Source organism: Lissotriton helveticus, assembly GCF_964261635.1.
Source record: "Lissotriton helveticus chromosome 1_1 unlocalized genomic scaffold, aLisHel1.1 SUPER_1_unloc_49, whole genome shotgun sequence".
Lineage (NCBI taxonomy): Eukaryota > Metazoa > Chordata > Amphibia > Caudata > Salamandridae > Lissotriton > Lissotriton helveticus.
The window spans coordinates 940,469-1,084,647 of NW_027611691.1; positions in this window are offsets into that span (position 1 = coordinate 940,469).

The following is a 144,179-nucleotide window of genomic DNA, read 5'->3' on the forward strand; positions in this document are numbered from 1 at the left end:
GGAATGATCAGCGCACGTCCTAGACATAACACACATGCAGCTGGGGCCACCTCTGATACTGGTGCGTTTAATAATGCACCGTTCAGGCACGATAACACACACTTGGAGAACATTTGCATGCTGAGCGCTTGTGCAGAACTCGATGTTATCCACTTCTGCTAAACACCAGAGGTATGGGTCCGCCCATGTAATCCCATGAGACCTTCTATAGTTATAAATTAACTTACTAGCAAGGGAGGGTGAAATATAGGTATATTTTAAACCTGTTTCCATTTAGCATTTTAACATGCTTTCTCCCTTTGTATTTTATGGAATAGTAACTATGCTGACAATATTGTTTCTTATAATATGTTTGCTTGTATTAGCTAAGATGCTGCGCTTGAGAACACGGCGTTGGAAATAAACCTTTCAAACTTGCTCGTGTCTCATTTACTCCCTGTTTTGTACTGGTATGAGAGTGTAATGAAAGAGTGATCTTGTTTTCCACAACCTCTGCGGTATCCTAAGTCGCATGTTCTGGGTTGACTAATCATTGTTAATTTTGCTATAGGACGAAGATCCAATGAGTCACTGATGCTAGTCTGGTAGGCGATCTGGATACTAAGGTGAGTGTTGGTACACCCTAATTCACTGAGGTCCCAAGTCTCCGTGCATACTTCTGTTCATAGCACCTCCTTATTCCTCTTCTGCTCTGGGGCATCCATATTTCCCCCCTTAGTAGCTCCGCGGGCTCATCGCCTCCTACACAGCACAGTTCACTTTTTTGTGCTATAACGTTAGATAAACTAGAGTACCTCTGGAGCTGAAGATAGCAGGCAGCAGATCCTCGTGAACAGCCAGTCAGTCAGTCTCCAACCACGCGAGCTGGGCCTGCAAAGCAGCAGGTAGACGAAGGTTCTATCTGAAGCGGGCTGGAGCGCAGCGAAGTGCACAACCTCGCGGGATCATGCATCCATCCACAATGGAGTCGATACAGAGAAGGGGCCGGCAAACCACACAAATTCACACGCTCAAGTCTCACAGCAGGATGACTAGGCTGAGCCGAGGGCTAGTAAGAACAGCGGCGGTCAGGTGCACGGCAGAGAACACACCCCCATCGGTGTGGTTCAACACACCATCTTCCTCCTCACGCCCACCATCTTCCACAACTACCAAACACTCTGGCAGCAGTTTCTTATGTCTTGCTTGCTTTAAGCTCATAATATGTAGCTACAACGGTTGTAAGAAGTAAGGAAATGTTGCATCCAGCTATTTATATTCTGCTTCACAACTTTGACCTAACACTAAATGATTTCAAACACACAGGAGTCTGGTTTCCTACGTATATTGTTATTCATATGCAGAGGTTTACAGGAAAATAATTAATCAAGGCTGTCTTTGAAAGTGACATTAAAGGGAAGTCATCGTGCAGTATGATCAATTGACTTTGAACACAACCAAAAAATATATTAAAACAATTCATTCGATATAGTGCCTATTTTGTTCCGTACGTCTATGAAAAACAACGGCTAGTTTTAGAGTGCATACTTTGTGTTGTGTTTAGAGTAAATACGGGGCACAACATATGTATATAGTTGAAGTTTTGACACTTGCTTGTAGTGTTTTCTTAAAACATCAGATTGGGTCTTCCTCAGTTTTAAAACAAGTGCAGCCTGTGCAATACAAAAGATACATATTTTAAGTCCTGTGTTTGACATGATCGTAATTAAATATTGTAGTCAATGAATCACGACTCATCTGGAGTCACAGGAAGCTTGCCTGTCCAATGTGAATTCTGGATCAGAGATCACAAGAAATGTGCATAAAAGTATAACAAGCATTTACAATGCAATAGGTCTCGCATTTTTTGAGAGGTAGAGTTATTGGCGTTGAAAATGACAATCAGCCACATGCATCAAGCGATTTAGGAATTGCAAATGGTGCGAATCGCAAAAATCGGCCGTTTGCGATTCCTAAATCACTATTTGGGATGCATCAAACAAAAATACAAGAAATCGCTATTTTTTGCGATTTCTAAAAATGCGATTGCATTTAAGGAATCGCAATTTGCGATTCCTTAAATGCAATGCATGACACCTTTAACAATTGCGAATTCGCAATTAGGAGGGAAAAATAACCATGAGGTTGGACCTCATGGTAATTTGCGAAAAATCAGAAAAATGCATTTTTGTGCTTTTTTCACACTGTCATGTTGTGCACACACATGCCCTTAGGGCATGTGTGTGCACAACATATTTGCATAGATTGATTTCAGGGGTGCAACAGGGTGTCCTTTGGACACCCCTGCAACCTTGAAATCGCAATCTCAATTTGCGATTAGCTAATTGCGAATCGCAAATTGAGATTGTCTTCCCATTCATTCCTATGGGCCTTTTGGCCCATAGGAATCAATGGGAAGGGATTCCTTAATTGCGATTCGCAAATTGTGAATCGCAATTAAGGAATAATAAGGATTCGCAAAATAAATTGTGAGTTTTTGATGCATAGCCGTTTGCGATTCCTTAATTGCAGTTCCTTAATTTTCGCAATTCAGGAATCGCAAACGGCAACAATGATGCATGTACCTGCAAGTCTTTTACCAATGCCTTTTGGTTTGGAGTGTAGTGGGTGTATTAAGAGAGACAGAGCTGCATCACGGCCTAGAGGACTTGTCGTGTTTTGGCAGCTCCTGAGTTAGCGTTTAGCACAGCTACACGGTCTTTTCTGTTAACTTGACCAAAACGAACGGGGGCCATTTTGAATCCCTCTGACTTCCGTTTCCTATGAACATGCTGCCTCGTGGTCAGTGTGCCCTTTCGTCCTTTCTTGATACCCATGGTCACTAGTCTGCTCGGCAACAGGCTATTTTTAGTACTGGTCAAGCGCACATGCGCATTACGCACCAATTGGTCACTCTTCAGGAATGTTCATGCTAACTGACCAGTGCTGTTGAAACTCCTCCCACATGTTGGCCGTGTTCCAAAAATGACCTTATATGTACCTAAAATGTGTAACTTGTAACCGCCTATCTTTTTATTGCTATTAAACTATATAAAAGAGGTCGCGCACCGATGTTCGGTGTGCTACTTCTTACATTACCGAAGGGTGCTGTAGGAATGTATCACCACCCCATGGGGTCTTAATAAACTTGTCTTTTACCTTTTCCAGTGTCCGTGCCAACTTCTATACTAAGGTGTTCGAGAGTTTAGCAGAGTATGTAGGCCTGATTTGAACCCAACACCACAATTGGCGACCACGAAGGGACTCATCGGCGACTCGGATGCCCGAAGGAGAGGTCGTGACGAAGGTTAGGAAACTCGCCATGGACGCGATCGCTGCCATTGAGTGACCCGAGTCTCGGCACCCACGGTGTGTTTTCCCTTCCTTCCGATCTGACCTTCCAGGTGGCGCCGGTCCTCGACTGAGATTCTGATCTTGGATTGTCGTGATGTGCCGTTTTGGCTGATTTGACCACAGAACTTGGCAGTTGGACTTTGGACGTCTGAAAATATTTGGTAAGCTTTTGAGTGGTGAAGTAGTCTACTGACGCTTACTGTGGTTTTTTGAAACTTTGAATTTGAATTTGAATTTGTTAGCTAACGTTTTGAATCTTTGAATTTGAATTTGAATATGTGAAGTGCACCTCACATAGGCAGGCATGTAGGGATATTTCTCTGATTTATTTGATTTGAACAGTGCACCGTGTTAGGTGGCATTTTTGTAGTATCACGTTTTCGTGGTACTTTTTGAAACATGCCTGTTTTTAGCACACTCCGTAGGATGTGCTGTTCTGAAAATGGTACCAATTATCGATTAAGTGTAAAACAGCCGGCTCCCCCAGAGGGGACTCCAAATCGTGAAATGTATGTCAAATTCGGTATTCCGCCAATAATGTATAGTACATTATGGCATAAGTATACTAAAACTGATCGTGAATTACAGTGGCCACTATATGGGTCGTTTGACCTTCGAAAGGTACAGTATGTAGAGCAGTGTTTGTTTCAGCGAAGGTCTAGACAAGATATGTTTGATTGTGTGCGTATGTGGGAGAAAGAGGTGCGTGAACGAGCGAAGCGTGAGGAAGCCTTGGCGGAGAAAGTGCAGCGGAAGGCTGCACATGACAAAGCTTTACAGCTACAGGAGAAGGAATTACAGGAAAAGAAAGAGAGGGAGAGACGAGAACGTAATTTACAGGTTAATGGTCAATTCCCTATCAGGCGTCCTCTCTATCCAGTCCTTACTAATGAAACGGATGATTTTTCATTACTAGATCGTTGTCCGCCTCCGTACGTCGCACCCACGGCTCCGAGCGAGGGATCAGACGAGGATAGTGATCGAACACAGCGTACCAGGTTACATGCGGAACGAACTGCGGAATTACGTTCGTTGGCACGAAAGCTAAATATTAATACTGTTACTGTTTCTGACATTGCTGTAAAAATGGAACAGTGGCCTGATAAGGAACGACTGTATTTTTTAGATCATTTTGGAGATGAAGTTGTTGAGCGGTATAGAAAATATTCTCTCGAGTTAGAACCCAAGGAGATATCCGAGGGCCGTGAGAATTTTCGTAAAGGTCTTTTTGTTCTTTCAGATGCGGACGACTTCTTCAAGCGTTTGATTCAACTGCGAAATGAGGCGATACGACTACGGGAGTTGGGAAAGTCGAAGAATTCGTCTGCGTCCGGAGCGACGGGGATATCCAAAGAATGCCCTATTTTTGAAACAGATAAGATCGCTGCGATTAATGTTAGACCTATGCGAGAAGCTGCGCCTTTATATGTCCCTCATAAAGGGGATGGCACAGATGATGATAAAAGTTCTAAAGATGCGAAAGGGTATTTTGTATATAATTGGGTTTATACGCCTTGGAATAGAGCAGATGTCATGGCGCTTAAGAATGCTTTACCTGATCCCCGTAAAAACCCTGCGGCTTTTTATGAAAATGTTGAAAGTGCAATTTCTTCATGTATCATGACGTTAGTTGATATTGATCTATTTTTCGGGTTGATATTGCCCCCTGATATGTGGAGAGTGATTCGTAGGTTTGATGACCTCACGACTCTCGGGGCCACTTGGAAAGATCTTGTTCAGGCTGATTTAGATAGAGAACCAGCATGTAAGCCGTGTCAGTTAATATTAGACCTTCCAGGGGCCATACTAACAAAACTAAAGACTCTTGCTCCCGCTAAAAAGATTGATTGGACTATATTAGCCTCGTGTAAGCAGAAAGCGGATGAATCAGTTTCCGATTTTTTCTCTCGCTTCGAGGAAGCGTTCCATGATTACAGTGGTCAATTATTGACAGAAGATACTGGCAGGCATCTATTCGTTGATAAGTATGTAGCTAATCTCCTACCGGAGATTGCGAAACGATTAAAAGCGAGTGAAAGTTCATGGACCACCGCAACCCCTGCTTCTTTATTGACTATGGCTCAATATTATGAAAGACAGGAATTAGAGGCGAAAGAAAGTAGTGACAAGAAGGCGAAGGATTTGAAGACGAAGGTAATGTTAGCTCAGGTTCAGGCTACGAGAGGGAACAATAGAGGAGGGCGAGGATCATACAGTAATGCTCCTTCCCCTCGTTCTGACATTTCTGTGAATCAATGTGCATACTGCAAACAGTTTGGGCATTGGATTGCAGACTGTCCGGTGTTTCGAGAGCAGCGTAATTTGAGGGGACGAGGAAGTGGGAGATCTAGGAATTATTATGGAGGGTCAAGAGGAGGTTATGGCACGAATGATCGAGGAGGCTATGGTACGAACGATCGTGGAGGATATGGAGCAAGGGGTCGTGGTCAGTCAGATTATAATACGTTTGATAACCGCAATCAATATCAGATAAATGAGGGTGGTCCTGCTGAACCGCGGGATGAGCATTACGCATAGGATTGCGTAGGATGGGGTGTGGAATCGGTTGAGGTACCAGTTGATCAGAGGGGTCCATACATAGAAGCACATGTTTTGGGTTCTACTGATCAATTTCTGGTCGATACAGGAGCTACTCGTAGCGCTTTGTCCAAATACTTGGTTCCAAGGGCTCCCCTGTCTGGCGAGGTAATTACAGCAATAGGGTTCGATGGAACACCTACTTCTAGCCCACTGTTTCAACCAGTTGCATTTCATGTTGATAAATTTGCTGCCCCTTGTCCCTTTTTGTTGTCTCCAAATACACCCGATAATATTATTGGACTCGATATGTTAAAACACTTTCGAGCTACTATTCGCTGTGCCCCAGAAGGAGTGCGAGTTGTGCTGAATGAGAATTACCCAGACTTTGAGCGAGTGTGTTTTCTCCATGAATCTGAAGTATTGGCCTCCTTACCAAAAACGTTGTGGGCCACTTCTGACACGGATGTAGGACGAATGATAATTCCCCCAGTGCGTATTACTGTAAAGGAGGGAGTATCTCTGCCACGTGTCCCGCAATATAAGATTTCTAGAGAAGGTGAACTTGCTTTAATACACATTGTAAATGATTTGATTTCGGCAGGAGTAGTCGAGGAAGTTCCTTACAATGTTTGCAATAGTCCAATTTTACCGATCCTTAAGAGAGATACAGATACTAAGGTTTACCGTTTCATTATTGATTTGAGGGAAATAAACAAGATAGTAGTGCCTCAGTATCCAGTGGTATCTGACATCACCACATTGCTTACGTTGGTTCCACCGACGGCAACTACTTTTACAGTCATTGATTTGAAGAACGCCTTCTTTTCTATCCCTGTACATCCTGACAGTCGATATCTATTCGGCTTTACATTAAATAATAAATCGTACAGATTCTGTCGAGTTCCTCAAGGCTATACTGAAAGTCCTAGCATTTATAGTCAGGCATTAAAAAGACAGCTTGATTCCTTTGACTTACAAGAGGGAGTGGTTCTCATTCAATATGTAGACGATATCTTACTTGCTGCAGACACGCCAGAACAATGTGAGAAGAGTACCTTTTCCTTGCTTTCCTTCCTGGCTAAACATAATCATAAAGTTTCGAAGAAAAAGCTACAATATTGTAGACCAAAGGTGACCTACCTCGGTCATCTTTTGTCTAAGGAGGGCCGTGCATTGACACCAGATCGAATTCAAGCAATCCTAGATACTCCAGTCCCTCGCACTCAGAAGGATGTTCGCGCCTTTATAGGTTTGACGTCTTTTTGTAGGCAATGGATATTGGGGTTTTCACATATTGTTAAACCATTGTTAGCATTGTTGTCTAAAGATACACCGATTCCCATTGAATGGACGGATGAATGTCAGAATGCTTTTGAACAATTGAGACAAGCTCTTTGTTCTGCACCAGTGTTAGGTACACCTGATTACACAAAGATTTTTACATTATATGTACACGAGAAGGATGGGTGTGCATTGTCAATGTTAGTGCAGACACACGGAGACAAACAGAGGCCTTGTGCATACTTCTCGGCGGTACTCGACCCTGTGGCTCGAGGATTGCCTGGATGTTTTCGAGCAGTTGCAGCAACAGCAGTAGCGATACGACAAAGTGAGGGAATAGTTTTGTCACACAAATTGTTGGTGCTAGTTCCCCATGCGGTAGATGCGTTACTGAATCAAACGAAAACACAGCATCTAACTAGTGCCCGTCTGACAGGATATGAGCTAACGTTGTTGGCGCCGCACATCACACTAAAACGATGTGCAACACTAAATCCTGCTACTTTATTGCCGGATCCTGTTGCTGAGACCCAGAAGGCAGAACAACATGATTGTGTTTTTCTGACTGAGGAACAGACAAAGGGTCGTATCGATTTACAGGATACGCCATTTCCAGATGTAGATGGGGAACTGTGGGTTGATGGGTCATGTGTGAGGTTACCAGATGGTACGACTTCCGCAGCTTATGCGATCACGACACTTAAGACTGTGGTAGAAGCAGCACGGATACCCCAAAAATCAGCTCAAGCGGCTGAGTTGATAGCCTTAACGAAGGCATGTGAGTTAAGTGCTGGACTATGTGTGAACATTTACACGGATAGTCGTTACGCTTTTGGAGTAGTGCATGATTTTGGCCTACTTTGGAAGGAACGAGGATTCCTGACTTCACACGGAGTACACATCATGCATGGAGAATTGGTACGCGATCTCCTGAATGCACTGTTATGCCCAAAGAAAGTTGCAATAGTCAAGTGCAGTGCACATAAAAAGGTGACGGACAAAATAGGACAGGGCAATGCTTTTGCAGATCGCATTGCGAGAGAGACCGCTATGCTGCAAAATAATTTCCCCATGTATGTGGTAAAGTCACAAGCTGAGCGGTGGCATGATGCTAGAGAAGAAATACTCGATATACAGAAGTCAGCATCAGAGGCAGAACTTGTGAAATGGGCCACCGAGGGAGTATTGGATGATGAGGGTTGCTGGCGTAGTAAAGATATGGAGAGATGGAAACTACCCATGGCCTATTTACAAACAATGGTGCAAATGACACATGAACTGGCACACATTGGAGCTCTCGCAATTACTAAATTGCTTACACGAGTTTGGGAAAATGCTGACCTTGCTAGCACGGCTAAGAGAGTAGTGCAGACCTGTCTGATATGTTTGCAGCACAATCCTGGACAAGGGACTCATACTCCTAAAGGTGGGTTTGTTCCACCTACTGCACCATTCGAAGTACTACAAATGGATTACATCCAGCTGGAACGCTGTAATAATCTCAAGTATGTCCTAGTAGTGGTGTGTGCCTTCAGCAAATGGATTGAGGCTTACCCTACGAAAGACAATACAGCATTGACAACAGCTAAGGTGCTACTCAAGGAGTACTTCCCGCGCTACGGTGTTTGTAAACTTATGTGGAGTGATAATGGCCCTCATTTCATTGGAAAAGTAGTGGAATATGTCCTGAAAGGATTGGGAATCAAACAACGATTCCATGCTGTCTTTCATCCGCAATCAGCAGGTTTAGTGGAGAGATATAATGCAACTCTGAAGCTGAAGCTAGCAAAGATAGTGGCATCGACATCTCTGAAATGGCCGGACGCTTTGCCTCTGGCATTGCTGTCCATTCGATCAGTGCCCCATTCTCGGTCTGGCCTCACACCCTATGAAGTAGTGTTTGGAAGGCCTATGAATATCTGGTGAGTTCCAAAACCTCGTTTGATACATGATATGCCTTGTATAATGATGAACGATTATCTGGTACGATTAACAAATGATTTGCTTTCTATTCATCAACAGGTTCGAGAGGCGCTCCCTGATAACTTCGCTGGTGAGGCTCACGATCTCCGTCCTGGGGACCACGTGATGGTCAAAATCTTTGAGCGATCCAGCAGTTTGGAACCGAGATGGCATGGCCCTGAGCAAGTGCTGCTGGCTACGCGAACTGCTGTGAGAGTCACCAACAAGAAGCGGTGGATTCATTCAACGCACTGCCGACGTGTCTCTCCGGATCTGGTGAGCCCTTGGTGCTATCTGACTACAGAAAGATTTTGGATACAGAAAAGAGCCCAGCTGTCACGCCTGATGAATTGGAGGGAGCCTTCCCGGACCACGTTGTTTCTGATAAAGTGAAGTACAATCTACGCCCCAGGAAATAAGATTCCTTTTGTGTTTTTGAAACTGGTTGGTAACCGCTCTGAGGTTTGTGAAACGGAAGCCGGGAATATCAAGGGGGGGGGATCAGTTCTGCCTAGTGTAGCGACACCCGTCTTGAATCCCGGAGAACAAATCAACGGCAGCCTCGGTTCAGAACCATCGTTTTTAATTTTTCTCGCTTAGTGTTGCTTTTGAAGAGTATTGTTTTGTGAACTATGGCATCTCCTTCGACACGAAGAGGGAGAATTCTTGGTGCTGTTTTGTTTGTCTTGACCGTAGTGGTGATCGCAGTATTAGCCTGGACTATAGAACTGTTGTTTCCTGTACGAGAACATTTACTGCCCACCACTCCAAGTCCGTCTGAACATTTCCATTTCACTCTGCCTTTTCACGAAGAAAGACATAGGCAGACTTATTTGAATAACAGCTTTATTAAGATTCTACATCATACTCATAACATGACCAACACGTCCAATTGTTGGGTATGTGGAATGTTGCCCGGACACCAGAAGAAGGGAGGAACACCACTCATTCCTCTCCCGTTTTCTCATAATGGTTCTTGTCATGCTTGGTACACTCTTCTTTTTACTCTGCGATGGCCAACGAAAGGTGGATTACTTTTTCGGTTGAATAAAATATGCTATAACGATAAAGATGGCTATCCACACGCTGAAGGAACTAAATTCGAATGGGAAGAATATCGTCCGGACAATGTTTCTACACCTCGTGTATATACGAATCAAAGACTTACAAATGTGACGAGCATGCATATAATAACAGTCATCGATACAAAAGCAGATTTGTGTATTAGAAATAAAGGTACAATCCCTGTAGGCCGCAGTGAATGTAATATTACACTTACCTTTGATACACCAACTGGAATTGCATTTGTAGCTTCACGTAACACATATTTCATTTGTGGAAATAAGGGATACCATCGTCTACCATTGGGTTGGTTAGGAACGTGTTATGTAGCATTTGTATTACCACCTGTGTTTATTGCTCCTCCCATGTATCATAATGATTATGTTTTGTACCATGATTTCATATTGAATAGAGTGAAACGAACAATAGATCTTGATGAAATAGACCAGACTGATACCACTTTACAACAATATGTAGATTTCAATCTGGGGTTATTTTCATTCGTAGGAGCTGCATTAAATAGCAGGAAGATAAGGCGGCTTACACGTGTGGTGGAAGCCGTTGCCAATGAAACTGCCTCTGCTTTAGGGAATATTACTGAGGAATTGCAAATTACCAGAATTGTGGCGCTCCAGAATCGAATGGTTCTAGATGTGATACTAGCTGATAGGGGTGGAGCATGCCGCGTCATTGGAAGTAGTTGTTGCGTGTACGTACCAGATAACTCACCTTCTGTATATGATTCAATTACAAAATTACACAAGATAGCTGCTGAGATCCACCCAGAAAATGGAACATGGACCTTTTCTGGTTGGTTCTGGACCCTGCTTAGTACTTGGGGTTGGAAATTATTAACGATTCTCTGTGTTTTTATTGGAGTATTATTTTTCCTTTGTCTATGTATTCAATGTGGCCCTACATTATGTTCTGTATGTATCACAGCCTGTATTCCGTCCAAACGAGCTATTGTCAAGCAAGAGAAACTGATCAATGATGAAGTATTGAAAATAATGGCTATTAACATTGAGGATGAACATTCTGACTATGTCCACTATGAGGTAGCTTTTGCTAAACGCTAAAAGGGCCGTCTGTCGTGTTTTGGCAGCTCCTGAGTTAGCGTTTAGCACAGCTACACGGTCTTTTCTGTTAACTTGACCAAAACGAACGGGGGCCATTTTGAATCCCTCTGACTTCCGTTTCCTATGAACATGCTGCCTCGTGGTCAGTGTGCCCTTTCGTCCTTTCTTGATACCCATGGTCACTAGTCTGCTCGGCAACAGGCTATTTTTAGTACTGGTCAAGCGCACATGCGCATTACGCACCAATTGGTCACTCTTCAGGAATGTTCATGCTAACTGACCAGTGCTGTTGAAACTCCTCCCACATGTTGGCCGTGTTCCAAAAATGACCTTATATGTACCTAAAATGTGTAACTTGTAACCGCCTATCTTTTTATTGCTATTAAACTATATAAAAGAGGTCGCGCACCGATGTTCGGTGTGCTACTTCTTACATTACCGAAGGGTGCTGTAGGAATGTATCACCACCCCATGGGGTCTTAATAAACTTGTCTTTTACCTTTTCCAGTGTCCGTGCCAACTTCTATACTAAGGTGTTCGAGAGTTTAGCAGAGTATGTAGGCCTGATTTGAACCCAACACCACAGACTTAGAATGAGGAATTACAGACCGGACCAATCAAGCAGCTAACACCACTGTCTAGAGGCTAAGAATGAGGAATTACCACTGTCACCAGAGAGACAGCTGCAGCACGGCCTAGAGGACTAAGAATGAGGAATTACCTGTGTGACTGAAGACACAGCTTCAGCACTGTCGAGAGCAGTGGATCCCAAACTTTTGACTCCTGAGGACCCCCACGGAATCACTACTGGAAGCTGGGGACCCCCAAGCAATTTGTACAATTCAAATTTCAAAAAATTAAAACAGTAATCACCGCACTAAAATGCATAGACACACATTAGTACCCCTTCCACACGTCCAGCTTGCTGCCTGATGAAGCCGGCCAGAAGGCTCGATGGACGATACTGAGTGAAAGCTGGAGAACATAAGAGCGCAGTGACTCTGTGTGCTTAATCTAATGGCCTGGCGCCTAATGAAAAGCAGCCTGTAAATATGACAGCTACTGGCTCTATTCTAATGCGAGGCTGTGCTAATCAGATGATGTCACGAGCACCCACCTTGGGAATCAGACTCAATGCCCAGCTGCCACTCTTGTTGAAAAGTAACCAAGAGGGGAAGGATGCAACAAGAGTTTCACGCTTGCTTGTAGCAAATCCACAGCAAGTGCAGCAACGTGTTTGAATCCTTTGAATTTCAAAAGAAGCTACAAAACAGGTCAGGGACATCTTAGATCAACTTGAATATTAGGGGGTGATTGAAACATGCACTTCGTCAATGAACAATCCTTTGTTTCCTGCCTCCAAACCAGACAATACATATCGTCTAGTTTTGGATTACAGACATCTAAATTCTTGTTGTAAAACTTTTGCAGTACAAAAAGAACACAGTGCAGCATTAATGAATAACATTGTGCGTAAAAAATATAAAACCACATTAGATATTTCTAACGGTTTCTTCTGTCAAAGCATTGCACCAGAAAGTAGGTATTTGAACGCACAAGTCACAGTCCACACAATGTACATGCTTTGTTCCCACTACTTCCAACCTTACATGTACCCCTAATCACCTGCCCAAACCTCTCCTTGCTGATGCCAATGTGGTCCTCCGTCATTCCACAGACCATATTTTTGGCTGCTTTGAAACTGCCCATACAATAAAAATGCTGCAGTTGTAAATACATATCAACTACCATTTGTTGTGTTTGAAACATTTTATTGAATAATAAAACCTAAAAAACATAAGCTGATTATTAAAGCAAAACAAAACATGAGTTGCCATACACATAAAAGACAAACGTAGTACATAAAAATCAACATACTGTGACACAGCAAAGTTATGTAGAGCACAATTCCTAATTTCGGGCAATCTTTAAAGTTCAACAATAGAAACGTTCATAAAGAACATGAAAGGAAACAAAGAAGGTGGGATACAGTGATTTCATTAATGGAATACTTCGTCATATAGAAAAATAAATACTAATTATTTTCCTTAAGCAATAAAGTCCTCACATTAAGATACTAAGAGACATATATTGAACAATTAACATTTCATATGTAATTAGAATTCAATTTGAATATTTTAACCTCCTCCGCATTATTTGACTCATGATTACAACCTGAATGCTTTCTGGAAAGGAACCACCTCATGGGGTTCAAAATCACATCTTTTCCAACAATAGGATTCAAATGATAAACATGAATTTCAATTCAATTGATTGACTCAGGCCATTTTGGAGATCAACAATTTTAAATATATACAAAATCCAGACACTTTTGTAAAATTGTCACCTAAACGTGAATTCAATCCACTTCCTATTACAGTAAGCATAACAAGACAACTTGTTGTTATCTTCGCAATTAGTGATAATGTTTCGGCTGGCAACAACAATAAATATGTTTAGAATTTTACCTCCAAAAGCAAAAATATGCCATTTCAGAATCATGGTGCACAATAAAATGTAGGAACAGAAGGGCATCTTTTGGTGCAGCATTCATTAAGGTTTGACCAGGCTTGAAACTAGAATTCCTGAACTTTTGGACATTTAAATGTCATATTTTAAAAGAGTTCAAACAGACCCAGCACGAGCTCCACGAAAAATAGAAGATGAGTGAATTGCACTTAGAGAAAAGGTGCTGATAAGTAATCTATTGATGTAAAATACAATGGTCAGGCAATGCTTGTGGATCTAATCTATTCAGATTTTAACTCCATGGTTTGTTCAATAAATTGACTGAGCATAATACTTGAAGGTCCATCTCTAAGAACAGTTCTATTACAGTTTTAGTTTCGATAACACTAATAGAGATCATTGATAAATAGATTTTAAAAGCCATGGGTGGAATTTATCCTTGGTCTAAATCTAGATGTGAAATAATTTCTATTAACCCCTTCTATGCTCATGACGGAACGGTTCCGTCATGAGTGTCGGTTGGCCTGTGCTCATGACGGAATCGTTCCATCATGAGTCCTTAAGCCCAATGGAACGTTCAGCACAGCGCAGGAATTTGCGCCGCACTGAAGCGGTTAAAAAAAAGAAGACTATAAACTAACTAAGCTAGACGTGACTCTATAACTGGTTAATTAAACGTTTCTGGAGGTTTAGTATATATGAACAACTCTTTTTTTCTATGGTGTGCCATAAAATTGATGCTCAAAATTTGGGTAAGAGTACATAATGTCAAAAAATTCAATACTGCTTTTAGATGAATTTATTTTTGAAAGCTTGAAGTGAAAGACAATTCTAAATGACATTTGCTTATGAGTAGGTGATAATGACTATTGCCGGATGACAATGTAGTTAGCATTTTTTGGATAAGATGTGTTAAAAGTATGGGTAGGGAAGATGGCTATTTTGGCCAAAGGCTCCCCTTTCTATATGCATGCTAGTTTTAATTTGTAAACAGAATCACAATTTGTTATGTGGTACACTGTAATGTTAGATGAATCTGTTTTACCCTTCTGATAAGCAAGCGATGACGATGAACCGTTTTTTCGTCCCTGGTTTTAAATGGATTCAGGTTGGAACAGACGAGGTGTTGGTTGACTTTGCCTCAGAAAATGGTTGTTTCCCGCATGCTGCTTTCATGCGCCTCAAATCCCTTCAGAGGAAGAGGCGGCTGCATGCCTGCATATCTGGCCAGATCAGTACTTGGCTGTTTCGGTTCTCCAGCGGGGCTAGAATAGAAGCTGTTAAGGGCAGGGGCTTAGCTTCCCATTGGTGCACCAAGTACAGTGGCACCAGGTCCCAGATGCCTTAAAGGCCCACTGACCCCTGATAACTGCTGTTTGTCACAGTTCAAACAGAGGCCTGAGGGGCCCACAGAACAATGATTATTGCTGTTTTCCACAGCCCAAATAAACGGCAGAGGTCACATTTCCTTTCTTGCCTTGGGGCCCAGAGCACACTGGCTAGGCCACTGGTTAAGGATGCAGTGGGAAGAGGTGGCGAGACAGGTGGATTATCTAAACAGCTCAACGATGACTTCATGCCTGGGTATTAAAGTATTCATTACAATTAAAGACTGAAGAAGGAATAGATATCATAATATAGGAAGGCCTATGTACAAATGCAGCTCGATTAGCGGCTGCCTTTAACTTCTCACTTATCACCTCTCCTAATTTACAGTTTTATATTAGATGCAGAGATAAATCGTGACCTATGAATATGTTTATCTATCTTTAGGTTCAAATGACCCATCTTTTCCATATGCAAGTATCAGACCGGTCGGGAACGCCTAATGGCTTTGAACTTGATAAAGCCACATTAATCACTAGTCTTGAAAGGCAAATGGCAGCATTAGGCACGCAGAGGTGTATTCTACGTAATTTCATTATGTTCAGGGTACGGGAGAGTGTTTAGGACATAAAGCATGTTGACAAAAACATTTCTGCCACCACAGAAATTCAATCTTCCTTGTCCTACCCTAATATGTAATGTAATGTAATGTAATGTAATGTAATTATGCATTTATATCGCGCAGCTGTCACTCCAAGGAGCATCTAGGCGCCACTGATGACCAGAAGATCTATCACATGGCCAGGCTGCTTATACTAGTTTTTCCCACTGTCATACTAGTGTTCTAGCCCGGGAGTCCTGTAAGTTGAAAATCCAGGTTTTCAGTGCCTTCCGGAAGTCGGTTTCCCTCTCTAAAGCCCGAAGGTGAGGGGGAAGAGTGTTCCAGGCTTTGGATCCCAGGACTGGCAGTGATTTGCCCCCTCTCGTGCTAAGTCTAAAGGCCGGGACCGACAACAGGTTGGCATTTGAGGACCGCAAGGTACGCATCGGCTGGTACCTAGCGAACTTTCCCTGTAGATATGTTGGCCCTTGGGAGTGGATGGCTCTGAAAGTGATAATCAGGATTTTAAAAAGGACTTGTTTGATGATCGGTCGCCAGTGCAAGGTTTTTAATGCAACTGACGCTGATGATTTTCTCTGCCATTTCAACACCAGCCTAGCCGCTGCGTGTTGCACCATCTGGAGTTTGTGAGTAACAGCTTTGTTAGTGCCTGCATATAGGCTGTTACCACATTCTTTGTATCCCCGAATTAAATAGGCACACAAAATAGTACAGAAATTTAAGGCCCAGTTCAGAATAACATGGAAGGTGCACTGTCCCAGACTACACAACGGTCGGGTTTTCAGTGGGTGCTATCATCCCACACAGGGGAGTACACCAGATTATGCTGGAAAAAACATGTGGTGCCCCAACGTAGGCGCAGTTGTAAACCACCAGTCTGCTTACATAGTAAAGCGTTTGGCAGCTATTAAATGAGGTGGCACGTTTCCCCTGCAGGTGGTTGGGGGCTGTCACCATCCTGTCAGGTGGGGGTATACAATCAGTGCGCCTCCTGACTGCTTGTTTGCCTTTTCGCCCGTGTCAATAATACAGTGCAGTCCTTGGAGGAGGAGTCAATTTGTATTCATGAAAGACACTTGTGTTTCTCGGATGTGTAATACCCTGATGATGCCTGAACTGTTCCCCAATGGGCTATTTGTACATGGTAGTGAATTGTATGGTCTTATGAGCACTGTTAATAATAATAAAAAAGATTTAGTGGAGTGTTTATTGCCCTCTATGTCACTCTACTTCTAAGCACCTAATACAGCTTGTACAGTAGTTACTGTCATCTGTTCACCTACATTATGCTTAATATAAATATTGCACAATTTAGGCGTTTGTGTCTGCCTACAACGTGGACCTGATACAAATTGCAGTACCTACAAGGTGGATGGTACAATTCAACAAGAGTCTAAGATACTCCAGCACAGATGACTTTGCATCAACATTACGGGACATCAGTCTTGATGGCAAGCCAACTTAAAACGTATCAGATTGTGTAAACCTCTGAGGCGGAAGCCGGAGGACTTGTTATTTTAAAACTGTTGTTGTATGCTGATACTTTTAAAACTCTTTACTCACTTCACGGGCACTGTGCACCTCGCCGAGCAGTCCCCCGCAGACCCCCTGACACAGCGGATATTATCGCTGAAACAGGGATTCCCCCTCTTCGCAGTCAGTAGGCGGAGACACGCCCACACCGGAGGCCACGCCCACCCGACAGCCTACTTAAGCGCCGAGTTGAACGCGCGACGGTAGATTGTGTAAACCTCTGAGGCGGAAGCCGGAGGACTTGTTATTTTAAAACTGTTGTTGTATGCTGATACTTTTAAAACTCTTTACTCACTTCACGGGCACTGTGCACCTCGCTGAGCAGTCCCCCGCAGACCCCCTGACACAGCGGATATTATTGCTGAAACAGGGATTCCCCCTCTTCGCAGTCACTAGGCGGAGACACGCCCACACCGGAGGCCACGCCCACCCGACAGCCTACTTAAGCACCGAGTTGAACGCGCGACGGTAGATTGTGTAAACCTCTGAGGCGGAAGCCGGAGGAATTGTTATTTTAAAACTGTTGTTGTATGCTGATACTTTTAAAACTCTTTACTCACTTCACGGGCACTGTGCACCTCGCCGAGCAGTCCCCCGCAGACCCCCTGACACAGCGGATATTATCGCTGAAACAGGGATTCCCCCTCTTCGCAGTCAGTAGGCGGAGACACGCCCACACCGGAGGCCACGCCCACCCGACAGCCTACTTAAGCGCCGAGTTGAACGCGCGACGGTAGATTGTGTAAACCTCTGAGGCGGAAGCCGGAGGACTTGTTATTTTAAAACTGTTGTTGTATGCTGATACTTTTAAAACTCTTTACTCACTTCACGGGCACTGTGCACCTCGCCGAGCAGTCCCCCGCAGACCCCCTGACACAGCGGATATTATCGCTGAAACAGGGATTCCCCCTCTTCGCAGTCACTAGGCGGAGACACGCCCACACCGGAGGCCACGCCCCCAACACCCCCATAAATGTGCCAGTCATGCAAGCGCAGCGGACGAGCGCAGCGGGAGCGCCGTTTGCGCGCCGAAGGCGTGCCTAAGGCAAGCCCGTCTGCGCCCGTCCGCGCACGACCGGGCTCAGGGCCAGAACCTATGTCGGATCTGGCTCCCACAAGGGTAAGCTATTCCCGCCGAGACATTCTCAGTCTTAGACCTTCTAATAATAGCACCTGTAATTATGTACACGATTTGGAAGGACCTTTTACGAGCTGCACTATCTGCTACCCAGCTCAGCTACAACTCCCTAAACCCCCAGTCCCCCCCCCAGGCCTAAAACTAGCCGCATTAAACTGCAGGTCCTTACCCAGGCATGCCCTGCTCATTAATCATCTCATAGCAGACCATGACTTGGATATTCTGTTTCTTACAGAAACGTGGATTACCGACCATTCGGAGGCGGATATAGTCATAGCCCTTCCTCCGGGCTTTCTCATTCAGTCCCAACCCCGCCCCTCCGGCAGAGGTGGTGGATTAGCCATCATTCACCGGGACTACTTTTCGTGCAGAGCTAACGATGCCCAAATCTTGGATGCTGAAAGCTGCCTGTTCACCATCCAGCTAGCCCCGACAAGTTCGCTGTCTGGTCTACTGATATATCGTCCCCCGGGCCACCATGGCCCTTTTGCGGTAGCTCTCCTTGAAGGCATATCATCTCTAGCCCATCTTACCTCTAATTTCTCTATTTTAGGAGACCTGAACATACATTTTGACGATCCTCTAGACACAGGCGCAGTTGATTTGATCAATGACCTGGCAGCCTATGACATCCACCTGACTAATTCCGGAGCCTCACACAATAAGGGACATCTGCTAGATCCAGTGTTCACTAATATCCACTCTCTGGTTACTAAAGAGTCCCTCCCCCTCCCATGGATGGACCACTTCATGGTCACGTTTCATCTACCAGGGGTATTCAGGAAACCACATAAACTAGCTACATATACCAGGGACAGAACATGGGCCAGACTTTCGGCGGAAGACTGGACCAGAACCCTTAACTCTTCGACTCCTACCCTTCCGGCTGATTCGTATATTGCCGACAAACAGTTCAGGACATGGATCTCCACCTCTCTCGATTCCATCCTCCCTTTAAAAAATCGTGAGGAGAAAAATGGGAAAATGGGATCTGCCCCTTGGTATACCCCCGAACTCAGATCTCTCCGCAAAGAGTGCAAAAGGGCAGAGAGATTGTGGAGAAAGGACTGGCTCCATGCCAGTAAGGATGCCTATCGCAGGTCGGTGAGAGTCTATAAATCTACGTTAAAGCTCACTAAAGCCACACACTATGATGCCAGAATAAAAAACTCTACCAACTCGGCGAGAGAATCTTATCTCATCGCCAAAGAATTGCTTAAAATCCCAGTTCCTCCCTCTTCGCACCCTCCCCCTGTGGACAGAAGCAACGAACTGGCTATCTACTTCAATTCCAAAATTGCACGAATACTAGCCTCCCTCCCACCTCCTAGTCCATCTCTCAACACGGACAAAGAGGTGACTTCCAATACTATGGGTAAGAGCTTACACCCTCAATTGCTCACATTTAGAGCAATATCCTTGGATGAAGTAGTCTCAACACTGGCCAAGATGAAAAGCGGCTCTCCTCTTGACCCGGCCCCTGTCAGATTTCTAAAAACAGTGTCCCCTACCATAGCTCCCACTATCATGGAACTTATCAACATCTCCCTCTCACAAGGCTGTGTTCCTCCGAGTTGGAAGAGCGCTGTCGTTAAGGCCCTCATCAAAAAACCACATTTGGATCCTGCAGACATGGCCAACTACAGACCGATTTCGCTTCTCCCTTGCATCAGCAAGATGGCCGAGAAACTGGTTAATGGGCAATTATCCCAGTACCTTGAAACTAACAATCTCTTGCGTCGGTCGCAAACGGGATTCCGCCCTGGCCATGGCACGGACACCGCACTCCTCATTGTCATCGAGGAGGCAAGGTGCATTCTGGATTCAGGAGGGTCAGTGGCGGTGATCCTCCTGGACCTCAGTGCAGCCTTTGATACGGTGGACCACCGTGTGCTTCTCCATCAGCTGGCGAGGGCAGGAGTCGCGGGTAAGGCGCTCGCTTGGATAGACTCCTTTCTATCAGGCCGCTCATTCCAGGTGTGGGACGGCAGTTCACACTCTGCCCCTCTTCCACTCTTAAGCGGAGTCCCTCAGGGGTCTTCGCTTAGTCCCACCCTGTTTAATGTTTACATGGCCCCCCTGGAAGATGTCATTGCCCCCTATGGGATAAAAACAGTGAGCTAACCGGATGACACGCAACTTGTCGTTTCACTATCTCACCTTGACAACCATCCAGAGAACCTATTGAACTGCCTCCAGGACATCCACCTCTGGATGTGCGAGTCATCGCTGAAGCTCAATGGAGCAAAAACTGAAATAATGCTCATGGGCAAGAAATGGACATCTATTCCCCCGTCGGTCTGGCCAGACGCTTTCGGTGAGGTACCAACCCCGAAAAAAGAAATTAAGACACTAGGAGTCTGGCTGGAACCAGAACTGACCATGAAGACCCAAGCAGCCAAAACAGCAGGAATCTGTTTTGGACTCATGCGATCCATACGCAAGATCCTTCCACTTCTTCCCCCCGTATCAAGGAAATTACTGGTCCAAGGCCTTATCCTTGCCCGGCTGGACTACAGCAACGCCGTCTACCTCGGCGCGCCTGAATCCACCATGGCTAAACTACAACGGACTCAAAATGCGGCGGCACGGCTCATTATGGGCCTTCCTTTCAGAGCCCCAGCCAGTCCAGCCCTCAAAGCCCTACATTGGCTCCCAGTACGTCAGAGGGTAGAATTCAAGGCTCTGTGCACCGCCTATAAACTCATTAACGGTGTAGGCCCTTCCGTTCTGGAAGACATGGTCACCCCCTATAAAGCCCCTAGACTTTTGCGCTCAGACAACGAACGCCTGGCCACTGTCCCCAGATTCAGAAAAGTACGCACCGGTGGTCGACGCTTTGCGGTAAAAGCGTCCTCAGGATGGAATTCACTCCCCCGCAGCCTCCGTCTGGAACCCTGCTACCCACTCTTTCGCAAAACACTGAAAACCTTCCTTTTCCCTAAATAGTACCCCCTACAGTATCCCCTCCCCCTCGGTCTACACTAAATTAACAGCGCGGGGATGCCTTCGGGTCACCAGGCGCTTTATAAATCGCTAAATAAATAAATATTGTATACATTATTATCAGAGACTATACTTGCCTCTTGGATACAACTTTACAACGGAATTGTATTAATTTTTGTACAGTTGTGTGTATACAGTAAAACAACCTACCCACCATAAATGATCTGTCTATTCATCTTTTTGGGATCTGGAGTAGCATTCTACTCGCCGAAAAGCACTTCAACACTTCATCAGGTAGCAAGCGCTATATAAATGCAAAACCTTCCCTCTTCTATCCCCCCACTATCTTTTTTAACCCAACTAACAGACCAACATGTCCAGCTCTCAAATACATTTTATATTTCCCTATACTAATTAACCACTAATCATGTTTGGATCCTGGAGTAGCGTGCTACTCGCCGAAAAACGCTTCAAAATTCATCAGGGTTAGTAAGCGTTATATAAATCTAAATACATTACAATTACTGTTTACATCGGGCTGCACTAAAACGAGGATACAAGTAGGGTGGGGCTTAGAGTTTATCTGCCCAGAACGAAGCATTCTACAGAAAGTGTGTGAACAGTCTATATGTTGTGCACCTGGCATAGAAAAACACAGCATATAATATTTATCTAAGAGTCTATTGGCTCAGTCAAGGCTTCTATTTTTAATACAATTCATGTTTGCAAGCACAAGGATAGGAAAAAAGCTTTCTAAATATACAAAAGAAAATTGAATGCGTTTGAAAAACGTTCCGGCCCACACCCATCTCCCATATACCAGGAAGGATACACTGTGAATGCAATGTCTTCTGTGGAAATGTGCGCCTTTACAGGAGTTACATTTGAATTATCAAAAACATACCTCCTCCCAAAAAGAAAATGTTACTGGGCAAACTGGAAAGTAAATGTAAAGGAATAAATTGGCACTCTGTCAATACTGAAGGCATTTTGGACAAACCGGGGTTAAATATTTCAGAAGGTAACAATTTGATGAACCAGGCTACCAAGGCGCAGGAATGTGGCGGGAGCATCCAGCTCTGGGTCGGATTCTTGGAATGAGGCACACGCCGCAGGGAACAGATGCAAGGGGCACGCATCGTTCTCGTAAACTACCTTGACCTATATGGTGCAAAAATCTAGGCTCTTTCATTATTTGGTAATTAAAACGCATAGATATAGAAGACAGACCCCATGCTCTGGACCTCAAAAGAATGGATTCTTAGGCATTCTGAAATTTTTTGTGCAAGGAGGGATTTAAAATGAACTATGTTGCCTGCAAAAGGTCAGATGGCATGGCATGCATGGTTTGGTTGCCATAATTCCTTGCAAGAAGGAGCTCCTGAATTTGTGTCTCCACAGAGCTGCCATGGGATCTCTGACTGGTCAGTTCATCTCTCCAAGCTATCACAGAATAAATTTCTCCTTGGTTAATGCTTAGAAACTGGCAGACCAGGTCCATTTTTCAGGGATTATTCGTACTCCAATCTGCCTCAGCTTCCAGGCACAGGGTGATTAAAAAAAACGCTTTATTAAAAGTACAAAGATCGGTCAGCAGATTTGACAGCTTTTTGTTAAACATTGTAAAGGTCCCAAAGCAAGAGAGGGAAAGGCAGAAAAGGGGAAGGTGATTAAGAGAGACAGCAAGGATAAATAAGCACACGCGCAAGAGTGTGTTCAGAGTTTAAAGCCCTTACTAAAAGCCTCGCAGAGCAACGCATGCGGCCTGGCTCAGGCGAGACCTAAAAATGGTGTATGAACCAATATAAGTATAAAGAAGGGTTTTAATATACAAAACCATCCAGTGATCATATTAATCTTGATAGAGTGGTTAATTCACTGGTGGTACCAAAAAGAATGCATACATAGGAAATATAAGAATGGTTTGAAAAAATCGAGGTCAGACATTTGAACAACTGTGCTAGCGTTACATTTCAAAGCTATTCAGTCCAGGACATACAAACCCGTCCAAACGGGACACAACCATATACTATATAGTCAATGTTTGTTATTCTTAGTATAGGTGAAAAATAAAATAATTTATAGACAAGATTCACTACAATAATAATATACTGTAAAAAAGGTTAATCCGCCGACGTCGGGAAATGTGCCTCAACTCACCATGGCATGCGGCTCAGGATGACTCTCTGCCCTAATAAAGAATTATAGGAAGGTGAGCATGGTAAGAAAATAAGTCTTCTGGAAGGCTGTAACAGTTCTAGGCATTTCAGAACAAGTGTAAAGTAAAAGTGTGCCCATGTAGATTAAAAACTGTCCACATACTCATAGGCGGTATCTGCAATAGTGACTGAGGTATTTTCGTATGGCTGTGAAATCCCTAATACGTTCTCCGAACATGTATTCAGATGTCACTAAGGTTTATCGAGACAAGCGGGCAGCGTAATGGTGGTTAACACTAGAGGGAGACACGCCAAAACCGTGGAGGCAGTCGTGTGTCTGCCTTGAAGTTTGTGTATCAATGTTTTTGATGACTCGTGCCTCATAACAGGCTTGTGTTGCGGCAGCACAGGGTGAACAAAGGCAGAACCTAGTGCAGTAACTTCCAAAGGAAACATGTGGTGTTGTGGGGCAAAAAGAGACACTTAGAGCTAGTTGGCCTAACACACAAGTACAGCGTGCTTAGATTCCAGAAGCAACTGCCCCGTTAAAATATGCAGCGGTAAGGCACATGATAACACTGCCTTGTTTAAACATAGATGCAGCATTCTTCAAGTTGAAAACTGCGGATGTGTTTGATGTGCACTGCAATAACAAGACTGCGATGCAGTGGAGGAAATGGGCTTAAAATAGTTGACCTCTGCATGGGGGCAGCGTGCTTTGTTTTCAAGACACAACACCTGCCACATGTGCTTTCCTTCAACATGAGAGTGTGTGCTTTGAAACTTCCATATCTTTAACATGAATGCAGCATTCTTTACGTTTTCATAACAAGAAAGAAAAGAAAAGACGACCTTAATGCACAAATGATTCAAGTTAAACAAAAACGTAGGTTCAGGGACTCATTCCTGTATACAAAGAACACGCTGCCTCGGTGCAGAAAAAAATTACAGATATAACAAACATAAGGTCAGAGACCCATACCTGTATACGGGGAGCCAGCAATTCGTTATACCACAGCAGATGGAGGACGGTGGTATAGAGTAATTGCTGTTGCTTGAATAGAGGATACGGAGCTAGCTAAAGCCAAATTTGGTGTGTGGCTACTCACTCAGGTTGTATAATCACATCACTCTGATGCAGTCACGTGACCATGAATACTTGGGAAAAGTAGTCGCATGCGGGCAGCATGAATCTGAATGAACGCGCACTAAATGGTGACAGCTTTCGTGCCTCAGTCACACACAGCCGCTTCTTCACGTGGAATAGAATCACTAAAGATTGGCCTCCATCGAAGTTAAATGCAAACACCACAATGTACTGGCATGTGTTTTTAGAGGGTCAGTGCCGTATACCCAAGGGCGGAAGACCCATTAGGAAAATCAGCACACCCAAAAACCAGATTGCCCGTAGTAGAAATGAGTGATGGGTGTGTAAACCATGTCCCTTGTACTACACATGTATCCTGTTGCAAGGTGTCAGCCCCATATGTCTAAGGGTATAGAGAGGTCAGTGCACCTGAATCAGAGTGCCCAATCTTATATGGATAAGTATAGGATGTTTGGACCATGTCCAACGGACAGTCTTTTACAGGTATCTGGTAGAGGTAATCTTCTGAGCTTATTAGAGTACAATAAAAAAAAAGAGATATATATGAAAATATAGAAAAGAACAGGCAGTGTCCCTCGCACATATTCTAAGGCACCTGGCTATCAGGAGCCATAGTTCTGTATGGTTAGCCATACGTATTCTCTTGTATATTAGGTGACCGATGGCACTTCACCACACACCCTGAAAAATCGCGCACGTGGAAAAGGTCAAGTGTAATGGGGCCCCCTCCGTCAGAGAAAGGACAATTACCCTGTTCCTACTGCAACCAATGGAGATTTGGGACTATTCGACATAGACAAGGGAAAATTGTGTTCAGGCCCGTTCTATCCCAATCACTGCTTTTGTTCCCATGGTTTGTCTGCGCCAATTGGGATTTAAGCTATATGTGTGTATCAACGATATTTTGGTCATCTGGCGAGGTGAAGATCAATCTATCACTACCTTCGGGAAATCGATTTGCAAGAACTAGCCCCCACATGCATCATTCATAGATTTTGCGATTCTTAATTTGCAAAAATTACCGAATCGCAAATAAAGAATCGCAAAATGCTATGCATCATTTTTTTCACTATTTATTTGCGATTCGGTAAAAGTCGCAATTTTTACCGAATCGCAAATATTATGCGAATTCCTAAGTGCATTTTCGCAAATCCGATTGATTCCTATGGGCCAAAAGGCCCATAGGAGTCAATGGGAAGGCATTTACAAATTGCGAATTTGAAAATGCAATTCGCAATTTGTTAATGCATTCCAAGGGTGCAGGGGGGGGGGTCCAAAGGACCCCCCGCACCCCTGAAATGTATTTGAAAGTGCATGTTTCACACACACATGTCCTAAGGACATGTGTGTCTGTAACATGACAGTTTAAAAAATGCAATTTTTTGCTTTTTTACAGATTTTCGCAAATTAACACGAGGGTCAACCTCGTGTTAATTTGCACTTCCTATTTCAAAATTCGCATTTTTTTAGAAATTGATGCATTGCATTTTTAAGAAATGCAAAAAAAAGCGAATTTTGAAACATTGTTTCATGCATCGCAAAAACTTATTTAGGAAGCGCAAACGGCCGAATTTACCGATTCGCACCGTTTGCACTTCCTAAATAGGTTGATGCATGTGCCTATAAGAGTGTGGCATGCCAATGACTGCTTCCACAACAACTTCAAGAAAATATTGTACTACCTTATAGTCCCTATTAACGGCTATAAACAGAATTTTCATAAAGTAAACAATTGGTTTATTAAGGAATTCAGACTTTCACGTAGATATCCTTCACAAAGGACATCTCAGAAATCAGTCTGGGTGGAGAGAGGTACAAAAGGGCCCAGGCTCGGGCTAAGAAAGAATGGGAGGAAGATGGCAGGAACTCAAATTGGCTTGCTCTCTTAAGAACTCCACCAGGTTGTGGGCACTTGTAAAGTGGAGGGGAGAGAGGTCTCTGCTTCACCTCTGCCAAATAACATTTCTCCCCAGATCTAGGTTGATCATTTCTCCAATCTTTATTCAGTAACTCATTTTAATGAGCCGGACACTGTGCTGGGGACTGTGTAAACAGACAACTCTATAGCTGTACCTGGCCATTTCCTTGACCTGGCTGACATCCTCAGCTCTGGATGCAATAACCAGAGGTAGAGCTTCAGGATTAGACAGCATTCCAGCTTATATCCTTCTGCTAGAAAGAGATAAATTGTCTTGGTATAACCTTTTCTTAACTAATGCCATTATCAGTGGTGCCCCACTGCCTGACTCTTGGAAGGGAGCGGATGTCGTCCCAATATATAAGAAGGGGGATAGCTTCCATCCAGCCAATTACAGCTGATCAGCTTGATCAACTGTGCGAAGAGCATTTCTGCCCAATTGGTCTTGAGCAAGATTGAGGAATGGACTGCAGCTAAAGCCATTGTATCCCCCTTTCAGACAGGCTTTACGAAGAAGATATCCACGAGTCATCAGGTTTCCGTTTCCTTTTACTATATTGAAAGATCGTTGTGGTCGGCAAGAAAACTTGTATGTTGCCATCATCAACCTTAACTCTGCTTTTGACCTGGTTCCACCAAGCAGGCTATGGAAGGTTTTGGGTGATATGGGCCAGCCCAGGAGGCTCTTGGGCCTCTTGAGCAGTCTACACAAGGGTAATTATGCCCTGGCTCGCTGGAGAACCCAGGGCCAGGTGACTGAACGATTAACTATCAATTAAGGTGTTCACAAGGGCTGGGCACAGGCACCCACCCAATTTTTGTTCTATGTTAATGTTGTTCATTATCTGCCCTCTTTCTCAATTGATGCACCATGCCTGGTAGGCACAAAACAAACAAGTTACCTTCGGTAACGATGTATCTGTAAGACATATATTAGTTATAGATTACTTAGCTTAGAATTACCCGCGTCAGACTGGATCCGAATAAATTTTTACTTAGCAGTACCCCTGCGTGTCGGTAGGTGGCATCAGTCGACTCCGCGTCCGTCATTTGCGTCATGGTCGCCGGGATGATGCAGCGGTGTCTACTTAGACTCCGCTCCTGCGCGCTAACGTCAGTTCTGATACAACGTTCCATGCCAGAAGCACAGAGCCCTGCAAGACACTGACCCCTGGTGCACAAAACTAGAGCACTGTAAGGGAGTCCCTATCCCTTTAAGTCAGTGTGCAGAATGGGGAGGATGGGTGGGGCGGTAAGAAATCTATAACTAATATATGTCTCTTACAGATACATCGTTGCTGAAGGTAAGTAACTTGTTCATCTGAAAGAGACTATTAGTTATAGATTCCTTACCTTAGAATAGATACCCCAGTAATACCAATCCCAGAGGAGGGTCTGCAAAATAAGCTCACACCAGGAAGTCCTGGAGAACCGAACGCCCAAAAAAGCCATCTCTCTGGACTTGGCTGTCCAGGCAGTAATGCTTAGTTAACGTGTGCAGGGATGCCCACGTGGCTGTGTGACAGATGTCAACCAGCGGAACTCCACGTCCCAAAGCAGTAGTGGCTGCCGTCGCCCTGGTTGAGTGGGTGCACAGTCCTACTGGAGGTTCCTTTTTAGCCAAAGAATAACATATCTTAATGCATAGGAAGACTCATCGAAAGATGGTACCTTTGTGCCCTGCCTGACCTTTCTTGGTGCCCACTTAATCCTCAAAGAGTTGATCATCCACCCCGAAGTCTTTAGTGCGGTCAAGGTAGAAAGACAGTACACGTTTTGGGTCCAGACAGTGGAATCTACCCTCCTCTTTAGAAGGGTGCAGAGGTGGGAAGAAGGTGGGCAATGTGATGGTCTGACCTATGTGGAAAGAGGTAATCACTTTGGGCAGAAAAGAGAGCTTAGTTCGGAGGACAACTTTGTCCGGATGGACTGCAAGAAAGGGAGGTCTTGAAGATAAGCCTGAAGCTCACTCACCCTGCGAGCAGAGGTGATGGCAAGCAAAAGAGCAGTCTTCAAAGGAGGCGAAGAGGACAATTATGTAGGGGCTCAAAGGGAGCACACATTAGATAAGTGAGGACAAGATTCAAGTTCCACTGGGGCATTTCGAAAGGAGAAGGAGGAAAGAGATGAGTAATGCACTTCAGAAATCTGTTAACAATAGGATCGATGGCCATGCTCAAGAGCTCGGGGTACCAGACTCTTCGTGCCCAGTCCGGAGTGACAAGAATGACTTGGGACCGGTCGCGTTTGATCTTGTTCAGCAATTTTGGCAGAAGTGGTACAGACGGAAAGGCGTACGGGAGGCCGCAACTCCTCTCGTGACAAAAAGCGTTGCCGAGCGATAGCCACCTTGGAAACTCCAACACGCAGAACTGCTGACATTGCGTGTTCTCTTCAGTGGCGAATAGATCTAACCAAGGCTCTCCCCACTGCTGAAAGAGACCTTGCATCACCTTCGAGTGAAGACGCCATTCGTTATCCATCATGCACCGGTGGCTGGGTTAGTCCCCCCTGGCGTTCAGGGAACCCTCTAGGTGTTGAAGCACCAGAGATATGCCCTGATGTTCCAGCCATGTCCAAAGGCGAAGAGCCTCTTGACATAGGGTCCACGACCCCACCCTGCCCTGTTTGTTGCAGTACTACATGGCGGTGGTGTTGTCCGTGAACACCTGCACCACTCTTCCTTTGACAGAAGGAAGGAATGGGTTCAGTGCAAGACAAATCACCCGGAGCACCAGAAGGTTGATGGGTGCCTGGACTCCGCCGGAGACCAGAGGCCTCTGATCTCTGCCTTTCCCATATGGCCGCTCTATCCCAGGAGTGACGCATCCGTCACAACTGTGAACTCAGGTTGGGGAAGGGAGAGGGATCTGCCGTTGACCCAATCCTGGTTCGTGGACCACCACTGCAAGTCCCCTCCGAAATCTGAACGCCATCGGAAAGATTCCCCTGGTGCTGTGCCCACTGGAACTTCAGGTCCCACTCCAGAGCCCGTATATGCCATTTGGCATGACCCACCAGCAGGATGCAGGAGGCCTTGAGGCCCAGCAGCCTCAGGTTCATTCTCACCGAAAACCGGGATGGAGGCTGAAACATCGGTATCATGCCCAAATATCCTGGACTTGCTGCTAGGTAGGATAGATCAAAACGGTGCTGTGTCCAGAACCGCTCAGATGAAATGGAGCATATGGGTAGGAATCAGGTGCGACTTCAGCGCATTAACTCTAAACCCCAGCGAATGCAGGAAGTCCGTCGTAGTATGGAGGTGGGAGACGACAGCCTGGGCGAGCCCGCCTTCAACAGCCAGTCGTCGAGATAGGGGAAGACTGGAACCCCTGATCTACGCAGATGAGCTGTGATCACCGCCAACACCCGAGGGGGGAGAGGGGGACTGGTAAGGCCAAAGGGGAGCGTGGTAAACTGAAAATGTGTGTGGCCTACTGTGAACCGTAGGTAATGCCAGTGGGCAGGCAAGACGGGGATGTGAAAGTAAGTGTCCTGCAAGTCCAACGCTACCATAAAATCTCCCGGGTCGAGGGCAGACAAGACCTGAGCCAAGGTTAACATCTTGAACTTCTCCTTCCGGAGGAAGCGGTTGATGTCCCGGAGGACTAAGATAGGACGCAGCCTTTGTCCTTCTTGGGTACCAAGAAGTAGTGGGAGTAGCAACCACAACCTACTTCTGGCACAGGGACGTGTTCAATAGCTCCCTTGGCAAAGAGATTTGTAACTTCCTGGCAGAGAGGGCGAAATGATCCTACAACATGGGATGGAGTGTTGGTGACATGGAGGGAGGGGTAGTCTTGAAGGGGAGGGAGTAGCCCTTTCGGACTATTTGCAAAACCCACCTGTCCGACGTGATGTTGAGCCAGTGGGGGACGTGATGGCGGATCCTGCCACCCACTGGCAACTGGTGGCCCTGGAATGTCGGACTAGGAAGGTTTAGAGGCTGCTATGGGGGGCTTTGGTGGACTGGCCCGCCCGCTGGCCCCCAGACCCATGACGCAGGGTCCCACATTCCCAACCATGCAGAGGCTGGGTAGCTTGCACTACCCTGTGGCTCTGGGTGGAGCGCTGTGGGGCACCCCTTCTGTAGCCATGAAAGGCAGACTGCATGGGGTTTGAAGTTGCCGCGAGGCCCAAGGATCTGGCTGTAGCCCTAGAGTTCTCGAAACACCCGAACGCCTTGTCACCAAACAGGCGACGGCCATCAGAGGGCATGTCCAAAAGGTTAGATTGGACATCACCAGAGAAGCCAGACGTTCTTAGCCAGGAGTAGCGCCCCAGGGCTACCGACGTGGAAACCGTTCTACCCAGCGAGTCGGCGGTATCCAGCCTACACCGGCAGGTGAACTGCGTCTCGACCCTCAGCAACAGCGAGGGTGAGCACAGCCCGGGCCTCCTCCATGCACTGCGGCAGCACCTGAGCAACCGTATCCCACACTGTGTGTGTGTGTGTGTGTGTGTGTGTGTATAACGGCCCAAGAGACATGCAGTGTTCACCGACCGCAGTCCTAAGCTGGCAGAAGACAACATCTTCTTCCCAAGATGGTCCAGCTTCTTGAATTCCCTACCTGGCAGAGCAGTAGGGAATGCACCCTTTGAGGATGAGGCTTTGACCACCAAGCTCTAAGGGGTAGGGTGTTAGGAGAGGAATAACGGGTTGGCCAGGGCCGGGTGGTGGCGTCAGGTAATCATCCTGTCCACAGAAGCTGCTGGGCTTGGACCAAGTTCCCAGAAGGATGTCAGTGAGGGGCTCATTTAAAGGCAGCAGGGGCTCCGAAGAGGCTGCTGCTGGCTGAAGTACCTCAATCAGAAGGCTAGTCCTGACAGCCACCGTAGGAAGCTCGAGGCCCAAGGCCGCCCTACTCAACACCACAGCGTAGGAGGCTCCCTCCCCATAGCCACGGTAGAGGGAGAAAGCATACCAAGGTCTGGGGAGGTATCCAGACCACTGGCATCACCCAACTCCTCTTGCCAGTCCGGCTCCTCAAGTTGGACAATAGACCCCTCCCAGTCCTCCGCCACTCAGGGCGGTAGGGAACACCACGGATGAACAGAGGTACAAACGTCCGGCACTGTGTCTATGTCGGGGTGAGGATGGGGTTGACGCCAGTTGGGGGCACAACCGGCGTCTGGGGCGTCGCCACTGGAATCGGCGCCAGGGAAGGTACTATGAGGCGACGAGCACCAATCCGATCCAGGTCTCGATCCTTCGGGACCCTGCAGCGCCAGGGCCAGAGCCGATGGTATCAAAGGCCTACAGCCCCCAGCCGAGTCTGTGGGGCCGAAGGCACGCCTGCGGAGTCGGGCTGCCCAAAGATGCTGTGCAGTGCTTCGTTAAATTGACAAACCTGGGCATGAGGCCACTCTGAGAAAGGTAGGGAAGCGTGGAGCCGCCGCGGAGAGCGACGACGCTCCTGGTCCCACGTCGTGTTGGCCGACAGACAGAGAGAAGGCAAAGATCGACGATGCATATTTGCCTTCTTTTTGTGCATCAACTTACTTGAGGAGTGCGAAGACTTCGAAGAGGAATGGTGATGACTCAGTGACTGGTCTTGAGACCTTCTCGATGGGGACTTCGTGCTACACGGAGCGGACTGCCGGGCCTCTAAATGCTTTCGGGACCATTTCAGCAAAAACTTCAGGTTCATCGCTGGGCAGTCAGAGCACGACTTTGCATCGTGAACGCGCTCCAGGCACCAAAGGCACACGAGATGCGGAGCAGTGACCGACTTCAACTTGTGACAGTTGTCACAGGTGTTGAAGCCAGTCCGACGATGGGACATCCCTCGTGCTACCAGAACTCGAAGACTAAAAAAAAAAAAAGGTTGACAAAAGTCGAAAAAGGGTTTAGTAAAAAACTGACTCAAAGGCACGTCCTCTCCGGATCTGGGTTGGCTGGCGCAGAAAATGACGGACGTCAACGCGCAAGTGTGGCGTCTAAGTAGACACCGGAATGTCATCCCGGCGACTACGACGCTGGACATGGAGTCGACCGACCCCACCTACTGGAGCGCAGGTGTACTGCTAAGAAAACATTTCTCTGAATCCAGTCGGAAGCCTGGGGGAAATTCTAAGTTAAGGAATCTATAACTAATATTCTCTTTCAGATACAAGCATCCTGGGACCGGTTTCGGGGTAAAGCTCCTCATCGGCCGGGCTAGCTTGAATCCAGTAGCAAAGTAAGCAAGGGACCCATGTCTGGGCGTACCCTGCCAACTCAGGGCAAACAAAGCAAACACAAGGAGATGATGGACGAACAGATTAAACTTTTCAGATACTCACCCCCAGTCACAGATCTGGGTTGAATCCATCATCGTTCTTAAGCCCACTTCTCCAGCCCAGTTCAGGCCCAGCCATACAAAAATCAGTCTTGACCCTGTGTCTCATGGCAACAGTCCAGACCGAACTGCCAAGTCAGGTCTCAACTGGACCATAAACAAGTATCCTGGGATTTAACCTAGACTGGCTGAGGAGGGATGTTAATCCGAAACCGGTCCCAGGACGCTGGTTTCCGGTCCATGCAAGACCTGGCTTGGCAGACTGATTTGCATATGGCCTGGTCTGAACTGGGGTGGCGAAGTGAGCTAAAGAACGATGACGGACTCAACCCAGATCTGTGACTGGGGGTGAGTGTCTGAAAAGTTTGAGCGCTCCGTCCATCATCTTGTGTTTGCTGGTAAAACGTATTTCAAAAAGCAACCAAGTCTGCTCTAAAGTACGTGCAACTAAAGAAAAAGCAACAGAAATGAAATCACAAAGGAAACCTTTACATTCTTTCAAATGAGGTTGCATAAACACAGATAAATGAAAAAAGGGCAAGATCAACCACCTGCAAAGAAAGAGAAACCAAAAATGTTTGAAGCAAATTTGTACAAACCAAGTATAAATATAGGTGCATCGAAGTTCATTGCAGTTAGGGAAAAAAACCAGAATGGTGACAAGGGGAAGATGAATTTCAAATACAACGTCTGCCTTATGGTAACCCAACGTGATTAGGAAAACGTCAGAGTAAAAGGGCGTAGGGAAAGTCCGAATTCATACCAAAATCACCCTCAGCAAAAAAGGGAAATAAACACTGAAACCTATGCACTATGCAACACTGGTAGTGCCAAAGAATGGAAAAAATTGAACAGTTTGCAAAAAATCCACGAAGGAGGGTGAAAAAATATCAACTGAGAGAAAAAAAATGAAACTCTCGTCAATTCACATTCTTAGAAAAGGTATTTAAAAACACCAAAAAAAGGAATACAGTGTCAACAGGACTACAGTGGACGCAAAAGAACTTATGATGTAAAAAGGATGACATAGGAATGTATGGACTCGAAATCACAACAGACCCCTCCCCCCCAAAACAACAAAAACCTTTGGCTGAATTCAACCAGTCGATCACGAGCTACCAGTAGCTCCCAGACACCACTGGATTATCTCACAGCTTTTAGTTAATTTTTAAATAAGAACAAGGTCATATTTTCCTTTTAAAGTTAAGGGAAGGCTGTGTTTCTTTTATATTATTATCATCGGGCTGCAGCTAGCAGAGTCTGATAATGTAAATGTTATTTTTTTTTTAATCACGCGCACGATTACCAAAAAGGCATCTTGGCACACTAGTCATTTGAAATCTGACTGACCCTTTCTGCTCGCCCTAAAACTACTCCCCCAACACTGCAACCTACCCTCAAAACACTACATGGCTACACTGTCTGCTTCTGCCATAACACTGCCCTCTATCCTGCCACCCCCACCCAAACTGACCCCTACCCTCAAAACACTACATTGCTATCCTGAGATCTCCTTTAGTGAGATCTCTTTTCTGAGTAAAACATTTCTGGCTTTCCCCTCCTGTATATGGCTTTAGTCCGGTGTGAATTCTCTCATGTGAAGTGACATTGTATTCAAGACTACAACTTATCTGACATTCAGAACACACATAAGGCTTTTTCCCCTCGTGTGAGTTCGCTTATGTCAAGTGAGAAGTAGTTTGTAACCAAAACTTTGCATGCATTTCTAGCACTCATAAGGTTTTTCCCCAGAGTGGGATCTCTGATGAAGCATAACACTGTCTTTCAGATTCAAGCTTTTAAGGCATAAGGATTTTCTCCACTGTGGAGTTTCTCATGGTGAGATAGTGTTTTTCTTTGCAGCTTTTCTGGCATTCAGGGCACTCATAAGGTATTTCATCAGTATGGAGTCGCTTTTGGTTAGTGAGGCTGTGCCAATCAAATAGGAATTTCTGGCATTCACCGCATTGGTGATGTTTTTTCCCTGTGTGCGTCTGCTCATGTAGAGTGAGATTGAGTTTAAAATTGATGCTTTTCTGGCATTCGGAGCACTGAATTATTTTGATGGTGTGTTTTCTTATGGCGCTTCTAACTATCTCTACCTCTGAATCTTTTCTGAAATTTTAGAGCACTGATCATTTATTTATACAGTGTGGATTCTCACATGTTCAGTGAGATGAGATTTACGGAAGAAACATTTTTGACAATCGGAGCACTGATAAGGTTTTTCCCCAGTGTGGATTCTTACATGCTGAGCGAGAGTCCTTCTTTCACTGAAACATTTGTGACATTCAGAGCACTGATAAGGTTTTTCCCCAGTGTGGGTTCTTATATGATGAGTGAGACGGCTTTTTTCAATGAAACATTTCTGGCATTCAGAGCACTGATAAGGTTTTTCCCCCGTGTGGGTTCTTATATGATGAATGAGACTGTTTTTTGTACTGAAACATTTGTGGCATTCAGAGCACTGATAAGGTTTTTCCCCAGTGTGGGTCCTTATATGATGAATGAAACTGCTTTTTACACTGAAACATTTCTGGCATTCAGAGCACCGATAAGGTTTTACCCTAGTGTGGAATCTGACATGTGCAGTTAGAAGTGATTTAAGTTTGAAATCTTTTGAGCATTCAGAGCACTGATAAGGTTTTTCCCCAGTGTGGGTTCTTATATGCTGAGTGAGACTGATTTTGTCTCTGAAAAATTTCTGACATTCAGAGCATGGATAAGGTTTTTCCCCAGTGTGGGTTATTGTATGTTGAGAAAGACTTCTTTTGTCTCGGAAATATTTCTGGCATTCAGAGCACTGATAAGGTTTTTCCCCAGTGTGGGTTTTTATATGCAGCGTGAGACAGCCTTTTTGACTGAAACATTTCTGGCATTCAGAGCACTGATAAGCTTTTTCCCCAGTGTGGGTTCTTGTATGCCGAGTGAGACAGCCTTTTTGACTGAAACATTTCTGGCATTCAGAGCACTGATAACGTTTTCCCCAAGCGTGGATCTTTGTATGCTGTGTGAGACTACTTTTTATACTGAAACATTTCTGGCACTCAGAGCACTGATAAGGTTGTTCCACAGAATGGGTTATTGCATGTCGAGAAAGACTTTGTTTGCTACACAACGTTTTCTGGCGTTCAGAGCATTGATAAGGTTTTTCCCCAGTGTGGAATCTCAAATGTGCAGTTAGAAGTGATTTACGGTGGAAATGTTTTGGGCATTCAGAGCACTGATAAGGATTTTCCCCAGAGTGGATTCTTGAATGTTCAGTGAGTCTGCTTTTGTAACTGAAACATTTCTGGCATTCAGAGCACTGATAAGGTTTATCCCCAGTGTGGGTTATTGTATGTCGAGAAAGACTTCTTTTGTCTCGGAAATATTTCTGGCATTCAGAGCACTGATAAGATTTTTCCCCAGTGTGGGTTTTTATATGCAGCGTGAGACAGCCTTTTTGACTGAAACATTTCTGGCATTCAGAGCACTGATAAGCTTTTTCCCCAGTGTGGGTTCTTGTATGCCGAGTGAGACAGCCTTTTTGACTGAAACATTTCTGGCATTCAGAGCACTGATAACGTTTTACCCAAGCGTGGATCTTTGTATGCTGTGTGAGACTACTTTTTATACTGAAACATTTCTGGCATTCAGAGCACTGATAAGGTTGTTCCACAGAATGGGTTATTGCATGTCGAGAAAGACTTTGTTTGCTACACAACGTTTTCTGGCATTCAGAGCACTGATAAGGATTTTCCCCAGTGTGGAATCTCAAATGTGCAGTTAGAAGTGATTTACGGTGGAAATGTTTTGGGCATTCAGAGCACTGATAAGGGTTTTCCCCAGAGTGTATTCTTGCATGTTCAGTGAGTCTACTTTTGTAACTGAAACATTTCTGGCATTCAGAGCACTGATAAGGTTTATCCCCAGTGTGGGTTATTGTATGTCGAGAAAGACTTCTTTTGTCTCGGAAATATTTCTGGCATTCAGAGCACTGATAAGGTTTTTCTCCAGTGTGGGTTTTTATATGCAGCGTGAGACAGCCTTTTTCACTGAAACATTTCTGGCATTCAGAGCACTGATAAGGTTTTTCCCCAGTGTGGGTTCTTGTATGCCGAGTGAGACACCCTTTTTGACTGAAACATTTCTGGCATTCAGAGCACTGATAAGCTTTTTCCCCAGAGTGGGTTCTTGTATGCCGAGTGAGACAGCCTTTTTGACTGAAACATTTCTGGCATACAGAGCACTGATAACGTTTTCCCCAAGCGTGGATCTTTGTATGCTGTGTGAGACTACTTTTTATACTGAAACATTTCTGGCATTCAGAGCACTGATAAGGTTGTTCCACAGAATGGGTTATTGCATGTCGAGAAAGACTTTGTTTGCTACAAAACCTTTCCAGGCATTCAGAGCACTGATAAGGTTTTTCCCCAGTGTGGAATCTCAAATGTGCAGTTAGAAGTGATTTACGGTGGAAATGTTTTGGGCATTCAGAGCACTGATAAGGGTTTTTCCCAGAGTGGATTCTTGCATGTTCAGTGAGTCTGCTTTTGTAACTGAAACATTTCTGGCATTCAGAGCACTGATAAGGTTTATCCCTAATGTGGGTTTTTCTATGTTGAGTGAGACTGTTTTTGTCAATGAAACATTTTTGGCAATCAGTGCACTGATAAGGTTTATCACTAATGTGGGTTTTTCTATGCCGAGTGAGACTGTTTTTGTCACTGAAACATTTCTGGCATTCAGAGCACTGATAGGGTTTTTCTCCAGTGTGGATTCTCATATGCTCAGTGAGATAATATTTACGCCTGAAACTTTTTTGGCATACTTTGCACTGAGAGTGGTTTTCCCCAGTGTGCATTCTGTCAAATTCTGTGAGATAAGATTAATGGCTGTATCTTTTTTGGCACAGATAACTTTTTTCCCCAACTTTGGTTATTTTGCAGCAAATGAGGCGGGTTTGAACACTGAATTTGTTCTCACAGTCCGTGTTTTTATAAGGTGTATTCCTAGAGTTAGTATCTCTATGTTTAGTTTTCTCTTGCCTATATGCCACGGTAAGAGTGAACCTGATTTTAGAGTCGGGCTTGTTTAGAAAATGTTCAGCATTTATCTCTAAAAGAAATTGTGTATAATCTTCTTAACACTTGAATTGAGCAAAATATGTCTGGATGCAGCCCTGCAACATCAGTTGAAATTTTTCTAGCAGATAATAGTCTTTAGGTAATAGCCTCTCCAGCAGCAACTTATTTTGTGACTGAAGTTTTTCTCAAATCTATTTGTATAGGTTTTAGCAATGCAGTAATAAGGTGTTAGTCTGATATTTAATGATTAAACTGATAAGTACCTTTTTGCACTGATGTAATGGCAGTAACTGGGCGTTAGAACGGCACAGTACTATTGTGGATCATTAGTCGCAGAACATCAGTTCCTTTTACCCTTTCTATGTTTGGTGTAAGGTTAAGGTTTATAGTTCTGAAGACAAGGGTTAATTTACAGTAGCTATAGCGCAACAGTGCTCCTTTAATCCAATTTTATACTTAACAGTTGTACATCTCATTCCTGCAGAACAGATAATGTTGAGGCGATTTACATATAATTACAGAACAGTACACAAAAAAAGGAAACAATCTGAGATGGTCATTAACACAATAAAGTGGTGAATTTTCAAGATTTTCACAAGAGTGAGCAGTGTGGGTCGTGGTGTCCTATCCAGAGGCAGATAGTCTCAAACTTGCATAACTGGTTAAAAACGGTTGTTGAACAACGGTGATTTCCCAATCTTTTGGTTGTTAACGTGTCAACTTCGGAGTCTTCTTTCAGCGTCTTCTCTTTGATGGTATGCAGAAGAAACCTTTTGTTATAACTTTCTTTTATGCAGTGTGTGCTTCTTCTCTGGAATTACATGATGCTTTAGATGAACGTTATTCTGTGATGCTGAGGCAATTTGTCTACTGGATGCTGAAGTGGTCTTTCTACATTATTTCTGATGCTGTGTGGACAGATATGACTTTGCTCTGGGTTAATGAAATGCAAAATTAGAGACTTCACTTACAGGTATAGTACTTTCCACACCTAGATTTTTGGAAGAATGCTGGATGTCCTTCAGATTTTCAAAGTAATCCTTCTTATGGCACTGACTTCAGTTGCCTGGTGCTAAATCTTGCTTTCTTTGTCCGTAATTTCAATCATCTATAGTATTAAAATGAAATAGTTAATACATGTAAATTTCCAAAAATATACTTTACAAGCCAAATCAATGCAGAATTTTGAAAACGTTGAGCTCTTGAAAGTACTTGGATGTAGGAGTGAGGATTTGTAGAATTTTCAACATTTTATTAAGCTCACAAAGGATACATGGTCTCCTTGGAGTTGTAACACAGAATCTCAAAGGCAGAAATTAAAGTCATATGGACTGGCACCAAACAGATATAAAAAAAAAAAAATACTATTAATTAATTTGTAATGTAGATTTCTGGGACGGGAATGACCCCTCCACGGACAACAGGCATTTTCCCCTGCACTGATTTACCAATCTGGTTTCCTGACTTTTGAGTTTTGGCCTCCGCCTCAAGCAAATCTATTGTGTGCTGCGAGGACTATGCCTAGACCTATCCCTCAACTATGGTCCAGAGTATGAATCAAGGGCGATGAAATTAAGCCGTACTTTCATGTGTTCATTTTATTCCACCTGATTATCAGTTGTTAGGTTTTTCTGCAACCGGACTTACTGGGTGCAGAAAATCAGGACACAATTTCTTTCCAGACAGAAAAGACTGAAAAGACGTAAAAGACTCTGGGTGCAGCAGAAGCAGCCAAGACTTATGCTGGTTTTTTTTACTAACTAGGGGAACACACAATTCTTCCCTCTGTTGGTGTTCACAGTCGTCGGCCTGTGATTCGGCATTGAGTGCAGAGCGTATCGATTAGAGCCGAGGGGCCGAGCCGAGGAGGTGTTGACGAGCAAGCGGAGCGGAGCCTGGGATGACTGCCCGGGTTTGTTTTGTGACCGGTTCCCGCTCCGGCAGGTTTCTCCCGCTTCACCCGCGTCCTGTTATACGGGCGCTTTAAGTACTACGGATCTGCTGCGAGGGCAGAAACGGCCACTGCCGGCACCGCGGTGCTAAGGCGCTGCTGGTGCAGTGGCCGCTGTAGGGGTCAAAGGAGCATTGGCCTGCGGTGCTGCTGGTGAGCCGGCTGCTGCCGGGCACAGAGGAGCACAGAGGGTACAGAAGAGCCTTTGCCTGTCGCCTGGTTTTACGTATATACCAAGCATTGAGCAGAGCTGAGCTGAGGAATGGAGGGAAGTGCCTACATCTGCCGTCTGTAGTGTGGCTGGCTCTTGATCCCGCTCTTGCTCCCGAAGGATTGCCAGCATTCTCCCTTGTACTCTTGACAGCGATGAATAGCAAAGAACAAGCAATGAACAGTGAGTGGTGAGTGACAAGTGGCGAGAGGTGTGTGGCGTGTGGCGAGTAGTTAAGGTTGATCGGTCAGTAAGTCGCTGAGCCATTGGAGTCTGTAATAAGTTTGTACTACAAAATCTGAGAAATTATGCAAAGGGGAAAATGACAATGGACTGTGACCCTGTTGAAGCACCCCTCGACCCCTGAATTACTCTGCATGCCTAGACTACAGAAAGCCCTACCCTGAAACCGGATATTAATCAATCGATTAATTAATTAATTTATTTAATAAGTTACCAGCAGTACCGGCGGATTCTGTGCTGATGTGAGCTTTGGGGGTATTTTTCCTTGGAGGTGTTTGGAGGTGCTTTTCTCCTATCAAAGCACGCTTTGGTCTTGTCACTGGCCTGTTTGATTTTCTGAAAGAAGCAAGATTTCTTTACCTTAGAGGGTGTATTATGAGGTCAGTAAAGGAGCGGCCACCTTTCCCTCCTAGCAAAAGGAAAAGAAAAATACAACAAACACTAATATTAGATACGTTTAAAATAAAACAGGCAGGTGACATACACTGCTTTAAATAATCTAAGGTCCATACATTTTGGGAAATTGGGAAAGTCGCCATCAAACTTTGATTTTATGAAAGATCCAACCGGTGCTATGCTAACTAATCCATGTGATCTTCAATTTCCAACTAAAGCACTGAGTAGAACAAATATTATATCCCCTAAGCAAGGAGTAAGTGAACGAGGACACACTGAGTCTGAAGCTGAAGTCGAACAAATGTCAAATTCAACTAAGGACCAAATCAACCATTGGGGTCAAATAACGGACCTTGAGATGTTAACTATTCCACTTACTGGTCATTCACAACAAGAGGACCCCAAATGCACAAATCTAACAATGGGAGATACTCAGCAATTACTACCAACTCGGCAGCCAATGCCAATAGAAGTGCAAGTAAAAATCAGAAAAGCTAACGGGATAGGGGAACCATCTAATTTGGGCCAAATAAATCAACCAGAGCAAGAAGCTCCAAATGAACTAAATGGTGGGGTGAAAATCATAAGGGAAGCCAATACCCAATGAAATCGGATCTTACTCTGTCTAAAATAAATTCAGTTAAAAAACAGGACCAGCCGAAATGTAATCAAAATAACGGATCTCAAATTAATAAGGACGAATACAACAGCAACCCAGAAACTCTGCAGCGCTGGAGTACTCCGTATCAAAAAGACATTTTGAATAGTAGTCCACAATTCATTAATTCTTGTGACGAGGGTCATGATTTTCAAGGACCACAAAAAGAGGAGTATAAGGACCTATCATTCATAAATGGGCAACACCGTAGCCCAGGTACTCAGGTACCAGAAAGTGGGAACACGGGAGCAATTTGGGATTTATTCTTCAAACCCTCGCAATTAACTCTGGAAGCTTTAACATATAAGTCCAACAAAAAAAGAGATCCAAATAGAATTCTTGAGTGCTACGGCATCCTCTGTTGCTGGAACTGAGCAGAAGATAACAACACAATATAATCTAATAGTAAGGGCACAATCTCAGCCAATAGCTACATATGCAGAGTGTAGTTGTGCCCCACTAATTAACAAACTGGCTACCATTCCAGATATTTTAAAAACAATTGACGATGTAAAAGGGAATTTTCCGAATGTGGGAATTCAACCCATCAAGACCGACTGCCCCTCTAAAGATACAATAAAATGTAAAGACAATACTGTTGTTGTTAAAGATAAAATAGATGATAAAAAAAATCAAGAAGTGATAAACCTATGCTCGACACAATCAACAATGACAGATGCAGCTCCGGAAGTTTAACTATCAAAAAGTCAGAGGAAAAAACAACGGAAAGCAAGAAATAAAGATTCTAAAAGTACAAATAAATACAAATGCATCAGATATAGTGAGATTGACCACTGGAAACAACCATGACCAAATATCATATTGTGAAGGTGAGGGTAAACAAATGTCTCCAACAAAACCCTTTTACCCTCTATTTAATAAAGACCTATCGGAGGTACAAGCAGTTATGAAAAATAAATGCCTAAACAAGCAAGCTGATAGTATAAAAATGATAGAGTATGGGAAAATTCAGTCCTTAGAAATGCTGCAAGTGGATGAATGTAATAAACAGGCGGAGAATAAGCCATCACAATTGGAAACAAATAGAGCAAAGAGTGAGAGTATCAGAGGGGATGAAACGAATAGAGATTTGTTAAAAACCTGGAAGGATATTAAATTACCACAAGATCTGGGAATCGAAACGAAGCAGTTACATAAACATCGACAATCATGGTCTCAAACTGTTAATAATCATAATGGAAGGTTAATTTAGCATGCTCAAGGTGAAAATAGCCTGCAACAAATTAAATTAAATAACCCAGATCAAAAAGAAGGAGTGGTACAGGTCATTTCTATGCCGGAATATAAATCTAGGGGTAATAATGATATCATGAATCGTGGGAACATATTAAAATTGTGTAATGCAGTACCCTCATTAAAGAAAATTAAATGTACCGACATAGAATCAATTGAATTCCACACATCAAGAATAATAATCGCAATCAAGGGGGCGTGGCTAGCAGCATGGCCGAGTAGGAAGTGCCTTGCGGAGCTCCTACCGAGCTGAGTCGAAATCCGCCGTAATTCACAGTACCCCAGTGCATAGAACCCGACACCGGGAACGGCAATATCCCGAGAACTGGAGGGGGTGACTCCTGGATGAAGAAATCGCCGGAAAAGGAGGTAATTCTGCCCCGATCTGACCCCCGAGTGGAGATCCCGGCTTGGCCAAGATGGCGGACGTGGAGCCCGAGAGGCGGCGGAGGACCTAGGGGCTTGCCTGCATCCACCTGGTGCCCAACGAGGGTCCCCGCATGCTGGAGTCGTCTTCCCAGGAGGGACGGAGCGCAAAGTACGGATTCCAGTGCGCACAAAGCACTAAGAGGCCAGCAAAACACACCGGCGACCGCACGCCTACACCAAGATGGCGGCCAAGAGGCGACGGAGCCGAGAATGACTTTGTGGAGATCCGGAGATACACAGAGGGGCTGGTAACCCGCCGGAGCCCGCCGGGTGCAATCCAGAGGACAACAATTGTGGAGGCTTGCTACCAGAGGGACCGGTGATCGGGTCCGAGGCTCCGCGAAGGACACAGAGACGAGGCGGAGATCAGCCGCCTGTACCAACAGGGCGGCCGGGGTGACACGAGGCTGGTGACTGGCCTGGGGGCCCCCTGGGTCCCGCAGAAACTTGGAAGGAGGTTAGCGGGAGACCTCCGACGGGAAACCCCCCCCCCTACCCCCCCTGGGGGCTCGGCAAGTGGTCGGAGGCCGGGAGGCGTGGCTGAGTGGAGGGGACACGCCGAGGAGACACCGGGGCATTGCACCATCAGAGCGGCCGGAGCCGTGATTTAGCCCAACAGGCACCCGTTGATCCGGCGGCCCCGGTGACAGCCGCGGAGGCTTGTGAGTGAGAGAGCCCCTCTCCGACCCCCCCCCCCGACTCATCTTGCATCTGGGGCCTGGGACGAGGGCGCTGGGGTGAGAGAGGAGCAGCCCAGTGTCTTGAGGATTGTCGGGTATGGCCTGGGGCAGGTGGGGGACAGCCTCCTTCTTGCGGGGAATCCCCTCCACCCCCTCCCCTCCCCCCTCCCTTCCTCCGGAGTCTGGGTGGAGGAGGGGAGCCATAAAACAAGAACCGGTAGACCATAGAGCATGGGGACACCGTCGATTGCCTGCGGGGGAAGACCGGATCGACGTGAGACATCCAGGGGATAGTGGGGCTCACGGTGCCACAGCGTTGAGGGGAGAACACATCGGATCTGCGCGCTAGGAGGCGGCGAATCGCGAGCGGCTACGGGAGGGAGCCCCCTAGAAGTGCAGGAACATGGGGCAAAGGGACACGATCCCTAAAGTGACAAAACAAGGACTAATGGACCCCTTTACGGCGCCCAGACACCCGCCGGAGCCACTGCCACCGGCCTCGGGGGCCCGCTCTAATACGGCTTTGCTGATGGAGGCCATCCAGGCTTCAAGGACGGACATACAGGAGTCGCGAGCAGCCCTGGAAGTTAAGATCGGGGAAGTGGGCTCTGAGGTAACACTGCTTCGGTAAGATTTTCGAAAACTGTCCGATAAGGTGACGGCGACTGAAGCTAGGATTGGTGACACTGAAGACGCAATCACCACCCTGAAAAAGAACATGGCAGAACTCCAAGCATCACATCGGCAACTGCTATGGAAGGTGGATGACGCGGAAAATAGAGCGAGACGCAACAACCTCCGCTTCGTGGGCCTTAGAGAAGGAATTGAGGGGTCGAACATGACTTCATTCCTGCACACCTGGCTGACGAAGACTTTCCCAGCGGCCCAGTTCTCCCCGTGCTTCATTATCGAGCGGGCGCACAGGGCCCTCTTGGCTAAACCCCCTGAGGGTGCGAGACCAAGGCCGGTCATTGCGCGCTTCCTGAACTTCGCAGACCGCGACCTGATCCTGAGGGAGGCCAGGAAACAGGGGGAGATCCGATTTGAGAATGCGATCATAATGATATTTCCGGATTACAGCCAAGAAGTCCAGAAGCAACGTCGCTCATTTGACACAGTGAAGGCGAAACTAAGGACCCTGAACATTAAATACATGCTGCTTTTCCCCGCTAGGCTCAAGGTATTATGTAGGGACAAATCTTACTTCTTCACTCATCCAGATGATGCATGGCAGTGGCTGGAAGAACGCCCCATCCTAAATAGCAGAGAGACCATGGGGCGAGAAGAGACAGACAGATTAATGCGACAAAACTCTCAATGGGAACGGCCTAAACCGCAGTGGCGGAAGTCACGTAGAGTGAGGAAGCGAACCCCGACGACACCATACCGGGGCCCAGGCACGGGAGACATGCGGAGAGGGAGATCGGCATCACCGGGGAACAGCAACTCAGTGGCTGGGTCCAGGTTCAGCTGCCTGCGGAGCGACGTCCGTTCAGAAGGCGACGACGAAGAGGACCTGGGGAGCCGGGCCTCTGGAGGGGAGGAGGACGGAGGGGAACAGGACCGCGTACACCCTTTGGCGGAGGCGATCCGACACCTGGAGCAGGATTCGTCGGAGCAGACGGGTGCCCTGGCAATGGACACACAAGACATGCATTCATGAGAGATGATGCACTGGGACATTGGAGATGGCAGCTCGCTGAGGGGAAGCACGCAAGTTGACACGCACTTCTTTATTCCCCAAGTTCTTTATTGTTGTTGTTAGACATTTGAAGGGAGGGATGAGAGGGTCGGCGACAGACCTGCTCCTCCAGATGGTTCTGTCCTACGTTAGGATGAGACTGGATGGGGAGGGAGGTGGGAAGGGGGGGAGTTAGGGGGAGGAGTTTTAAGTTGGGGGAGGGGAACAGTGGGGGGAGAGCTACTGTCATACACTTCGACACGCCGTTCCATGCATCCACCACCGGTACCAACAGTAGATGAGAATCACTCTTCACAATGGCAGGTACATTAGATGCACCGCAACAGGAGGACAGGGAAGTCACTATCTTAACGTGGAACGTGAATGGCCTGGGATCAAAAATTAAACGGGGACTGGTGAATGCTTACCTTAAGAGAACGGCTCCGGATATCATTCTATTACAAGAAACGCACCTAAGAGGGGATAAATGTGTGTTCATAGCGAGAGGTCGACATAAGGTCTTGGCACATGCAGGGTACACATCAGACTCCAGAGGGGTAGCGATCCTAATAAAAAAGTCATCCCCGTTCAGTACCACACGCGCATGGAGTGACCCCCAAGGAACATATGTGGGAGTGCAAGGGACGTGGAGGAGACATAGGTACACTATAATCTCGGTCTATGCACCACCGAAACTCCAAGCCCGTACACTCAAGGCAATCACGTCCATTCTCTTGGATACAGCGGACACCATACAAATAGTGGGGGGCGACTTCAACGATGTAATGTCTGAAGAGCAAGATCGTACGGAGCGAGCACGTAGAGGGGGAACACAGACAGCACTGTCACAGCAGATGACAAACATAGGACTCACTGACTTATGGCGGTGGCGACACCCTACACAGACCGCTTACTCATTCTACTCCGGGGCACATAAGGTCTTTTCGAGACTCGATTATATATTCGTAGCGAGGCAATACCTAACAGCAGATGATGTGGTAGAATACAAAGCGAGGGGAATTTCGGACCACTCGCCCCTATATGCAAAGGTGGGAGGGGTGAGGGGGAGGAGGGGTGCTGAATGGCGTTTGGCGGCTTGGGATCTCCAGATTCCGGAGATTTCACGTGGCATTAGGGCAGACATTAAGGTGTATGTGGCTGAGAATGAAGGGTCAGTCGCCTCAGGGACAACCTTCTGGGAGGCGATGAAGCCGGTTCTACGTGATAGAATACAGAGGAGATTAGGGGAGGAGCGACGGAAACAACAAGCAGAGGTAGCAGACCTGGAAGCCACAATCTTGAGCTTGGAAGAGGAATATCAAGCACACAAGGACGCGGAGACTCTGCGACGACTGCTTGAAACTCAAAGGAAATATAGAGAGGTAGTATCAAACGAGGCGCGGACACAGTCCCTGGCAACCCTCCATCGTCTGTACGATGTGGGGGATAAATCTGGTAAGCTCCTGGCATGGCTAAGTAGAAAGGATAGGGCGGCAAGGTGGGTGGAACAGATCAAGTCGGCGGAAGGGGGACTGGTGTGCAACGATGAAGAGATAGCGGAGGCATTTGCGTCACACTACGAACTCTTCTATGCAGCCAAAGACCTGGGGGATACCGCCACGGCATTGCAATATATGGAAATGACGGAGGTACCCACACTGTCCTCCGAATCCTGCACGGTTCTGGAAGCGGATATCACGTTAGACGAGATATCAGAAGCTATAACCAAACTGAAAACGGGTAAGACGCCGGGACCAAACGGGTTCCCAGCGGAATTCTTTAAACAAGCAACTGATCTCGTGACGCGACACCTTAAAACCCTCTTCACCGAATCATACCAGGAGGGGATCCTGCCACCAGACCTCACACTGGCCACCATTGTGCCGATTTACAAGGAGGGCAAACCAAAGGATGAATGTGCTTCCTACCGCCCCATCTCTCTTCTTAACATGGAGGTGAAGATTATAGCGACTATCTTAGCTACTCGCCTGAGATCGGTCATCCCAGACCTCGTACATATGGATCAGTCGGGGTTTCTACCGGATAGAGCAAACAAGTTAAACCTCAGGCGCACGCACAATTGGCTGCAAGAAGTCAAGGGAAGGAGTGAACCCCACTGGTTTCTTTCCCTCGACGCAGAAAAAGCGTTCGACGCGGTGCATTGGCCCTTTCTCATGGCGGCGCTACAATGGTTTGGCCTTGGCCCAAAATTCCGGGGGTGGATACAGCTCCTACACACTACACCGAGAGCAAGAGTGAGGGTGAATGGGAGACTATCCCGTGAATTCCGAGTTGAAATGGGTACACGCCAGGGGTGCCCGCTATCCCCCCTTCTATTCACGCTGACCATCGAAATACTGGCTGCGAAGATCAGACAGAACCCAGATATTCATGGCTTCTCGCGAGAGGCATCAGTTGCCGTGCAAGAAAAAATATCACTATGCCGATGACGTACTACTGTACATCACTAAACCCGACACTACGATTCCGGAGTTGTTTTGGGAATTGGACAGTTTTGGAGCGAGAGCGGGCCACACCATAAATTGGCATAAGTCAGTTATATATGATCCACAGGGGATGGAGACGTGGGGGAACCTGCCTGAGCGACTGGTCACCACCGCGGTAGGATTTCAATACCTGGGCATTTATATTACCCTGGACAGGAAACTCTCATTCAGTAAAAACATAGAGCGGATCATGGGGGACGCGGTAGTGGACATGAATAGGTGGAAGCAATTGCCGCTCACCCTCCTGGGTCGGGCGGCAATGTACAAAATGATTCCCATCCCTAAGTTCCAATACGCGCTCCAAAATAAATACTACCCACTCCCGACCACAACGATACCGAAGATCCACGTGGATCTTCGTACCTTTCTGTGGTTAGGAAAACAACCGCGGATAGCCCTGCAGACGCTCCAACGACACCAATACAGTGGGGGGATCTCGCTACCCAACCTAGAGGCCTACTACTGGGCGGAACACCTGACTCCGATAAATGATTGGATCTAAGCATGGGCGGATTTTGCGGATCCACGATTCACGGATTTGCGTATTCACGGATCGTGGATCCGCAAAATCCGCGTATTTGCGGATTGACGGATTTGCGGATTTGGGGCGGGGCTTCCATGCGAATGCACATGCCTCTTGTGTGTATAAAAGGTCAGAGACCGATCAGAGCAGCGGATGAAGATACAGAAGCTCCTGGCCACAGGAACAGCACGAGGATTGCGCTCGTGAAAGTCAAGGATGCAAAGGCATCTGTCCAGCATCACAGCTGATTAGCGATGGTATATTTGGGAAGAGGGCACAGCTGCCCAGCCTTGACAACGCTCACGATTGTTTTTTGGGCCGATGAATGAGTCACTGAATTTAAGCTTCAACTAGGGCACATGCTTCAATGATATCTGTAAGTGCCTCCGGTTGAGGTTTAATTTTTGTGCCAGGACCATCGTGCCAGAATGAACCCTGCCCTTCATATTTATTCAAGAAGACGCCACCGTTTTGTGCCATACCTCGTTGCGTAAATGTATAGTGCTTTCACTACACTACAGCTGCCTAAAGTGCCAGAGAGTTGTCTACAGCGACCAGGTGTGTGTTACTATGCAATCGCGCCGAAGGGCGCAGGGGTCCCTTGAGTGAGCTATAAAAGCTCCTGGCCACAGGAACAGCACGAGGATTGCGCTCGTGAAAGTCAAGGATGCAAAGGCCTCTGTCCAGCATCACAGCCAATTTCTTGTCTTCAATTCCTTGTCTAATATTTGGGAAGAGGGCACAGCTGCCTGGCCTGTTAACTATTTTACGATGGCGCCGGCAAGCTGCCAGCGCCATCCTAAAATAGTTACTAAATTAGCTTCAACAGGAAGCTCGAATAGATAAAATAAAGCAGATGCACGAGCGCCTGCTTGATTTTATCTATTAGTGCTTCCTGTTGAAGCTAATTTAGTAACTATTTTACGATGGCGCTGGCAGCTTGCCGGCGCCATCGTAAATTAGTTACAACAACAGGCCAGGAAGGCTTGAACTTTTGGCCTCGGAATCCACCGCTCGCGGATTGCGAATTTTCGGTAAATTCGCGAGAGTTCGCGGATCGCGGATTTACCGAAAATTCGCAAAATCCGCGAGCGTAGCGGATTTTGCGCTCATGCTTAATTGAATCCACACTCCGGCGGATCACCCGACATATGCGCTCGAAAGGTACAAAATGTCGCCCAAAAACATACTCTACTATCTATATGGTGGTACGGCGAGGAAGTCACTCCTACCGGCGACGGTAATCACACTGCGAGCCTGGACTAAGGCTACAAAACATATGGGATGGGAGGGGAAACCCACCAGACAGACGCCGTTATGGCACTGCCAATGGTTAAAAGAACTCTGTAAGCTGAGGGGCTTCCAAAGGTGGGACGACATAGGCATATCGAGCATAGGGGACGTGATCTCCAGGGGAGAATTGAAGTAATTCCAGGCACTTCAGACTGAATTTGGGCTGCACCACTCACAAATGTTCAAACACACACAGCTGAGACATGCTTGGAGGGCCCAAAATATTACGCTCACAGAGATACCGGAATATGCACCACTGGAGGGCAGACTCCTTCAGGAACAGATTATGGGCCAGGCGGTCTCCCTCACATACAAAGCTCTGACTAACAACATGCTAGGTGACTTGACAAAACTTAGGGGCATATGGGAGGCAGATGTGGGGGCACTGGAAGATCTGGATTGGGAGATCGTCCTCATGCATCCCCGGGAAGTGGCGATCAAATCAAGGCTACGCCTTATTCAGTTAAATGTGCTCCACAGAACGTATCTCGTTAGAATTCGACTCCTTAAAATGGGGAAAATAAACGACCCGGCATGTCTTCGGTGCCGCCAACAACAAGGGGACTTCTACCACACCATTTTCACTGAACTGGGGGAAGTCCTGGGGGTGGAATTCTCGCAGGAACCTAAGCTGGCCCTACTGGGCATGACGAACGAGGTGGATCTGCCACGCCCACTGGTCATTTTCCTGGTGCTAGCACTGGTAGTAGCTAAAAGGGACATCGCAAAATACTGGGGGGCCACAGAGACACCAGACATTGAGGAATGGAGACGGGGTCTAGACCTTTACATGGCCGCAGAAAGGATGACCTACAAAGCAAGAGGCTGCCCCAAAAAGTTCCGAAGGGTGTGGGCCAAATGGAGGCAATATCATGGATTGGAGGGGGGGCAGTGAGGGAGGACATCAGGAAAGAGGAGGGGTGCGAGACCGCTACTAAATGTAGAATGGAACTGAATGGATGATAAAGCCCTGAATGAGATCATTGGGAGGACCGGAATGCAATGCGGGAAGACAAGGAAATGAAGACTTACAATTTCGTGTTGGGTGGTGAAGGGGCGGGGGAGGATGGGCTGCACACTAGTATGCATGAGTATTTATAGAATTGACCACGAAGGCAGCCAGAAGTGTATGATGTGGCTAATTTCATGACTGTAGCAATGGTTTCAGTCAAAATGTTAAGTTGGGAGGGGGTGGGGAGGGGTTAAAAGAAAAAGCAGAAGATCGACTGGACTTTGAATGCCTAACCTGGTTCTTGCAGGTATGCCCTCAGCATATGGTCAACACTTGCCGCCCGAACTCCGGGATGTGGGCTGAATGGCCGTGTGACACTGTACTAATCATTACGACACTCCCTAATACGGCTCAGCCGAAGTGCTCCTTGTAGGCTGGTATTTTCTGTGTTTTCTGCAATAAAATTATAAATAAAAAAATAATCGCAAATCAACATCAGTAATTTGGACATCTTCTACTGCCGCCAGCCTTATTATGCAAGAACATAATCTCTTTCGGGATTCGGGAATAAAAATAACAACTCCCCTGCAACTTTCCTATCCTAGCCCTTTTGTCTCAACAATGGCGACCAATTTGATCATTATGATATTGCAGCAACTGGACAATGACACCCAACCAGTAATCAACGTATATAATTACGAAGAACAATGGCGACCAATTTGATAATTATGATATTGCAGCAGGGGGGCGTGGCCAGCGAGCGCGGAGAATGGACGTCTAGCTCCCGGGCTCCGCCGGCGCCACCACTATAATCCTGTAATATCCTACATCGACCCACTTTTCCCGGAACCCCCGGCACCCGACTTGCTGCCGGCACCCCGGGTGACTGTCCGGACTGACCGCGGAGGGCCAACCTGGGCGTGTCAGACGGCTGGACACTTGCTTGCTGGTGTGGCGGGTAGGCCTCAAGACCGCGGTCTCAGGTGATCCGCCTGGCCGGCCTGCGTGAGTGGACGTGCGGCCACGGGGTGAGAGCCGCCCGCGGACGGGCCCCCCTATTCCGCCACAGGCTGCAGTGGACGCGGCGGGAAGGGGAGAGCGTCACCCAGTGTGTCCGGGGACGGCTGCCTGCTGCCGCTGATTACCCGCACGGCGAAGGGAGAGCCCGGCTCACCGGGGTGCAGAGGGCCGCGGGCCGCCATTTTCTGGCGCAAACATAGCGGACGCTGAGGAGGGCTCCACCACCAGTGCCTGGATCGAGTGTACACGGTAGGAGGGTGTGGGAGTGGCGGGTGGCTGCGTTAGGGGCGACCTCCCTCCCCCCCTCCCTACGGTGCATCTACCGAGACGTGGAGTCGGCTCTGGCTGTTGGGACTGTGGTGTCTCTGGTGTCTCCCTCCACTGACTGTTCGGCTGCTTCACCGGGGGGGTACCTCCTGGATCGGTGGAGGCCGGAGTAGCGCATTGAGTCCTGGTTGAGAGGAGTGCGCCAGCTGGGTACCTCGCGTAATCCATTTGCGCAGGGACAGTCCTATTGTTACTGGTGCTTTCCCACCTGTGGCGCGAGGCAGGCACACGACGCCACCAAGCATGGGGAAAGGCGACAGGACCCAGAGCAAGCTCCCGTTTTCACAGAGGCGACTGCCAGTACAAAGCTCCCCGGCGCCGAGAGATGCAGAGCCACTTGCGGTCGAAGCACGAGAGGATGACACCGACATTAAGTCTATGCTCCGCTCCATGGAGCAGAATATTCAATCGAATTTCGCGGCGCTGGGTACCAAGATAGACGCCATGTCCTACCGGATGGACCGCATGGCGGAGCGCCTCGACAAGCATTCGGAACGCCACGACATGGCAGAGCGGCGGATCACGGAGGTGGAGGAGGGCCAGACGGAGTTGGACACGGCGAGAAGGCGGGCGGAGACGCTCATCAAAACCCTCCAGGACAAGACGGAGGATTTGGAAGCCAGGTCACGTCGCTGCAACCTACGCATCACCGGCCTTCCGGAGACGACATCGACGGGGAAGATGGAACTCTTCGTGGAGAAACTGCTTACTACCCTTTTAGGTGACGGAGTGTACTCCGCGATGTTCGTCGTAGAAAGAGCACATCGCACGCTGGGCCCACAACCTAAACCGGGGTTTCCCCCCCGGCCAGTAATCGCTAAACTATTAAACTACCGAGACAGAGACACGGCACTTAGGTTGGCTCGAGCCAAGGGTGACCTGCATTACGAGGGTTCTGCGATCTCCATTTTTCCGGATTTTACGGCAAGGGTGCAGGAGGCGAGAAAACATTTTGCCCCACATAAGAAGCGCCTCAGGGACATGGGGCTTGATTATGCAATGTTGTACCCTGCGAAGCTAAGAGTGAATAGGCAGGGCCACTCGCATTTTTTCACTGACCCTGCTGAGTTACAGAAGGCCATGAAATCGTGGGCGAGGGAGCGGAAAGGGGACCTACCACTTGTTCAACAGGAGGCGGATGGAGGCCCAATGGATGAACAGGACTGAACCAGGGCCACGACGACTGGAGAACGATGGACTCAGAACGTGGTCTTTTCCCTTCAGGTCGGGAGGGAACTGAGCTAGTAGATGATACCTGCAGAGACGTGGTACCAGATAAGTGGGGCTGGGGTTCCATGGTACAGACAGTTAATTGTGAACTCTCCCCAATACAGGCTTGGTTCACCCCTGGCTAGCTTGCCAGAAGTCAGACTGCGGTTAACACATTGGGGGTGGCGGGAGGGGGAAGAGCAGTCACGAGTTACTGGGGATGTATACTGAAACGGACCTCGGGTTGATGTTTTGATGATCTTTGGGTGGCGCTGGGCGGGGGGGGGGGAGAGCCGGGTGGTGGAATTGAGAGTTGTACACTGAGCTTGAGCTGCCTTGCTGCCTTCGCCCTTGAGCGCTAAGCACACGGAGATGTTGATTTTGTTGCTGGGGAGGGTTGGGTGGGCTGGGGACATGTCAGGCCGAGTTGGGGAGGGTCTGCTGTGGGAGGGGGGGGGTTGTTGGGGGTTTTGCTTGGGTACATGTTGTTCCTTTTTTTGACTGCTGTTGCGCATCTACATGATATTTGGCTTAATCCTGCTGCGCGCGCTGCCTCCATTTCCATACTACACTGCCTGTTCGAATTCATCCCCCCGGGTCACTTGTGCCTGGTACGACATTATTGCATTACTTATTTCACACGACAAGGCTATGGCTGAGACTATTGGTACACCACAGGGAACTGGCCCGGAGCACCTGCGAGTGCTGCCGTGGAATGTCAGGGGTCTTAATGACTTCAGAAAACTACGTAAAGTCCTTAGCTATCTACGCAGACACCGCATAGACCTCGCTCTCCTGCAGGAGACTCATTTGCCCCTTACTAGCAAGATGTTGTCCCATAAGGGCGTAGCGGGCTGTAGTGTAGCGGCGGGCTTCACTACCCATGCAAGGGGGACACTCACATGGGCCAATCCACGCTCCAAACTCACACTGACACTCCTCGAGGCGGACACAGAAGGCCGTTATGTAATATGCAGGTGTCGTGGTAAAGGGCATGACTTATTGGTGACCAATGTATACGGTCCGAACTACGATTGCCCGGATTTCTACACAGAGTTGGCCCGGAGGTGCAAATCATATGACTACTCTAATCTGCTGTGGGGTGGGGACTTCAACTTAGTGCTGGACCCAAATCTGGACAGGTCGGCGGGACCCCCTCGGGCCCTGTCGGCGGCTGCGGAGGTGGTCCTGACTGAATTGGTACAGTTGGATCTCCTTGACGTGTGGCGCAGTAGACACCATTCTAGAGGGGGCTACACACACTACTCCGCTTATCATGCACTCCACACCCGAATAGATTACTGGTTAGCATCACATCGCCTCTCCAATCATGTAAGGGACTGCCTGATATTGCCACGCACCCTGTCTGATCACTCCCCCCTCCTCCTGATTCTGGAGACGCCGGCACGCAGAATCCCCCCCTTTACGTGGCGTTTTCCCCCATATTCCCTATTGGATGAAGTTTTCCGGGGTGAACTGGCAAATGAAATAGACGGTTTTTTCGAGACTAATGTGGGCACGGTGGACAGCGTCCAAACGCTTTGGGAGGCATTTAAGGTATGCATCCGAGGGGTTGCCATGGCCAAACACTCCGGTGTCCTGAAAGCGATTAGGCAGAGACTCAAACACCTTGAGACTCAGCTCTCTGAACTGGAGGAGAGGCAGCGGGCGGAACCGGAGGGTGATGCCTCGGAGCAAATTAAACTACTGGTGATGGAATTTAACGAAGAAGCAGATAGGGAAGTGCGTCATATGGGTAAATATGCCACCGCTCGCACTTATGGGGAAGGAGATAGACCTGGCTCTCTTCTGGCCAGAATGGTCCGGGGCGAGAGGCGCCAATTGATAGTGGGAGAACTGGTGTCGGGTTCGGGGGAGACCCTTACTGAAGAGGGGCTGATACTTGAGAAATTCAGGCAATTCTACTCCTCTCTATATAGATCACGATCAGAGGGAATGGAAGAGGCAATAGACGACTACTTAAGTTATATCAAAATGCCACAGCTGTCCGACTCGCAGAGGGAATTCCTCATGATGCCCATTCAAAAGGAGGAAATAGTGGAGGCGCTAGAGAGCATGCGATCTGGTAGTGCCCCGGGGGCCGATGGGCTCACAGTGGGCTTCTATAAAGCTTTCAAGGACCAACTGGTGCCTTACCTCTCTGCGCTATTTGATGACATATGCAGGGAGGGCAGCATGCCGGCCACGATGCGGGAGGCACTCATAGTGACGCTTCTGAAGCCTGGGAAACCCTCCACGGAATGTGGCTCATATAGGCCGCTGTCCCTGATAAATGTTGACGCGAAGCTCTATGCCAAAGTTTTGGCGACGCGTCTTGCATTGCTCGCCCCGGAGCTGGTGGCCCCGGAGCAGGCCGGATTTATTCCGTCCAGGAACCTCACGTACAACATACGCACGGTGCTGGGAACGATGCAGCATGTGAAACCGGAGAACAAAGCGTTGGCGGTCTTCCTCGATATGGAGAAGGCATTTGACTCCGTGGAGTGGCCCTTCATGTCGAGAGTGCTCAGGAAGATGGGGTTGGGCGAGCCCTTCCTACAAATGATAGGCGCCTTATACTACAAACCTAAGGCCAGGCTGCGTATAGGGGACAGAGTCACGGACATCTTCAATATTTGCAGAGGCACTAGGCAGGGCTGCCCCCTATCCCCGTTATTGTATGCACTGGTAGCAGAACCCCTCGCATGTGCGTTGCGAGAATATCATAGCCACGAAGGCATCAGTTTCCCCTCCTACAAGATTTGCGTGTCTACGTACGCGGATGATACGCTCCTCTACGTGAGAGACCCGGAGCTCAACCTTTCCCCCGTACTGAGGGAAGTGGTCCAGTTTGGCACGTTGTCTGGCTTACAGGTGAACTGGACGAAATCGGTAGCATTCCCTCTTTCCCCGGTAACCAAGAAATTTGTTATGGATTACCCTCTCCAGTGGTCTGAGGACCCAGTTAGATACCTGGGCGTACAGCTACATCCGGACCCGGATATATTGGTGAGGGAAAATTATGGAGTTGCTTGCCATAAATTGACCGAGGATGTGGACAGATGGTGTAAACTTCCGTTGTCCCTGGCTGGCCGCATCGCCTTAATGAAAATGATCGTGCTTCCGAGGTTTTTGTTCCTGTTCAACAATATTCCGGTGATACTCTCTAGGGTCTTCTTTAAAATGTTGACTCAGACTCTCACGCGGTTGGCTTGGGGAGGTGCACAGCCACGGGTCCAGTGGCAGGTCCTAACGTTACCATATGATCAAGGTGGCCTGGGTGCCCCGGATATGGAGAGGTACTACAGGATCGCGCAGGCGACCCACTTACACACATGGATACATGGGGATCGTAATATCCCACATGTGGTGCTCGAGACCCTATTCACGGACCCTCTTCCCCCACCGGCTACGGTATTCGAGCCGGCCATGCGTCGGGTGGGGTTTCTGGACTCGATCTCATCAACTAACCATGCATGGCATTCGTTGGCTAAGAGACAGGGATGTACTCTCCTATATTCCCCACTTGCCCCGATTGAATGGGTCGGCTGGCTGGCGCCGTTGCGGGAGGAAGGGGTCAGGCGCGCCCTTAAATACCTGGGTATTTTGAAGCTGGGAGACCTGTTCAGAGACGGGAAGGTCATTACATGGGAACAGGTTCCTTCTTCCCGTAACTCGGGGACGTTGCTGCACCGCTTTCACCTGCACAGGGTCCGCGCGGCGCTACGCGAGCTGTTGGGACCAGCCATGGCCGAGCCGCCCGATATTCCAGAACTGACTTATGTCATAAAATCGCCATCACCGACACACTTGATCTCGCGGCTCTATAAGGTGGGACAGCACAGTGAGAGATCCCCGGTCTCGAAGGCCCGCTTGGCGTGGCAACGGGACCTTGGCACATCGATTGATGACGCAATGTGGAAATACTGCTGCCTAAACACTAGGAAGGTGTCGCTCAACGCCAGGCATAGACTTATCCATTTTAAATTCCTGCAGAGAGTGTACTACACCCCAGAACGTTTACACAGATATGGGCTCAGACAAACGCCTGAATGCGAGCCCTGTCACGCACAGGTGGCTGACTTTATGCATCTGGCTTGGTCCTGCCCGGGCATTAACAAATTCTGGGAAGACATATTTCTAGAATTGGGGCAGATACTTGAGCTGGAACTCCCGGTGGACCCGGCACTGGCGTTACTGGGCCACACAAAGGTCCTGCCCCCGGTGGCACGCCGCATGGCAGATCTGGGGTTACTGATGGCTCGGCGAGCGGTGGCGCAATGCTGGATGAGAGGTCCTCTCCCGACCAAACGTGGGTGGGCCAGGGATATGCTGTTCGGCTGCACTCAGACGCAGCTGTATAGTGAGCTACAACCTCCAGTTAGTAGACCCAGAAATTTTTGGGACCTGTACCTGACTTACAGATCCACTAAAGATGCTGCGGACGCAGCTCAGGAGGAGAGGGAGGAGAGGCAGGAAGGTGAAGAGGCACAGGAGGACCGGGTGTACAATCCCCTAAACCTAGATTGGGATGGCAGTTGACACATCGGGGCCTGGTGGGACACTAGAAGGGCACACGACGTATAGCGATCACCGACACAGGGGGTGCTTAGTGCGGAGGGTCAGGCGGGAGGAGATGGGCGATGGGTAGAGTGGGCTAGAGGTAGGTGTTGAGTTAAGTAGAGGGATGCATCGAATCTACATGGCAGGGTAGTGGTAGAGGTAGGCGCATAAGCTGTCCGGAGGAGGGGGAGGGGTTGGGCGGGATGGTATTGGGAGTTCAGTTAGATTCTAGTTCGGGTGGCAGACATACACCCTCCTTTACACGCTGCATGGCAACATGGCGACAGTCGCTCTACACTCTCGGGTGGTGGGGAGGCGGGATGCAGGGAGGTTGCAGGCTTGGGGCGTAGTCCGGCTGGGACGCTATAGCATGTTGTTCTTGTTTCATCGCTGTAATTGCCCTCGATTGCTGCCGGCCCCAGGGTTGTAGGCGAGGAGCTGTGTGTATGTACTTCTATCAAATAAAAGTTTAAAAAAAAAAAAAAAAAAAAAAATATGATATTGCAGCAACTGGACAATGACACCCAACCTGAGATTATTATTACCGGTGATTATAACATGAATATGCTTTGGTCTTACGCTAGAGATGTTGAAATACAATGTCAAAATTACTTATGGTCAATTCCAAGTTTTTCATCAGCAATGGGTATGAGGGAACAAAAGAATGAAAACATCGCAAGACTCTTGTATAAGAATTTCCTCAAGATTCGCCACCAGAATGGACTTTTCAAGCAGGGGATCATAGTGCTAGAATAGATTATACCATAGCATAGTTGACTCTATTTCATAAAATGTTGTCTTATCGGAAAGAGGGAATATATATAAATGACCGCGATCAACAAATAATTGAGTTAAACCTAAATGGCCTAAGATTTGAAAACTATACGACACTTCCGGGAGAAATAACAACAGTAAATTATAAGAAACTTTATTGGTCAGATAACACCAAAGATTCTATTACAAACACTGCGCAGGCAATTGTGGATTGTTACTTTGAAGGAGATTATTCGAATGCTGTCGAAAAATTATCTCTCTTCACAAAAGCAATTAATTACCACAATCTCAATATTATGCTAATAAAGGTCAGTGGAGAAAATAACCAGCATGTTCATTGGTGAAAATTTCATTTGAAAGCCATCAATTAAAACAAGGATTTGCAATGCAATAGGTCTCGTATTGGGAAAGTTTGAGCTATTGGTATTGTAAATGAAAAATTTTTTATTTAGGTTTTGTTTTTGAAAATAGCGAAATTAATAGCTTTGTCATTTACCATGCCAATAGTTATAACTTTCGTAAATGTGACACCTATAGCATTTGTAATGCAATATGTGTTGTATTTACGTGACTTACATGTATTGATATTACAAATAACAATGGTTTTACATTTTTTTTTATAATTAATACTTAGAAAAGTTATTGTAATTTATAATGGCAATAGCTTAAACTTTTGTAAATAACATTTGTGAAGATTATGTTCAGTGTATTTTATTGTGACGAAAATCCAAAAACATATGTCAAATATTAACATCTTTTTGTTACATTTGTAATAAAGCTTGAAACATTGAGATAATATATTTGAACCAGTTGTTGTTGAATGGTTGCACAGATTGATGCTGTGGTGGAGCTCAGTGATGTTGTGGTGCCACTGAGTGATGAGGTGGGTGAGGGTGGGTGAGGATGTGAGGGTGGGTGAGGGTGAGGGTGTGAGGGTGAGTGGATGTGAGGGTGTGTGATGGTGAGGAGGGGTGACCAGAGACAGACAGAGGCCACTGGAGACAGTCAGAGAGCAGCCTAGACAGGGGAGAGAGAGCGGAGACAGGGAAGAGAGAGCGGAGAGTGAGATGGAAGAGAGAGTGGAGAGTGAGAGGGGAGAGGGGAGAGAGAGTGGAGAGTGAGAGGGGAGAGAGCGGAGAGTGAGAGGGGAGAGAGAGCGGAGAGTGAGAGGGGAGAGAGAGCGGAGAGTGAGAGGGGAGAGAGAGCGGAGAGTGAGAGGGGAGAGAGAGTGGAGAGTGAGAGAGGAGAGAGAGCAGAGAGAGGGAAGAGAGAGCGTAGAGTGAGAGGGAAGAGAGAGCATAGAGTGAGAGGGAAGAGAGAGTGGAGAGTGAGAGGGGAGACAGAGCGGAGAGTGAGAGGGAAGAGAGAGCAGAGAGTGAGAGGGGAAAGAGGTCTGACACAGAGATGAGAGCGGAGAGTAAGGGGGGAGATCTGACACACACTGAGATGAGAGTGAGAGAGGTCTGATACTGAGACGAGAGTGCAGGGACGGTGACAGCAGAGTGCGCTCTGACTCAGAGGTGACAGGCGGGTGAGTGCGCCGGAGGTAGAGTCTCCGGCGATGGTCGGGGTCCGAGATGAGACAGAGGCCGGGACTCAGCAGTGCTGCGCTCTACCTGTTGCCCTACCTGTTGGTAAAAATCACATGGGTATTTCCAGTAAAACCTACGTCACTAAGCAGGGGCAGAAGTGTCAAGTGTTCGAGGAGTTCGTGAGCCATACACTCTGGGGGGCATGCAGCCATGTGGGGCAAGCCGGAGCGGATCCCTTTGAAGCACGGATTCGCGGCCGTGCTAGAAGTGTGTGTTAATTAGGGGGAGGAGAAGTGAAGCCGAGTGCGCTGGGGAAGCAACAGATGGCTTTAATTTAAAGCTCTCGGAGGCAGGCGGCTCGGATAAAAGCGCGGTCACGAGAACTCATGCACTCGTCGAAATCCGCTTTAGTTAAAATTTTTGGTTACACCGTAATAGGTCTCTCTACGAGACCTAAAAAGGACGTAGCAGAATCCTGGGATTGGTCAAAAAGTTCGAAGTTAATTTAATTTACAGAGTAAAACTTAAAAAGATAAATACAGGAGTAAGGAAAATGGTCTGGAAGGACAAAATGCAAGAAAAGCAATAGTTGTGGGCAAAAGCTCTATATGCTTGCAAAAGGAGTAAGTCAAGAGGCTTCTGGATTCTATTAAACAAACTGAGTAGATCTAATAGGAAATCTACTTCATCAACAGTAACTGAATCTGAATGGGTATCGGTCATAGATATGCATTTGAAATGTTTTGTTTTGTTATGCTATGTTTTGTTTTGCTATCCTATGCTTTGTTTTGTTATGCTATGCTATGTTTTGCTATCCTATGCTTTTTTTTGTTATGCTATGCTATACTGGGTTTGTTTATGCTATGCTGGTGAGGGTGTGTGAGGGTATGTGAAGGTGTGTGAAGGGAGTGTGAGGGTGAGTGAGGGTGAGGGGGTGTGAGGGTGAGTGAGGGTGAGGGGGTGTGAGGGTGAGAGGGTTGTGAGGCTGAGGGGTGTGAGTGAGGGTGAGGGGGTGTGAGGATGAGGGTGAGGGTGAGGGGGTGTGAGGGTGAGGGTGTGAGGGTGAGTGAGGGTGTGTGAGTGTGAGAGGGTGTGAGAGTGTGTGAGAGTGTGTGAGGGTGTATGAGGGTGAGGCTGTGTGAGGGTGAGTGGGTGTGAGGGTGAGGGTGTGAGGGTGAGTGAGGGCGTGTGAGGGTGAGAGGGGCTGTGAGAGAGTGAGGGTGAGGGTGTGTGAGGGTGAGGGTATGTGAGGGTGAGGGTGTGTGAGGGTTAGAGGGTGTGAGGCGAGGGGGGGGGTGAGGGTGAGTGAGGGTGTGGGGGTGTGAGGGTGAGGGGTTGTGAGGGGGTGTAAGGGTGATGGGGTGTGAGGGTCAGAGAGGGTGAGGGGGAGATAGTGATGGGGTGAGGGTGATGGGGGTGAGGGTGTGTGAGGGTGAGGGGGTGAGGGTGGGGGGTGGGAGGATGAGGGGGTGTGTGGGTGTGAGGCTGAGGGTGTGTGAGGGTGAGGGTGTGTGAGGGTATGAGGGTGAGAGGGTGTGTGAGGGTGAGAGGGTGTGAGGGGGTGTGAGGGTGAGGGGGTGTAAGGGTGAGGGTGTGAGGGTGAGGGGGTGAGGGTGAGGGTGGTGAGGGTGAGAGGGTATGTGAAGGTAAGAGGGTGTGTGAGGGTGAGAGGGTGTGTGAGGGTGAGAGGGTGTGTGAGGGTGAGGGTGAGGGGATATGAGGGTGAGGGGGTATGAGGCTGAGGGGGGTGAGAGGGTGTATGAGGGTGAGAGGGTATGTGAGGGTGAGAGGGTGAGTTCATCCTCATTCATCCTCAAAAACAATTTAATATACAGGATAGGAAAACAAGACAATCCCCCACAATTAGTGGTTCTCAAGAGATTTCGCTATCAAATATTATTTTTTTCCCAGTCACACATTCTAGCAGGTCACAGTGTGCCTGAAAAAACAACCCAGACTGTGTTGAGATATTTTTTATTGGCCAGGGATATTCGCCAATGTAGATAAATACTGCAGGGAGTGTGAAATGTCAGAAGAAGGACCTCATAACCCCCCTGCCAATCATCGATAACCCCTTTGAGAGGATAAGTATGGATTTACTGGGTCCTCTCCCAAAATCAAAAAAATTATAAATCTATATACTGGTTATTGTCGATTACGCAACTCGATACCCAGAAGCATTTCTCCTACGAACACCAAGCACGAAAAAAACATCAGTGAAAAGTTACTAGAACTGTTTTCGAGGGTAGGATTTCCCACAGAGATTTTGACAGACCAGGGTACCCCCTTTGTTTCTCGTTTAACCACTTGGCTGCTAAAGGGTTTTCCCCTCGTGCGCTACAGATTTATGTTTCCCATTATACATGACGAATTGACCTTGTCATAAGCACAGATTCATTGTGCCTCATGACGAGTTCACCTTGTCATTAGCATGCAAGTGGTTAATGAAACAAGTCTGTAAAACCTTGAAAATTACCCAAATAAGAACATCGGATTATTACTCTCAGATAGAGGGTCTGTGCAAGCGATATAACGCCACCTTCAAGCTAACCATGAAGAAAATGCTAACCATCGAAGGGAAAGAATGGGACATGTTGTTGCCACTCGCCCTCTTTGTTATTTGAAGCCAGGTTTAGAGAAGCTTGGGTTGTTCTCCCTTTGTACTTCTTTATGGGAGACAGCCACAAACCTTGCTAGAAATGACAAGAGAAGACTGGGAAAAAGAGAAACAAGAAGACACACAACACCCTCTAGAATACACCCAAAGCCTAAGAAACCGCATACAGAAACGGTGAGATTTTGCTCACGACAACCTAGAAAAAGCTCAAAGAAGCTAGCAGATGTCTTGCAATAAAGGAAAGAGGTGACAGCAGTTACAAGTCCATGACTAGGTGCTCCTACTCCTACCTTCCTCTATACACCAAAAAAGGGCAGAATTGAAGGGACCATATGTAGTTGTTGAAAGGATAGGCCTCACTACTTACCGGTTACGCTTTTCCTCAACCAAAACCCAGATATAAAACATAAATCTACTAAAGAAATTGTTGGGACCCCATCCCAAAGACACCCATTACGTTTTGTCTGACTAAAAACCCATTCCTTCAACATTGACTCAATTGCTCATAAACGAACATCTAACAGAGGAACAAAAAGTGTCTCTTCAGACCCTCTTAGAGTCCTTCTCCTCGATCTTTTCCGACCTCCCGGGAAAAACAACAATTGTCGAGCATGCCATTGTTACCCCACCAAATGAAGTAATAAAACAACGCCCCTAAAGAATACCATTCGCTAGGCGAGTCGCGGTTCCTGCCGCAATAGAGAGTATGTTACAACTAGGAGTCATAAAACCTTCCAGCAGTAACTGGTCCTCCCCCATTGTCATAGTTCTGAACCGGATGTTCCATCTGTTTTTGTATAGACTTCCGATCAGTCAATGCCATCTCGAAATTTAAAGTCGTCTCCACGCCACGGCCCCGGAGGGACTTTGCTCTTCCAGGTACATGGGCGTCTACGGGGCTTTTGGAAAGGGCTTTTGAGTCAGAGAGGGACGGGCGAAGAGGCAGAGGGGTGAAAGGGACCCAGGGTAAAGGAAATAAGTGAGACGGAAAAGAAAGACAAAAGCAGAAATCATCGGCTACTCTTTTTCTTTTGGTTACTCCAACCTCTAGCCCCTCCCTTCACATTTATGCATAGCTATTACTTATTCCTCACATCCTCCCTTGACTAAACCATAAAGCAAAAACACTTACCTGAGCCTTTTCCTTCTGTCCAAGGGATGAAGGCGGCCAAGGCTCACCTAAGGGACTAAAGTGGAAGACCCTGTGGGAAAGAAGAATACAAAAGAGACAATCAATCATTGTGATTTCCTGCAATACTAATAAAAAGTGTTTACCAAGAAATTATTCAATGCAGTGTGCTCCTTCTCGACCGACTCTTCTACAATGGGGAGCATCCAAACTCTCCCTCCAGGGAATGTGAGACAGAGACAAACACACACACACACACACACACACACACACCCACACACAGGTAGGCATTGAAGGAAAACGCCTGATACAGTTTTTATATGCTGGCATATGTACATTGTTTTAGAAAGATGGTGGAACTATTTATTTTGTTCAATGTGCTTATACTGCTAATTACTTTTATCACCTGTTTCCTCACCGGCAGAACCCAGAGAGTCCGCCTCCCCCTTTCCGATCCAAAGCCACCGCGATCACCTGCGGCGTACCCCAAGGATCATCCCTCAGCCCTACCCTTTTCACTATCTACATGGCACCGCTCGCCAACATCATCCGAGCACACTACCTCAACATCATCTCGTACACTAACGATACCCAGTGGATCCTCTCCCTCACCTGGCCACCACCAAATCCAAACTCCAAAAGGGAATGAAGGCTGTTGCAGACTGGATGAAGACTAGCCGGCTGAAACTGAACTCGGACAAGACAGGAGGTCCTAATCCTCAGATCCACCCACTCCGCATGGGACGACTCCTGGTGGCCGGCCATGCTGGGAGCTGCCCTGATACCCACTGTGAGAAGTTGGCCTGATAGGTGATGTTTCCAATTCTGGAACCACCGGTTATCAGACCAAACAATCCCTTATGGTGTCTGGTTGTAAGTCATTGGAAAGAGAATGGAGGCAGCACCAAATTTGAAGTAAACAGAACCACGTTGTATCAAAAATTGTATTTTCCTTTATTTTTTCATTTTTAAGACAGCCAACGCGTTTCGCTCCCCAACCTTGGGAGCTTCGTCAGGGCAAAGAAGTTGGTAAATCCTGATACAGCGCAAATGCGTAGGCACGAAGACTGGTCAAATACAGCAGCAAGAGATTCCAATATCAAGATTCCTGTATCAGAACAAAAGATGAGGACAGCGTCACGGGCTTTAAGGTAAATCTCATCAATAATCAAGAAGGTAATATTTCAAAAGATCTCCAGTATCAAGTTACTGTAACAGGACAAGGATGAAGGTATACATCACGGGCTTGAAAGTGAGTCACATTGGTAGCCAAGACGGTAATATTGCAATTATATAATAATGTTGTCGAAGAGCGTATGTGCAGACCTTGATAAGCTGCTAACATAAATGCTCCAAGCTTCGTAGTGCAACAGCAACCCGTGGCAGATTCGGTAGAATTTCACAACTGCCACACTATGGGAAGTAGTGGAGTTGCTTGCATTGGTCACTAGGTAACTTTCACCTAGTACAATCTGTCCAGGGTCCACAAAGTCAGGTGTCACCATTGTGACACTGGCACATGTGTCCCTGTAGGCCTGAGCCAGTTTCTCATTAATTAAAGGCGTCTGCCTATATTTGCCCAGGTTACTGGGACTCACTGTAGTGGACAAAGCTAGGTCCACATCATATAGGAGAACTGCCTGAGTAGGGATTCTGACTAGGCCAGATCCTACTTCAGTACCCAGGGTCAACCCTACTACACCCTTTGGCTGTGATCCACCACTGCTGACTGCACTAGGGGGTGCAGTTGCTTTAGGAGCTGCAGTGGTGGGGACTGGATTTGTCTTGGTGCATTCACTGCCCCAGTGTGAAACTGATTTGCAGTTATTACACCAAGGCTTCTTTGGGCCATTATTCTTCTTTTTCTTGTTTCCATTTTGGGAACCACCCTCCTTACTATTAGTTTGGGGGCCTGAAGACTTCTGGTCTTTTTCTTTATCTTTCTGATTTCCACCCTTCTGGTCTGTTTTCTTCTGGTCACCACCTTGGTTCTGGGGTTTCTGCTTAATCCTTGTTCTGACCCATTTGTCTGCCTTCTTTCCCAATTCTTGGGGAGAGGTCAGATCAGAGTCAATAAGGTATTGATGCAACAGCTGGTTTGTACAGTTATAAAGGATCTGTTCTCTCATGATAAGATTGTACAATCCTGTATAGTCTGAAACTTTACTTCCCTGCAACCAACCCTCCAGAGCCTTAGTGGCACAATCTACGAAATCAGTCCAGTCTTGAGTCTGTGCTTTTTGGGTGTCTCTGAACAACAACCTGTATTGCTCAGTGGTTAGGCCAAACCCTTCAATAAGAGCACTCTTCAAGACAGAGTAGTTTTTGGCATCCTCAGGTCTAACTGTGAGGAGCCTGACCCTCCCTTTCTCAGAAAAGGAGTACCATAAAATTGCAGCCCACTGATCCTGAGGAACCTGCTGTACCATGCAGGCTCTCTCAAGAGCAGTCATCCATTTGTGGATGTCATCCCCTTCCTTGTAGGGGGCCACAATTTTTGTCAGGTTTCTATTATCATAGCTCCTGTCTTTTTCTCTAGGAATATTGCTGCCACCAGTGGCATCTAAGCCACTTAATTTCTAGCTTGAGCCAAGGCTACCTCCTCCCTCTCTATTTGGAGTTTGACAGCCCTCATTCTGGCCCTATGCTCTATCTTCTGAGAGGCAGTCATACCTCTCTGAGATTCTCTTGAGGCACTAGAAATATGAGAGTCCCCTGAGGGAGATCTCACTCTTCTGTTGCCTGGGAGAATGATATGGTGGGATCTGGGGAGGTGCTGGCCCTCTCCATTTCCCAGTAGGTCTAAGTTGGCCTGGTTAAGCCTGGCAACTAGGACCTGGCTACCCCTCTGATCCTGATTCTCTGGGTCCTCTACATCGGAGTCCTCCTCCTCCTCCTCTTCCTCCTCTTATCCTTCTTCCTCTGGAGGGGTATCAGTTACAGGGGGGTTCACTCCATCTCCTGACTTTAAGGGAACTGCATTCGCCTTCTCTAAGTCATCCTGTTCTAGAATGGCTATCAGGATAGGACTGGTGGGACTTCTGCCCCTTTTTAACCCTCTTGAGATGCACAAGGCAATCAAGTCCTTTCGGGTTAATTTATCATAGCTGGAAGTTGCCTCTGTAAGGTCAACTGTCACAGGAGCAGACCCTGAGGCTTTTCCTGTGTCAGACATGACTCTAGTGTGGTGTAAGTGATGCACCTACCTACACTAAGTGTTTCCCTACTGTACCTTGCTAGTGAGTTGTAGTCAGGGTGTGCTAATCCCTTTAATCTACAACGACTAAGTTCAGTAGAACTTAAGTATGCTAAGCTTTTGATTTTATATGTACCTAGAGGTACTTGATGTGATCTTTCAATTTGATAAAAGATTGCAATGGTAAAACAACAGCAAGCTCAAATCCGCACCGCTGCTCACCAATGTGAGAAGTTGGCCTGATAGGTGATGTTTCCAATTCTGGAACCACCGGTTATCAGACCAAACAATCCCTTATGGTGTCTGGTTGTAAGTCAACCTTGTTAGACAAGCTATCCTAGGGGTAGCATGGACTAAGCAGCCTAAAGGCTTAACTTAAGAGGTCGTGTTAAGCGAGCTGTTTTACCACATACAATCCTGTAATATCAAATGAAAGGACACCACACAAGTATATATTATAAAAAATATATGTATTTATTACTAAAAACAATCCCCAGTATTCTTTATGAATAAAGGGGCACAAGCGTTAAATCAAAAGCACAGTTTAAACCTACAAAGTTGCACAATTATGGATGAGGGCGGGGGGCCACTCAAACCATATACTAAACAAGTGGTATAAGAGATACCAATCGAACAGTGGTTAGGCCTAGGGCCTAGGGAATCGCTGGGAGCAGTCGGGACAAGCAATGCGAAGTCGGGAGAGGCCCACGGGATTCGGGTGCAGTGCGGAAAGCGCACGCATGCACCAATGTTAACCAATGGTGCGTAATAGTTGTAAAGTTAAAGTTTAAGGACACTTCCGCTGAACCTAGAGGAACAAAACTTAAGACACAGACCCTAGAGATGTGTACCAGTGTGGGAACACCAGCGGAGCAAAGTTACCTCACCCACAGGAAGTGGGTGCACAGGGTCGAAGTTGAATCGGGTTTCGTCACGCAGGCTCTTGGTGCTTGAAGCTGAAAGGGCTGCAGGCGGGGTGAAAGAGAAGTGTCCGGTGGAGTCCAAGGGTGGACTCGAGTCGAAAAGTACCTGAAAGCAGAGGGGACAGAGTCTGGGTCACTCAGCAGTGACCAGGGTGGAACCAGGACGGAACCAGGCAATGTCGGGCGCAATCAGGTGGTCGTTGAGGAGCTTCTCTCCGCTGTCCCGTGGGCTCTGGGGCATCTACGACGTCCAGGAGCGGGTCACGATCTGTCCCACGCAGGCTCTCGCCGTCGGCGCTGTCGGCTTCAAGATTGGAGCAAACAACACTTGGCAAAAGCAATCCACGTGGAACCGGGAGATTGTTTCTCACTCGAACCAGGAGGGTCAGAGTGGGGGCTCCTTTTCAGGGGAGCTGGTGCAGATCTGGAGCAACCAGATTAGCAGGTCGAATTTCAAGTTTAGTCGGCACAGGGGCCACTAGCCGGCTGGCAAGTGACCGGGCCAACGCGTTGAGCCAAAAGAAGCAGAAGGGCCCCACGCAGCACTCGTCGAGTGTGGAGGGCTGAACTTCGGTGCAAGTGTGGCTCAGGGTTGGGGCTTCTCAAACCCCGGTGTACAGCTTCGAGGGTCACTCGTGGGCTGCACGGTCAGCGTCTCGTGGTCTTTCAAAGATGGCGTGCCCCACGCTTCCGGTCGCCTCCACGGGTCTCAGCTCTGCAGGGACTGTGGATCGGGCTGTTGGAAGGCAGGCAAGGTTGATCTCGTTGATCTCTGTTGCTCGAGTTCCAGCGGGAACTGCAACAAAGCAGACGTCGAAGGCTGGATGGTGCCTGTTTGCACAGGGTGGTCCTCCTTGACCACAAGGGAGATTCTTCAGTCTTCTACGTTGAGTAGGATGTCGAAGGGTCCAGAGTTTCGTTTCTTATGTTTCATCAGGATAATCTGAAGTGCATTGGCACTGCTCCCAGTCTTATACTAATTTGGGGGGCTGGATTACCTGCTAGGTCCCCTCCTATGGGTGGGACCCAGGAAGTGGGTGGATACACCCCCTTCCTTTGATCCAGGCCGCCCTGGCACGAGGACTGGAGTGCCCCAGAACCGGTTTGGCCGGATTATGCAAGGGGCAGCCTTGTGCGCCCCAAGCAGTGTCTGGTTTCTTTCAAACCTCCCCGCTACAATCCACTATCTCCTGTCTGCGGGGGTGTAGCACCTCCCTGCAACAGGAAACCCTTTGTCCAGGCCCCATTTGGCTGAGGTTCGGTCAGCTTCAGGGGGTCAGACTCGTGTCTGTGGCAGAGGCATCCATTTTGTGGATCCAAGGTCCCTTTAGAAATTAACCGCATTTAAGTAAAGTAACATGTCTTACCCCTCTAGAGGGGTGGAATGCTATCCCCGTCGCCAGAACGGGCGAGGGGATAGTATTCCAAATCGTATGACACCTTACACGACATGTTTTGATAAAGCCAAACCAAAGTTGCTATATAACCGCGAGGATTATAATGCACTTAAGAGTATATGGTATGGCATTATCCTGAAACAGCTTAGGGAGTTGTTCCCGACAGCTGCAGATAGGCTCAGCTCATGCTAGAGCTCCATCTCACATTAAACCACGCACTCTGCCTCCAGGATTGATGAGGCCTTCCATAGGAGTGGCTCACAGGTTAATATGTGTCCAGATATAGGTTTAGATATAGGTATACTATATCTAAGTAAGGGGTGATTACACCACCTTACCCCAGCTGAGTGATCAGCCAGTTGTGTCAATTTAAGAACCAGACAGGGGTGGCAAAAGATATGCTGCAGCCCCCAGTAGGCCTTGGTGGCCCCTATGCCCTGGGCACCTATAGTGCATTATACAGGGGCTGACAAGGAGTCCATTTCCAATTGTGGTATGTGCCTATAGCACATGTATCATTAATTTAGAACAGCAGGCTGGGGGTCTGATCAGCAGGCCCACAGCCTCACTAGTCGAAAACCAGTGAAGCAAAAAGCAAAAATTTGGGGTGACCATAGGATAGCAGACCCTACTCTCCTACACACCACCAACATCACATGCAACCTGGGGTTCATTGTGGACTCCACGCCGTCTATGGCCCAGCAAGTTAATGCTGTTTCCTCTTCCTGCTTCAACACCCTCCGCATGCTCTGAAAGATCTACAGATGGATCCCCACCAAAACCAGAAGGACGGTCACCCAAGCAATCGTCAGCAGCTAGCTGGACTATGGCAATGCCCTCTAAGCAGGAACCACGGCCACACTCCAGAAGAGACTGCAATGCCTACAAAACGCCTCTGCACGCCTCATCATGGTACTCCCTTGCAACAGCCACATCAAACACCCACCTGAGAAACCTGCACTGGCTCCCGGTCAACAAGAGGATCACCTTCAAGCTCCTCACCCACTGTACAGCAGCACTCTGCAGCACCACTGTACAGCACAGCACCACTCTGCAGCACCACTCTACAGTACCCTTTTAGGGCACCAATCTAAACCACCACTCTGCAGCACCACTCTGCAGCACCACTCTACAGCACCAATCTAAACCACCACTCTGCAGCACCACTGTATAGCACCACACTGTAGCACCACTCTGCAGCACCACTCTACTGTACCCCTTTACAACACCAATATAAACCACCACTATGCAGCACCCCTCTGCAGCACCACTGTACAGCACCACTGTGCAACACCACTCTACAGCACCACACTACAGCACCACTGTGGTTGTGTGTGGTTGTGTGTGTATTTGTGGTTGTGTGTGTGGTTGTGTGTGGTTGTGTGTGGGTATGGTTGGGTGTGTGCGGTTGAGTGTGGTTGTGTGTGGATGTGGTTGTATGTGGTTGTGTGTGTGTATTTGTGGTTGTGTGTGGGTGTGGTTTTGGTTGTGTGTGTGGTTGTGTGTGGTTGTGTGTGGTTGTGTGTGTGTGGTTGTGAGTGTGGTTGGGTGTGGCTGTGGTTGCGTGTGTGTGTAGTTGTTTGTGTGTATGGTTGTGATTGTGTAAGGTTGTGGCTGTGGTTGTGTGTGGATGTGGTTGTGTGTGTGTGTGTGTGGTTGTTTGTGTGGTTGCCTAAGGGCAAACTGCCCCTTCGGAGAATGACTGGAATAACTAGCTGGGGGTGGCAGTTAGAAACGCTGGGATTGGACTGGTCAGTATGCACCTTTTTCCTTGTATAAAATTCAGAAACAGATCTTTTGGGGGAACACCAGGCTCTTGAAAGAGACTACTTCTTTATTAGTTAAGATCTGGCAAGAGGACTTTTGTATCCCTTTCGCTCAAGAAAACACCCCCCTAGCTCCCCAGCACTCTTTCCATCCCTGCCTCTTTGCTAAATTTTTTCCTAATGCGTACACAAAATATGGCATTTGACTTTCTGCTAATCACAGTTGTTTATATTTCTACCCTAAATAAGCCCCAGCAGGAATCTGCACTTTTGTTAGCAAAGAAGTTTCAATGTGTCACCTTGGGAAAAACTGAAAATGTATTTAACATGGACCCTATTTTACAAGGAAGACTGATCATCAGATTTTTTTTGTTCTTAGGGTGTATCCATTTCTGGTACTAATATTACTTTTCTTAAATCTCTCACGTCCAACTTAACTGACCTTTTACCCAGTGCTCTCTTGCCAGAAGTTTTTAGGGGATTCCCAACGGTTCCCTCTGCCACTTCCTCTGCTTCCTCCACGTCCTCTCATCGAACTCATGTATTCCTTCTCTTTTCCAGAGGATTTCTTCGTGGCCAGACCCGGGGGATTGGATGGGGAAAGCAACCAGGTCTCACACTGCCAGGAGTGCCCCGGAGGTCAATTTGTGCCTGTTCCATCTGCATTGAGGCCTGCCCTGTCCCTGCAGAGCCTTAAAGCTGCCTCCAACAAAGCCCCCCTCACCGCTTCATTACTTGCTCTGCAGCTGACCGACTCCGATCGAGCCTCAAACAATGAACGAAGCTTCACCATGAAAAAGTCAGCACCTGCAACACTCCTCAGGCTTTGGAGCATCCCCATGACTCTCAATTCTATAGACCCAGCCTTGAGAAATAGGTGCTTGTGCTTAGCACCTGAAAGCACCGGCACAAATTAAGCACTGGCACGGATAAAAAGACACTCATCCGCTGCATTCATGGAGACATCAGAACCTATCCAATAGCCGAAATCCCCATCAAGTTACCCAATGACAGTATTCTACTGGTCAGGGTAGGAGTATTGGACAACCTACCCGAACAACTCAGTTTGGACACAGACTATCCAGAATTCATCTTGTTGCTCAAAAGCACACTCAGGGAGACTCCTACACCCCCTTGTACGCTGCTTACACAAGCCCCTTGGCTTTTGGAACGGTCATTTCAGTATGCTCAATTCTAAGACCCCACCCGCCAGAATGCCTGGCAACAAGCGCAGAACCCAGTGATACCGTCCTCATTCCCCTCATTCATCCTCAAAAACAATTTAATATATAGGATAGGAAAACAAGACGATCCCCACAGTTAGTGGTTCTCAAGAGATTTCGCAATCAGATATTATTTTTTGCCCAGTCACACATTCTAGCAGGTCACAGTGTGCCTGAAACAACAACCCAGACTGTGTTGAGATATTTTTTATTGGCCAGGGATATTCGCCAATGTAGACAAATACTGCAGGGAGTGTGAAATGTCAGAAGAAGAACCCCTATAAACCCCCTCCCGTTCCCTTACAACCTCTACCAATCATCGATAACCCCTTTGAGAGGATAAGTATGGATTTACTGGGTCCTCTCCCAAAATCGAAAACATTGTATATCTATATACTGGTTTTTGTCGATTATGCAACTCGATACCCAGAAGCATTTCCCCTACGAACACCAAGCACGAAAAAAACATCAGTGAAAAGTTACTAGAACTGTTTTCGAGGGTACGATTTCCCACAGAGATTTTGACAGACCAGGGTACCCCCTTTGTTTCTCGCTTAATGAAACAAGTCTGTAAAACCTTGAAAATTACCCAAATAAGAACCTCGGCTTATTACCCTCAGACAGAGGGTCTGTGCAAGCGATATAACGCCACCTTCAAGCTAACCATGAAGAAAATGCTAACCACCGAAGGGAAAGAATGGGACATGTTGTTGCCACTCGCCCTCTTTGTTATTTGAAGCCAGGTTCAGAGAAGCTTGGGTTGTTCTCCCTTTGAACTTCTTTACGGGAGACGGCCACAAACCTAGCTAGAAATGACAAGAGAAGACTGGGAACAAGAGAAACAAGAAGACACACAACACCTTCTAGAATACACCCAAAGCCTAAGAAACCGCATACAGAAACGGTGAGATTTTGCTCACGACAACCTAGAAAAAGCTCAAAGAAGCTAGCAGATGTCTTGCAATAAAGGAAAGAGGTGACAGCAGTTACAAGTCCATTATTAGGTGCTCCTACTCCTACCTTCCTCTATACGCCAAAAAAGGACAGAATTAACGGGACCATATGAAGTTGTTGAAAGGATAGGCCTCACTACTTACCGGTTACGCCTTTCCTCAACCAAAACCCAGATATACCACATAAATCTACTAAAGAAATGGTTGGGACCCATCCCCAAAGACACCCATTATGTTTTGCCTGACTAAAAACCCATTCCTTCAACATTAAATCAATTGCTCATAAACGAACATCTAACAGAGGAACAAAAAGTGTCTCTTCAGACCCTCTTAGAGTCCTTCTCCTCCATCTTTTCCGACCTCCCGGGAAAAACAACAATAGTCAAGCATGCCATTGTTACCCCACCAAATGAAGTAATAAAACAACGCCCCTATAGAATACCATGCGCTAGGCGGGACGCGGTTCCTGCCGCAATAGAGAGCATGTTACAACTAGGAGTCATAAAACCTTCCAGCAGTAACTGGTCATCCCTCATTGTCATAGTTCTGAAACCGGATGGTTCCATCTATTTTTGTATAGACTTCCGATCAGTCAATGCCATCAAGAAATTTCACTCGTCACCACGCCACGGCCCCCGAGGGACTTTGCTCTTGCATCGGCGTCTATGGGGCTTTTGGAAAGGGGCTGAGTCAGAGAGGGACGGGCGGAGAGACAGAGGGGTGAAAGGGACGCATGATAAAGGAAATAAGTGAGACGGAAAAGAAAGACAAAAGCAGAAATCATCGGCTACTCTTTTTCTTTTGGTTACTAAAACCTCTAGCCCCTCCCTTCACATTTATGCATAGGTATTATTTATTCCTCACATCCTCCCTTGACTAAACCATCAAGCAAAAACACTTACCTGAGCCTTTTCCTTCTGTCCAAGGGATGACGGCCGGACTGAAGTGGAAGACCCTGTGGGAAAGAAGAATACAAAAGAGACAATCAATCATTGTGATTTCCTGCAATACTAATAAAAAGTGCATACCAAGAAATTATTCAATGCAGTGAGCTCCTTCTTGACTGACTCTTCTACAATGGGGAGCTACAAACTCTCCCTCCAGGGAATGGGAGACAGAGACAAACACACACACATACACACACACAGGACAGCATCGTAGGAAAACGCCTGATACAGTTTTTATATGCTGACATATGTACATTGTTTTAGAAAGATGGTAGAACTATTTATTTTGTTCAATGTGCTTATACTGCTAATTACTTTTATCACCTCTTTCCTCACCGGCAGAACCCAGAGAGTCCGCCTACCCCTTTCCGATCCAAAGCCACCACGATCACCTGCGGCATACCTCAAGGATCATCCCTCAGCCCTACCCTTTTCAATATCTACATGGCACCGCTCGCCAACATCATCCGAGCACACCACCTCAACATCATCTCGTATACCGACGATACCCAGCGCATCCTCTCCCTCACCAAGGACCTGGCCACCACCAAATCCAAACTCCAAAAGGGAATGAAGGCTGTTGCAGACTGGATGATGACTAGCCGGCTGAAACTGAACTCGGACAAGACAGGAGGTCCTCATCCTCAGATCCACCCCCTCCGCATGGGACGACTCCTGGTGGCCGGCTATGCTGGGAGCTGCCCTGATACCCACCAACATCACATGCAACCTGGGGTTCATTGTGACTCCACGCTCTCTATGGCCCAGCAAGTTAATGCTGTTTCCTCTTCCTGTTTCAACACCCTCCACCTGCTCTGAAAGATCTACAGATGGTTCCCCACCAAAACCAGAAGGACGGTCACCCAAGCAATCGTCAGCAGCAAGCTAGACTATGGCAACGCCCTCTACGCAGGAACCACGGCCACACTCCAGAAGAGACTCCAATGCCTACAAAACGCCTCGGCACGCCTCATCCTCGGACTCCCTCGCAACAGCCACATTACCATCCACCTGAGAAACCTGCATTTGCTCCCGGTCAACAAGAGGATCACCTTCAAGCTCCTCACCCACTGTACAGCAGCACTCTGCAGCACCACTGTACAGCACCATTCTGCAGCACCACTCTGCAGCACCACTCTACAGTACCCCTTTACAGCACCAATCTAAACCACCACTCTGCAGCACCACTCTGCAGCACCACTCTACAGCACCAATCTAAACCACCACTCTGCAGGACCACTGTACAGCACCACACTGCAGCACCACCCTGCAGCACCACTCTACAGTACCCCTTTACAACACCAATATAAACCACCACTCTGCAGCACCCCTCTGCAGCACCACTGTACAGCACCACTGTGCAGTACCACTCTACAGCACCACTCTACAGCACCACTCTACAGCAACACTGTGGTTGGGTGTGGTTGGGTGTGGTTGTGTGTGTGTGGTTGTGTTTGTATTGGTGGTTGTGTGTGTGGTTGTGTGTGGTTGTGTGTGGTTGTGTGTGGGTATGGTTGGGTGTGGGTGGTTGTGTGTGGATGTGGTTGTATGTGGTTGTGTGTGTGTATTTGTGGTTGCGTGTGGGTGTGGTTGAGTGTGTGGTTGGGTGTGGGTGTGGTTGGGTGTGTTTGTGTGTGTGTGGTTGTGGGTGTGGTTGTGTGTGGCTGTGGTTGTGTGTGTGTGTGGTTGTGTGTGTGCATGGTTGTGATTGTGTAAGGTTGTTGGTGTTGTAGTGTAGTTCCTGTAGTCCCAATAGGCTCTGCGCTTTGGAATAATATATTCAGTAGTGTAGACGTAGGACTGAGGTTATCTAGGTCTTTACTGACTATATTAGACTTAAGTTTTTTGCCAGCTAGCTCAGAGTTCACTAGAAACTTTCTCGAATAAGCGAGGAGGAGTTTAACATCCCTGGATAGACAAGAAGGGATTTAGTTTCTGACAACCATAAAACATGACAACTTTGCTCTCCCTGACTAAGAGTATATCTCTAGAGTCGTGTGAAAACAAAAGACAGCTATTTCACTCAGTCAAAGGTGCGTAATTAGTTTCACCAGATTGCAGAGAAAAAGAGAGACGGGCGTTTTCAATAAAAGGTGTTATTTATTGAGCAGTCTCTTTCCTCATACAAGAGAAATTAATTGCTACAATTGCAATACTTATAGTTAAGTAAAGTGCATACAGTAAAAGCAGGATTATGAAATAATACCGTAAAAGCATTGATATGGTTTCTTAGCCATATGATACTTTAAAATGGATAAAATAGATACATACATATATACATTGACTAATCGTACTCAACTGGTGCTTCTAACTACGCCTACCCCGGTGTACCTGACCTAAGCCTAATACATGGGAGGGAGTAAGTAAGTAGCAGTTTAAGTTAAGTTTGTTTTGCCAAGAATCTGACTCAAGAATTCTCTGTAAGGGTTTAGTCAGTTCAGTACCTGGGTATTAGAAGGCAGGAGGGCTGGTATCTCTCTCTCAGAACTCGGTATCCCAGTCACCCGCAAGGGTAGGCTGGAAACGCCGGAGGCTGGATTTCTCGGCAAGAGAAAAGACAGCGTCTTTCTCAGCGCGTCAAAAGGGAGGGGCAGCGTCCGTGGGCTCTCGCATCAGCTGGGCTCTTCGGAAGTAGATAGCTGCTCTGCTCCAGGATTACCACCGTGTGTTTGCTTAAGGCAGCATCGGTATATTTATACCTGAAAGGTGCCGGGGTTGACGTAAGGATGGACATAAGACGTCAATAAAGATGTCACTAAGAACTAGTCGTTCTTACAGTGCTTTACAGGAGTTCTCGGATGAAATCAAAACAATAGCAGCGGGAATTTCCCAGGTTGCTGGAGGCTTGGATTTGTTTAAGAACTCGGTATGCTTTCTAGGGGGCTGGAGGAATAGGCTTGCTTAATGTGACAGCATGCGCTATGACCGAATTATGGAAAAGGGTTTCTATGCCGTTGCAGGGATATTATTGATTTATAACCGGACAAGGGCAAAGAATAGAATATTGATTCAGGTACCTAGATAAAACACACTACACCCACTCCACGAATTCATGTCCATAATCGTGGAGAAGTGTGGCTCAATGGTTAGAGCAGGCAGACCTTGATGCAGAGCTCTGGCCAGGGACCAGGGTTTGATTCCCACCTCGGCGGGTCTCCGGCTCATTAATTCCCCTGACTGGATATTCTCGCCTCAGTGCCTGTTCAGATCATGGGTCCCACGCTGCAACTCTGGGCAATAGCTTGGTTAGTCTCCACAACGGCCCCAAAAGCGCTGGGATGCCTGGCTGCACCTGGGGGGTGCCCAGGAGTGGACATTTCCCAGGAAAGCCAGGAAGGGTTCCTAAGCGGTATACGGACAGCGCCGGGACACCTCCGGTGGAGATAGCTGTGCGCTTTAGAAATTCCGACATTTACATTACTAAACTAAGCAATGGTAAACATATCTAACGTTGCATGTGTATACCGATCCACCCCAAAATACATTATTTTGCATCTGAAATGGTATATGTGAAATACACGAAAACGAGTATAGGTACTGTATGCTTTCAAGCAGTGTAATCATTCCAAAAAATGCACATATATATCAGCATGAATGATTTGCGAAAATTACACATGAAATGGCTCTTAATACAGAAAAGAAAAGTGCGAGACCATTCCATCACATATAAATACAGTTATTTGTAAATATGCTAGAGGCTGAGGTAATATATTGTCTCTAGAGTTCCTAAAAATAGAAGCTCTGTTCTCTAAGAATAGTTCTACTTTAAGCAGAGGATGAGTGCCTAAAAAAGTAAATATTGTGGAATCGGGGAAAAATAGTTTTGTTTTTCAAGGGAAGAAGTCAAAACAGTTCCAAATATTTTCAGAAGCTTTTTGTTTTTCAAAGCTGAAGGCCAATTCAGAGTTCAGGGAACGCTGAGTGCTCATTTGCTTAAGAGTTTATTCTTTCTGTTCGGGGGAGAACATCATTTCAGACAGACTTTCAAAAAAGCAGTTTACCGCTTCAGGTGAAAGTTCGACCAAGTTGGAAAATGCCGCAACTGTGCAATCATGAGCATGATTGCTATCATCGATGACAGGATCAGCAGTGCTCACAGAGGGTCCTACCTGGTTGATGCTGCTCTCATCTTGTACTTCACTACCCTTCAATCGCAGTGGTGAAGTCTCAACGAATGCCGTCATCAGGATTGGTAACCGCTGGAGACAACACGATGCATGAGCCTTTACTGGGTTCAGCAAAGTATCTGTATCCAATGATACTTCTGATTGTAGTGTAAGACAGATGTCTAACACGTATTCTTCTCCACACAGCATACATCTTAACACAGGTAAGATACAGTTTTTCCAGATGGGTCTGAATGAAAGAAACCAGGTCATATTCAGATCTCTTAGCCGGGCTAATCCAAGGACTTTAGTTATGCGGTCCCGATAGCGTATAGCTAGGATCGTTTCTTCCATTGTTGCTGGAGTCTTGTCTGTGACGTGGCTTGCCATAACGAAGCAGCAGTATCAAAAATAAAATGCCTGCTACGAGTCCCAACAGGAGTGGAAGGCTGCCAAAGAGTGAATGGACAAAATTAGGAAAGATGCCCAGGACTGCTCTGAAAGGTGTCAACAGTCCCGAAAAAATTGACTTAAATACACTCGCGATACCATTCGTATCAGAAATGTTTAAGATTTCATTTAGCATTTCTGCGAAGTGTAGGGGGCAATTTGTTGATAAAAGGTTATGAATCTCTGCCGTTGTCCTTGCAACTTGGAGATCAAATGTTTCTTTTGATGACGTCAAGTGCACTGGCGTCTGTAGAAGAACAGACTTCATTCTGCTTAAAGTATCAATTCGAATAGAAGAGATTTTCAGACTGGGCCAAATTTTTCACTCCCTGTCTGGAGTGTCGTTGGGATACAATACTTGCTCACAGCAAGTGACCCTGGACGTTACGCTTACCAGATAAGCTTTTCCTGGCACCAAGCCACAACATCTGTGGTCCACTATTAGAATGTAGCTCCCGTTTGAAAGCCGTCCAAAGAATGGCTCTATTCGAGTTGTAGGTGTGTCAAGCTGGTGACATGAAAGGTTATTTGAAGTCCCCTCACAGGCCCCATGCACATTTATTCCCTGACACAGAAGTATACCACTTAGTGATTTTTCACAATTATCACCACTAAGAAATACATTCTGCCCTTTTTCACTATAACATGTGTGTGTGTAAGGTAATTTCCATGATGACTTGATGTAACCTTTACCCAACCTTTCATACTGGCCTGCCTGTATATACTATTGGCAGTATAGAAATTGGAAAGTTGTTATCGGAATAGTTATTATCCCGTGTATTATCCATTCAATGACAGGTCGTTCTGACATTGTCAATGGTAATATCTCAAGTTTTTCAATGCTCAGAATTGTATATTCTGCTCCCTTTTGTGCCAAGCTGATTTGTATATCAATAAGGTTAAAGATAAAGAACAGTGACGTTGTGTTGATTAAACACCAAGGCACGTAGCCTGAACGCAGATTTTGTAACGTCCAGCCAAGCTGTACAATAGAAAGCAATTGGGACTGACCATGTTGTAACATCAGCATGTCCTGTTCTATTATATCGATTGAGGATGATACAATACTGTCCAGTGAATATATTCTGGAAGACAGAGTCATTAACCCATTGTCCACAACAGAAAGTGATTTTTCCAAATTAATACGGTCAATTTCCTGTATTTTCTCTGCTGTTTTAATTTGAGTTACTTTCCAAGCTTCGTTATAAGCTGCATATATAGAGGCCGCTATGAAACGTTTTTGACGCGGTTTGCGTGGTCCCATAATGAAATCACGCAAGTCAGCACCTTCTTTAAGCAAAGTTAAGTGTTGCTTAATTTCTGCCAGTGTGGATGTATGTAGCCATTCAAGGCATAGTTTACCTACGCTGTATGTTGTTACAATCCCTGGATGTTGTCGCTAGGAGTATCTAGGGTCTGGCCTGGTCAATTTGAACCCCTGTATTTTGTTCAGGAATCTATCGTGACAGTTATTTGTGTCTGTGGGCCAGATCAACCATTTATTCCAATCAGGATGTGTTCTGTTTTGGTTAAAAATATGGGATACGTCTATCTCAACATCTGTAGTGCTATTACTATCAGGTGATGGCTTTGGAATAGACGGCTTGTTTAAGTCTTTAATTTTGGCTAGGCCAAGACAGGTTGTTTTTTGAATTGTGTCATTCAAAAATATAATTTGTTCTGGGATCATGCAGGCTCTGAATAATGATTCTATACCTCGGACTTGCCAGTCTTTAGTACCCCAGATTGTTTTTGTTTCAATGTTATTATTCCAAAAATCAAAACCAAATGTATTCATTTTTTCATAAAACGATTCTGAATAGATTAATTTTGTATTTTTTAGCATAGTTTTCATTCCTGTCTTATTTAACAGTTTGAAATAAAATGTTTCTGCTTCACTTGTGTTAAACCCTGAGAAGTATGGAAATTTCTCATAGAATGTTTTTGAACTACCTTTTGGTGGAGTTGCACAACGTTCCCATTGATTATACTTTAAAACATTTCTAGGCTGAGCAGATTTATGCAAATAATGGTTACCATAGTGGTTGTAGCAGTACATCTGATCATAATTTGATGAACCCTGTAAATAATCATGTTCTGTAAATTTTGCTGACATAACTAAGTCTGACATCATATCATTAATACTTTCAAAGTCCCAATCATCAGAGAATGTACTCGGTTTTACAAAGTCACTTAATGAAACCTTAAATTGATGAGGATACTTCAAGAGTTCGACCGGGCCATATATATCGTAATCTGTTTTGTCCCATGCTACCCCACCGGGTAATGGATTGGCTGTGAAGTTTACTGAAGAAAGTTCTCTTTTCTCGATGTGTTAAGACTTGTGTGGCTTTAGGACCAGGTTGATGTTCTGGCTTGCTGTGTCCATTGTAACATATTTTCCCTCAATGAAGTGTTCCAAGCATAGTACCATGATGAGCCAAAGCAGGAGGAAAAGTACACCTAGCACCACCCAAAATTCAATCCATGGGGAAATCAGATAGGTCTCCTTTAGTTGATGAAAGAGTTTTTTAGTTTTGTCTTTAATAGTTGTTGTTGATGTTGGCTGTTCCTCAGGTTCGCTCGGATCCTCGGAAAAGTCATCGAAGTTGATGAAGTAGCCTGACGCAGTTCTGTCAATTGATGGAATTGCTTCTGGATTTTTCCTTGTTTTATTGGCATAGTCTGTCGCTACGTCGTTGTAAACAGGTGTTTCTTGACGAATTGTTGTAATTTGAGTTTCAAGAGGCATAAGTTCCATGGCTTTGTTGCATAGTCCTTGTTGATTCACTGTAGGTTTATCAAATGTGATTAGTCTCTCAGTTTGAACCTCTTGATTTGTAGCAAACTTTGGTGTTCTGCTACTTCTTGGGAGTCCACTTGGCCTACTACTTATTATTGGCCACATGATTGTGGTTTAACCAGGTCGATGGATACAACTCGGTTCTCCTTTTTACCAGCAAGACAGGTACTGCTTTTCTGTAAGAAGGCCCAAATTCCTTCTTCACCGCAATTTTCTCTCTGACCAGATCCCCTATCTCTGGAATCCAGACAGGCCTTGCTGGGACAGGTGGTTTCTCTTCAGTGGCTGTTGGCTGTTGTTTCAACTTTATGCTGCTCAGGTCTTTTCTTGTTTCATTTAAGTCCTGTAAAATAGCCAAACGATCTTTGATATCAAAGCATTTTCTTTCTACCACTGAAGTTTGACTATCGAGGTCCTGGATATGCATTATAGTCCCGAACAATAGTTCGTACGGACTGAAACCTTTTAGAGAATTTCTTGGCAGATTATTAAGACTACGTTGGACACTTATTAAATGTTTGACCCACCCAACCCCCGAACCTAATACCTTAGCCGTTATAGATTGCTTTATGTCTCGGTTTTTTCTTTCCACCATCCCATTTCCCTCAGGAAGGAAGTGATAAGATTCCCGCAATGCAATGCCCATGCTGGTCATGGCCTCCTTATAAGCTCGAGAGCTAAAAGCAGGACCCTGATCAGAGTGTAGCATGCCAATTGCGTCTATGCCGCTGTAGACTCGCAAATCTTTTTATAACAGTTCAGACGTCAGCCGAGAGCTGGGGTCTACATTTTAAGTGAAACTAGTCTGAAATGATATTATTAATGGAACGCATTTTTTATGGGAATGTATGTGATCTCTAAAAGAAGGGCATTGGTAGTGCTCCGGGCATTTCGCCACTGTGGTCTCTGTTGTAGTTTTTACAGTAAAATGCAAATTTGTTGTTTTGCAGGCTCATTCCCGGCCACCAGTATATTGATTGTAATTCTTTCAGAGACTCCTTAATCTTAAGGTGTCTTAGACCCTCACCCATATGTGCGTCTGCCACTAATAAGTTTCTCCTGTTCGTGTTTGGAATCACTCTATCCCCCACTCCAGGGATTTGAGCAAAAGGAACGAGTTTCCATCGATTACGTATGTATAATTGAGTGGATAGTTGACAGGTAGTGCTGAACAGTCACCTTTTGATGACGTTTTTACCGCCAGCATCGTTTCCCCGTCTACATATTTTCCTGAACGCTTTTATGTAGCTACGGAAGCCAACTTAGTTGCTTCCGCTGTGGCTGTCTCAGCCAATGAATTCCCTGGAACATGAACGCCATCACGTTCATGACTCAATGAATGTATCACGTGAGTCTTTGGTAGTTCTTTCTTTAAAAGAACTACTTGTTACCAAAGCGATTTTTGCTTTATTGTGGCACCTGTGTCATCTTTGTAACCATTTTCAACCCATTTCTGCAAGTCGTTATTGTATGATTTGACGCAGTAATATGAATCGCACACTATTAGTGTCGGGAATTCGCGATCCGCATTATCTAGCGCCATTTTTAACGCTAGTATTTCAGTTTGCTTATCTGAATTATTTTCTACAGAGTGTGATTTTGTTACCAGCGGTCTCAATTTACCTCAGCGCCACACGTATTTAACAATCTCGCATGTTGCGTTATAGGCTTATTTTCCCCAAACTGAGGGTTGTGCATGTCCGTCTGTATATATTACACAGGCGTACTGTTGTATGGGCCGAATGTCGATTGGCAGAGGATATTCTCTTTCATATTCTAGATTTTTTAATTTTTTCATTTCCGGGTCAAAATAGTATTTCACTTTGTCTGTAGCAAGAGAATTTTCCCATTGTATCCATTTTGGATTTAATGCCACAGTAGGTAAATTACATGGGCTTGTTAATGCCTCGAAGGCTGATTCTGCTGTTCTAACAGTAATCTGTCTGCCGTTAGCTAGGTCTTTTTCTTTTGCTACAGCTGTTTGAACCGCATGAACAATGTTTTCCTTAATGCTGAATGTTTTTTCAGCTTCTGTGTACAAATGTGATTTGTATGCTATTGGTACTGTTTCTCCCTCATTAGAGGTTAGGTATGTGAATCCGCATCTTCCTGGGATGACTCGGATTGCAAGGTTGCGAGTGTTGTCGCGTGTTTGCAATTTTGTTTTAGCTAACATGTCTGTTTGCAATGATCTCAAAATTTCTGTGTGTTTTTGAGTCCAATTGATTGTTTTAAAATCTGGTTTTATTAGTTCATAGAGAGGTTTAACCCTTTCTGCATAATTTAGAATGTAAGTTCTTCCGAAATTCAGGAAACCTAGAATTGATTGTAAGTTCTTCAGCGTTCTTGGTGCTTGGATTACAGCACATTTCTCTAAGAAATTGTCTGCCAGGCTTTTGCCTTCACTTGATAATTGATATCCTAAAAACAGGACAGTTAGATGGGCGATTCGTGACTTTTTAAAGTTGAATTTGTAACCCTCTGCTGCGAACCCAAGTATTATGGTGTTCACTCTTTTCAAGTGAGTATCCAAGTCATCATCTGTTAGATAGATGTCATCGACATAAGATAATGCCTCATCATCATACATTTGTAGTAACTCTGTTACTCTTGCTGAGAATAATCCTGGGCTGTTCTTGAACCCCTGTGGGAGTCGACAGAATTTTCCTGCGAGCCCATTATTGAGAAAGCGGTCAAATACCTGCTTTCAGGTGCTATATTTTGACAAAAGAATCCATTAGAGATGTCTAATGTTGTTTTGTATTTTTTGCGCACGATGTTATTCATTAGTGCTGCACTATGTGAGTTTTGTACTGCAAACGTTTTGCAACATGAGTTAAGGTGTCTGTAGTCCAAAACTAGACGATATGAATCGTCTGGCTTTGAGACAGGAAACAAAGGGTTATTCATTTGTGAGGTGCATGTTTCAATCACCCCCTGGTATTCAAGTTGATCTAAGATCTCCCTGACCTGTTTTTTAGCTTCTTGCTTAATTGGGTACTGCCTGGTTAATAGACTTGGGGTACTCTTGCAAAAAACATTAGACCAAACATCCAAAAACCCTCTGCTACAATCACCTAGAGTTGATCCAAAAACTACCCAAATTGCTCCTGGGTCGGACTCACTTGCAAATACTCCCCGAAATATCACGAGGAGACCAGCGCAAGGGGGGGGGGATTTGAGAGACCCAGATCCAGATATTAATAACGGGGACTTTGCAGGGCCGAGCTTTAGAGGTATTAAAGAAGATGATAACTCAGAGAGGGGGCCCGTTGAATTAATTGTGGAAGCCTCCCCATTAATATTGGTCCTAGCAAATGTCCCTCGACTGGAACCAGGGCAAGTAGAGAACATTCCTTCTTTGATAAACAAATCACTCCATTGGCTATCAAAGAACATGGCTTTCAAACCGGGTGGCAGGGATCAGCTGGCACAGGAAGTAGTTAAAGCTAGAAGAGTCGCATGGATTGGGGGTGGCAGTAAAAAACTTAAGGGGGATTGTGTGGTGCTACACTTCTCTGACCCAGAAGTTTTGCCAAATAATCTAGCTAATATATACCCCCCTCAGCGTAGATCCACTGATATAGTGCCACTAACGTTGGATTTCTTTTATATAAAAAAAGGTAACACGCTAAACCCAACAATGCTGAAAACAAAGTGGAACCCTGTACTTAGAAAAGCCAAAATTCTAGAAAATAGGAATAATTGGGGTATCTCGACCGATAATAGGTTCTCGGCCCTTTCAGGTCTAAGCCAATGTGATTGACTGGAAGAATCGTGGAGCATAGGAAAATTTAAGGTTGTAGAGGTTACCCACAGATCCAATAACACTCTAACGAAACCAGAAATAGATTGTTGTGAGGGCAAGATTCCTGACCTTAGAGATTATACTTCTAGCTTAGTAGTGAATAGCCCTCCAGCTATTCATACCATTACCAACAACGAGGAAATTATTCCTCTATCCCCCTTGCTCCCCTTTAACCAGAGCATATTTTTACATGATGGGAATACTGTGTGGAAAGGTAGTACTAAGTTCATTTCATGGAACATAGCGGGTATCCACCACAAACTAGAGACTCCGGAATGGTGCGAGTTCATTGACCATCATGATGTCATCATGCTACAGGAAACATGGTCAGTGGCACCAGTCTTTCGGCAGGGTTTTCAAAATTTTTATGTACCTGCGAAAAAGAATACTAAGGGACGGCCGTCTGGGGGTCTTATTATATGGATACGCCAATCATTGCAATGCACCATCAAGCAGAGTCGTATTGTTAATAGTGACCTACTTCGTATAGTGCTCACCTGGGCTGATGGTTATAATCTGGCAATATATAACATCTATGCCAGGGGAACCCAAGGGGGCACAGCTTCTGAGGTGATAGGAGCATTAGATAATGACTTAGAGACTCTACCAACGCAGCATACTATCCTGGTGGGGGGAGACCTGAATACAACATTTGAACCCCTGGGATGCGAGGATAATGACCTGGCACAAGAGGAGGATACTAAATGGGGAATCCCCCAATTAGACCTCCCGATGGTAAAAAAATGGACAGAAGTGGCAGTACAGGCTAAAAGTTTATGCCTATCCAGAGGACTGAGGGCAGTAAATGGCGAACCTCCTCTGATTTACAGGGTAAACACACCTTTGACAATTTAAGATCAAGTAGTAGGATAGATTATATTCTTATAGATGTCAGAGGTTGGCATAAAGTGGTCGATATGCAGGTGATTCCAAGATTGGAGAGCGATCACAATCCTTTGTGCCTGCTCTTCAATCTGGAACACGGTGTTAAATCAACAAATCCGGATAGGAATCCCACGTCATTAGACGTTGTTACATCTAACAATCTCCGACACATTAAATGGACAACTTTGGTAGACAAACCTGGGGATATGCAGGCCTTAGTGGGGATAGTTACTGAAGAGGTAACCAGACTACAGACACTCATAAATGAAAAAAATGTTAAACAATTGATTGAAGAGTCACAGCCAAAGTTCTTTACTAATATACAGAAGCTGTTTTTTAAAAAAACTAAGCAGAGCAAGGGAGTTAGACTACCAATAAAAAGAGGATGGTATGACCATTCTTGTAGATTAGCGCGACAAAATCTCAGTGTAGCACTGAGATCTAAAATAGGAGTTTTAAAGGCTAGGGATGAATATAGAAAAGCGCAAACAAAGGCAAAAAAATTGTGGGATGAAAATGTATGGTTAGATTTGAAGAAAGCATGTGCTGATAAACATCAGAAAGAGTTCTGGGCCATTTTAAAATGGGGCTCTGGGGGAGTAGCCGATTGTCCAAAAAATCATGTACCTAAGGAGGCTTGGGTGGACTTTTTTAAACCACAATATGCAGACAATTTGGCATCACTAACTGAACCCCTCCTAGTAAGGGTATTTTATACCCATGTACTATTTACATTGAAAGACGTGAATGAGCCAATGGATGGAGTAACTAGAGGAAGGGTGCCAGGAATCGATGGAATACCGGCGGATGTGTTCTTATCGGACAGGGCTAACTGGTGTAAATACTTTGCATGGCTTGGTAATGCCATTGCACAAGGAGCAAAGATTCCAGCAACATGGAAAGGAGCGGAAATAATACCTGTTTACAAAAAAGGGGACAAGGCTTTACCAAGCAATTATAGGCCCATTAGCCTCATTGACTGTGCACAAAAACTAATGGGCAGGATGGTACAAAACAAAATACAAGCCGGGATAGACGATGAGGATATCCTCTCCCCGTATCAAGCTGGTTTCCGCCCTCTAACCAGCTCTGTCGACCAGGTATTCCATTTTTTAACTATGTACTGGAAAAATGTAACCTTGCTAAATGGCCCATTATTTGCTGTCTTCGTTGACCTTAAATCAGCGTTTGATTTAGTCCCCCGACAAAAGTTATGGATTGTCTTGCGGGATCTTGGAATAAGCCCCGAACTATTGACTTTGCTTGTAAGGATGCATGAGAACAACTACGCCCGGATTAGATGGGGTGCACAGGGAGATGTTACGGAACCCTTCCCTGTGGACAGAGGAGTGAGGCAGGGTTGCGTTCTGGCCCCCTCTTTATTCTCCCTCTATATTAATGGCATAGTTGATTTTCTGAAGCAATTTCCAACAGATGCCCCATTACTAGATGGGGAGCGAGTTCAAGTGTTAATGTTTGCAGATGATACCTTGTTGGTCTCGCGAACCCCTAGCGGATTACAAAAGTTAATAATCGCTTTTGGTGACTTCTGCGGGTTCGGGCCTGGAAATAAATACATCAAAGACTAAATTTATGAACTTGAACCCAGCAAAGAAATTCAAGGGGAAAATGAACTACAATGGGTCCTCACTGGAGGAAGTGAATGCTTTTACTTACCTAGGCATTTCCTTAAATGCCAACATGAATTGGAAATCCCACATGGACTCTGTGGTGCTAAAATGTAATCAGCTGGCAGGGGCAATAGCCCAAAAACATAAATCTTCATTTACAAGACCTATCCAGCCAATAATGGAGATTTACAGTATGAAAGTGTTGGGCGCCTGTCTTTATGGATCAGAATTATGGGGTTTCACCAATTTGAATCCATTAGTAGTTGCAGAAAATAAGTTTCTTCGCAGATTAATTGGTGTCCCCCAGAGCACCCCCTCGACCCCGCTTCAATATGATCTCGGGAGGAAAAAGATCGAGGATACGGTCAGACTGCGTCCCCTCCTATATTGGAGGCGTGTAAAAACTACTCCTGAACTGAGTCATTACGCAGCTTCCCTTTTGGATGTTGTTAATTCTGATAGGTTCCATAAAGTACTGTGGCTCAAAGAAGTAAGGAAATTACTCCAAAAATTGCACCTTGAGCACCTGTGGACTGCAGTAGACCCACATGTTTTTCCATCCAAGATTTCATTGAAAAAAATGTATTGGGACATGATAAATAATACTGTACTGATTTCCAATCAATCATCCGTGCTGACATCCCAGTTTCTGGAATTTAAAACTGCTCCAAAATTTGAACAGTACTGGGATTTGATCGTTAAGCCTTTAGACAGGAAATTGTACTTTCAGCTTAGAATTGGCTCTCTGCCCCTTAATGCTTTTACGGCCAAATGGTCCCCCGGTAATGTAAATACTTGCTCCTACTGCAAAGCACATGTAGAGGACATCCCACATTTTTTGTTTGCTTGCCCATTATACGCTGCCCCAAGAAGTAGATGGCTAAAGCCGGTTTGCAGGAATTTGGGGACCAGGAAACATCTAGAGGCGCTAAGGATTTTGAAATCAAATTGTGCCCCCAATCTTGCAATTGCTGTAGCCAAATATATGGGGTGGGCCTGGCTAATACGCACGCGCACTTTAAAACTGTAAATAATTATCTACAATGACAAATTAATTCCCCTAAGATCTTGTGATGTGACTCGATTTTATAAATGTATAACTTTACTGAGTTATTCGTCAACAAAGTATAAAATGTAATATGTATTTTAATTGTTCTTAAAATTTCTAGAGTAGTATTTATTCTGTTTAGCTTAGGGATATATGCTTTTATGACAAATGTTGTCGAATAAAGTATTTAAACTGGAAAAACTGGTACTGCCTTTGTGCAGTTGGTTGATTTTTTAACTGGATTTTGTGAGGAGGAGAGTCCTCATCCCATCCAACATGGTTTTTATATAATACAGGAGCTTGGGCTACTGCCCACTTTCTTGCAAGTGTATATTTCTTATGTATTGGAATGTGATTTGAGAAGGCAGGCATAATCATTTCTTCGCCATGAGGGCACTCCCTGACAAACTCCGGTGGCCAGTCTTTTTCAGCTAAAAGGATGTCATAGCCTTTGGAGAGGTTATCCCAAAATAGACCCCTAATTTTCCTAGTCTTATCACCCACTATACGTAATGGTTTTTCATATATTTTATGAGGTTTGCTAACTCTGGTGTCTGCAGTTTCCACCTGAATGTATTCATTCATGTCCACTGTCTCCAGATGATTCATTAGGATCTTGCGAGCTATGCTCACTTCTGCTCCGCTGTCTAGCATTGTCTGAGCCCACTCTCCGTTTTTCAACTGTGTCCTCAGGATCCTCGGCATGTTTGATTATTTTAATGCTGGCTATCTTCTTTTTTGGAAATTGTAGTTTTTTACTTTGATGAGCAGGTTCCTTGTCTTTGGACGTGACGTGCTCTTCCCTGTGTTCTGACCGTTCTCTTCTTTCCGATTTCTGCGAGGAAGTCTGAAAATATCGAGAGGGACGTGTATCAATATCTTGATATCTATCAGGTTTCTTTAAATTATCCCTATTTCTAAGGTTGTATATTTTTTCAGAGGGCTCCCTCTGGGGAGACCTGAGTCCTTGGTCCGGAGATCTTTCTCTCCGCCGAGGAGACTTTCCTCTGGACTGGAATCTTTTTTCTTTGGGAGTGGATTGTTTATTTCCATCCCAGCTCTTCTTTGGAGTGTTTAGATTATTTTTAATAAATATCTTTTCAGGATTTTCAGTTAGTTGGGGTTTTACAGGTTTCCCACCCAAACTATCTCTTCCTAGTTCTTCATAGGATTTTTCTATGATTCTGACAAGTTCAAATGGCTGGTCTGCTATATCTGTTTCTTTCAATTTCTGGCGGATCGCCACAGATGCTGCTTCTCCTTTTATGTTAGATAATAATAAAGCTGAGACCTGCTTGAAGTCTTTCAGTAATTTCATACCCAGAGTTAAAGCAGGTTCTGGACCGTATTCATTTTGAATCTGTCTTAGCACATCTGGTATTACTGCCATGGACGGAACACCATGTGTTTTTGTGTAAATGGAAGCAAAGACTGTGCCCCAAGTGTCACAGTCCTCCATATGTGGTGCGATCCCCATTGGAAGGCAGATAGTCAGAATTCTGTGTTTCTCAGTAGGGGTAGTATCCGGAAATACTGCCTCTATTTGAGTGATTTTTTGTGCTAACCAGAATGGAATTTGTTCCCGTTTTGCGGGTACTTTACCCAGACATGACTGTATGTTCTGTGGTGTTATTTTATTTGTGTTCCCCTGATGAGGGGTCAGCTGTGGAATGTTAATAGCTGTTTGGACTGTTGAAGTCCGCATTACATATTGGACTAATTGTCTATGTATTTTAATCAGTTGTTTTAACTGTACCAAAAGTTCTGGTATTGACATTTTTTCAATGTCTGGATGTGGTGTGTAGCTGGCTAGAACCGGCCGCGTTGCTCCTGGTCTACCTAGTGGACCGAGCCTGGTGATGTGATTATTATGTTTTAGGGCGCCTTTAAACCAGAGCAGGTGCTCTTGGTATTTTAATGGTATTTCCACCTCCTCGAAAGGAGCGTACTCTTCCGGTGGTTCCTCTATTTTGTAATAGTGGAACTCATGTGTGACAGCGTTTGCTGCTGGAAAGTTTATCCATGAATAGAATACCTCTGTCTGCCGATATTCATGTGCCTCTATTACGAATATGACTGTACCACCTCTCGATGTCAGTCCATTTTCTATTAGTTTAATAGTTATGGTTTTTCTTATGCTGACCGGGATGAGTATTGCATCCGGGTCTTGCTGTAGGAGACTTGTGTCTTCCGCTAGGAGTTGAGCTGCTATTCTAGCTGTCTCCCTATCTCCTTCACCGTCTGACATTTTACTGACAGGAAGGTTTTTGTTGCAGATCAAGTTTTCAAGGAAACAAAGATTAGGTGCACAATATTTTGGAACACTGTATCCTTCAACGTTGAATAAACCAAAAACTATACATAGAAATCTCTTTCTACTAAGTTCCGGCGGATTTTAACCTTTGACCCACTCCAGACGTCTTTGGAGTATTTACGGGAAAAAGGGTCTGTGTGAAAAAGCACGACTGAGTTACTCTAACGTCTTGCGTTAGATTTATCGCCTTATCAAACGTTGGGCGCCATGTAGTGTAGTTCCTATAGTCCCAAAAGGCTCTTTGCATTGGAATAATATATTCAGTAGTGTTGACGTAGGACTGAGGTTATCTAGGTCTTTACTGACTATATTAGACGTAAGTTTTTTGCCAGCTAGCTCAGTGTTCACTAGAAACTTTCTCGAATAAGCGAGGAGGAGTTTAACCTCCCTGGATAGACAAGAAGGGATTTAGTTTCTGACAACCATAAAACATGACAACTTTGCTCTCCCTGAAAAAGAGTATATCTCTAGAGTCGTGTGAAAACAAAAGACAGCTATTTCACTCAGTCAAGGGTGCGTACTTAGTTTCGCCAGATTGCAGAGAAAAAGAGAGACGGGCGTTTTCAATAAAAGGTGTTATTTATTGAGCAGTCTCTTTCCTCATACAAGAGAAATGAATTGCTACAATTGCAATACTTATAGTTAAGTAAAGTGCATACAGTAAAAGCAGGATTATGAAATAATACTGTAAAAGCATTGATATGGTTTCTTAGCCATATGATACTTTAAAATGGATAAAATAGATACATACATATATACATTGACTAATCGTACTCAACTGGTGCTTCTAACTACGCCTACCCCGGTGTACCTGACCTAAGCCTAATACATGGGAGGGAGTAAGTAAGTAGCAGTTTAAGTTAAGTTTGTTTTGCCAAGAATCTGACTCAAGAATTCTCTGTAAGGGTTTAGTCAGTTCAGTACCTGGGTATTAGAAGGCAGGAGGGCTGGTATCTCTCTCTCAGGACTCGGTATCCCAGTCACCCGCAAGGGTAGGCTGGAAACGCCGGAGGCTGGATTTCTCAGCAAGAGAAAAGACAGCGTCTTTCTCAGCGCGTCAAAAGGGAGGGCAGCGTCCGTGGCCTCTCGCATCAGCTGGGCTCTTCGGAAGTAGATAGCTGCTCTGCTCCAGGATTACCACTGTGTGTTTGCTTAAGGCAGCATCGGTATATTTATACCTGAAAGGTGCCGGGGTTGACGTAAGGATGGACATAAGACGTCAATAAAGATGTCACTAAGAACTAGTCGTTCTTACAGTGCTTTACAGGAGTTCTCGGATGAAATCAAAACAATAGCAGCGGGAATTTCCCAGGTTGCTGGAGGCTTGGATTTGTTTAAGAACTCGGTGTGCTTTCTAGGGGGCTGGAGGAATAGGCTTGCTTAATGTGACAGCATGCGCTATGACCGAATTATGAAAAAGGGTTTCTATGCCGTTGCATGGATATTATTGATTTATAACCGGACAAGGGCAAAGAATAGAATATTGATTCAGGTACCTAGATAAAACACACTACAGTGTGGTTATGTGTGGATGTGGTTGTGTGTGTGTAGTTGTTTGTGTGGTTGTGTGTGTGGTTGTGGTTATGGGTGTGGTTGTATGTGTGTGAGTGTGGTTGGGTGTGAGATGTGGTTGTGTGTGTGGTTCTGTCTGTGTGGTTGTGTGTGTGTGGTTGTCGTTATGTAAGGTTGTGGGTGTGGTCATCTGTGGGTGTGGTTGTGTGTGGGTATGGTTTTGTGTGGGTGTGGTTGTGTGTGTGGTTGTGTGTGTGAGTGTGTGTGTGGTTGTGTGTGTGGTTGTGTGGTTGCGGGTGTGCGTGGTTGTGTGTTTGTGTGGCTGTGTGTGTGGGTATGTGGGTGTGTGTTGTGTGTTTATGTGTTGGTTGTGACAAAAGGCTAGGCAGGGAAGGGGGTTCGAACAGAGGAGGAGGGCTGCGTGGGAGTGAGTGGAGGAGCATGCTGTAAGGCTTACTGAGCCATGAAAGAAAGGAACAAGCTACTTAATGACCCGTGACTGAGGAGACAGATAGCGGCTGCAGCGTGTGCACGCTCGCCAGTCTGTAGCATTTTCAAAACTCACTTACTTAAGTCTCTCCGAGCAGCGCATGTGCGCTGACTCAGCGAGACCTTAAAACACACTGAAATTTTTAATTGGACCATTCCAGTTTGGACCCAGCCATATGCAAATCAATCTTGACCCTGCACCCAATGGGAACAGTCCAGGCCGAACTGCCAGGCCAGGCCCTCCCTGAACTGGAAACAAGCATCCTAGGAACGGTTTCGGCCTTTCAGCCCTCATCAGCCAGGATAGCTTAACTCCAGTGGCATGGATAGTGTGGGACCCAGGTCTGGGTATACCTGGCCCTCTCGAGGTGACAAATGCAAAACAAGCCTTGGCATAGCCAATAGGTGTCGCTTTTTGGACCTTATAACTATTTAGTTATGCAGCACAATATCCTTGGTGCAACAACATCAAGGTCCCAAAGGCGAGACCTATTGGCTATGCCAATGCTTGTTAATGTATGTTGAATATCTAATTAACTGTAGTACAATGTAAACAAGCATTGGTAAATGCATTAGGTTTCTCCTATCTGATTAGTAATTTTTTTTACGTTTTAGCCTGGTGAGCAGTTCTGCAATATAATTTAAAGGAACTTTGAAAAAGCGTTATGACTTGTTTGAGAAAGGCAAATAATGAAAGGTAACGTGTGCAGTTCTATGCAGGGAAGAACACTAGTTATCAGTGGTGTAAGTTACAAAGAAGAGACCACGAGCAGATGAATGTGAAACTACTAAGTGTCTGTATGTCTTGTGTGACGTAATTCATTTCTGGCAGGCTTCACTTTCCCAGATCATCGAGAGTGCACTATGGCGCTGCGGGGACTGTACGGATCCGATTTGAATGCACTTTCTTTTCCTAAGTCACAAATGTATGGAAACCACTATACAGCCCATTGCCCTGAATGTTTACTCTCAGTGTCCTGAAAATGCACCCATGCTAGTTACTCACCCTAGTTGCATAAGATAAAAAAGCAACGACTATGGCTTCGTTGTGTAGAATATTGAAAATGCTTCACTTCTCGAATGATGAGACTGTGAAAGAACTATAAGGAGTCTCTTTGAATTGACATACATAGTGAAGCCTATGGACCAATGAACAGCCACTGTATACAATGGACAATAACACAAGCCAATGAAAAATATGGGTGGAGAGTGGGGGAAGCTTCAAGAATCTACCCTAATACAGTGTGCCTCACAGAGCAGCGCATGCGCTGCCCAAGCTAGACCTAAAAAGGGCATGACCTGGCCCACTACCAATGGGAGCAGGAGGGCTTTATTCCAAAGAAGAGTAATGGCCATCTCTTGGCCAAAACATTCCTCTTGCCTCTGCAAGAAAGGGGTGCCTCTTGTGTTTGCCACAACTTCTACAGAGTCCTGCAGAGCCATCCCTAGACATGGAATGCTTGAGCTGAGGAAAGGACACTGTTCGGGCTCGGAGGGTCACCCCATACCTCCCTTCCCAGTAGCAGTCACAGTTTTCATGGATACATCTAATCGACTCATTAGTGTCACCAATGTTTTCGCATCTTGCAATGCCTAGGTTATTTGCTCTTTCCAGATGGTGTGTTCCTGTAATTTTCTCATGCAATATATGACTCATTTGTAGTGCATACTGTGATGTGAGTCTGACTCATGTGTAGTGCATACTGTGATGTGGGTCACCTCCCAGTGTCTGGGTGAGTTCAGTTTGTGGGTTAGTGCTCACAACGAGACACAAATGGAGAGGTCCTGGGTTCAGGCTGAAGAAGGGGAAGGTTTCTCACAGTGCCTGTCAGTGGTTCATAAAGATTTTCCGAGTGCATGCTCATCCAATCCTTGGCCTCTGCAGAGCACACAGGCTTATGTTCACATGTGCCAACTGCACTTTCCCTTTTACAAGAAAATGTGTGAATGATGTTGTGAGAAGTTGGCCTGGTAGGGGATGTTTCCAATTCTGGAACCACCTACTACCTGACCAAACAATCCCCTTATGGTGTCTGGTTGTAAGTCAACCTTATTAGACAAGCTATCCTAGGGGTAGCATGGACTAAGCAGCCTAAAGGCTTAACTTAAGAGGTCGTGTTAAGCGAGCTGTTTTACCACATACAATCCTGTAATACCAAATGAAAGGACACCACACAAGTATATATTATAAAAATATATGTATTTATTACTAAAAACAATCCCCAGTATTCTTTATGAATAAAGGGGCACAAGCGTTAAATCAAAAGCACTGTTTAAACATACAAAGTTGCACAATTATGGATGAGGGTAGGGGCCACTCAAACCATATACTAAACAAGTGGTATAAGAGAGGCCACTCGAACAGTGGTTAGGCCTAGGGCCTAGGGAATCGCTGGGAGCAGTCGGGACAAGCAATGCTGAAGTCGGGAATGGCCCTCGGGATTCGGGAGATGTGCGGAAAGCGCACGCATGCACCAATGTTAACCAATGGTGCGTAAAAGTCAAAGAGTTAAAGTTAAAGGACACTTCCGCTGAACCTAGAGATACAAAACTTAACACACAGACCCTAGAGGTGTGCACCAGTGTGGGAACACCGGCGGAGCAAAGTTACCTCACCCACAGGAAGCGGGTGCATAGGGTCGAAGTGGCGTCGGGTTTTGACACGCAGGCTCTTGGTGCTTGAAGCTGAAAGGGCTGCAGGCGGGTCGAAGATGAAGTGTCCGGTGGAGTCCAAGGGTGGACTCAAGTTGTAGAGTACCTGAAAGCAGAGGGGACAGAGTCTGGGTCACTCAGCAGTGACCAGGGTGGAACCAGGACGGAACCAGGCAATGTCGGGCGCAATCAGGTGGTCGTCGAGGAGCTTCTCTCCGCTGTCACGTGGGCTCTGGGGCATCTGCAACGTCCAGGAGCAGGTCACGATCTGTCCCACGCAGGCTCTCACCGTCGGTGCAGTCGGCTTCCGGTTTGGAGCAAACAAGCCTTGGTAAGAGCAATCCACGCGGGATCGGAAGATTGCTTCTCACTCGGACCAGGAAGGTCAGAGTCGGGGCTCCTTTTCAGGGGAGCTGGTGTGGATCTGGAGCAACCAGAATCACAAGTCTTCTTTTGTAGTTTGTCGGCACAGGGACCACAAGCCAGCTGGCAAGTGACCGGGCCAACGCGTTGAGCCAAAATGTGCCAAAGGGCCCCACGCAGCACTCGTCGAGTGTGGAGGGCTGAACTTCGGCTCAGGAGTAGCTCAGGGTGGGGGCTTCTCAAAGCCCGGTGCACAGCTTCGAGGGTCACTCGTGGGCTGCACGGTCAGCGTCTCGTGGTCAATTCAAGATGGCGTGCCCCACGCTTCCGGTCGCCTCCACGGGTCTCAGCTTTGCAGGGACTGTGGATCGGGCTGTTAGAGGCTGGGCAGGCTTGATCTCGTCGATCTCAGTCGCTCGAGTTCCGGCGGGAACTGCAACTAAGTAGACGTCGAGGGCTGGATGGTGCCTGCTGCTGCAGGGTGGTCACTCCTTGACCACAAGGGAGATTCTTCGGGCTTCCACGTTGGAGTGGAGGTCCAAGGGTCCAGAGTTTCGTTTCAAATGTTTCTTCCAGGAAATCTGATGTGCATTGGCACTGCTCCCACTCTTATTCGAATCTGGTGGGCGTGATTACCTGCTAGGTCCCCTCCTATGGGTGGGACCCAGGAAGTGGGTGGATACACCCCCTTCCTTTGATCCTGGCCGCCCTGGCACGAGGGCTGGAGTGCCCCAGAACCGGTTTGGCCGGATTATGCAAGGGGCAGCCTTGTGCGCCCCAAGCAGTGTCTGGTTTCTTTCAAACCTCCCTGCTACAATACACTATCTCCTGTCTGGAGGGCGGTGACACCCTCCTGTGACAGGAAACCCTTTGTCCAGGACCCCCTTGACTGAGTTTCGGTCAGCTCCAGGGGTCCAGACATTTGTCTGTGGCAGAGGCATCCATTTTGTGGATCTTAAGGTCTTTGGAGAAATCAACCGCATTAAAGTAAAGTAACATGTCTTACCCCTCTAGAGGGGTGGAATGCCATCCCCGTCGCCAGAACTGGCGAGGGGATGGTATTCCAAAGCGTATGACACCTTACACGACATGTTTTGATAAAGCCAAACCAGAGTTGCTAAATAACCGCGAGGATTATAAGGCACTTAATAGTATATGGTATGGCATTATCCTGAAACAGCTTAGGGATTTGTTCCCGACGGCTGCAGACAGGCTCAGCTCATGCTAGAGCTCCATCTCACATAAAACCACGCACTCAGCCTCCAGGATTGATGAGGCCTGACTATAGGAGTGGCTCACAGGTTTACATGTGTCCAGATATAGGTTTAGACATAGGTATACTATATCTAAGCAAGGGGTGTGTACACCACCTTACCCCAGCTGAGTGATCAGCCAGTTGTGTCAATTTAAGAACCAGCCAGGGGTGGCAAAAGATATGCTGCAGCCCCTGGTAGGCCTTAGTGGCTCCTGTGCCCTGTGCACCTATAGTGCATTCTACAGGGGCTGACAAGGAGTCCATTTCCAATTGGTATGTACCTAGGGTACATGGAATCCATTTTACAGAGAGAGCAGATGGCCTGGGGCCCTGATTAGCAGGGAACCAGGTCAACTAAGTCAAAAAACCAGCTAAACACAGGCAAAAAATCTGGGGTAACCATAGTCAGGTAGCCACCTTCCTACATAACCCCCCCCCAAACGAAAGGAGATAAGGCTATCCTTGGCCAGGTAAGCCTATATTGCCTGAGTGGCCATATAAGGAAGTACCTGCACTAGCATGGGTACCCCCTGTCTCATGGTCCACTAAGCAGTCCCTCACCCTTTGGGTATTAGAGGGTCTCCACCATAGGGAATCACTACCTTGGGTGTGTTTATGCAAAGTTAAAGGCTGGTTTGGATATGGAGTATTGAAGCGAGGCTCTACTAATTTAGGGCTTAGCTTCCTCCAATTATCTTCCACCATGTGTGCCTTTCTCTCTTTAACTGAGTTGCACTGTGCTCTCAGGGTCAACCTCTGGCTACCTAAAGCTGGAGGCTGGGTCCCTCTGTTTGGCTTGCTGGAGGGACAGTTCAGGTTTGGGCCCCTTGGGTCCCAGGTTTGGCTGTGCCCAACAGCATCCATCTGTGGGAGGTCCCTAACTGTTTTTAAGGGGGCTCCCTCAGGAGTTTTTAAAGTTTTCACCTTACTAGGGCTACTAGTTTTGGTGCACCTAATCTTTTGATGGGGGTGCTTTATTTGACAGGGGGCCCTCTGGGTCTCACTGTCCTTCTTGTCCTCTGCAGCCCTGGGCTGGCTAAGGCAAGGTAGAGAGGGGCAGGTTACCTGCTCCAGACTGGGTCCCACCTGAGAAGGGTCCACTGACATCAGAGGTTCTGTCAGGCTAGGCCCAACCACCTCTGGGGCAGTTCCTTCATCAGGGGTAAGATCAGTTCCCTGAGGAGGCTGATCCTGTCCTAAAGTCTGGTGAGGGGGAGATTCCTCTTCCTCCTCCATGCTCTCAGTTTGTGTGGAGTTATCCATCATTTCAGGTTTCACAACACACGTGTCAGTTTGAGTTTGGGCTGTGGCCATCACAGCCCCACCAACCTTTTCAGGAGGAGACTCAGTTTGGGTTTCTGCTGTTATCATAACAGCTTTGCTATTCTGTTCAGGAAGAGCTTTTGTTAAAGATGGGGCAGAGAGTTTCTCAGCCCTACCAACCTTTTCAGGAAGGACATCTTGAATTGGGGCTGTAGCCATTACAGCCCCACTAACCTTTCCATTGGAATTCACCATTCTAGAATGGGTTTCCTGTTCAACCTCAGCCCAGGCTGAGATCTCCAAATCATTACCAAGTAGGCAGTCTACAGGCAAGTTTGGTGACACTGCCACTCTCTTTGGGCCAATGACACCTCCCCAGCTGAGACTTACTACTGCCATGGGATGATTTGTTTGGATTCCATCAATGTTTGTAACCTGGTATGTGGCACCAGGTAAAAGTTGCTTAGAGGGGACTATGCCATCAGCCACCATGGTGATGCTAGCCCCTGTGTCTCTAAAAGCCTCAACTTTCAAACCATTGATGATGGGTTCTTGTCTATACTTGCTCAAAGTATTTGGGCAAGCAGAGAAGTTGGCAAACCCCATGCCAGTTTCATAAACAAGATCATTGGGTGATGGGGACCTGGATAGGCCAGGGTCCACCTGAGCTCCAACAGTAAACCCACCCAGATTCCTGGGTGTGCTTCCACTTCCTGGGGGATTACTGCTGACAGTAACAGGAGGTGTGGAAGCTGGCTTGGGAGGTATATTTTCTTTATTGTTATTCTTGGGACAACAGTTGTCTGTTTTGTAATGCCCCACCTGTTTACAGGCATAACAATAAGGCTTTTTCTCAGTTGAAGAAGTGTCTTGGGACCCACCCCCATTCTTGGAGTTTTGGGGCCCTGGGGAAGTCTTTTCTTTATTTTTATCCCCACCCTTATCTTGAGGCTTGGTAGACTCCTTCTTCTGGTTACTGTCCTGATTCTTAGGCCTAATCCTGGTTCTGACCCACTTGTCTGCCTTCTTTCCCAATTCTTGGGGAGAGGTCAGATCAGAGTCCACCAGGTGCTGGTGTAAGAGCTGGTTCTGACAATTACTTAGGATCTGCTCCCTCATAATCAAATTATACAATCCTGTAAAGTCATGTACTTTGCTGCCATGTAGCCAACCCTCCAGAGCCTTGGTTGCACAATCTACAAAATCAGTCCAGTCCTGAGTCTGTGTCTTCTGGGTATCTCTGAACTTCAACCTGTACTGTTCAGTGGTTAAGCCAAACCCATCTATCAGAACACTCTTCAGGACTTTGTAATTGTTTGCATCCTCATGTCTAACAGTGAGGAGCTTATCTCTCCCTTTCTCTGAAAAGGAGTACCATAAGATTGCTGCCCACTGTTCCTCAGGAACCTGCTGTACCATGCAGGCTCTCTCAAGAGCAGTTATCCACTTGTGGATGTCATCCCCTTCCTTGTAGGGGGGCACAATCTTTGTCAGGTTTCTACTATCATAGGACCTGGGTTTCTCTTTAGGAATATTGCTGCCACCAGTGGCATCTAAGCCACACAATTTCTGCTCTCTTGCCAAGGCAAGTTTAGCTTGAGCTAAGGTAAGTCTAGCTTGACTCAGGGCTACCTCCTCTCTCTCTATCTGGAGTTTGACAGCCCTCATTCTAGCCCTATGCTCAGCTTTCTGAGAAGCAGTCATGCCTCTCTCTGATTCTCTGGAGGCACTAGAAATATGAGAGTCCCCTGAGGGAGATCTCACTCTTCTGTTGCCTGGGAGAATCCCATGGTGGGTTCTGGGGAGGTGCTGGCCCTCTCCATTCCCCAGTAGGTCCAAGTTGGCCTGGCTAAGCCTGCCAACTGGAACCTGGCTACCCTGATCCTGTACTTCTAAGTCCTCAACATCTGAGTCCTCATCTAAGTCATCATCATCCTCCTCCTCCTGAGGGAGATCAGTTACAGGGGGGTTCCCTCCATTTCCTGTGTCTAGGGAAGCTGCTTTTGCCGTCTCTAAGTCATCCTGTTCTAGGATTTCTACCAGGATTAGGCAGGTGGGGCTTCTGCCCCTTTTTAACCCTCTTGCTTTGCACAAGGCAATCAAGTCTCTACGGGTTAGCTTGTCATATCCAAAAGTTGCCTGGGTAGGGTCAACTGTCACAGGAGTAGACCCTGAGGCTTTTCCTGTGTCAGACATGGTTACTAGTGAGGTGTAAGTGGTGCACTTACCTACACTAAGTGTTTTCCTACTGTACCTTGCTAGTGAGTTGTAGTCAGGGTGTGCTAATCCCTTCAACCTACAACTACTAAGTTCAGTAGAACTTAATATGCTAAGCTTTTGATTTATATGTACATAGAGGTACTTGATGTGATCTTTCAATTTGATATAAAGATTGCAATGGTAAAACAACAGCAAGCTCAAATCCCACCGCTGCCACCAATGTGAGAAGTTGGCCTGGTAGGGAATGTTTCCAATTCTGGAACCACCTACTACCTGACAAAAAAATCCCCTTATGGTGTCTGGTTGTAAGTCAACCTTATTAGACAAGCTATCCTAGGGGTAGCATGGACTAAGCAGCCTAAAGGCTTAACTTAAGAGGTCGTGTTAAGCGAGCTGTTTTACCACATACAATCCTGTAATACCAAATGAAAGGACACCACACAAGTATATATTATAAAAATATATGTATTTATTACTAAAAACAATCCCCAGTATTCTTTATGAATAAAGGGGCACAAGCGTTAAATCAAAAGCACTGTTTAAACATACAAAGTTGCACAATTATGGATGAGGGTAGGGGCCACTCAAACCATATACTAAACAAGTGGTATAAGAGAGGCCACTCGAACAGTGGTTAGGCCTAGGGCCTAGGGAATCGCTGGGAGCAGTCGGGACAAGCAATGCTGAAGTCGGGAATGGCCCTCGGGATTCGGGAGATGTGCGGAAAGCGCACGCATGCACCAATGTTAACCAATGGTGCGTAAAAGTCAAAGAGTTAAAGTTAAAGGACACTTCCGCTGAACCTAGAGATACAAAACTTAACACACAGACCCTAGAGGTGTGCACCAGTGTGGGAACACCGGCGGAGCAAAGTTACCTCACCCACAGGAAGCGGGTGCATAGGGTCGAAGTGGCGTCGGGTTTTGACACGCAGGCTCTTGGTGCTTGAAGCTGAAAGGGCTGCAGGCGGGTCGAAGATGAAGTGTCCGGTGGAGTCCAAGGGTGGACTCAAGTTGTAGAGTACCTGAAAGCAGAGGGGACAGAGTCTGGGTCACTCAGCAGTGACCAGGGTGGAACCAGGACGGAACCAGGCAATGTCGGGCGCAATCAGGTGGTCGTTGAGGAGCTTCTCTCCGCTGTCACGTGGGCTCTGGGGCATCTGCGACGTCCAGGAGCAGGTCACGATCTGTCCCACGCAGGCTCTCACTGTCGGTGCAGTCGGCTTCCGGTTTGGAGCAAACAAGCCTTGGTAAGAGCAATCCACGCGGGATCGGAAGATTGCTTCTCACTCGGACCAGGAAGGTCAGAGTCGGGGCTCCTTTTCAGGGGAGCTGGTGTGGATCTGGAGCAACCAGAATCACAAGTCTTCTTTTGTAGTTTGTCGGCACAGGGACCACAAGCCAGCTGGCAAGTGACCGGGCCAACGCGTTGAGCCAAAATGTGCCAAAGGGCCCCACGCAGCACTCGTCGAGTGTGGAGGGCTGAACTTCGGCTCAGGAGTAGCTCAGGGTGGGGGCTTCTCAAAGCCCGGTGCACAGCTTCGAGGGTCACTCGTGGGCTGCACGGTCAGCGTCTCGTGGTCAATTCAAGATGGCGTGCCCCACGCTTCCGGTCGCCTCCACGGGTCTCAGCTTTGCAGGGACTGTGGATCGGGCTGTTAGAGGCTGGGCAGGCTTGATCTCGTCGATCTCAGTCGCTCGAGTTCCGGCGGGAACTGCAACTAAGTAGACGTCGAGGGCTGGATGGTGCCTGCTGCTGCAGGGTGGTCACTCCTTGACCACAAGGGAGATTCTTCGGGCTTCCACGTTGGAGTGGAGGTCCAAGGGTCCAGAGTTTCGTTTCAAATGTTTCTTCCAGGAAATCTGATGTGCATTGGCACTGCTCCCACTCTTATTCGAATCTGGTGGGCGTGATTACCTGCTAGGTCCCCTCCTATGGGTGGGACCCAGGAAGTGGGTGGATACACCCCCTTCCTTTGATCCTGGCCGCCCTGGCACGAGGGCTGGAGTGCCCCAGAACCGGTTTGGCCGGATTATGCAAGGGGCAGCCTTGTGCGCCCCAAGCAGTGTCTGGTTTCTTTCAAACCTCCCTGCTACAATACACTATCTCCTGTCTGGAGGGCGGTGACACCCTCCTGTGACAGGAAACCCTTTGTCCAGGACCCCCTTGACTGAGTTTCGGTCAGCTCCAGGGGTCCAGACATTTGTCTGTGGCAGAGGCATCCATTTTGTGGATCTTAAGGTCTTTGGAGAAATCAACCGCATTAAAGTAAAGTAACATGTCTTACCCCTCTAGAGGGGTGGAATGCCATCCCCGTCGCCAGAACTGGCGAGGGGATGGTATTCCAAAGCGTATGACACCTTACACGACATGTTTTGATAAAGCCAAACCAGAGTTGCTAAATAACCGCGAGGATTATAAGGCACTTAATAGTATATGGTATGGCATTATCCTGAAACAGCTTAGGGATTTGTTCCCGACGGCTGCAGACAGGCTCAGCTCATGCTAGAGCTCCATCTCACATAAAACCACGCACTCAGCCTCCAGGATTGATGAGGCCTGACTATAGGAGTGGCTCACAGGTTTACATGTGTCCAGATATAGGTTTAGACATAGGTATACTATATCTAAGCAAGGGGTGTGTACACCACCTTACCCCAGCTGAGTGATCAGCCAGTTGTGTCAATTTAAGAACCAGCCAGGGGTGGCAAAAGATATGCTGCAGCCCCTGGTAGGCCTTAGTGGCTCCTGTGCCCTGTGCACCTATAGTGCATTCTACAGGGGCTGACAAGGAGTCCATTTCCAATTGGTATGTACCTAGGGTACATGGAATCCATTTTACAGAGAGAGCAGATGGCCTGGGGCCCTGATTAGCAGGGAACCAGGTCAACTAAGTCAAAAAACCAGCTAAACACAGGCAAAAAATCTGGGGTAACCATAGTCAGGTAGCCACCTTCCTACAGATGTGCACAGAGTTGTTGAAATACTGAGAGCTCTGAAGGTGAGGTGAGAGAGTGAGAGTGTGAGAGACAGAGGAGAGAGGAGAGAGAGGGTGAGTGGTGGGGAGAGAGACAGAGAGAGAGAGGGTGAAAGAGAAAGAGGAGAGAGGGAGGGGAGAGAGATAGCGCAAGAGAGGGGCGAGAGAGGGGGAGAGGGGAGAGAGGAGAGAGAGAGAGAGAGAGAGAGAGAGAGAGAGAGAGAGAGAGAGAGGGAGAGAGACAGAGAGCGAGAGCGGGAGAGAGAGAGGGAGATGAGAGAGAAGGGAGAGAGGGTTGAGAGAGGAGGGAGAGAAAAAGGGAAGGAGTGAGAGAGTCCGATGAGTAAGCAGATCATGTGTCTGGGTGAGGACAACTCGTGTTTTTTACAGAGTAGACCGCTTGTTCATGCAAGGGTCCCTGTGTAATATATGGGATTTTTGTCTAATTCTGTTGTGGTAACAGTCAGTTCTAGAAGCCTGTTGGTTTTCCATACTTTGTGTTGGCGTGCACATTTGTGAAGCTGTAAATGTTGTGTGGCTGAGTAATGAACTTACATATGTAATTATGTTTGGCAGCTTCAGGAAGATCCCTTTTTGTACCATTCAGGATGTTGTGTGGGCTAATTATGTGGGGTGGTGAGCCCGATTTGTTGTTTTGTGGACCAGTTTTATGTTTTATGTTGTGGTGGTGGGCTAGTTTTGTGACTGTGTGTTGGCTGGTTTTGTGATGGGATGGGTCAGTTTTGTGAGGTGATGAGCCAGTTTTGTGGCTGTGTGGGGGAAGTTGTGTGGCTGTGTGGGGGTCAATGTTGTGGCGTGGTGGGTCAGTTTTGAGACCATGTGGCGGGCAGTTTTGTGGGGTGGTGGACCAGTTTTGTGGCTGTGTGTGGGTAGGTTGTAGTGTGGGTCACATTTGTGGCTATGCGGTGACCATGTTTTGTGGCGGTGTGTACTGGTGTTGTAAGCATCCTTAATAAAGACTTGGGGGCAGTAGCAAGCAGCACTATGCAGGGGTGAATGCTGTCACCTCGTCACAAGCAGTGTGCATGGCCCAATCACAGTTTGTGTGTAGCAGTGCCGGGATGTGTACAATATTTGTAGAACATTACCAAACGCTGAAACTTTAGCACGGGTAAACACACCTGGTCATAAAAAGTCAAGAATTGCTCTATTTACCAAAGTGGGTCACTGTTTTTTCAAACCACCAAGTTCATAAATGTGGGCCACTTTTATTTTAATGCTGGGCATGTTTTGCCCCCAATCCGATCCTGACATGATGGTGGTGGTAGATGTGGTGGTGGTGGATATGGTGGTGGATGTGGTGGTGTTGGTGGTGGACATGGTAGTGGTGGATGTAGTGGTGGAGGATATGGATGTAGTGGTGGTGGACGTGGTGGTAGTGGACGTGATGATGGTGGACATGGTGGTGGTGGATGTGGTGGACATGGCGGTGGTGGACTTTGTGGTAGTGGTAGTGGTAGTAGTGGGGTGGGGGTGATAGACATGGTGGTGGTGGAGGGTGGTGGTAGTGGACGTGGTGGTGGTGGACATGGTGGTGGTGGACGTAGTGCTGGTAGATGTGGTGGTGGACGTGGTGGACATGGTAGTGGTGGACATGGTGGTAGTGGATGTGGTGGACATGGTGGTGGTGGATGTAGTGGTGGTGCATGTGGTGGTGGTGGAGGAGGTGGTGGACATGGTGGTGGATGTGGTGGACATGGTGGTGGTGGATGTGGTGGTGGTGGATGTGGTGGTGGACGTGGTGGTGATGGACGCGGTGGTGTTGGACGCAGTGGTGGTTGATGCGGTGGTGTACGTGGTGGTGGTGGATGTGGTGGATGTGGGGGTGGTGGACCTGGTGGTGGTGGTGGTGGTAGTGGTGATGGTGGTGGACGTGGTGGTGGTGGAGGTGGAGGGTGGTGGTGGTGGATGCGGTGGTGGTGGACATGGTGGTGGTGGATATAGTGGTGGTGGATGTGGTGGTGGGTGTGGTGGTGGTGGACGTGGTGGTGGACATGGTGGACGTGGTGGTAGTGGACGTGGTGGTGATGGACGTGATGGTGATGGACATGGTGGTGGTGGTTGTGGTGGACTTGGTGATGGTGGTGGAAATGGTGGTGAATGTGGTGCACATGGTGGTGGTGGACATGGTGGTGGTGGATGTGGTGGTGGTGGTGGACGTGGTGTTGGTGGATGTGGTGGTGGTGGGGGATGTGGTGGTGGACGTGGTGGTGGTGAACGTGGTGGTGGTGGACATGGTGGTGGGTGACGTGTTAGTGGTGGACATGGTGGTGGTGGAGGTGCTGGTGGACGTGGTGGTGGGGGTGCTGGTGGACGTGGTGGTGGTGGATGTGGTGGTGGTAGTATTTGTGATGGTAGTGGTGGTGGTGGTAGTGGTAGTGGATGTGGTGTTGGTGGATGTGGTGGCAGTGGTGGACATGGTGGTGGACATGGTGGTGGTGGTGGATGTGGTGGTGGTGGTGGACATGCTAGTGGTGGACGTGGTGGGGGTGGTGGTGGACATGGTGGGGGTGGTGGTAGACGTGGTGGTGGTGGTGGATGTATTGGTGGATGTATTGGTGGATGTGGCGATAGACGTGGTGGTGGACGTGGTGGTGGTGGATGTGCTGGTGGTGGACGTGCTAGTGGTGGATGTGGGGGTGGTGGTGGACATGGTGGTGGTGGTTTACAGTGGTGGTGGACCTGGTGGTGGATGCAACAAGGGACAGAGGCTGGACCTGGCAGCTATTTTACCTTTCAAAAAAGAGGGTAAAAGAGGACAAAAGTTTGGCTGAGGGGGACATTATATCGCAATAAAATAACAGTTATTTCAAAATGCAAACAAACTTTGCCAAGGCAAGGGAAACAAGGACATTGCAAGCTTTTCAAAGGACACAAATAAGGAGCTTTGCATCACCCCACCAGTATAAACAAGCCAAGCCACGAAAGCGAAAGTTAAAGTGATCGGACGGAGGCAGAGAGGAAAGCTATTTAATGACCCGTGACAAAGGAGACAGATGGCTATTCTGCGCGTGCATGCGCACGTGCACTCAAGCTTGTAGCCAGCCATGAAATCCTGGGTAGCACTTTCGAGATGCCCTTTACTATAAGTCGAGCAAACAGCGCATGCGCTTTTCTAGGCTTGACCTAAAAATGAAATGTGATGTGTTTTCACTAGAATAATAAGGCTAATTGTTGGTGTCTCATCAGTTGGTGATTTTTAGGTCTCGCCTAGGCAGCGTGCATGCGCTGTCTCTCCAAGATATCTAATAATCTATATGCTTGGATATACTCCGCCTATTGCGGGATAATTTCTCCCCGCTTGCCATTAGTTAACTTTCCCTTTTTAGGTTTTGCCTGAGCCAGCGCATGCGTTGCTCTGTGAGATATTTTGTTAGGGCTTTTAAAAGTGCTGCCACACAGCCTAGCGCTTGCGTTCACGCGCGCAGCCACCAGCTTTCAGCGCCCTGGCCTCTCCTTCTTTCGTGCGCACTACTCGCGTGTTTTTTTTTGCACAAGTGCGCGCACAACTCCTGGGCTTGTTGCTCGCGCTTCTTGTTTTAATTATAATGTTGGTATGTGGTGTACTTAACATGCCTCCTGACGAGATCCCTGGCACTTAAGTTTTTAACAAATTATTCAATGGGTGTAATATCTTTTCACAAGCCCTGTCACCACCCACTGCACGCGTGTACATGTAGCACAGAATTTCCGGGAGCTATAATTACACCCTGAAGTCAAAATCCTTGCTATATATCAATTTTACGAGTGGACGATCCCATCCCACGCGGTGGAAACTCCGTGCGCAACGAGTATTTCCTGTGCGACTGGCCATTCAGCGCTACTTGCATCTCGGAGTGTGCCAAATATTTACTACCAGATTTAACAGGACATACTTCACCTCCTCTGCACCCCGGACAGGCCTCGCCTCCTCTGCTCCCCCTGGAGAAGGCATCTCCCCTGCACTCCTCAGGACAGGCCTCACCTCCTCTGCATCCCTAGACAGGCTTCACCTCCCCTGCACCCCTGGACAGACCTCTCCTCCTCTGCACCCCTGGACAGGCCTCTCCACCTCTGCACCTCTGGATGGGCCTCACCTCCTCTGCACTCCTGGACAGGCCTCACCTGCACCTAACCCCATGGACAGGACATGCTTCACCACCTCTGAACCCCGGACAGGCCTCGCCTCCTCTGCTCCCCCTGGACAGGTATCTGCCCTGCACCCCTCAGGACAGGCCCCTCCTCCTCTGCACCCCTGGACAGGCTTCCCCTCTCCTACACCCCTGGACAGACCTCTCCTACTCTGCACCTCTGAATAGGCCTCTCCTCCTCTGCCCCCCTGGACAGGCCTCTCCTCCTCTGCACCGCCACGGAACAGGCCTCACCTCTTCTGCACCAGCTTCGCAGGCCTCATCACCTCTGCACCCAAGGACAGGCCTCACCTCCTCTCCTCCCCCTGGGGAGGCATCACCTCCTCTGCACTTCTTGACATGCGTCACCTTCTTTGCAAACCCCCCCTGAAAAGGACATGCCTCACCTCCTTTGCACCCTTTGGACAAGCCTCACCTCCTCTGTACCCCCCTGGAAGGCCTCTCCTCCTCTGCACCCCTGGACAGGCCTCACCTCCTCTGTACCCCTGGACAGGCCTCTCCTCCTCTGCACCCCAGGACAGGCTTCACCTTCTCTGCTCCCCTGGACAGGCCTCACCTCCTCTATACCCCTGGAGAGGCCTCACCTCCTCTGCACCCCTGGACAGGCCTCGCCTCCTCTGCACCCCTGGACAGGCCACTCTTCCTCTGCACCCCTGGACAGGCCTCACCTCCTCTGCACCGTTGGACAGACCTCACTTCCTCTGCACCCCTGGACAGTCCTCACCTCCTCTGCACCCCTGGACAGGCCTCACCTCATCTGCACACCCCAGGACAGGCCTCACCTCATCTGCACACCCCAGGACAGGCCTCACCTTCTCTCACCCCCGGACAGGCCTCGCCTCTGCACCCCTCAGGACAGGCATCACCTCTTCTGCTCCCCCTGGACAAGCATCTCCTCTGCACCCCTCAGGACAGGCCTCATCACCTCTGCACACATGGACAGGCCTCACCTCCTCTCCTCCCCCTGGGGAGGCATCACCTCCTTTGCACCCAGGGACAGGCCTCACCTCCTCTGCACCCAGGGACAGGCCTCACTTGCTCTTAACCCCATGGACAGGACATGCTTCACCTCCTCTTCACCCCGGAAAGGACTCGCCTCCTCTGCTCCCCCTGGACAGGCATCTCCCCTGCACCCCTCAGGACAGGCCTCACCTCCTCTGCACCCCGGGACAGGCCTCTCCTCTGCACCCCCTAGACAGGCCTCACCTCCTCTGCACCCTTAGACAGGCCTCTACTCTGCACCCCCTGGACAGGCCTCAACTTCTCCGCTCCCCTGGACAGGCCTCACCTCCTCTGCTCCTCTGGACAGACCTCACCTCTTCTGCACCCCTGGACAGGTTTCACATCCTCTGCACCCCTAGACAAGCATCTCCACTGCTGCACCCCTGGACAGGCCTCACCCCCTCTGCTCCCCTGGACAGGCATCACATCCTCTATACCCCTGGACAGGTCTCTACTCCTCTGCACCCCTGGACAGGTCTCACCTCCTCTGCACTCCTGGACAGGCTTCACCTCCTCTGCACTCCCGGACAGGCCTCACATCCTCTGCACCCCTAGACAGGCATCTCCACTGCTGCACCCCTGGACAGGCCTCACCCCCTCTGCTCCCCTGGACAGGCATCGCCTCCTCTATACCACTGGACAGGTCTCACCTCCTCTATACCCCTGGACAGGCCTCACCTCCTCTGCACTCCTGGACAGGCCTCACATCCTCTGCACCCCTAGACAGGCATCTCCACTGCTGCACCCCTGGACAGGCCTCACCCCCTCTGCTCCCCTGGACAGCTCTCACCTCCTCTGCTCCCCCTGGACAGGAATCTCCCCTGCACCCCTCAGGACAGGCCTCACCTCCTCTATACCCCTGGGCAGGCCTCACCTCTCTATACCCCTGGACAGGCCTCACCTCCTCTGCACCCCTAGACAGGCCTCTACTCTGCACCCCCTGGACAGGCCTCACCTTCTCTGCTCTCTTGGACAGGCCTCACCTCCTCTGCTCCTCTGGACAGACCTCACCTCTTCTGCACCCATGGACAGGCCTCACATCCTCTGCACCCCTAAACAGGCATCTCCTCTGCTGCACCCCTGGACAGGCCTCACCCCCTCTGCTCCCCTGGACAGGTCTCACCTCCTCTTTACCCCTGGACAGGCCTCACCTCCTCTATACCCCTGGGCAGGCCTCACCTCTCTATACCCCGGGACAGGCTTCACCTCCTCTATACGCCTGGACAGGCCTCACCTCCTCTGCACCCCCTGGACAGGCCTCACCTCCTCTGAACCCCTGGACAGGCCCCTAATCCTCTGCACCCCTGGACAGGCCTCACTCCCCCTGCACCCCTGGACAGGCCTCACCTCCTCTGCACCCCTCTGGATATGCCTCACCTCCTCTGCACCCCTGGACAGGCCCCTCCTCTTCTGAACCCCTGGACAGGCCTCGCCTCCTCTGCAACCCTGGACAGGCCTCACCTCCTCAGCACCCCTGGACAGGCCCCTCCTCCCCTGCACCCCAGGACAGGCCTTACTCCCCCGCCTGCACCCCATGGCAGGCCTCACCTCCTCTGCACCCCTGGACAGGCCCCTCCTCCTCTGCACCCCTGGACAAGCCTCTCCTCCTCTGCACCCCCTGGACAAGCCTCACCTCCTCTGCACCCCTGGACAGGCCCCTCCTCCTCTGCACCCCTGGACAGGCCTCACCCCCCACCCCCTGCATCCCTGGACAGGCTTCACCTCCTCTGCACCCCTGGACAGGCCTCACCTCCTCTGCACCCCTCTGGATATGCCTCACCTCCTCTGTACCCCTGGACAGGCCCCTCCTCCTCTGCACCCCTGGACAGGCCTCACCCCCCCCCCCTGCATCCCTGGACAGGCGTCACCTCCTCTGCACCCCTGGACAGTCCTCACCTCCCCTGCACCCCTCTGGATATGCCTCACCTCCTCTGCACCCCTGGACAGGCCTCGCCTTCTCTGCACCCCTGGACATGCCCCTCCTCCTCTGCACCCCTGGACAGGCCTCTCCTCCTCTGCACCCCCTGGACAGGCCTCACCTCCTCTGACCCCTGGACAGGCCTCACCTCCTCTGCACCCCTGGACAGGCCTCACCTCCTCTACATCACTGGACAGGCCTAACCTCCTCTGCACCCCTGGAAAGGCCTCTCTTCCTCTGCACCCCTGGACAGGCCTAACCTCCTCTGCACCCCTGGAAAGGCCTCTCTTCCTCTGCACCCCTGGACAGGCCTCTCCTCCTCTGCACCCCTGGACAGGCCTCACCTCCTCCACACCCCTGGACAGGCCTCACCTCCTCCACACCCCTGGACAGGCCTCACGTCCTCCGCCCCTCCTCTGGACTGGCCTCACCTCCTCTGCACCCCTGGACAGGCCCCTCCTCCTCTGCACTCCTGGACAGGCCTCACCTCCTCTGCACCCCTGGACAGGCCTCACCTCCTCTGCACCCCTGGACAGGCCTCACCTCTTCTGCACCCCTGGACAGGCCTCTCCTCCTCTGCACCCCTGGACAGGCCTCACCCCCCACCCCCTGCAACCCTGGACAGGCTTCACCTCCTCTGCACCACCGGACAGGCCTCACCTCCTCTGCACCCCTCTGGATATGCCTCACCTCCTCTGTACCCCTGGACAGGCCCCTCCTCCTCTGCACCCCTGGACAGGCCTCACCCCCCCCTGCATCCCTGGACAGGCTTCACCTCCTCTGCACCCCTGGACAGTCCTCACCTCCTCTGCACCCCTCTGGATATGACTCACCTCCTCTGCACCCCTGGACAGGCCTCGCCTTCTCTGCACCCCTGGACATGCCCCTCCTCCTCTGCACCCCTGGACAGGCCTCTCCTCCTCTGCACCCCCTGGACAGGCCTCACCTCCTCTGACCCCTGGACAGGCCTCACCTCCTCTGCCCCCTGGACAGGCCTCACCTCCTCTGCACCCCTGGACAGGCCTCGCCTCCTCTGCACCCCTGGACAGGCCCCTCCTCCTCTACACTCCTGGACAGGCCTCACCTCCTCTGCACCCCTGGACAGGCCTCACCTCCTCTGCACCCCTGGACAGGCCTCACCTCCTCTGCACCCCTGGACAGGCCTCACCTCCCCTGCACCCCTGGACAGACCTCACCTCCTCTGCACCCCTGAACAGGCCTCACCTCCTCTGCACCCCTGGACAGGCCTCGCCTCCTCTGCACCCCTGGACAGGCCCCTCCTCCTCTGCACTCCTGGACAGGCCTCACCTCCTCTGCACCCCTGGACAGGCCTCACCTCCTCTGCACCCCTGGACAGGCCTCACCTCTTCTGCACCCCTGGACAGGCCTCTCCTCCTCTGCACCCCTGGACAGGCCTCACCCCCCACCCCCTGCATCCCTGGACAGGCTTCACCTCCTCTGCACCCCTGGACAGGCCTCACCTCCTCTGCACCCCTGGACAGGCCCCTCCTCCTCTACACTCCTGGACAGGCCTCACCTCCTCTGCACCCCTGGACAGGCCTCACCTCCTCTGCACCCCTGGACAGGCCCCTCCTCCTCTACACTCCTGGACAGGCCTCACCTCCTCTGCACCCCTGGACAGGCCTCACCTCCTCTGCACCCCTGGACAGGCCTCACCTCCTCTGCACCCCTGGACAGGCCTCACCTCCCCTGCACCCCTGGACAGGCCTCACCTCCTCTGCACCACTGAACAGGCCTCTCCGCCTCTGTAACCCCTGGACAGCCACTCTTCCTCTGCACCCCTGGACAGGCCTCACTCCCCCCCCCTGCACCCCTGGACAGGCCTCACCTCGTCTCCACCTCTGGACAGGCCTCACCTCTTCTGCTCCCCTGGGCAGGCCTCACCTCTTCTGCTCCCCTGGACAGGCCTCACCTCCTCAGCACCCCTGGACAGGCCTCTCCTCCTCTGCACCCCTGGACAGGCCTCACCCCCCACCCCCTGCATCCCTGGACAGGCTTCACCTCCTCTGCACCCCTGGACAGGCCTCACCTCCTCTGCACCCCTGGACAGGCCCCACCTCCTCTACACTCCTGGACAGGCCTCACCTCCTCTGCACCCCTGGACAGGCCTCACCTCCTCTGCACCCCTGGACAGGCCTCACCTCCTCTGCACCCCTGGACAGGCCTCACCTCCTCTGCACCCCTGGACAGGCCTCACCTCCTCTGCACCCCTGGACAGGCCTCACCTCCCCTGCACCCCTGGACAGACTTCACCTCCTCTGCACCCCTGAACAGGCCTCTCCGCCTCTGTAACCCCTGGACAGCCACTCTTCCTCTGCACCCCTGGACAGGCCTCACTCCACCCCCCTGCACCCCTGGACAGGCCTCACCTCCTCTCCACCTCTGGACAGGCCTCTCCTCCTCTGCACCCCTGGACAGGCCTCACCTCCTCTGCACCCCTGGGCAGGCCTCACTCCCCCCCCTGCACCCCTGGACAGGCCTCACCTCCTCTGCACCCCTGGACAGGCCTCACCTCCTCTGCACCCCTGGACAGGCCTCACCTCCTCTGCACCCCTGGACAGGCCTCACCTCCTCTGCACCCCTGGACAGGCCTCACCTCCCCTGCACCCCTGGACAGACTTCACCTCCTCTGCACCCCTGAACAGGCCTCTCCGCCTCTGTAACCCCTGGACAGCCACTCTTCCTCTGCACCCCTGGACAGGCCTCACTCCACCCCCCTGCACCCCTGGACAGGCCTCACCTCCTCTCCACCTCTGGACAGGCCTCTCCTCCTCTGCACCCCTGGACAGGCCTCACCTCCTCTGCACCCCTGGGCAGGCCTCACTCCCCCCCCTGCACCCCTGGACAGGCCTCACCCCCTCTGCACCCCTCTGGACAGGCCTCACATCCTCTACACCCCACTCAGGCTGAGCAGGAGAAAGATCCATGTATTAATAAATTGCAGCCAAGTGAGTTGGCAGCTCTCCTACCTGAGCAGAAACCTGTCTAGGCTCTCTCCTCCTCCTGGGGGCAGATCTGGGGTCTGGGGGGGGCAGATCTGGGGTCTGTGAGGGTCTGAAGATGGAGGTATCTGCCCACCAGACAGGGCTCCTTCCTCCTCTGCAGCAAGCTGGACACAACAGGAGAGACAGGAAGTGATGTCACCAACGCTGCTGGTGTTGTCTCTGCTGCCGCTGACCCGGAAGAGGAAACCCTTCTCTCTTCCATCCCAAGTACAGCTCAGGGGTTTCATCAGCAGGCGAGGAGCGCCCTCTGGTGGGCGCTGACGGAACCACCGCCTCCAGGCTCACACAAAAAAGCATTGGTGCCTGTAAAGACCTGGGATTTCAGATGTGACAGATGCTAATGTTTTTAAGGGTCAGACAGTTCAAGTACAGGGCCTCACACTTGGCAGCTGTAAAAAAGTATTTATAGCTTCTCTTCAGATTGCATCTTCCAAACACTGACGTAAATGACTTAAGAGTATTTACAGAAAGGTGACAACTGGAAGTGGCAGTCTGTATTTCAATGAATATATCTGTATTTTAAAGAATATATCAGAATAACAGTCAGTTTTCCAATTAAACTGGGCAGCCTATTTATTCTTTTAAATAATTTATTTGCAGTTTTTCAAATCCACAACGTGCTAGATAGCAAAGTAAAAAGAGGTAAATACCATGGAGTTTTAAACACCAGATCAGTGACAATGCGGCATAGGTCATGTGTCAAAGCGACAATTGATGGAACAGCTTATTTATAATTTTCCTGTGTCTGTGGCTTATTCCTTATATTTAATTCGGTTTTATATCCTCAAACAAGACTGAATTGTAGGTTCTAATTAGGTTTTGAGTTTCTGGTTTAAGAGCACAACTGTCTTCTAAAATATTAAGATAGCAGCCTCTTCCAGGCTTTGTTGTTTTATTTACAGTAACCACCATCCTCTCTCAACAAAGATTCACTGACAAAAAATAAAGCAATTTATCTTTGAAACAATTAATTCCTAAGATAGGGCAACCAAGTATGAACACAATTTGCATTGTATCATAAAAATGAGTGGGTGTTACTGGTCTGAGGAACAGCGGAGGGGCATTTCAATACTATAAAATATTCTACTCCTTTGCATAGGCCCCTATATCATAGTACACTCGTCATCAATACGCCATTGATTAGTGAGTGTGTCAACTCTTTGTAGCATTGTCATGCAAGCAGCCTTGAATGCCTCGACAGCAACATGAATTCAGACGTGCATACATCAGAGCCCTCAAGTCTCACTCTTCACGAGTGACACTAACACATTTGGAGGTCGGTCTCAAGTCTCACTCAAACCTGGCCCATTCTTTCAAACTATGGGGATTGACTAGAACTTCACACATGACTATTCATCACAGAGCAGACCCTCTGTCCCACATTTTGTTGGAAAAACCTTCCTCATATTTCACCATGAGTACTGCCCACAGTTCAGTAGAATGTTAAATTGAATGTCTATTTTAGTGAGACTTGGTTGTCAATCGTATCACTTTACATGTGTTCTCATCATGTCTATAAATTCGGTAATGTTTCTTCCTTTGGTACTGTCAAAGTCAAATGACAACACTGCCTGTGTCCTTGTTTAATACCTCATTTCTCTATTGATTTTTCATATACAATGAGCATATAACAGGTATGAAAGTTTATCGATTCAGCAGAGTCCAAGATACTGTGTAAACTAGAACTTGTCAGAAGACATTGATAACCGGAAAAACAATAAATAGCATAACCCGTCCAGATAGAGGTGATGTAGCCCAGAAGATCAGGCAGATTATTAGGGAAGGAGGACAAAGGGGAACACGAGGGGAAGGGACGTGGGAACAGGAGAGAAAAGTCAGGGTGCCAGGCACCATGGTCATCCCCCAAAAAGTCAACTCCCACTACGAAGGCCGTAGCTAGAAAACTCTTACCATGGTGTGTTAAATCCTGGAATATTGACATTTTGTGAAGCAAGGTCAGACGGTCCATTAATTGCGGTGCCAGCCCTAGGTTGGTCATCAAGGTATCCCAAATGGAGCCGTAGCAGCACAAAGTGCTATACTGTCCGCAGGAAATGCAAAATGTCACAGGCAACTGCGCCACACCGTCTGCACCTCCAGCATGTGAAATAGTCTGCCGTATGTGCTTTATAGACACACTCCAACGTCCAGTGCCAGAGGTGTAGGGACTTGAAATAACTGAATTTCAACCTGACCTCCTGGAGGACACTGCCATGGTCTTTCCAAAGGTCATGCCCGTCCTGCTCAGACAGTAAGAGGCACAGCCTCTGCTCCCACAAACAGCATAAAGTGTGGGCAGTGGTGCTCAAAAAAAGGCTGTCCGCAGCTGTAACATACAATCCCACCATAGTGTCCTTGAATCCTTTCCACATCAGGATATAATGCAACATTGGGTCAGTCTCTAGATCGTAAGGGGGAGCACCCAGAATGTGTGGCAGGCTCTGCATGAGCTGTCGGTACTGTCAGTGATGCGATTGTGGCATCCCATAATCACGCATGAGAGTAGCAAAGGGGGCCAACTCACCGTCCCCTACTATATCGTCCACAGAGCGTATCCATCTGGTCCTCCACTGTGTAATGAGACGTCAAATCACACTTGGCTCCAAGCAGCTCCTTGAGAAGAGCAGGTGTCAGCAATGCGTTATACGTCTGAGCCAGGTGAAACGTGAAGTCAGTCAACCAACGCTGTTATGTCTCACAGTGGCACTTATAGGCAGCCAAATCATTCATCAAATTGCCTCTCAGAGGCCTTCCTGCCCTCCCATAGCACCTATGCAGAGGAGATGGACCCAGCGGTCTCCTCCAAGTACTGGCTCAGATATTGGCACCACCTGTGCTTGTCTTCAGGGGCTTTATACCGTGCTGTATACATACGCCAAAGGGCCTGAGGGGTTTGCAACAGTCGAAGATTATGGTCGAGTAGCACAGGATCATGATCAGAGGTACTGTTTGGGAGGATCAAGGCGTAAACGTTTACAATGGACGCAGGAGGTGAAAGTATAGTCCGCGTCCCTTAGGTGCGTCAATCACCATGGATCCATCAAGGCATGATCATCAATAATGTCAGAGAGGATGAACCGGTCTCGGGGCTGCCTGGTCGTTTGGTTTCTGGACTTGTCAAGGTGCCATATTCCAGCACCCCCCTCATGAATACCCTGGCTGTCCAAAGGAGAGCAGGAGTTTGGTCAACCGCCGGGGCATAGATAAAGCCAACACACAAAGACGCATTGAGAATCTGAACCTTGGCAAAAATATATCTGCCCAGGGGGGTCCCGCCATGTCCGCAGTGTGCAAACCCCCAGGGATTTGCGAAAACAGATGTCCAACCCACTCTCCCCCTGTTCCAAAGGAGTAGATGGCTGTGGAAGGGTAGTCAGGATCCTGCTGGCATGTACTCATCCAATCCCTTCTGAGTTTATCATGTTCACTAGGTGACAGGTGTGTGTCCTGGAGCAATGCTACATCAAGGCGGTGCATCTTCTGAAATGAGAGGATTTTCTGTCTCTTGATAAAATAGGCCAGGCTGCTGTCATTAAGGGGCATATTTACAAGGAAGTGGTGGAGCACCGCGTTGGCCTCCTTGGCTTAACGCCACGCTCTCCACTTCTGAAATGCAGGACTACACCGTATTTACAAGAATACGCTGCAGCCCTACATTTCTCCCTGTGCTGGTGCTGAATTTAGCTGTCTAGCGCCAATGCAGGCAGCCTTGCACCATACTGCAAGGGGGCCTGCGTTGAGGGGAGCAGGCCTGACAAGAACCACGCATCAGGGGTTAGAGTAACACATTTCAATGTGGTGGTCCGCATCACCTTGCTGAAATGCAAAGACACACATTTTTATAGCTTCCTGAGCTGTCAAGTGCTGGAGCGCTGCTATAATAATTAGAAGTCAAACTGAGCAAAGCTGGCAGCGCACATTTAGGGGTTCTGGTTTAGCTACATTAAGGCATGTTATGTATGTTGTTATGTTAAGTTAATTTCTATAGCGCATTACTCACCCGGGGGCATCTCAGCGCACGCCTAGAAATTTGGCCCGAGGACTTAAAGTCAGAAAAGAGTTAGAACAGGAATGCTTTTAGTTGTTTCCTAAAGGTGCTGTATATGGAAATTTTGTTTAGGGACAGCAGTAGTTTATTCCAGTATCTTGGGGCCAGATACGAAAAAGCTTTTCCACCAGTCTGACTCAAACGTATACGAGGAACCTGTAGAAAGCCTCGAGTACTGGATCTGAGATTTCTGTTCGGTGTATGAAAGGTGAGTTTCTTTTGTAGATAGTAAGGGCCTCTTCCATTCAGCGCATTGTAGGTGAGACAACAGATTTTGAAAAAGGATCTCTTCCTTACAAGTAACCAATGCAGCTCTCTCAGCAAGGGAGCAGAAGGGGAGCCAGCAAAGCGGTTCAGTAACAATCTGGCCGCCGTGTTCTGAATCACTTGTAATTTAGTAAGCAGGGTCTCTCCCACTTCCGCCAACAGAGCATTACCATAGTCTAATTGGCTGATGACCATGGATTGAACTAGGGTTCTGCGGTGATTAGTGGGCAAGTAGGGAAGAATTTTGCAGAGTAAACGCATACTATAGTAGCAGGAGCTATTAGTGGCAGCAATGTGGTCTTTCATGGTTAATGACTGATCTAATTTTAGGCCTAGATTTTTAACACATTGTTTAGGAACAGGAGCTAGTCCCAATTGTGAGGGCCACCATTCATCAGACCAGCGAGCTGAGTCTTTCCCCGTTAGCATGACCTCGGTTTTTCCAGGATTCAACTGGAGGCAGCTCTGTGTCATTCAGCTAGAGATTACAAGCATTCTGCTGGCGAACCGCAATTTCTCTGCTTCTATCTTTGGGCGAATAGTAAATATAAGCTGAGTATCATTAGCATATGAAATTATCTCAAAACCTAGCTGTTCTACAAATTTTTCTAACAGTTTGCGTTCTGTCTGACAAAGTTCTGCAACCACTTCAAGGCTGTCCCTTGAATGTCACTGGAAGCTAGTCTCTCCGCGAGCATAAATGTGAGATGGTATTAAAAGCCGCGGAGAGATCTAGAAGGATCAGTACTACCGATCCTCCAATGTCTATTTTCTGTCTGAGCGAGTCAGTTACAGCGAGCATGGCAGTCTCGGTACTGAAGCCCGGTTGAAACCCGGATTGTGATTGATACAGAATTTCGTTGGACTCCAGGCATAGACTTAGTTGCTTGTTAATTATACTTTCCAGCAGCTTGCCCAATAAGGGTAGTAAAGAAATAGGGTGGTAGTTGCTGAGTTCCTGGGGATCCGCAGTTGGTTTCTTCAATATTGGACGTACAAATGCTCCCTTCCATGTTATTGGAATGGTACCTGATTGTATTGAATAATTATTGATATTTAGAATTGCTGGCACGCAACGAGTGGCTAAAAGGGCCATTGTCTTTGGAGGACAAAGATCGTGGGGTGAGCCAGATTTTGAGAAGGAGAGAGCATTGGAAACTTCCTCAAGCGTGGTTAACTCGAAACAATCTAAGGTGCTAGCTGCCATTTTTTCTAAGCCCTCTGTTCTAGTAGAGGCTTCAAGGTCTTGAGAGGTGATCGATGAAAAGTTGGCATAAATATCAATTATCTTTTTTTGAAAATAGATTGCTAACGAATTACAAAATCTTGGGTTTCCATAGGCAATTGTCTGCAGACATGAAGAGATACGAAGTCTTTTACTATATTAAAAAGGGCCTTTGGGACGTTACTGGCACGTTCAATTTGGTTAATAATAAATAGACGTCTGGCTGATTTTAAATTCAGATTACAGCTAGAGAAGAATTGTTTAAACCGTAGTTTGTTTTGTGGGTCTTCACTAACTCGCCAAAGTCTCTCCAATCTCTTGCATTTGGATTTTGATGGTGGACATTGGGGAGAATCCAAATCTGTCACAAAGGCGGTATTAAATTCTTCCAACGTCGTAGGAGCCTCCTTATCCTGCTTTGGTGATTCCAGGTGAAAATCCTCATTAAAGGCTTCTACAGAAAGATTTCGCCATGGTCTTGCGCCACTTGTTTTTTCCCTGCACTTAAGTCTGAGCTCCTAAGGCATGGCTGTTGGATACAGAACTTAATCTTTGAATGATCGGTCCAAGTGAGAGAGTCTGGGAGGTTACAGGTTAGATGATCAATATTAGAAAAGATTAGGTCTAGCGAGTGGCCAGCTGGACGAGTTGGGCCTGTAACTCTTTGGGTGAGTTCAATCATGCCAAGAGTAGAGAGGAGTTTATTAACCTCAGGGTTCGTGTGATTTTCACCATGAAAATTAAAATCCCCCAACAAAAGAAATTTATTTGAGGAGAGCACATGCATAGCAATTAGATCTATCAGTTGGTCCGTGAAATTGGTCTTAGGAGAGCTCTTCCGGGGAACCCTCCCTGCTCCCGGGACCGACGTTACAAAGCAACCTAGGTCTGCTGCCGCTGCCAGACATAATTCTGCCCTCCTGCTGCTGGGCCATGGCCGAGCAGGGGAAGGTAATAAAATAGGTTTCCTGTCACAGGGAGGTCGCTACCCACACTGCTACAGCACCACCTGTCTGCCCGTGTCTCCCAGCTCGCTGCTGTTGCCTCGGACACGAGTTCAAGGCCCTCCTCCACCCACAGGCTACCACCTGTGCCTCATCCCTGGTGGCCAGTGGTAGGTTGCTTTGTGTAATTGTATTGCTTGTTGTATTGTTTATTTTGTTTGCTTCATTCCCCCTGTTACCTCCTGCGCTACTTCTGTGCCCTTCTGCCTTCTCGCCGTTCCTCCTGTAGTTTCCCCGCAGCTGCGTCCCCTGCGGCCCTGCCCCCCGCACGCTACACTTCACCGCAGTTTATTTTGTATTGCATTTTGTTGGATTGTTAGTTGTTTTCCTTTCCATACCTCCTTTTCCTCTTGTGCCAATTTCTGTGCCCTTTTTGCCTTCTGTACCCTTGCCGTTCCCCGTTTTCCCGCCGCTGCGTCCCCTGCAGACCCAACCCCCGCTCGCCCATTCATGCGCCCCCACCTCCCAGATGCTCCTCTCTCCCATCTTCCCTTCTTATGGCGGCTGCTGCACGGTGAGGAGATGACCCTTGACTCTTTCACAGGCAGGTGGCTCCCCACGCCGCAACAGCACCACCTGTCTGTCCGTGTCTCCCAGCTCGCTGCAGCTGCCTTGGACGCGAGTTCGGGCCCTCCTCCACCTGCAGGCTACCACCGCACCCCATCCCTGGTGACCAGTGGTAGGTTGCTTTGTGTAATTGTATTGCTTGTTGTATTGTTTATTTTGTTTGTTTCATTCCCCCTGTTGCCTCTTGCGCTACTTCTGTGCCCAGTGCCCTTCTGCCTTCTCGCCGTTCCTCCCACGGTTTCTCCTTCGCTGCGTCCCCTCCAGCCTGCTCCCCCCACTTGCTACACTTCACCTTAGTGTATTTTGTATTGCATTTTGTTGGATTGTTAGTTGTTTTCTTTCCCGTTCCTCCTTTTCCTCTTGTGCCATTTCTGTGCCCTTTCTGCCTTCTGTACCCTCGCCGTTCCTCCCCAGGATTCCCGCCGCTGCGCCCCCACTCTCCCGCTCGCCCATTCATCTGCCCCCACTACCCAGCTGCTCCTCCCTTCTACCTCCCCTTCTTATGGCGTCCGCACCTGGACCGCGCCCAGAGCCAGAACACCTTGCCCCCGCGAACGCCACGACGCCTGTCTCCGCTACTACTTCAGCTCCCTCCACGCACTCAACCCCGGACGATCATGCACCTGCTGCCTGGCTGCCCCGAAACGCACCCAAGGACCCTTCTCCTGCCGGAACTGCAGCTTCACCAGCATCCGGCCCGCCAACCTTCCTACCAGGAAAGATCCCAACTACCTTAGATACATTCATCTCAACACTCGCAACACTGGAAAGCATGTTAAGACTCACTTACCAGTTGGGATGAGATGAAAACTGTGGATCAATGTTTTATCTACAGGGAAAAGTAACATAATTAGAAAAATTAGTTAAATTAGGATTGCTATATAAGATACAGTGCCAAAGTTCATAATTTCATCTTTGATGTATCTTTCCTAGGTTTTCAGTGCAGGGCAGTAGAAAAACGAATTTGCAGGAAGTCGCGCTGTGTGTGGCACTTCTTTACGATGCCAAAGGGATTCTATAAGGACAGTATCCACTTGTCCTAGCTCAAATTTACATTTTGTTACAATCAGTCAGGGAACTTAGAGTCAAAGAACTTAAAGTATAAGTAAAAGATTCATATATTCATTTGAAATTTAAATGCTCCACGTTAGATTTCTGAAGAACGAATAAAGCATTGTAGCTTCTCTTCGCGCTTCTGGTTAACAAAACACAGCAGAGAAGACCTACAACATAAACGGGATGCAGCTGGCAGCCGCAGCGTGTACTTGCAGTGTTCAAAGGCCTCGTGTAAGATGGCTGATCAGTTGAGTGGCGGTTTAGCTGCCGCTTGCTGTATGGTACAAGTGGGATTATATGAAGTATGCATCTAAGACTACCCAAGGTTTCAGTCCTGTTTTTCTATTACAAACTTACTTCAAATGTTTTGTTTGAGTTAAGCTATTCCTGTAACTGTTCAAAACGAAGAGATTGATCTTGAGAACACAATTTGTCACAAGGGTAGGCTGAGAATTAAGAAAAACAACAAATCTCCTGGTTTTATAGATGCCATCTTGTTTTTTAGTGGATGTCACTGTCTGTGATGGTGAGACCGGGACTGTTCTTATCAAGGAAATGCCACTGAGTGCGAGCTGCCCAGACCTTTAATAGAGAGTTCTCAACCACAATATTTTGGCAAAGAGGTGAAGCCACAAATAAATTAGTGAGGTTTGTGGCTGCCCAAATCAGTGAACACTTTGTTGGGGGGGGGGATTCACAAGGATTTTTTTAAAGCACTCGCTACTTTAACAGAGCCAGTTTCCAAGCACTCAAAGTGTTTACCGATAAGAGACTAAGGGCCAGATGTAGGCAGCTAAATACCGGTCGGTAACGGCCAAAAATCTGTGAATTTTCCATTACAGACCGGCATTTAGCCCTTTCCAATGTAGGAGGCTGTAAATAAGGATTTGGTAATTTACAGATTCGTTATTTTAAGGAATCGGTAAAATACCGATTCCTTATTTTAAGGAATCAGTAAATTACCGAATCCTTAAAACCTATGTAGGTAGCACTTAAGTTGTAGTGTAGTTCCTATATTCCCAATAGGCTCTGCGCATTGGAATAATATATCGTGTAGTTTAGACGTAGGACTGAGGTCTACTAGGTCTCTACCGGCTATATTAGACTTAATTTTGAGTGCCAGCTAGCTCAGAGGTCACTAGAAACTTTCTCGAATAAACAAGAAGGGATTCATTTCTGACAACCGCATAAAATATGACAACTTTGTTTCCCAAGAATAAGAAATTAAATTTCTAGAGTCGCGGAAACAATAGATAACTATTTCACTCAGTCAATCGTGCCTGCTTAGTTTCACCAGAGGTGCAAGAGAAATAGAGAGACGGGCGTTTTCAATAAAAAGGTATTTATTGAACAGTCTTCTTTCTCAAGCATTGAAAATGAACTGCTACAATAGCAAAGCTTACTATGAAGTACAATGCATATAATACGAACAGTATTATAAAGTAGTATTGTAAAAGCATGATATAGTTTCTAAGCCATAAAGTGAATAAAATGTATAAAATACATAAAATACATACAGTGATAAAAGGATGACTAAAATACTCAACTGGTGCTCCTAGAATACGCCTACCCCGGTGTACCTAACATAAGTCTGGTAAGAGGGAGGGAGTATTAAAGGACGAGTTTAAGTCTAGGAGTTCTCTGCCAGGAATCTGATTCCAATAATTCTCTAGGAGGTCTAATGAGCTCCGTACCTTTGTTCTAGAATGTAGGAGGTCTTTTATCTCGTTCTCGGGACTCGATTTCCCAGATACTCGCAAGGGTAGCCCGGAAACACTGGAGCTGGATTTCTAGGCAAGAGAAATGACAGAGTCTCGCAGTGCGTCTGCTGGAGGGTCGGCTTCCTTCGGCACCTGCTGCTGCAGGGCGTTAGGCAAGTAGATAGTCGATCTGCTCCAAACCACTGTGTGTTTGTTTAGGCAAATCAAGTGCAGAGTTTGACACATGTTTGGACTTAATAACGTCACTCAAAGGCTCATTTCTTGGAAAACGCCTGGAGTTCTAGGAGAACTTAATATTCAAGCAGGGGGAAGTCCCGGGCTGCTGAAGGCGGGTTTTTCCAAGAAAACGTTGTTAATTCTTGGCGCTTAGTCGAAGTATCCATGCCGGATTTGGGCTGTATGGTTTGGGCCAAATATGGTAATGATTTCTATGCCTATATAAGGGAATGATAAAGTATACCTATATAAGGGCATGAATCGGGAAATTTATACGGGTCCGAGATTCATTTACAACAAAGTGAGTGCATTTTTGCTTTAAGGATTCTCTATTTACCAAGAACTACAAGTTGGTGGTAAATACGGAATACCTTTAAAAAAGCAATTATTTGCTTTTTTTCAAAGTGCCATGTGGCAGACATGGCATGTATGTGTGCCACATGTGCACACATGCAAGATTCAGGGGTGTAACAGGGTGTCAATGTGACACCCTGCCACCCTTGAATATGCTCCCGCTTTACCGAATCGGTAATAGTGAATGGCTTCCTATTCATTCCAGGCCCATAGGAATGAATGGGAAGGTATTCCTCATTACTGAATCGGTATTACCGATTCGGTAATAAGGAATATTACAGAATCGGTAAATTTTACCTATTTGTTACCTACATCATATTTACCGATTCTTAAGTACCGAATCGGTAAAATTTGGTATTTAAGAATCGGTAAATTGAGATTACCTACATCGGGCCCTAAAGGTATAATAAGGAGATAGCGATGCCTAAGATTTTATTTCATACCAATCAAGTTACTTCTTGTGTAGACTTGGCTCACCAAATGCAGCAATAGCAGGCAGAAAAGGCTTACTTTAAGGTCCAGTACTGTCTAATCTATGTTTCTTCTAAACACTAGGGGATTCAACAAACTTTATTCGGTTTAATAAATCGAAAAAACTATAAAAGTCATAGATAGGATGCTTATTTGCAGCATGCTGCTGGGGTTCTGGAAAAGGAGATTGAACTGGCTATTAGACAATTATCTCGCTCACCTTTCCACCCTTCCCTAGGGTTTCTTCTGTTGCTCCATATGCTGGTTCCCATACTCAGTCCCCTCAAGTAGGCTTGGTGGACAAACCTCAAGATATGCCTCAAGGCTAGGCTGGGGGTATCGTCCCCCTTACACCAGTTGTTGTCACACGGGTCGGTGCCTAGTCACCAATTTTTAGGTCAGCCCCTGACATGACCCCTGGCAATGGGTGGGGCCCAGGAGGCGGTAAGAGGAAGCGCCCCTCGGTTGGGGGCCCTTGTAAACGCAAAAAGAACATTGGCTCATAGTCATCTTCAGCAGTCCACCCAGTAGTGCCTAACCTGGATGCTCTTTCGTTAGACATGCTCAAAGCAGCCTTGCTGTCAGCACTTGGAACTAAATTGGACCCCATCCTACTCCGACTTTCTGCACTGGAAAGCAACCTGTCTGCACTGATAGCTACTTGCAAAGTGACCGTGCCCTTCTCTCCACAAGAATCCCTCCTACAAGCCCTACAATCTCAACCAGCATTTCCAGTCCCAGTGGTAGTGGCACAAAAGCAGGAGACAGAGCAGTGTCTATCACGAAGCAGCCTAGTCACATGGTAGGAGATACAACAGCATCTATTGCCCAGGACTGACCCTAAAGACCGTCCAGGCAACCAGAGGGGGGTGGGGGGCACCCTGAACCCAGTATATTTTCAGTCTCTGCAATCTCAGGGTTTCAAAGTGGGCGGATTGTACAGTTGCGATTATAGGTGGGAAGGGCTGGAAGCCATGCCCCTGGGGACTAGAATAACTATTATCCTAGTTTGGGCTCTATTCATCTCCTACCAGAGTCCACTAGGCTTGTTGTGGTGTTAGCTAGAGTACCATGCCTCAACCCTGGGACCCAGGAAGACTTTTACCAGCTGAACAATAAGGTGGTGCACTGGCTCAATTCCAACATTGCCCCTGGGCTTATGGTGGAAAACCAAATTCTCATGGTGCGCCAGACACAGTGGGTTGGTAGCGCCAAGAAATCCTGGCTGGGGGACTGCCTTATCATCAATTTTAACAATCCAGTCATGGTAAGCCGAATCTTAAGCACGGTTGTCCAGTCTAACTACAGGTGTTGGAACTCAGCAATCTTGACACTCCCGCTGGGATATTTCTACAGACCCAATTATTACCTACTACGGTCTCAGCACGAGTGGCTCCAAGAGGTGGGCCATAGGGGTTGTGCAGAGGGGATTATAGTGGCAAGCACAGCAAATAGGTTTACTCCTCTGAGCTCATAGGAAGATTGCGATTGACAATGTGTGGGTCCCTAGGACCCTGTGGCACCTGCATCCCAGGGAAATGTATCGCCCCCGGAACAGGTATCGAGTGTGAATGGAGGGTGTAAATTTCTTCTTAGAATTTCACGGGGCTGGAAAGTAACATTTAGAACACCGAATGGTTGGCCCTTGTTAAGAGTTCTGATGCGATATGCCTCCAGGAAACTTGGGCTGTAGACAATATTTATCACATGGGTAGCTATAAAACCCTCTTTGTTCCAGCTACCCCTTCCAGGTCAGGGAGAGCCAAGAGGGAGCTTATCACCTTTGTTTCTCTAGTTTTCCTTGGCATATCCGCTACCAGTAGGAAGGAAAATGCTACTTACCAGTGTGCATCTGTTCTTGGCATGTAGAGCTGCAGAGATTCACACTCTGTGCATAGATCGCCATCTGGTGTGGGGCTTGGATGCTTGCACCTTGTTGTTGTCTTGAATGAAGTATTTTGTAGTCACAAGATAGGTGACTCCTCCCTTGGACGATAGTGCGCATGGGCATCGACTCCATACTCAGATTGTTTTTCGCCATGAAGGGAAATGATGGAGTTTGTAAGAAACAGAGATGTCCATGAGAATGTATCTAAGATAACACTGGAACAGATACAGGTTCCGGGGAGGGGGCGTGTGAATCTCTGCAGCTATACATGCCAAGAACAGATGCATACTGGTAAGTAGCATTTTCCGTTCGAGGCATATGAGTCGCAGAATTCACACTGTGCATAGACTGTACAGCCGTGTCTCCCCTAGCGGTGGTCGCCTGTATCTGTTGCAGTGGTTTGAAAAAGTGTTTGCCTGTACATCTACACAATAGTGTTTGGTGAAGGTGTATGTAGTAGAATATGTTGCTGCCTAACAAATGTCTTCTAGGGGAATGTTCCCTAAGAATGCCATGGAAGCCCCTAGTTGGCGTGTTGAGGGCACTCTGGGGGAATTGTTAACATGCATTTTGCTTTCTGATAGCATATTTGAATGCATTTTACTATCTACCTGGCAATTCCAGCATTGAAAATTGGATCAACTTACATCCTATCGCCCCATTTCATTAATCAATTCGGACTCCAAATTATATGCTAAAGTGATGGCTGCTCGGCTCAGTCGGGTCATCGAGCACCTGGTCTCCCCATGGCAGCATGGGTTTGTCCCTGGAAAGGGTACTACGGATCACACACGTAGGACGATTGCCTTATTTGATGCCATGTCTGTCACGGGGGCCGGATGTCGATGATCCTACTGGATGCCGAGAAGGCTTTTGACCGTGTTTCATGGAACTTCTTATGGGCGGTCCTGGCACGGCACAATTTTGGCCCCAAATTTATTAAATCTATTAAATCTATGTATCTATCCCCTAAGGCATATATACAGATTATGGGTTCAGAATCTGGTTACATTAATATATCCAGGGGCACCAGGCAAGGGTGCCCCTGCTCATCCCTATTATTTGCACTATATATAAACCCCCTAATTCTAAAGTTTTTGGAGACTCAAGCAATTAGACCGGTTGTTTGCGGTCAATACGAGACAAAAGTATTGGCTTGTATTATGCCGATGATATCGCGATTATTACATCTGATCCGACTGAGGCCATTAAAGAAATAGAGACTGTGACACTTGAGTATGGTAATTATTCAGGATACTCCTTGAATAAGGGGAAGACAGTTATATTAGGTACGGCTAATACCATCTTCGTAGACAAAAGGAGAGCCAATACAGCCACATATTTGGGTGTTATTATCAGCCCCATTGTTAAACTTATACCTAATCTGAATATTGACCCATTATTGGCTAATATTAAAAAGGATCTGGACAGGATTAACAGTCTTCACCTATCGATTATAGGTAGAGGCAATTTTCTAAAAATGAATGTGTTGCCCAGGTTTTTATACCTATTTCGAGCAATTCCTCTGGCTATCGGTGTTAAGATATTAAGAATACTGAATTTTCTCATGTCCAAGTTTATTTGGCAACAAGGCAAGGTCAGGAGATCTCATAAGCTATTAACACTTCCTCAGAATAGAGGTGGTCTTGCCATTCCCAATGCCATTTTTTATTATTGGGCAACCTTTCTCCATCAAATGGCTCCTCTTGTATGTCCCCCAGCTAATGTAATTGATACTGGCACGAGTCCAATCCCTTCTATCTACGAGCTCGTACTGTGGCGGACGTCCAAGGGTCTCTTTTTGAGGCAAACAGATGCAACATATTACAGAAAGAATAATAAGTTTGCAATCATAACAAGTGCCTGGAAGGCTTGGTCTAATGTCTCTAAACATATGCTCATTGGGAAAATAAATGGACATACACCCCTTTGGCACTCAATAGCAACATTGGGCTTAGAATATGATGTCATTTCTAGGAAATGGGAAACTGCTGGAATTAGGACAGTGAATGATCTCTTGGTGAGGGGCTTTGCAACTACTTTTTCAGACGTAAAAATGAAATATCAATTAACTAATGGAGACTATCTGAAATTTGTACAGGTGTATTCTAAACTTAAAGCGAAAGAATCAACTATTTCTTTATCTAGAATAGAAATCATCGATGTAATGAATAGTTCGACCATTAGAATTAGTGTTATATATAATATCTTGCTGACTAGTATTCAGGATGATTTAGAAAAAATAGAAACAAGCTGGGCGACTAAATTAGAGAATCTCAACGTCGACATTGATAGATGTTTAGAATTGACCCACAACCTTCTCATGTCAAGCAATCTTAAGGCACAGCTCTTCAAGACTATATTTAATCTTTACTATACTCCTGCCAAATTATATACCTGGGGTAAAAGGGAGAATGACCTCTGTCCCAGATGTCTACAGGGACCTGCTACATTAATTCATATGTTCAGTAACTGTAGCGAGCTCGTCTCTGTTAAGAGTATGATAGCCAAATTTTGGGAAGAATTGTTTGGGCATAAAATTCCTGATTCTGAGACCCTCTTTGTACTTGATTATGACTGTTCACTTAATCTTACCAAAAGAGAACAAAGACTGGTCTTTATTGGCACAGCTGTTTTTAGAATTATCTTGTCTGCTCGATGGAAGGATGTTGATCCACCTAGCTTTCAGATATGGCTGGCTCGCTTTCTGGCGGTCTATAATTATGAAGCAGCCATTTATGCTACTAGGGGCTCAAAAGCTAGAAAAAAGGGTGAGGCGATTTGGCTTGCAGTCTCTAACTGGAAAGCCGGCATTAGGTCAATCCCTGTCAATAGCAACCCTAGATGAGTTATTATGTGGTTTTTTTACAGGCGTCGCTGTATCTAATTTGTTAAAGTGATAATGTTATGTTTTCTGTGCTATTTAATCCTATTGCCTTATGCTTATCTTGCTTTCTTGATATACTTTTTTGCTTGCTCATTGTGTCGAGATTATCTTATGTGTATTGTTTATTATTACTCCTGTATGTCCTGGTTCAATAAAAAAAAAAAAAAAATTGGGTTGCCTTTATGAGGTGGTGAGAAAGCCACAAACAGTTGTTTTGTTTCCCTAAAGGCTTTAGTCCTGTCTATGTAATAAAGTAAAGCTCTTTTGACATCAAGCGTGTGAAGACCTCTTTCTGCTACAGAATAAGGGTTTTGGAAAAATAATGGTAACTCTACTGATTGATTAAGATGGAATGGAGAAATCACCTTTGGAAGAAATGTTGGGTTTGTTCTAAGAACCACTTTGTTGCGATGTATTTGTAAAAATGGTTCTTGTACGGTTAAAGCCGGAATCTCACTTACTCTCCTGTGATGATTGCGACAAGGAAAGCTACTTTCCAAGTAAGGAATTTTAATTCGCATTTGCGTAAAGGCTCAAACAGGGGACCCATGAGCCCAGTAAGAACAATGTTTAAGTTCCACACTGGAGACACTGGTGGCAGTCTGGTTGGAATTATTCTTTTGAGGCCTTCCATGAAGGCTTTGATAGCAGGTACCCTAAACAATGAGAAATGTTGCCTGTTTTGTAAGTAGGCTGCAAGAGCAGCTAGATGTAATCTGATTGATGAGTATGCAAAATGTCATCTTTGTAGATGTAGTAAATAGCAAATAATGTTTTGAATTGAAGCATCTAATGGGTCAATTTTGTTGTTATTGCAGTAAATGACAAATCTTTTCCATTTAGCTGCATTGCAAGCTCTAGTAGTGGGGCGTTTGGCTTCTTTAATAATATTCATACAGTCCATGGGAGGTTCAGGTAACCGAACTCCAAGATTTCAGGAGCCAGATTTCTAGATTCAAATGTGCTGGATCTGGGTGCCTTGTCTCTCCATGGTTCTGCGTCAGAAGTTTTGGGGACAGATGTCGTTTTTGGTGTGGAACTATTGAGAGTTCGAGGAGTGTTGTGAACCATGGTTGCCGTGCCCATGTGGGAGCAACCAGGATCATCTTGAAGGTCTTCTGTTTGAGCTTGCGTACTACTAGTGGGATGAGTGGGAGTAGTGGAAATGCGTACACAGTTAATCCAAATTGCATTGCCCATGGATAATGGGATTGGGAACCTGGCAGCGAAGGTGTGGCATTTTGCGTTTGAGTGTGTGGTCAACAGATCGATGTCTTGTTGGCCCCACATTTGGAAGAAATGTTGAAGGACTTGTGGATGAAGTTCCCATTCGTGTATTTGCTGAGTCTGATGACTTAAGAGCTCACCTGCATTACTGCCATTGCGTGTTGGTCCGCCGTGAGGGCAACGGCTATCACCTACATCCAGCGACCCGCCGTGAGGGAAACGGCTACAGCTATCACTATCAGCGGCACAGGGGCCCAGGGACTACATCCCCCAGCTGCCCCAGCACACCCGTGGCGCTCCCGCTGCGCCTGCTGGTGCCATAAGATCGCGGAACGCCTCCCGCCCCAAGAGACGTACGCGGGCGGCCACAGGGCTAAGCCCGGGCAAAGGGGGGGCCGTCTGTGGCCGTCAGGGGCCGGAGGAGGCCGGGCTGGGCCACCCCCCTGATGTCGCATCAAGGAGAAATGGGTAAGCGCAAATTACACCGCTCACCTGACCAGGAGCATGTGAATGCAAAAGTACGTAGAAAGTCACCCTCAATAATTTCCTACCTAACGTCTGCCGTGGGTGTCTTATCGTCTGAAATTGCCATAGCAGAAAAGGAACTTGGGCTTGACCCACATGTTGATAACCCACCTGCGTCCTGGCCCCTACACTTTTCAGCCTCTACATTAATGGTTTGGTAGATGCACTTAATGGTGTCAGGGACAGTGATGCCCCGCGGTTGGCCACTGGTCGGGTGCCCGCTCTGATGTTCGCAGACGACACTTTGTTGCTGTCCCGAACATCAACGGGCACCAATAAAAAGGAGACAATGAAAGCCACAAAGAAGATAGGCAGAAGGGATAACATGGCCAAGAGTGACACTTTGTTTTGTGACTCAGTATTATCTAACCAAATTCAGTCCACTGTTCGGGACATGGAAGAGGAGGTCTTCACCAGACGTCTGGAGAAGGCTCTAACGGATGTAGCCAAGGATATTATCGATACACTGAATTCCTGTGTGGCTAACCTATTGGCTAAGTGTGAACAAATTAATTCTTTTTTAACTTTGCATAACCATACCCCAGGTACTACCCATCCAGCCGTCACAAAACGTGACGTCCCGTATCCTGGGGTAGGGCCAATTGTGAGATCTGGGGAAAATCATATGTCTGCAGGGAGGGGGATGCCTATAAATTCTGAGGATACCATTAGCCATGAACCAATAAGTTCTCAGGAAGGGGTGCAGGCGAGGTCAGAAAAAGGCAACCTAATGCTGATTCCTCTGCCCCCCCACCAAAACCACTCGTGAATTCTGGGCCCCCAGTGTTGGAGTAACGGATTTAATAAACCTTCCATAAACCTCCCCCCTGCGTCTGCCCCGCTTGTGGCAATTCTAGTTAGAGTCCCCCCTTTGGCAAGAGGGGAGGGGGAGTCAACCAATGCATTATTATCACTAACCAGAGATTGGTGCGATCGTAATTGCTCAGGAGACTCCGAAATCTCACCCTCCATACTAATGGCCAGACGGGTGGGATGGATTGGTGGGACCAGAAAGAAAGTAAGTGGGGATTGCATAGTGGTAAACTTCAGCCACCCCCATGCAACATCACGCAAGCTGTTGGATGCTTCAGAGCTAAATGGGGATCCTGGCGGTATTCGGGCCTTACCCCTAGGTTTCTTCTCCCCCCACCCCATCCCCCCCTACCATAACAGCAGCAAGGAGTCGCTGCCAGGAACAGTTGCCCGGGAATAAAGCCTGGTCCACGCGCATTTCCTCTATTAGGGCCGCCCATTCTACCTGGAGCACTGTTGGATCCTCGCTCCAGCCAAACCCACCCAAGTCTATCATCATTAACAGCACCATCCCCCTTACTAATAGTCTCATGCCCTTGACACAGCTTGATGAAACCGACTGACTAGCCCAAACCAAACCATGTACCCAGGTTAAGGCTCCCACCACTTCTGAAGGTGTGGGGGGCAACTTAAGGGTAATGAGCTGGAATATTGCAGGGTTACGGTCAAAAAGGGATGATGAAAATTGGCTGAAGCTCGTTTGTACCAACGAGATCATAGCCCTTCAAGAAACCTGGGATACGGACTGCAGCTTGTGGGTGGATGGCTTTAGATCTTATTTTAAGCCCGCCCGACCATCGATAGCAGGGAGAGCCAAAGGGGGATTGATGTTATTGATATAAGTTAATCTCAGGGCCTAGGTTAAACCAATAGAAACTCTTTCCCCAAACTGCTTAATAATCGAGTTTACCCCCGAGAACCAACCGAAGACATTGATAATTAACTTTTATAACTCTAACGAAACTGAATCCCCGAATGAACACCTGTGCTATCTGACACAGTTTTTAACTGCATATAAAGAACAGCAAATCACTTTTTTCCATATTATACTCATGGGAGACTTTAATATTCACCTATGTAACCATAATTGCCGGATAAGTGATCCTAATGGCCCACCTTCTCTGTTTTACCTCATTTTGAACATACGGCCGTAGACAGCCGCACACATTGCTCTCTGCAGTGGTAGAAAACCAAAACTTGACAAGGGGGCGACCGTTCCTCGAACCAGTTCCACAAATAGTACTCACAGCAGACGCATCTCTCACAGGATGGGGAGCCCATCTCCTACATCATACAACTCAAGGGCAATGGACCACTCAACAAAGACTGCTCCATATCAACCATCTAGAGCTGCTAGCAATATTCCTAGCACTCAAAACATTCCAACTACAAGTACAAAACAAAGCTGTCTTAATCCGGACGGACAACATGACAGCCATGTATTGTATACAAAAACAGGGGGGGCACACTCTCTACAACTGTCCCAGCTCGCACAGAACATTTGGAGATGGGCCATTCCACAAAATATATATCTGTTGGCAGAGCACCTTCCAGGAGTTCACAATCAGATAGCCGATCTGTTGAGTCGGCAGACACAACAAATTCACGAAAGGGAACTACATCCGCAAGTTCTTCAACCATTCTTTCACAAGTGGGGGCATACAGACATAGATCTGTTCACCACACACGAAAACGCAAAATGCACAACCTCCGCCGCCAGGTTTCCACACCCGCTGTCCAAGGGCAATGCGATATGGATGAACTGGTCGGGCAGATTTGCGTACGCTTTTCCGCCAATACCACTAATACCACTAGTAGTACGCAAGCTCACACAACAGTCTCTCAAATTAATCCTGGTAGCTCCCACATGGGCACGCCAACCGTGGTTCACCACACTGTTAGAACTCTTTCTAGCTCCACACCAAAAGTTACGCCTAACACCATCTCTGCTAACGCAGAACCTTGGAGACATCAGACATCCAGACCCAAATCAACTGAATCTGGCGATATGGCTCCTGAAGTCTTAGAGTTTGGTTATCTTTTTTTTTTATAAACAATTTTTATTAAAGTTTCAATACAAAACAAATTCATTCATAGCGAGCCACATATTCTATTAAAAAAAAACCTGCCCCCCTTCCCCACATCACAGAGCATATCAACAGTGGCAGAAGAAGTCGCCGGTACCCACCGAACACATTGACATATCAAGTTCTTCATTATGGTAACAAGCCAAACCATTTGCCCCATACTTTATGAAAGAGCTCCGGGCAGCCTCGGACCTCAAAGACGCTTTCCTCCTGTGTCCCACACCAGTCCACCCCCCTCCTCCATTTCCTCAGTGCAGGTGCCTCCATCTGAGACCATTTGGCTGCAATGTCCCGTTTCGCCACCGTCAGAGCCGTTCCCAAGAAGCGCTTATCGGCTCGGGAGCCGTCCAGCCCATCAAACACTCCTAACAGCTGATGTCTCGGGTCATGAGGAACCACCCAGCCCAGTGCACTCGTAAGTTCCTCCTCCACCCCTCTCCAGAACGGCTCCAAGGCCGGGCACAGCCACACCATGTGGTAAAAATCAGCTGGGCACAGGCCGGGACAGGACCTTGCACCTGCTCGAAAGAGACGGGCCGGCGTCAAATAGGCCGCGTGAAGGAAGTAAAGCTGGACCAGGCGTAATTTCGAAGATGTGGTTAAGGTCTTGGGCGCCATAAGGTCATCTCGCCAGTCAGCTTCATCCAAGGGGCCCACCCAGTCCTCCCATCGCTCCCTAAGGCGATCTAGGGATGTGGGGGAATTATTCATCAAGGCTTGGTATATTCGGGAAACCACTCCCCTCCCCATATCTCCCATCATGACTTGGGCCTCCAGGGGGCTAAGCTCTGGAAGGGAAGTAGGTGTGGGGATGTGGGCGTGACGGAGCTGTAAGTATTTGTAAAATTGGGAGTGTAGGAGTGAGTGTCGCTGCTGTAGGTCAGAGAAGGAACGTACGTGGTCTCCCACCTACACGTCTCCTAGTAGGGATATTCCCACCAGGTCCCATCGGCGGAACCTCTCCAGGGCGGAGGCCTCCCTCAGCCAGGTGCCACACCAGAGGGGCGTTTGTCGAGTCAGTTTCCAGTCCCAGCGAACCAGACAGAGTGCGGCACGCCAGGCCAGAAGGACCGATCTGGTGATGGAGGGCATGTCTTGTGGCACCGGGACACCATAGAGGAATCCCTGCAGCCGTGGGAACTTGAGGACATTGAGTTCGACTCGGTAAGTGGGATCAGACCAGCCACCCGTGAACCAGTCGTGGATCACAATGAGTTTGGTGGCTAGGTAATAGGCGTAAAGGTTGGTGACTCTCATACCACCGTCAAAGGGGGGAATTCGGCAGTGGGCCAGGGAACAGTCGTGAGCGTCCCCTCCCCCATAGAAACCGGATAAGCATGCTGTCTAATTCTGGGAACCAGCTGCTTGTGAGGGGGATAGAGATGTTTTGCAAAATATAGAGGAAGCGGTGGTAGGATCATCATTTTAAAAATGGCACTTCGTCCTAGCGGTTCAAGGGGAGGGACTGCCAGTTTCGAAGATCCGTTTTCATCCGGGTAACTAGGGGGGCGATGTTGAGTGTCCACTCTAGTTCAGGCAGGAGGGTCACCCACACACCCAGATACTTAAAGGACAGGCGCCGGAGGGGGATCACCGCCTGCCAGTCCATGCAGGCGTGTGAGGAGTGGAGGGGGACCAACGTGGACTTTGCCGGGTTGAGGCGGAGACCAGAGACTTGCTCAAAGGCCAAAAGGGCTCTCAAGGACCTGGGGCCGGAAGTTCCGAGTCCTCCAAATAGAGCAGCACGTCATCTGCATACAAGGCAATTTTGTCCATGTGGCTCCGATCCCATTGCCACCCTCGGATCAAGGGGTCTTGGCGTATGAGCGCCACCAGGGGCTCCATCGCTAACACGAATAGGAGTGGGGAGAGAGGGCAACCCTGGCGGGTGCCCCTACGGATCCGGAACAGATCGGAGAGTCTGCCGTTAACGAGCACTCGGGCTTTAGGGCTGCTATATAGGACCTGGACCAGACGGCGAAAGGGGAGGCCAAAACCCATCTTCTCCAGAACGTCTCCCAGGTATCCCCAGTCCACCGTGTTGAATGCCTTCTCGAAGTCCAGAAGGAGAAGGGCCCGGTGGGGGGGGGGGCGCTGACGATGGGCCAGGGCAAGATGAAGACGACGGATGCAGTGTCGGGTACCCCTGGCCGGCATAAAGCCGCACTGATCAGGGTGGACCAGGTCATTCAGGAGGGGACGGAGTCTCTGGGCAATGGCGGTGGCGAAAATCTTGACATCAGTGTTGATCAGGGAAATGGGCTGAAAGTCGGAGTAATCTAAGGAGGGTGGATGCGTCTTTGGTATGACCACAATAGTCGCCACGTCCGATTCGGACGGAAAGGATCTGACCTCTACTACCTGTCGGAAGAGCTCTGTTAAGTGGGGCACCAATTCCTCACGGAACAGCGAGTAGTATTCCTGAGGGAACCCATCCAGCCCAGGCGTTTTGCCGGAGGGTAACAGGATGATGGCCCCTTGGATTTCCTCTGGAGTGAGCGGGCCATCGAGGGTATCCGCCGTCTCTTTAGGAAGGCAGGGCAAGCAGATTCCCGATTCTGCCATCAAGTCCGTGAGGAAGGTGCCGGGGGGGCGTGTGCTATAAAAGGCCTCATAATATTGCGCAAAGGTTTGCGCAATGGCCTGGGAGGTCATCTGGCTGGTCCCATGGGCCGTGCGGATCTCAGGGATAATATGATGGGCCCTAGGGTAGGAGATCAGATTGTGGAGCAGTTTCCCGTTTTTGTCGCCCCATCCGTAGATATGGGCAACCCAGGATCACCAGAGCATTTTGGCCGATTCTAGGGAAATCCGCCGGATCTCGTCCCGGACCAGAGCCAGTTGTCTGGAGGAATCAGCCACGTCGGCCTTCAGCTGGGCCCGTTCCAAGCGGACGGGTCTGGACTCCAGCTGTGCCAGCTGGGCAGACTGGGCCGTGCGTTTGGTGTGCACGAGCCCCCTGGCGACCCCCCCCGGAGCACTGCCTTGCCCGCCTCCCAGAGCGTTCCCTGTGAAGGGACCGGCCCTACAATAGCGAAGAAGTAATGTCGGAGTTCATGGCCAAGGGAGTCTACAAGGTTGGGGTCCTGTAGGTACCACGCGTTGAGGCGCCAATTAGGCTAGGGGCCGGTGGATGTGGATCCAATGCGAACGACGACAGGGGAGTGATCGGAGATTCCTTGGGCTCGAATTTTGGCCCAGACACCAGCTGGCAGTCCGTGGCAGGCATCAGAATCAAGTCTATCCGCGAGTGGCTGTGATGGGCTGCGGACGTGTGGCTATACTGTATCTTTTGGGGGTTCCAGACCCTCCATACGTAACAGAGTCCCAGCGCCGAAGCCCAGCTCACGAGACACTTCGCAGAGGCGTGTCACTGCACCGAGAAAGGGCCCGACACATCCCTAGAGGGCTGGAGGACGGCGTTAAAATCACCCCAACAATTGTGAGGCCTTGGGGAAGGGAGGAAACCACGCGTGTAAGGTGTCGAAGAGTGGAGGACATGAGTGCCGGGGGCACATAGGCACAAAGGAGGTTCAGGGGGTTGGCCTCAACCAGCCCCGACACGGCTACGTACGTGCCTTGTATATCAGTGACGGCATGGGTCATGGTGAAAGGGAGCCTTCGCCGCGGAAGAATGGCCAACCCCCGGGAGCCCCTGGCAAAGCCGGAGTGCCAGACCCGGTCAAACCCATATTGTGCTAGGAAGTGGCACTGGGATCCCAGAAGGTGGGTCTCCTGGAGGAGCTGGGCATCAGGCATGTGGCGGTGGGCTGCATGCAGCACCGCAGTTCGTTTGATGCGGTCAAGGAGGCCATTCACATTCCAGGAGAGGATGCGGAGAGGCGTGTCAGAGATGTGGGCCATGTGTAGGGGCGGGATTTGGCGTGAAGCAAGTGTGACTCATGGGTCCCCTTCCATTCGGGGGAGGGATCCAGCGGTGTCTGAGGCTCTGGGGCCCGGGCAGGGAAGACAGGGGCATATGTGACCATTGCTGAGGACAGTGGAACATGTGACTACACACAAAAACAGAACAAGGCAGCCCAGAGGCGGCCAGTAACAACCAAACCACGAGAGACAACGGTCTCTCTTCCCCCACCCATTCCCCCCAACTCCCCCACCCTATACTTCAGAACAGGAAGCATCTGTCACCCTAGAACAAACACTAGTGCCTCACAAGGAGGCGAACAGCTAAGCTAAAACGGTTAGCGACTACGGGGTCGGGACGTGTCTAAGTCGGACCCCCTCCATGTATATGGGTGAAGTAGTACCAGCAATTTAGAGAAGGTAAGAATACAAACAAGTGTGGATCAAGACGTTGCAAGACAGAAGTATGTTGGCGCAGATATCCCTCTCAACCAGGCCGGCAGGCAGCGAGGGTCTGCATGTGCCGGTCAGAGTATGAGGGTCCATGGATGCGTCAGCATCAGTCAAGAGTTTGGTTATCTTAACCTACCTCCAGACTGTATGAACATTATTAAATAGGCCAGGAGACCTACTACAAGAGCTTGTTATGCTGCTAAATGGAAGAGATTTGCCATTTATTGCACTTTGGAGGTCCTGCAGATCGCTCTGGAACAAGCGGATTGGCCGTACAGAACACCGAGGAGCTTCATTCTACAATGTGCAGAACTAGCCCTTAAAGATAACTTTTTTAATATGAAGGCACGCTATACCTACAACAGTATGGTACATCAATGGGCAGCACCCTCGCGCCGAGCGTGGCAGGGCTTTATGTCTCCAATTTTGAATCCAAACATGTGCTTAACACAGCATCCCCCTACCATGATGAACTAGTATTCTATAAAAGATATATCGACAATATCTTGTTCATTTGGCATGGCACTGAACAAAAACTAACGGATTTCTTGGTCTGGATCAACACATTGGACCCTAACCTTCGGTTCACCCACAGTGTGAGTAGAGAGACCATCACCTTCCTCGATCTGGATATACAAGCACACGATGGAAGGTTATCCACCAAGACACATTTCAAACCAGCGGCGAGAAACTCCCTTCTGAGGTATGAGAGCTTCCATCCCAGACCCCTACGCGATAACCTCCCATATGGACAATACCTCAGACTCAGACGTAATTGTAGTGAAATCAGAGACTATAAAACTCAAGCGAATGGCCTAACACAGAAACTGACCACGAGAGGGTACCCTATGAAGACAGTCCATAAGGCACAAAAACGGACCAGAAATCAAAATAGGGAAGCCCTTTTGGAACCTACAGTCAAACAAGAAACTACCATCCCATTGACTTGTGTTACTACATATAACTCCATCTCTACCAAAGTGGCTAAGATCATCCAGGCCAATTGGAGGATACTGACCTCAGGGAAATTGCAGTGGGAAAAACCACTATTCTCCTACAAAAGATCGCAAAATCTTCAAGACAGCCTGGTATCCACACGTCCAAGTCAGAACCCGACCCAAGAAGCCACAGTGCTCAATTCATGGGGTATGCCAAATATCACGGGACATTACGCATGCGGTAATTACAGCATATGCCACCTGACCAAGACTACCAAAAATCTGAATCTCTAACAAGGAAAGATTTGGCACATCCGGAAACATACCAACTGCAATTCAGCAAATGTAATTTACATGATCACATGCCCGTGCGGCCTCAGATATATTGGCATGACCTCCAGAAAGGTTAAAACAAGAATTTGCGAACACAGAAGCAACATCCGTTGCAAGCGTAACACTACTAAACTAACGGATCATTTTCTAACCACAGGACATACCACTAATGACATGAAGTGGGTTGTCATAGTGAGGTACTAGAATCGATTCTTGATCATGTAGTATTGATAATCGATATGTTAGAATTAGCATGGTGTCCCTAGACTCACACCGTAGACATACAACATTAGTATTTGCGGTATTTACTTTTACTTAGCTTCACACCACGTTACGCTATATGAATACCATATTATGGCCTTCTTTAATATCGTGCACGCACAGGCCCTATTCTTATTTGTCTCTAAAAACCCTGCTCCTGGGGAAGAAACCAACTGTTGCAGAAACTGCTGTTTCAGCTCGTTAGACTCGGCAAGGTCGTAGTTAGCTGAGGAAGGGCCGATAAGCACATTCCGGGAGGGGTGCAGGGTGGACTGTCTCTGAGAAGACAGAAGGGAGTCACCCGTCTGACCTTGCTGCCTGAGCGAAGCAAGGAGCTCTTTGTGTGCCTTATATGGGTTTTCCTATTACTGTACAAGCTTGTACCAATTTGTATTTTTCCATGTTAGGCTATGATGATGCCAATGCAACTGTATATATGTGATGTGCTGACAATGTGCCAGCAGTCTTCTTGGCAGACCTCGTGGGTTAGGTCGCAAGGAGCTCCTCTGGCAGAGTTTGTGTTTGTCTAATAAACGCTTGAACCTTCTACACTGCCGACCGACTGCTTATTGGTATTGGTAAGGGGATTTGGTAATGTAATGATAATTGTTGGGAGGCGGTAATATAATTTCGGTACTTCAGTTGGCGACTCCGCCGGGACTCCGCGTTGGGGTCGTCCCTGTGTAAGCATAGGTGACGTTGAAAGGGGTTCTCCTGATTGGGGGGGTTGCAGACCTGATACATAAGAATTCGGGGTTTTGCTCTGCCCTCCTGGTCCGGAGGGCTCCAGCTGCTAGTAGCCCCACGCTGGAGTCCTTCGGGTGCAACCCAAGAACCTGCAACGTTGGTACTAACAAAACGTCGGCAGTGGAGAACGTTCTGGCAGACCTGCGTGCACCAGGTGAGTGTTGTGTCTCGTTGTATGTTGAATTGCATATACAGATTTGGATAGCGGAATCTAAGCATTTGGTGGCCTATGGTCACGGAGGAACTCTGAATTTGCATTAGTTGCCGCGGACGCGGAGAGAATTTGGGCAGAGGTCCGACGGGGGCAGTGTGGAACTGCACGTGCGGACGCTCTGGGTATACTAAAGATAAGGATTACACGCCTAGGGGAACTGCGGTTCCTGCTCGGCCGGACTGTTCTCGGGAAAACCGATGGTTGAGATTGGGTAGCACCCGGACAAATCTGGAGCGGCGCTTAAACGCGGGCTTACCCAGAATAGTTCGGGAAGTGAACCATGAATGCTGTCGGATGGCCTGTAGACCGGTCTGTGGTTTAAAACCTGTGTGACTATCTTTAGGCAGTCTGAGGATGAGACTGTTGTTGGAAGTGTTCTTTGCAGCCTTTTGAATAGTAGCAGAAGAGTTCTCCACAAGTAGGAGCCGACGGGCTCCACTTTTTGATTGCAACTGTTGGAATTTATGTGTTACGTTTTACGTCCATATTCTTTGTCAGATATATAATGAAAGACGGATGGGAGAATGATTGATGTCATGGCCATGAGAATGAAAGCGCAATGATGACGTGATACTTAATTTTATTGAATTTGTACTAACGGAAAAATTCCTTTTCAACCAGAAACGAGATAATCCAATATGCCGTGCCTTAGCAAGTTGTGCTTTGGTTGTGTCCGTAGTGATGAAGGGAGGTTAGACGAGAGTCAGCCGACCCCACCGGAGGGGACGCCTAGTCACGATATGTATTGTAAGCATGGTATTGGCCCCCTTATTTTTAACTCTTTGTGGCATAAATACACTAAGGATAATATAGAATTACAATGGCCGAAAACTGGGTCTTTCGATGAAAAGAAAATTGCGTATTTACAAGAACGCCTTTTTGTTAAGCGCAGTCGGCAATCGATGTTCGACACCCTTAACAAATGGCAGAAAGAAGCAAAAAGAAGACGCATTCGATCTGAAAAATTAATAAAGATAGAGCAGGGACAGACTGTTACTCAGAAGGCCATCGCATATGACAAAAGCAAGATAGAACGAAATATCGAAATTGCAGATAGACAATTTAGACTTCAAGTAGACCAATGTTATGTAGCTAGAGAGGGAACGGAAGATGAGATAGAAGAATTGTTAAGCGCAAGGCCTCCTCCGCCATATGCCCCGGAGCGTATATATCCCGCAATACCTGTCCAGCCCGAAGCTAGGCCACGGGCATCCGCGCCAGAGGAACAGGGCTCCGTTACTCGAGAGCGGAATAACGCTGTTTCCTCTCCTCATGGGGGGCCCTTGGTTACGCTTATCCCCGAGTCTGCACCAATACTCACATCCCTTCAGTCGCAATCGAGTTTCCCAACGCCGGAGATACATCCCCCCCAGGTTTGCATCGCACCTGGCGGATTTGAACAGACCCCGAGGGGAGCTGTAGGGGGCCTATACAGCAAGCGATTGTTCACTAGATCATCTGTGGAATATGGCGAAAAAGAAGCATTAGAAGATCAGGCAATTAAGTGGATACGGAATGACGTGTACACTATGACTGACATATGGAGTACGGTGAAGGATTTAGAACCAGTCATGCAACAACATGTGCTATACCAAATGTCTAATTCACTTATTTGGTCTTGGGAAACAAGCTTCAGGGATGGGACGGCCCCTCAGATCCTGTATACTATCAGGGATTGGGCTCATAAATTTAGTCTAACACCGGAGGAAGTATTTAAGAATATAGACACGTTGGTTCAATATCGAAACAGATTATTCTTGAAGAGTCCGCAGTGGACTACGCAGCACCCTATGCGAGAGGTGCATCCCGTCTATCATCCCGAGATCCCCGAACAACGAGATGGTAATCAGACAGTCATACGGCAAGGGGTAGCGGCTAGGTTCCAGGAACAGTGGGTTTATACTCCGTGGAAGAGAAGTGAGGTGCTGGCGTTGAAATCCCAACTGCCGGATCCCCGAAAGAATCCTACTGCATACTACAAAGAATTGACTGAGGCAGCCGCCTCCGCTGTAATGACTTTAGCCGATGTTGAACTATTCTTTGGACTACTAGTACCGGTTGATATATGGCGACAGGTGCACGATTCTAGTCATGTGGAGTTAGGTGGCACATGGGAGGAGCTAAGGGGCTGGGACCAGGATCGCAAACCAGGGGACAAACCAAGAGCGGAAATAACTTCTCTTCCGGCGAAAATAATAACTTTTATGCATACTCTGATCCCACCCCGAAAAGTCGACTGGGACAAACTGTCCGCCTGTAGACAAAAGAAGGACGAAAGTGTGTCCGACTTCTTTACCAGGTTCGAAGAGGTTTTTATTGATTTTAGCGGGCAGGATTTGGCAACGGAAGGGGGCACGAGGTTGTTCGTTAACAGGTTCGTTACGAACCTGGCCCCGGAAATTTCAGCACGACTGGAGGCGGCAGAGAGTACCTGGACTACCTCTTCCCCGTCTGTAATCCTAAGCATGGCCCAGTACTATGAGCATAGAGAAAATGAAAATAAAGATAAGGTGGATAAAAAGGTTAAGGATCTGAAGACTCGAGTACTGTTACAGCAAGTGGTTCGAGGGCAAGGAGGAGGTAGAGGTAGTCGGGGCCCAATGACGAGAGGGGCGGGGACAGGAAGGGGTTCAGGAGGAGCCCCGTCAATCGGCATCAACCAGTGTTCCTATTGTAAAGAGGCGGGACACTGGAAGGCACAGTGTCCGTACTTGGCCGCCCAGAACGGAACGATTCGGGGACGAGGTAGAGGACGAGGGGGCCCCGACCGAGGTGATATGCACAGAGACGACCGGACAGGCAAGTTGGAAAAGAATCATTTCGATGATCCCCAGCACCGACAGTACTACCATGGCGACTATGACGAAGGGAATGACAATGTATATGTCCCAGCATAGGACAGCCAGGGACAGAGCGGGGGCCAAGTGTCAATTCCGGTCAATCAAAGGGGACCTTA